General features: G+C 39.7%; 9 protein-coding genes across 18 annotated transcripts; 5 read left to right on the top strand and 4 right to left on the bottom strand.

The window, feature by feature from the left end:
• The first annotated feature begins 202 nt into the window (after positions 1-202).
• bag6l (BCL2 associated athanogene 6, like) lies at positions 203-33,036 on the top strand. 5 transcript variants are annotated; one of them, XM_065471399.1, is made up of 24 exons: positions 203-718; positions 816-933; positions 5,458-5,681; positions 6,027-6,086; positions 6,189-6,311; positions 7,439-7,617; positions 9,384-9,513; positions 9,738-9,926; positions 11,266-11,482; positions 11,900-11,962; positions 12,135-12,430; positions 12,645-12,723; positions 14,856-15,154; positions 15,260-15,509; positions 15,590-15,759; positions 16,142-16,195; positions 16,291-16,393; positions 23,193-23,317; positions 23,412-23,546; positions 23,844-23,906; positions 26,315-26,500; positions 29,947-30,054; positions 30,257-30,403; positions 31,680-33,036. In XM_065471399.1, exons 1-24 carry the CDS (start codon positions 638-640, stop codon positions 31,776-31,778), a joined length of 3,498 nt encoding a protein of 1,165 aa, XP_065327471.1. In that variant the 5' UTR covers positions 203-637; the 3' UTR covers positions 31,779-33,036. The 5 variants fall into 5 exon arrangements, with proteins under 5 accessions (XP_065327471.1, XP_065327472.1, XP_065327475.1 ...); XM_065471400.1 differs by lacking the exons at positions 30,257-30,403; positions 31,680-33,036 and having other exon boundaries at positions 26,251-26,500; XM_065471403.1 differs by lacking the exons at positions 29,947-30,054; positions 30,257-30,403; positions 31,680-33,036 and having other exon boundaries at positions 26,286-26,392.
• Positions 33,037-34,460: 1,424 nt separating this feature from the next.
• Positions 34,461-43,622, bottom strand: lg22h6orf136 (linkage group 22 C6orf136 homolog). 3 transcript variants are annotated; one of them, XM_065471405.1, is made up of 7 exons: positions 43,532-43,622; positions 41,677-41,893; positions 39,046-39,690; positions 35,929-36,017; positions 35,621-35,821; positions 35,169-35,238; positions 34,461-34,748 (listed from the first exon to the last, which is right to left on the bottom strand). In XM_065471405.1, the coding sequence occupies exons 2-7, from the start codon at positions 41,773-41,775 to the stop codon at positions 34,605-34,607; spliced, it is 1,248 nt and encodes a 415-aa protein (XP_065327477.1). In that variant the 5' UTR covers positions 41,776-41,893; positions 43,532-43,622; the 3' UTR covers positions 34,461-34,604. The 3 variants fall into 3 exon arrangements, with proteins under 3 accessions (XP_065327477.1, XP_065327479.1, XP_065327478.1); XM_065471407.1 differs by having other exon boundaries at positions 41,677-41,797; positions 43,532-43,610; XM_065471406.1 differs by having other exon boundaries at positions 41,677-41,896; positions 43,532-43,607.
• Positions 43,623-51,161: 7,539 nt separating this feature from the next.
• On the top strand, positions 51,162-72,704 carry abcf1 (ATP-binding cassette, sub-family F (GCN20), member 1). Of its 2 annotated transcripts, XM_065471408.1 has the most exons (26): positions 51,162-51,352; positions 54,093-54,164; positions 54,532-54,578; positions 54,664-54,741; positions 55,111-55,228; positions 55,311-55,342; positions 55,440-55,529; positions 57,223-57,294; positions 58,034-58,114; positions 58,194-58,289; positions 58,976-59,098; positions 59,741-59,841; positions 64,748-64,833; positions 64,927-65,066; positions 65,682-65,830; positions 65,906-65,989; positions 66,509-66,633; positions 66,758-66,870; positions 67,129-67,303; positions 69,259-69,333; positions 69,738-69,808; positions 69,893-69,925; positions 71,231-71,399; positions 71,491-71,555; positions 71,634-71,706; positions 72,325-72,704. In XM_065471408.1, exons 1-26 carry the CDS (start codon positions 51,292-51,294, stop codon positions 72,489-72,491), a joined length of 2,496 nt encoding a protein of 831 aa, XP_065327480.1. In that variant the 5' UTR covers positions 51,162-51,291; the 3' UTR covers positions 72,492-72,704. The 2 variants fall into 2 exon arrangements, with proteins under 2 accessions (XP_065327480.1, XP_065327481.1); XM_065471409.1 differs by lacking the exon at positions 54,093-54,164.
• Positions 72,705-72,718: 14 nt separating this feature from the next.
• On the bottom strand, positions 72,719-75,430 carry mrps18b (mitochondrial ribosomal protein S18B). The gene is made up of 7 exons (XM_065471410.1): positions 75,284-75,430; positions 74,600-74,768; positions 74,393-74,490; positions 74,231-74,299; positions 73,569-73,635; positions 73,424-73,483; positions 72,719-73,023 (listed from the first exon to the last, which is right to left on the bottom strand). Exons 1-7 carry the CDS (start codon positions 75,362-75,364, stop codon positions 72,827-72,829), a joined length of 741 nt encoding a protein of 246 aa, XP_065327482.1. The 5' UTR covers positions 75,365-75,430; the 3' UTR covers positions 72,719-72,826.
• A 474-nt stretch (positions 75,431-75,904) lies between these two features.
• Positions 75,905-86,015, top strand: ppp1r10 (protein phosphatase 1, regulatory subunit 10). 2 transcript variants are annotated; one of them, XM_065471414.1, is made up of 19 exons: positions 75,905-75,925; positions 76,098-76,379; positions 79,555-79,664; positions 79,767-79,853; positions 80,303-80,438; positions 80,517-80,568; positions 80,663-80,752; positions 80,833-80,958; positions 81,319-81,427; positions 81,562-81,665; positions 81,772-81,899; positions 82,203-82,359; positions 82,483-82,626; positions 82,735-82,981; positions 83,349-83,424; positions 83,534-83,740; positions 83,903-84,032; positions 84,150-84,512; positions 84,727-86,015. In XM_065471414.1, exons 3-19 carry the CDS (start codon positions 79,558-79,560, stop codon positions 84,885-84,887), a joined length of 2,424 nt encoding a protein of 807 aa, XP_065327486.1. In that variant the 5' UTR covers positions 75,905-75,925; positions 76,098-76,379; positions 79,555-79,557; the 3' UTR covers positions 84,888-86,015. The 2 variants fall into 2 exon arrangements, with proteins under 2 accessions (XP_065327486.1, XP_065327485.1); XM_065471413.1 differs by lacking the exon at positions 75,905-75,925 and having other exon boundaries at positions 76,098-76,169.
• Positions 86,016-90,426: 4,411 nt separating this feature from the next.
• Positions 90,427-92,534, top strand: agr2 (anterior gradient 2). Its single transcript, XM_065469934.1, has 8 exons — positions 90,427-90,536; positions 90,879-91,003; positions 91,092-91,155; positions 91,243-91,295; positions 91,497-91,573; positions 91,751-91,814; positions 92,151-92,234; positions 92,345-92,534. The coding sequence occupies exons 2-8, from the start codon at positions 90,892-90,894 to the stop codon at positions 92,392-92,394; spliced, it is 504 nt and encodes a 167-aa protein (XP_065326006.1). The 5' UTR covers positions 90,427-90,536; positions 90,879-90,891; the 3' UTR covers positions 92,395-92,534.
• Positions 92,535-99,288: 6,754 nt separating this feature from the next.
• tspan13b (tetraspanin 13b) lies at positions 99,289-110,726 on the bottom strand. 2 transcript variants are annotated; one of them, XM_065469936.1, is made up of 7 exons: positions 110,708-110,726; positions 109,366-109,565; positions 107,470-107,637; positions 106,536-106,616; positions 105,384-105,497; positions 102,041-102,151; positions 99,289-99,989 (listed from the first exon to the last, which is right to left on the bottom strand). In XM_065469936.1, exons 2-7 carry the CDS (start codon positions 109,426-109,428, stop codon positions 99,915-99,917), a joined length of 612 nt encoding a protein of 203 aa, XP_065326008.1. In that variant the 5' UTR covers positions 109,429-109,565; positions 110,708-110,726; the 3' UTR covers positions 99,289-99,914. The 2 variants fall into 2 exon arrangements, with proteins under 2 accessions (XP_065326008.1, XP_065326007.1); XM_065469935.1 differs by lacking the exon at positions 110,708-110,726 and having other exon boundaries at positions 109,366-109,574.
• Positions 110,727-124,272: 13,546 nt separating this feature from the next.
• On the bottom strand, positions 124,273-128,843 carry LOC135933211 (sclerostin domain-containing protein 1-like). The gene is made up of 2 exons (XM_065471243.1): positions 128,651-128,843; positions 124,273-124,697 (listed from the first exon to the last, which is right to left on the bottom strand). The coding sequence occupies exons 1-2, from the start codon at positions 128,841-128,843 to the stop codon at positions 124,273-124,275; spliced, it is 618 nt and encodes a 205-aa protein (XP_065327315.1).
• Positions 128,844-131,708: 2,865 nt separating this feature from the next.
• Positions 131,709-134,749, top strand: ssr2 (signal sequence receptor, beta). The gene is made up of 6 exons (XM_065469937.1): positions 131,709-131,803; positions 132,383-132,543; positions 132,804-132,902; positions 133,257-133,365; positions 133,459-133,536; positions 133,918-134,749. Exons 2-6 carry the CDS (start codon positions 132,383-132,385, stop codon positions 134,026-134,028), a joined length of 558 nt encoding a protein of 185 aa, XP_065326009.1. The 5' UTR covers positions 131,709-131,803; the 3' UTR covers positions 134,029-134,749.
• The last annotated feature ends 7,408 nt before the right edge of the window (positions 134,750-142,157 follow it).

The raw sequence follows: 142,157 nt of genomic DNA on the forward strand, positions 1-142,157 counted from the left end.
GACAGAGACGACCATTCGGTGAAAATGGCAAATCTGCGGATGCAACATATATAACACGGAGGGTGGAATCATAAACGAAGCTAACCAGTTAAGCTGGAACACTGGCCCACTTCTCAGTCAACATCAGTATGTTTATATTGTACCTCTGCCTGTAAAAGCGCTCAGACGCAGTCGCGTCAACATCTTACGTCATCGAGGTCATGTGACCATGCCTTCAATACGACGTTTGGGAGTTTATTTAGCTAACGGCTCAGCCTGCATTGGCTTATATTCTAGACAGCCATTTCAAAAACAAACCAAAGCCAAACCCCACGTTTTTGTGTCGATTAGCTAACTGACGTTTTTCAACCGAACTCGTGCAACGTCGCTTCCAGGGGAAATTAGCTAGTTAGCACTGTTACCTTCTCGGTAATAGGGGTTACCTAACGTTAGCTAGCTAACTAAATTAACAACAACAGGGTATGGGTTGTCTGTTGCAAGTTGTTTTCACCATATCTGTTATTTTGACTAATCTCATGCTGTAGATGCAGCTTGTTTCCTCAAGCTTGAGTCGTCCTCCATTCCCCACAGTCGCGAGAATTACAAATACAGAAGAGCACATAAACTGGCCAACGCTCTATTTAGAACACTGATAAGTATGACTGAGTCCAGCGGAATGACTGAAGTCACAGTGAAGACTCTGGACTCACAGAGCAGGACTTACAAAGTCAGAGGCGAGGTAATAGTCTCTGTTTCAAATGCTGATCTAGTTAGACATCCTCACCCTTACTGTTAACTGTGGGTGCTTATATCTTGTGTGTTTGTATTTTCTCCAGTTGACAGTGAAGCAGTTCAAGGAGCACATAGCGTCCTCAGTGGAGATCCCGGTTGACAAGCAGAGACTTATCTACCAGGGCAGAGTGCTACAGGATGACAGAACGCTGACTGAATACAGTGAGCAAATGACACCATGTGACCTGTGTGTCCAAACATGCACAGAGTTAGGATGATCTATGAACATGTGTCTGATTATGGCGTTATGTTTGTGCCACTATTCTGAGCGCGCGTAAAAAATGCAAGTACAAGTGTTGCATTTTGAGGAGAAATTTATTTTGAGCGAAGAAAAGCGAAATTTGAGTGAACAAAATTCACTGCTGCTTGCAAGAAATGGATTTCAGTGTTTGATATGATCCATATACACACACAATAACAGCCCCTCTCGCTCAGTTTTTGCATTTGCTCTTGCTCAGATCTCTGCGGACCTGCTCGCAATGAACACATTGTGGCAGAGATGTTTAGATCTCAACATCTCTGCCCCTGCACGTTAAACTCTGCATCTCCAAAAACGTTAGAGCAGTGCTGCAAATATGTGGTGTCTTTATAAATCGAGCAGATATTTGAAGTTTACACAGCAACATTCTAGCCTGAAAATATCTTAAAAGTTTATTTTGTGATCCAGAAAGAATCATATTTCAAACTCCGCCACTCTGCGTTCCTACGCAACTGCCTCGTTTGAGTTTTGGACGAAATGCATTCTGGGATATTTGCCTGGGTTTGGCTACAGTAGCTAGCGATCTGATTGGAGACCAAAACAGCCAATCAGAATTTTTGCATCCAAGTCTGTGATTGGTTGGTTTTGTGGCACAAACATAACGCTGTACAGTAATGATGGGATTTCCGGCTCTTTTTAGAGAACCGGCTCTTTCAGCTCCCAACCGGCTCTTCAGGTTGTTTTGTTGCTTTTATTAATTTATTATCAACAACAATATAAAATTATGCACAAAAGGAATTACTAATGTAAAAAAAACCCTGTGGTTTTATTTATATATGTTTATATATAAATATATACGGTGGCTCCAAAGCATGTACAAACTCCAAAACACATTTCTAGCGTTAACTGAACTTCCAAAACAGAGCTATCTAGATCAGCGGTCCCCAACCTTTTTTGCGCCACGGACCGGTTTATGCCCGACAATATTTTCACGGACCGGCCTTTAAGGTGTCGCGGATAAATACAACAAAATAAAACTAGTACCGGTACCGAAAAAAAAAAAGAAGATTTATTCATAACACACGTGAAAAGACCCAGGAAAACCGAGTTAACGATAAAAACGATAACAAAATAACGCTGAAAACCAATAAAAACCCTGAAAACCATACATTTCACACCTGAGCCTCAACTCTCGCTGCCCGGTACCAAACGACTCACGGACCGGTACCGGTCCGAGGCCCGGGGGTTGGGGACCTCTGATTTAGATCACTTAAATTACACAATTGAAAGCATATGTGTATTGTTTGTGTATTTATACACAGGTATTCATATATATTCAAATAATTTAAAAAAAAGTTCATTTACCTGTTACTACCACACACCAAATCCGGTCGTTGGTACTTCCTGGCTTGTGTAGCCACTAGGTAACAAAAGCTCAACACTGCCCCTAGCATCCTGGAGAACTTCTGTTGTGTTTTGTACGTGTTTTGGAGTTTGGACGTGCTTCAGGGTTTGTACGTGCTTTGTCTCTAGGGGCCACCGTAAATATACTTTTATTTATTCACTCCACATAAAATGTAGTAAATAAATTATATAATACAAAAACCAACTATTTACATTTCAACTTTTAACTATTTAAAATTTCAGCTTTTTCCTTTTAAACAAATTTAAAGTGAAACAACACAAAACACTGCAAACCACAGCACAATTAAATATAAATTAAAATATGAAAACAAAAAGAAGATGCACATTCTCTGTCATATAGGCCTGCATGAATAAACTTTCTGAATCCTTTATCATCCGCAACTGAAAATAGCTGTGGATGATTACTATACCTTTCTAATGTAACGTTGTTGTCCCTGGCTCTCTTTCTCTCTCTTTCCCTCCCACTCTGTTCCTGTGCTACTGCGAGTGTAACTACCGCCAATGTTCCCTCTAATTTTTCATGTGTCTGAGCAAACACACAAACTCCCTGAGCGGTCCCTTGGACCACTGTGAGCAACAGCAGATGTGTGCACTGTGGTCACGCCAGCATCAAATCCATCCAAGTTACATGGTTTATTAAAATAATCAAATTACAGCATTTACATTTATGTTAGACTACTTTTAATTAACTGCTTTAGCCCACTTACAATGAAAATTTTAAAGAAAATCTTGTTCATGACCTGTGTAGTATGTTAACACTATTGGAAGTAAAAATAACTTGAACTCCAATTTTGAAAACACAACTTTCTTTTTTTTTCTTTTTCTTTTTTTTATAAAGCTCTGACTTGTATTATGAGTCTGAGTCTGTGGTCTGGGAGAGAGTAACTCTGTCTGCAAAATACAGTATATAATGACCAATGTTGGGCAATTAATTATATAGTTCTTCAAAAAAGTAACTGAGTTATGCAAACAAAGTTTTTTGCAGCTGTTTACTAAAAATGCAGCCAAGGCGTTTTTTAAAATAAACATTTCAAACTATTTACAGAACAATCAGCTGTTCTGCATCAAATTTGATGCCACACAAATTATTTGTGCCACTCCAAAAAATAATTTCTGTCCACTATGAGACAAAGGAGAACAACAGCCTGATACCTGCAGGCCTGACAACAGGAGATGTATCACTCCTGTAACACCTGTAACATTCAGCAGTCGCCTCATTGTTCTGACACACACACAATATTGACTACACTACACACTAACTACACAAGATTTGCGCTAAACGTTGCAAATCTCTCACATCTCAAAACACCGCCGTCACTCCTAAAACTTCCCCCCTTCCTAAACAACTAAAGGGGGGGGGTTGTTTTTGCTCACAGGCAGAGAGTGCTTTCGAGCGTTTTCCTTATAAAATGACGTTTTTACCGTTTCTTCCCGCAGTAAATATAAACAACGATAGTATTCAGGAAGAAAACCAAACATTGCATATTTTTTTTATCATAACTCTGGTTTTATGTGGCCTATCAACACAATTTAAAAACTGGTATAAAGTCCACACTTTTTCCGTCAATTGTTCCGTCTGTCCTGCTCACATCTCCAATGGTTGTACACGTTGTCATTAACGTGGCTTCACTCCACATCAGCCACGCCGCTTTGGTAGCTAAAACGCCGGTGTCGGCACATAAGGACGCTGTCATAGCCTGTCAACCACGTTGATTAGCTGCGTATATACGAATGTGAATCGCATTATTGGCTGGACTATGGGATAAGGTGGCATCGTTCTAATCCCATACGGGAGCAGCCAGTCACTTACTGACTAACACTGCAAAACAGAATTGTTAAAGTTTTAATTTTAATTTCAATTCAGGTTAGATTTTTTTTTGTGTGCAACGCAGATTTTCTGTGTGCAGAGACCGTGCCAACAGTGCGCAATTGCGCACGCGTGCAGCTTAGTGGGAACATTGACTACCGTCCCTCCCCCCTCTTCCCAGCGCAAAGCACAAGCCTCGCATGCGGAGTGAAGCGGAAAAAAGTGTGAGAGAGAGGGTGAGAGAAAGGAAAAAAAAACCCCCACGGCTCCCAATAATTCAAAGAGCCGGCTCTAAGAGCCGTTTCGTTTGCCACCGACACATCACTACTGTAACGTGCAGGGGCAGAGATGTTGAGAGCGCGAGCAACACATTGCGAACAGCTCCGCAGAGATCTGAGCAACAGCAAATGCAAAAACTGAGCGAAGAAGGGCTGTTATTGTGTGTGTATATGGATCATATCAAACACTGAAATACATTTTTTGCACACAGCAGTGAATTTTGTTCGCTCAAATTTCACCTTTTTTCGCTCAAAATAAATTTCTCCTCAAAATGCAACACTTGTACTTGCAATTTTTTTTATGTGCACTCAAAATTTTCTACGTACGCTCAGAATAGTGGCACAAAAATAATGCCATATCTGATTTCCTTTTGACTTCTGCAGTGACCAGACCAAAACCCAAAAGCCCATATTAAAAGCTTTGTCACTTACGATTTGGAAAGTAAGTCAAGTCTAACTTTATTTGTACATCAATCTAAATTAGTTGTCACTATGGTTTTGTGGTGGTTATTTGAACAGATGTTGTTATGATGTCATTTGTGCCAAGTCTTTTCTGCCCTACTATATTAGGCTGTTTACCTACTCTGGCCTCTGCTTAGTTATACATAATAAGAAACTGCTTTGGCTACTACTAGAGCAGAGGAGAATTGCTTCAGACAGACAAAACCCAAATTTAACCGAGCTTCTAAAAGGTCCGATTCCATAGCTCAACTAAAAATGCTCTGAATGAGTTCAGATTTCATCTAAGTAGGAGTAGGACTGCTTTTTGTTCTGAAGCTCAAGCACTCAATCTAAAAATAAATCCTTATTTACATTTTTTGGCTACTGTTGTCTGATTTGTGTGGGTTTTTGTTTGTTTGTTTGTTTGTTTTTTCCCCACTCGTACACTTATTATCTTTTTCAACAAAAATTGCCAAACAGTAACCCATAAATATTTTGGAGCATCCAATGATGTCCATCGCTTTGTTTTCCTTTAGATGTAGATGGTAAGGTCATCCATCTGGTGGAGCGTGCCCCGCCTCAGGCCACTGTATTCTCCTTTGGGGGTGCAGGTGTTTCTACTGATGGGGCAGAGGGTGGAAGCAGTAGCAGCAGCCATGCCTCCTCCCAGGGTGCCCCACATGACCGCAATGGTAACAGCTATGTGATGCTGGGGAGCTTCAACCTACCTGTCAACATGATGGACTCACAGCAGATACAGGTGGGGTCAAAGCCTGCGTGCAGACAAAGAACCCTGTTCATTTTTTTTCTGAGGGGAACAGTAAAGGCTTACTTAGACTCTTGTGGTAAATATGTGTAGACACTACCAAGGTGCTGTTGCCAGTATTCATGCTTGTGCATGGTGCATTATGTGTTAAATACTTTACTACGTGTACTATTGTGTACAGTTACATTTCTAAAGAAATACATTTCAGATTACGACACAAGTTACATTACAGGGTTTCAGAGGGATTTGTGGTTATGATGTACCTATGGCCTAAATTTAACAAAAAGGTATAAATCCCCTGTAAGAAGCTTTTTTTGGGGGGGTTGCTTTGTTTTGCAGATGTCAGTTCAGCAGATGCTGACTGGAGATGGTGAAGCCAGGGTCAGCACTGGTTCAGGGGTAAAGTGTCATTATTCACCAATCATTTCTTTATTCTTTTTTTTGGAAACCCCTTCTACCTCACTCGTCCTGTAAATCTAATATATGTTTGTGCATCTTTAGAGCAATGGCTCAATGGATGTGCAAATCAGCTTGGACCGGTCAGTTGAGAGTGAACCCAGGGTGAGGCTGCAGCTTGCTGAGAACCTGCTTAGAGACGCTCACTCTCTAATCCACAGTTTGGAGGTACAGTACATGAACTGTTTTCATATGTACTGTGGGTTTTTATTTGCAGTCTCACAGTATTTCTTAGTGTCATAAATTTGTTTTGGTACTGTGCTGATCCTTTGTTTTTTATGAATAGATTTTTGCTACAACAGCTCTCAGCATACTTTGGGTGATGCAAACAGGAAGTATACTGTAACACTGTTATCAGAGGAGTCAGAGAATCAATTGTGTGTTATGGCTTCTGTTTAGAGTTCTTTTTTTATTTCTAGCCTGAAAATGGATAATATAATACAAAAATGGGGAAGGAAAACCTTTTCAGCACTAAAGTACTAAAGTAATCATAGGTCTTACCAAGCATGTTAGTAAGCACCTATTATTCACTGACTTAAGGATTGCAGCCATCACTATCTTGCTGGTATGAAACCAGACGTGATGACTGAACACTGTATTTGATCTCTGACAAATCATTAGCCAATAAGCAAGTTAAGTTCTTTTCTGAATCTAATATTAACTGAGATTAACAAAATGAACTTTAAGTTTAACTCAGTCCGTCCTGAAGCTAGTGACTGAAAATATGAAGTCATCATTAATGTGTTTGCTGAGGTGACAAAACAAGGGAGCCAGTGTTTTGTTCCTATACACTCATATACAACTGGAAGTCTTTTTGCAGACAAGTTGGACCCTGCTGGCCATTGAATAGAATGCAGGTTTAAGGCCCTTCATTGGCTTCACTCTTCAGAACATCTTTCAAAACCTGTCGACCTGTAAACTGAGAGATGAGGCAGCTGTGTCTGTAAACGAGATTAAACAAAAAATAAACTTAATGAAATTCAGTGGGCAGATTGTATATGGACAACAGAAAGCTCAAAAGTAATGACAAAATATGGCACTGACTTGGCCGTACTCTCCAAGGATTCTTTTGAATCAAAATACTACAACTTCTCTCTTCAGCGACAATACTATAGTAATAGCTCAGGTTCAGTACCATCAGGATGTGTGTACAGTCTCTTTTCACTAAGTTGTTCTGTTGAGTAGACAATATGCAAATTTAGATGCTGAAAGTTTTCTTAGGGTTGCCTGAATAAATCTTTAAACAACAAACTACTGAAATGCTTGTGGGAACAGTGACATGTTTTGTGTTGAAGGGAGTGCCCAGTGACAGCAGCTCCCATTCAGAGGCAGGGATACTTCCGTCTTCTTTGTCTCCAACACCATTGTCCTCATCTCTAAGAAGGCCTGAAGCACCACGAGTAGTGCTTACCAGCTCATCCCCAGCAGCATCAGCGTCACCCCAAACTGAGAGACCAGCTATCACTGGGCCCAAGTAAGTCAAAATTAATAACTGGTATCTGATCATATGGTTTATACAGTTTGCTGTGTCATGTGCTAAACAGTTTCTAGCTACTGCTGCTACTTGTAACTTCCTAGACAGATTGAGCACTCCAGTGTTTTCTCACAGAATCGTTCATTCTCTGTGATCACTACTATAAGGACTTTATCACAGCCATACAACAGTCTCAGATTAGCAACTTGTTACCTGGCTCTCCACAAAATAGAAGCTCCTCAGGCATCATCATCATCATCAGCTGAGTAGGCACATAAGTCAGTACATGAGCACATCTCTGAAAGGCATTAGAAGGGCTAAAGCACCAGCTGCTCATTGATACGCCAGACCAACCAACATGACTATCACCTGGACTGACTATAAGAAAGCCTATGACTCAGTGCCCCACACATGAATACTGTAGTGCTTGGTGATACATGGATAGTGGCACATAAATATTCTTCATTGAGAACTCAGTGGGCAGGACCTCAACGCTGGAGGTCAACTCCAAGGCAGTCATTCAAGCCACCGTCAATCCAGAATATACCAAGTAGTGACATAAAATTATCGTATTTTCCGCACTACAAGGCGCACTTAAAATCCTTTAATTTTCTCAAAAATCGACAGTGGTTGTGGTTACTGACCTCTAACCGATTTTATGTGGTACACAGCACTCAAAAATCTGTCAAAAAATGTTTTAGTATGACTTGGGTAAGCTACGAAGCCGCACCGCTTGATGGATTGTCGGAGCATTATGGCCACCGTAGTCAGGAGCTTCGCGGAGTAATCTAGGTCCAAAACTCCTTCCGCTTCAGGTCCCAAAGTCAAACGATCACTGCGGCATCACTGAGAGTTAAAAACTGTCTAAATTCTTTCATCTTTAATAAAATGATCAGCGTTGCTGCTTTACCAGGTGTAACAATTAAGTTTAACATCCAGGCATCCATGAAGACAGAATTTATTAGATTTAACAGAGTTAGAAGTTAGCAGGAAGTTAGCTCGCTAGTTTCCACCTAAACATGATATAGCATGTTCTGACTGAGAGATTTCTGAAAAAATTCAAACGTACAGCTCTGCTATCACTTCCAACATAAATGAAGACAGAAAACTAAACAGCAGTGACGTTTGTAGGGTTGCTGAAGTTGGGCTAGCTGCTATATAATGATGTGCTACGTGATCGCTAGCAACACAGCTATGTTAGCATAACATAAACACAGTGAAGCAGGAGGATGAACACTAACTTTTTTCCGCTCGATAAAAGTTAACGTGAGGGTTCCCGATGGTTAGAGACAAATGCAATTGCATGGCAGGATGCTGTAAACGGACCAAACTTCAGTCAGGAGAACAACTGAGATAATCCATCCACAATACGAGGTTAGTCATTAATATACTGCAACAACATGGGAATAGAGCAGCTGCGAGAGAATTCACATTAATGAATCAATGGTACGGAAGTGGAGGAAGGAAGGAGAATGAGTTGAGTAAAGTTTGACTTATCTGGCTGTTTTGTTTCGCATAATGCGCCTTATAATCTGGTGCGCCTTATGGTCCGAAAAATACGGTAGTGCAGACTCTCAAAGATCATCATGTTAGGATATCATTTTGTATGTCCGGGCTTCTTTATGCTGTGCAAATTTTGTTTTTCCCCCAAATCACTTTCTAAAAGCACAACAGATTTCAATGGATCCAAACTGACATATAACACATGTCAAAAATGCCAGTGTTTATTGTAGTGCTGACTCTTCTTTCCCATTGTTTGTTCTCAGCCACCCTAGTCCCGCTGAGTTTGTGGAGGTTCTCTCTGAGGTCAGGAGGGTGGAGGAGCGATTACGTCCCTTCATAGAGAGAACCCACTCAATCCTCGGAGCTGCCACATCAGCAGACTACAACAACAATGTAAGACAATGTTTGGCCATAGCAAAATATTCACACTAGTGTGCTTAGGAAAAATACATCTCAAAACTTTGTGACAGGAGCTCTTGCTAAGAAATATGCCTTTTGCACTGATGAAAGTGACTTCCATAAGGGAAACCAAGAGTTTCTCTGCAGATAAGTAGATACTGTCATTTCAGTGCTTTTTAGTTTAAGCATCAATCATGATTTTATAACTCTTTTCACAGACCCAGGAAAGAGAGGAAGATCAGCGCATTCTTAACCTGGTTGGAGATGCTCTTCGTCTCTTAGGGATCACACTGGTTGTCCTTGGTGACCTACGCTGTAACCTGGGAACCTCTCCTCCACGTCACCTGTATGTGGTTCGCCCCTTGGCTCATTACAACCACCCAGTTCTGCTTCAGGCTAGTCTGCCAGTAGGTTCACACCACACTGATCTTTTTGCTACTGTGAAGAACTATTGTGTTAGGCTATAGTGCAATAACCGTAACTTTTCAAGTGGAACAATTATAACATCCAAGCAATGGATAGTGTTTGAATTGTACCGAATATAATATCTTTATCTGCCATTGTAAAGGTGTACAGTGGAATTTGATTTTCAATAGGTGCATACAATTAAGGCACATTTAATTGAATTTAATTGATTAGGATTGAAAAGGGACCATGTACAATATAAGCATTTTATAAGAGTTTGCTTAGAGCTAATTTGCATATGCAGTCCCTTGGCAGGTTATAAAGCAAAACGTTACAGCAGTTAAATATCACATAAGAAACCAAAATAAAATGTGTAACATATTCTCTCAGGCACATTCACCCCACATTCCATACACAAGAAAAAAACAGGCATTAATGTTTAAAGGTCTATTATTTTTAGTTCTTTAAAGACCTTTATAAAATTATATAAAAATATTATTATGGCAGTTTCATTTTAATGGAAAGTATAAATATCAACCAATCCACAAAAAACACAAAAGTTATATATTAAGATCATGGAGTGCCTATCCAGTCTCCAGACCTCCGTCCTATAGAAATATAAATAATTTAGAGAGCTCCTGTATAGATGAGTGGGCTAAAACCCCTCCTGAGATTTGTGCAATCCTGGTGACCAACTACAAGAAATGTATGTTTATATATATTATTATATAATAATATCCAGAACTTTAGAATGAGGATTACTGTCACCATGCACTGTCTGATTTTTGAGGTTGAGTTCTTATATAAAGTGTAGAAACAGTGAAATATTGTCCTTAAATAGTGTCCTTAAAAAATAGATTTTAAGTAATGTCTAAATGTTAATACTAGGGACTCATTTTTAAACCTAAAGGGTAGACATAATATTTGGATATGATATAATGAAAGTGTTACATTATTTTTCAGGATTTCGTATGTTGACCGATAAAATGAGGGAGGTGCAACTTTGCTTATATTTCCTTAGTGTCAGGGCAGTATTACCTGGTACCTCTCAGTGGTTGGTTTCATTACTCATAAAAAATTACTTATTACTTGCACAGCACAGGAAGCAACAAAATCATTGATTGATTAGTAACTTTAATGCATTACATTATTGCAATGTAAGCTAATGTGCATTAAAATAGTGTGCAGATTTGCGCGATAAAGCAGTGTTTGGACCTGAAAATGCAAATGTCAACATTTGTTTACGAAGGAGAAGGAATATATCAGAGGGCTTCAGGCAGTGTCACTTGTAAATTCTTACCCTACCTTTGTCACAAACCTTGAAATAAATTTCCCCTCCAGATGCATTTAGGGACAACAGTAACCATGACGTCTAATGGTAGACAAGCAACTGATGGACAGCAACAAACCTTTCAGGGCACTGACCAATCAGATCAGCAGGCTACAGGCCAGACTCTGCCTCTTCGGGCAAATGGGACCAATCGAGGAGGACCTAGGGTGATCCGGATCACACATCAGACGATGGAGCCTGTAGTCATGATGCAGATGAACACTGATGGTACGTGTGCTCCAGTTCATAGAACTGACTGTACACATGAAGTTCTGCGATTCGTCTGATGCCAGTATTATACACGAAACTGTTCTAAAACAGAGGTTAAACTCTTTCTTTGGTTATTTACTGTATTCATTTGATTTTTTGGATAAATAGGTCTTATCTAATTAAATTAAACAATTACAGTAATCTGCAAACATTATTTTCAGATGGGTCACAATTTTATTATTGTGGATCATTTAGAAATCTGTCATGTCTCACTACAGGGTTGATCTATTGATCTTCTAATGGCTGCTTTCATTAGCTGAAATGAGTGTGTGCACATTACATTTGAAACAGCTATTGTGTGCTCTGTGGTTATTTTTGATGAGTGTATCAGTTCCCCTGCTGTGAAGCTGAAAGAGTTGTGATGTTGTTGAATAGGCGAATCGGCTGCAGGGTCTCAGATACCAGGACAACCAAATGCTGCAGCTTCTCAACAACCTGGTGAGTGAAATATCAACAATTATTTTCTTGCCAAATGAATGTTGATTTCATTGAGTGAGTTGTTGCTTAAACTGTGCAGTATAGATGCCCCCCCCCCCTTTTTTAACACCTTGGGCCAAGTGGACTTCAAGTGCACTCACTCAATTAAGTTTAGTCCTCTCCCTGTTCTCAGGCACAACACCTGCCCACTTCACAGAATTACCTCCTGAGTTCATGCAGGCAATTGTGCACCAGTTTTCTCACCAACCCACTGCCATGGCTGCTACACCCTCAGCAGCCCACCCAGTGCACATGATTTCTGGCTCTGACTCAACACCCAGTGCACAGACAGCTGCTTCACCGCTGCTCCCCAACACCCCTGTACAGGGTAGGGTAGTCATCACCAGGCCATCCTTGTCCACCCACATTGCCCAGCCTGTGGGAAATACCATCAACCTGAGGGCTACAGGTGGCCAGCAGCCAGGACAGGTAACCCACCACAGAGTGTGAGGAGATACAGGTTGAACATCACAAACATATTGTACTTAAAAAGTGACACACAAATGATTTGATTATTGACTGTCAGCTAATTTTAGAACCTTCCAATACATCTTACAATGCACTGAATTATGTAGAATAACTGTTGTGCAGTAAACATATATTCGCTGGTATGGCTCTGCACACTTCGCCTTTTTGTAAACAGGGCACGGCACTGGGTCCCTCCTCTCTCACCCAGATGATCAGTGGTCTGGTTGGACAGCTTCTGATGCTGGAGCAGCCAGGTCAGTGTCATTGTGTCACTTCCTGTTCCTGTTACAATGCAGAGTGGTATTTTTGTGTAGCTCATCTGTGTAGCCAGTTAAATTAAAAGCTTATGGATAATGTCTTATTTTAAAAGTGTAATCATCACATGCTTTATCCAAAGCACACTCTTACTCGATTCACCTGCTAGTTATTTTCACAGTATTCATTCACTGTGTCTTTAGAGATTCACTAGCGTATAGCTTATAGCTGACTGACTAGCAGCATTGCCTCTTCACCTGTCCTTCCTGCACTTTCCTGCTCAGTGTGTCAGATGGTTTATTAATCCTGAGCATCCTTTATTAAAAACAATACTTGTAATAAATGTAGCCTGTTTACAACTCTGGAGGCCAGGATAACTGAATCGGAGACCTGGCTTCACACCCTTGGAAAAACCAGTAAAAAAAAAAGTAGGAGGACATACAGTGGCTTGCAAAAGTATTCGGAATTACACGTGAAAGACCAATGCAAAGTGGTGTACACTTGAGAAGTGGAACGAAAATCATACATGATTCCAAACATTTTTTACAAATAAATAACTGTAAAGTGGGGTGTGCATAATTATTCAGCCCCCTGAGTCAATACTTTGTGGAAGCACCTTTTGCTGCAATTACAGCTGCCAGTCTTTTAGGGTATGTCTCTACCAGCTTTTCACATCTAGAGACTGAAATCCTTGCCCATTCTTCTTTGCAAAACAGCTCCAGCTCAGTCAGATTAGATGGACAGCGTTTGTGAACAGCAGTTTTCAGATCTTGCCACAGATTCTCGATTGGATTTAGATCTGGACTTTGACTGGGCCATTCTAACACATGGATATGTTTTGTTTTAAACCATTCCATTGTTGCCCTGGCTTTATGTTTAGGGTCGTTGTCCTGCTGGAAGGTGAACCTCCACCCCAGTCTCGAGTCTTTTGCAGACTCCAAGAGGTTTTCTTCCAAGATTGCCCTGTATTTGGCTCCATCCATCTTCCCATCAACTCTGACCAGCTTTCCTGTCCCTGCTGAAGAGAAGCACCCCCAGAGCATGATGCTGCCACCACCATATTTGACAGTGGGGATGGTGTGTTCAGAGTGATGTGCAGTGTTAGTTTTCCGCCACACATAGCGTTTTGCATTTTGGCCAAAAAGTTCCATTTTGGTCTCATCTGACCAGAGCACCTTCTTCCACATGTTTGCTGTGTCCCCCACATGGCTTGTGGCAAACTGCAAACGGGACTTCTTATGGTTTTCTGTTAACAATGGCTTTCTTCTTGCCACTCTTCCATAAAGGCCAACTTTGTGCAGTGCACGACTAATAGTTGTCCTATGGACAGATTGCCCCACCTGAGCTGTAGATCTCTGCAGCTCGTCCAGAGTCACCATTGGCCTCTTGGCTGCATTTCTGACCAGCGCTCTCCTTGTTCGGCCTGTGAGTTTAGGTGGACGGCCTTGTCTTGGTAGGTTTACAGTTGTGCCATACTCCTTCCATTTCTGAATGATCGCTTGAACAGTGCTCCGTGGGATGTTCAAGGCTTGGGAAATCTTTTTGTAGCCTAAGCCTGCTTTAAATTTCTCAATAACTTTATCCCTGACCTGTCTGGTGTGTTCTTTGGACTTCATGGTGTTGTTGCTCCCAATATTCTCTTAGACAACCTCTGAGGCCGTCACAGAGCAGCTGTATTTGTACTGACATTACACACACCAGGTGCACTCTTTAGTCATTAGCACTCATCAGGCAATGTCTATGGGCAACTGACTGCACTCAGACCAAAGGGGGCTGAATAATTACGCACACCCCACTTTGCAGTTATTTATTTGTAAACAATGTTTGGAATCATGTATGATTTTCGTTCCACTCCTCACGTGTACACCACTTTGTATTGGTCTTTCACGTGGAATTCCAATAAAATTGATTCATGTTTGTGGCTGTAATGTGACAAAATGTGGGAAAGTTCAAGGGGGCCGAATACTTTTGCAAGCCACTGTGTAAAGGGCATATAAACGGTGTCTCTACAACAAACGGTGTGAAGACTAGTTAGGAGAGCAATAAAAATAAAAATAATATTGACTTTTATCAGTATTGGCCTATTTAATATTTAATATTATTTTTTCGTGTTTTTTTTTTAACTCTCTAGGTGATCCTTCAGCGAACTCTCAGTCCTCCCTGTCTGCCTCTTCCATGTTTGTTTCCAGCACTGCTTCTCCCCCCTTTCTCTCAGCTAATACATCTGGACAGACATCCACCCGCACCACAAGTACTACCTCAGTCGGTCAGCCAGCAGAGACCAGCCCAGAGGGATATATGGCTCAGCTCTTGGGATCTCTACTGGGAGCAGCAGGGTTGGGTGGTCCTGGCTCTGGATTGGCTCCATCCATCACTGTGACATTACCAGGGGTTCCTGGCTTCTTCCAGAGCATGTCAGACTTGGCACCAGTGAGTTCAGATAAAATGACAGAAAACCAGAATTAAACATTTCTGAACCTTAATATAAAGACTGTTTGTACCAGTCAATGAGCAACAGGTGTTGTTTCTGCACAGCCACCCGCCCCTGGCCCCAGGGCCTCACTTCTTCATCAGTCCATTGGTCCTGCTCCCTCTCAGACCGGCAGCAGCCCAGCCGGAGACTCTCTGAGTCCAGAGCTGTTCTCTGGCATCATGCAGGGAGTGCTGTCCACCATGATGAGCTCTTTTGGGGCACAGCAGGGCAATGGAGAAAGCATTGCCCAGTTCATCCAGAGGCTGTCCCAGACCAATAACCTGTTTGTTCCTGGCTCTGGGGATGCCGTGGGTGAGTCCTTGAATGAAGATATTGTGCCTAACACGTTCTTGCAGTTCACACTAATCACCATGGTTGTTATCTCATGGTAGGGTTCTTTGGGGACCTGCTCTCCCTGGTGTGTCAGAGTTTCTCTATGGTGGATATGGTGCTGTTGCTTCATGGGAACGCCCAGCCTCTGAGTCGCATCCGGCCTCAGCTCACAGACTTCTTCACTGAACACTATCTCCAGGAGCAAGAACCTACTGATGCCAACATAGCTGTGAGTACTATGTAGAGTTAATGTAATGGCATCGGTGCCGTCTTTATTTTATTCCTGCACAGGTCCTTTTATTAGGATAGTGCTGCTGTTCCTCTCCTATACAGGAAAAAAACTTAAATCATGATCTCATGTGCATTTCACACAGCTCGTATTTTAATCAGTGTAACTAAAATAATCTTTAGTCGCAACCCTAATTATCACTCATGAAAGATCCACTGTGCTCAATCTATGTAAAATATATTATAAAAAATAGCAGTGGCTAGTAATAAGCAAGACAAGAAACTAGCTTTCAAAATGTTTTAATACAAATTCCACATTAACAAAGGTAATACCATAAAATTAAAATCGAATGAAAAAATGTAACACATTATTCTCCCTCCAGGCAGCAGCTGAGGACCTCATTAATGGACTTGAGGATTACATAGCTGAGAGCTTTGTAAGGACAATGTCTTTCACACACAAACATAGTAATATGGACTCTTAATTTCCTGTGACATGTGCACATAAGTGAGCGCTGTGTATTGCATCTAGGCCACAGTGACAGTGCGTGAGGGAGTGGACATAATTCAGACCAACCTGTCTTTCTTCAGACAGCAGTTCACGCAAATGGCCACACATATTCTTCGCTGCCACGGTAAGTTCACTTTGATTGCAAGAAGGAAACGGTAGGGAAAAGAGGGCATTAAGAACTGCTTACATGGAACATGGAAGGTTTTGAACTAAAACCCTTTTCAGGCATGGTATATGTGGCATTGAGTGCGTTAATATGGAATCAGAACGATGCCACCTTGAAACGAAACCGAAAATGGATTGAAACCGAAAAAAATATTGTAACTGAAATAAATGTACTGAAAAATCTTGTATTGAAACCGAAAAAAAATTTTGATAGTGAAAAACAATTAATTGAAACTGTAATTTTTTTGTTTTCGCTTACAATTTTTTTTTTCAGTTTCAATCCATTTTTTTTCGGCTTCAATCCATTTTTCGGTTTCAATCCATTTTTTTTCGGTTTCAATCCATTTTTCGGTTTCAAACCATTTTTCAGTTTCACTCTGCTGGCACTGTTTTGGTGTCCGGGGGCGCGCTGAGGGGGGCGGGGATTCCGACCCGCATGTATTTGCATATATTATAATGCTGACCAATGACTGGAGAAAACACTGACGACGCGGCTGCGGTCATGGACAAACTTGCATGTGTCTGTTCGGGAATGGCAGATGCTGAGAGGTCCAGCGTTTACATTACCGACTATTTCAAAGTGACAGCCTGAGGTGTTCTTCAGTAAATTGGACTACCGGACAGGAGGACCTGAGGCCCCACCGCATTATTTTTGGTAAGTTAAATGTGTTTGTAAGCTAATCCGTAATTTAGGTCCTTAGCTAGCTACCTAGCTACCTACCTAGTCCTTAGCTAGCTACCTAGCTAGCTAAGATGAGCACTCAGCTGTAGGGGAAACTTGTTTTGTAAAGTTCGTGTAGCTAACCCGTGCAGGTGAATGAATTTACCCTGACTAAAGAAATCAAGAGAAACGCACCGGGCTGCTTAGTGACTAACCACGGTTACTGTACTTTTATTATGAGTATTATACTGTAAGAGCAACAGGCTGGACTCTGCTTCTGCTCCTGTGCAGAGCTGATTATTAAATATGTGCAAACAGCAGCATGTTTTCTGTCGCTTTCCATATGTGGAAGGACATTAACGCCAACTTTTAAAAACCTGGCACTTCAGTAACCCCTCATTAGTCAATAGCTACGGATTAAATAGCAAAGCCCGATACTTATGTACTGAAACCAACTACTTCTGCTTGTCAGCTTAAGTTAAAATGTTACATTTTTCCTCTGATTATTTTTTTAGCTTTTTTTTTTTTTTTTACTGAGTTTGTTACAAATATTCAGGTTAAAAAACTGTCCGAATTATTTTTAATGAGTTATGTTCACAAAGTCACATGTGCAGTACTCTGTACAGCTTGCATCCTTTAGGACAAATAATTTGAAGCATTAATATTTCTTGTTCAATACCACTGCTGATAACACCTCCGTATGTTGTGACCAGGATGCAGCAGCAGACTGAACCTTACTGAAACCTGTTCCATCATCTCATCTTTGCAGATGTCCATTTATAAAGCATCAACAACTCAAAGGTAAACATGATATTAGAAAATGTGTTAGTATATAAGGCCTTTAAAACAAATAAAAAATAAACAGCTCATATGTCAGCTGTCGGCAGAACTGTAGGACTGAACAACTTCAGATCCCGAGTGTGTGAGGACAGAGAAGGAATCAGCTCTATTTCAGATTTGAGAGATAAACTTTATGTTTCAGTTTGTGATGATTCTGTTCTGTTTGTGATTACAGGAGCTGCCCTCAGATTCAGACCTCAGCACCACCCAGTGACAGCAGACAGATCATCCTCGTTCTTCAATCTTTGTAGTAACTCCAAAATTAACTGAAGAAAACAGTACAAAGGTTAAAGTACCACATGTGCTGTCAGTGAAAGCTGCAGCTGTTTTATTGATAAATTTAAAGACAAAAAGTCAAAAGGATTAATTACCCCTGTAACTGTGTCACTATACATCAGCATTAACAGTACCTCAGTTTGGTGTTTCAGGAAACTGCTGATCTCAGGACCTGCACAACTTCTGTTTTAAACACTGAATGTACTCAGCTACATGAAGAGCACATGATGTTTTCTCTGACACAATTAAATAAAACTTGATTAAAGTCAAAGGCAGTTACTTGTATTTGAACTAAAAACTTGTGATCTGGAATTCTTTCACTGTTTTTTGACAATAGTGTGTTATTTATCATAAAGTAATTCAGAGTCATTCATACCAGAGTAACCAGAGAGCACAACATATATTTAACTTTCTACAGGACTTAAAGATATTATATTATGTAAAAGACAGGTCCGCGGCTCCGAACTGTAGTAAAGGGACCTCGGGCTAATACGTCGGGTTCCGTGTCGGGCTCGTAGCTGAAAACTAGCTTTACTTTGTTGTCTGGGTCAAGTTTGCTAGCGAGAGACAGACAGAGGCGTTGAAAGGCTGCTCAAACGGAACTTATTGTTTCGGAGGAAAACACGAACACGGTGTACAGTCGAGTCTGAATAGCTTACTTACAACCAGAGGTGGAAAGAGTACTCAAAATTTGTACTCAAGTACAAGTACTGTTACACTGGTTAAATTGTACTCAATTACAAGTAAAAGTACTGGTGTTAAAAAAATACTTGAGTAAAAGTACAAAGTACTCTTCTCAAAAACTACTCAGAGTACTAATTACTTTTTAACAGACTGATGTTTTATTCTGTCGTCAATAGCAGGCATTCAGCTCGATTCACCAGTATAAATATTTATGTTCAAAGCACATTTCTCAGATGAACAAGGTATATAAAGGTAACTTGTTTTGTAAATAAATGTAGATATAAAAGAAGGAATTTTGTTTGTTAAAACAATGACAAAAATGTTTCTGAACATGCGTAGAACCGTTTAAACTTTTCACTGAACAACAGGCAGGTAAGTGTCTTAAACTCTTAGCATTTCTGTCACACTTTACTTTCTGAACCTTTTGTTCAGTTTCAGCAAGAGCTGGTTTTCTAAATTAACAGATGCTATCCGACTTCGTTTGGCTGTGAAGAGTAAACCAGCACAGCTAAAAAGTCGTTCACACGCGGCAGAAGCAGGCAGAGCTGTGTTCAGTTTAAGAGAGAGGCTTTTGATGGCTGAGAAGGAGTGCAGCAGCTCCATGGTGTCTGTGGCACAAGCAAGATAACCATCAAGCTCAACTGCACTTTGCAGCCTTCTGGAGATGTTTGAAGCTTTCACCAGTGGCTTCATGGTGGTACAGTACTCCCTAAGGAATGCAACTTCTGCAGGACTCAACCTGTAAGACACAACAACAAAACCCACCATGACTATAATAGGGATCTTCTGATTTAATATTAAGAGTCTGCTCACGTTTTTAACCATCCATTAAGGAAAATTCACAAAATCTGCAACCATATTGGTAGGTGTCCAATTTTACTCACATTTTCACCTTGAACTCCTCACAAATGCTCCTGATGGCATCTTCCCCCTTCTCATCAATGATGCGTATTATCCTTTCAATGGCAAGGTAGGTTGAATTCCACCGTGTTGCATTGGGACGAATGATCTGTAGCTCACACTTGTCCTCTACCACTTCATTAGCCAAATGAGACCGGCAGGTTTTGTTCCAAATGGCCTGGCATTTTGCAAAGGGTTGCACGGGAGAGCCTCTTGTAGGTGCTATTCATGCTCTCTGCTAGGGCAGCATCAGTTGTTGCCACAAGGTTTAGCAGGTGACATGCACATCGCTGATGAGGCGGGAGTTGATACTCCAAACCAGAGTCTTCATCAAAAATTGCACTTGCCTCATGGTAGTCAATATGGTCAGTCAAGAGTTTCTGGGTCTGCTTCATCTTCATCTTCATCTGCATAATTTTGTGCCCCAAACATGTGGAAGGCCTTGACAAAGTTGGATCCACTATCAGTTGTGGTTCTGACAACTTTGCCTCTAATCTTGTATTGGCAATGGATATCATCAAGCGCACCAGCAAGCATGTCAAATGTGTGAGACCCTCTCAATCTTTTGCATGCTAGTGCTGCAGATCTTCTTTCCAGGGACTCTTCCTCTATCCAATGGCATGTGACTCCAAGGTAACTTTTCGGATGAGCTGACCAACAATCAGTAGTGGTAGCAACAAATTTGACTTTATCCAATGCTGCAACCAAAGTCATCTTCATGTGATCAGCAGCTTCACAGATTCTGGCACGGACAGTGGGTCTGGAGATGACTTTGGCTTGAGGTTGTAATGTGGTAACTAATTCTTTGAAAGATGGCTGTTCTACCACTGCAAATGGCTGTAGACCCTCACATAAGAAATTGATGACAAGCTTGTCAACAGTTGCTTGTGGAACATGTTTGTTTGCAGCTCTCAACATCAGGTCTGGTAACTTGGCTTGTGTATTTGCTGAGAGCTTGTTTGATGTGGCTGTGGTCTTTCGCTGACGAGATGTTGATGCCACAGTGATATTGTACTGCTCAATCTTCGATGGATGTTTCCTCTGTAGAGATAAATATTATCATACATCAGGTTCATACATTACTTCATAACATCACTGTGATTAACACTAAAGGAAAACACATTTTTAAAACCTCATTCAACTAGACTTGAGCTAATCTTTGATTGTTTAGCATAGTATAAAAGAGTGGTGAATTTGGTCAAATTTTGCAGACATATTGCTGTATTTATTCACAAGTGTAAACCAATTGACCATGAACCAACCATGAAAAATTCCTCCAGGTATGGCCACGGGCACTCGTCCTCCGTCTTTTCTACGTCGTTTTCATGGTTGACAGTGTTGTCCTCTGTCTCCATTTTGGCTTCTTTGTCTCCAAATCTTCCGTCTATAAAGTAGTTTATACTCCACCATTTAGCACCTCTAGACACCTGTGCCTGCTGCTGCAGCGGAGTTTATTCTTTGCTTACGTCTTAAATTGGCGCGGTCGCAATTGCACGGCCTCATTGGCTGCAAAAATGCAGACGAAAGGTTTGAATATTAATTCAAATTGTGGGCGTACTCAGTAGCGACTTTTGATTTTATAAGTAGCGAAGTAGATTACATGGTGTAAGTTGTACTCAAGTATGAGTAAAATTACACACTAGAAAAATTACTCATAAAAGTACAAGTACCCAAAAAATCTACTTAATTACAGTAACGTGAGTATTTGTAATTCGTTACTTCCACCCCTGCTTCCAACTGGGCTCATCAGGCACTCTTTTTGGCTGCAGTGGTTATTATTATATTTACATGCTTCCAGCTCCCGTTTCTGCTCCGTGACAGCTCGTACTTTTCCTTTTTTCTCCCTCCCTCGCTCACAGACACATAACGGGTATGGCAGTCCATTCTCCCTGCAGCACGGACTACACTGCCCATGAGGCTACATTGTTTAGGGCGATGCCTGTAACACTCTGCTACTGCCTTCATATTAAATCATTTTTGTATAATAATTTTTAGAGCCTCTTATTGCGTGTTTTGTTTGGGTTTCCACCGGCGTGGAATTACCAAAAATAGAGAGACCATAGCCTAACATATGAAACAGGAAAATGCCGCCATGTAATCCATTTATTTCAACAAAGTAACTGTATTCTCAATATCACCTATTGAACGGTAACTGTAACGGATACATTTACTCATATTTTGTATTTTAAATACGTAACGCCGGTGCATGTATTACGTTACTCCCCAGCACTGCCTGTTGATGAGATCTTGTGCCGCTCCTAAAACACCGGCCTCCAACTCCTAAAGAGACACGGGTATCCCTAAATTTAGCAAATATTAGCTTCAGGCTAGCTTGCTACGATGAATAGGCTAATACCAGCATTTTACCACAACTTCACCAGATGTAGCTAAAAAAACTAAACTAATGTCCAGTCCAGTGGGACAGCAAGGAAAGATGACAAAAAATGATTACTTACTTGCGGTTTAGAGGGTCAAGCTGAAATTGAAGCAGCCATTGAAAGACGGGAAGAGAGAAAGGCGGCAGCTTGGTCAGAACTAGTGGCCTCTATAATGTATGCAAATACATGCGGGCTGGAATCCCCGCGCCCCCAGCGCGCCCCCGGACGCCAAAACAGTGCCAGCAGATTGAAACTGAAAAATGGTTTGAAACCGAAAAATGGATTGAAACCGAAAACTGGATTGAAACTGAAAAATGGTTTGAAACCGAAAGAAAATGGATTGAAACCGGAAAAAAAAATTGTAAGCGAAAACAAAAAAATTACAGTTTCAATTAATTGTTTTTCACTGTCAAATTTTTTTTTTCGGTTTCAATACAAGATTTTTCAGTACATTTATTTCAGTTACAATATTTTTTTTCGGTTTCAATCCATTTTTCGGTTTCGTTTCAAGGTGGCATCGTTCTGATTCCATATATGCCAGCAGATTGAAACTGAAAAATGGTTTGAAACCGAAAAATGGATTGAAACCGAAAAATGGATTGAAACCGAAAAAAAATGGATTGAAACTGAAAAAAAAAGTGTAAGCGAAAACAAAAAAATTACAGTTTCAATTAATTGTTTTTCACTATCAAAAAATTTTTTCGGTTTCAATACAAGATTTTTCAGTACATTTATTTCAGTTACAATATTTTTTTTTGGTTTCAATATTTTTTTCGGTTTCGTTTCAAGGTGGCATCGTTCTGATTCCATACGTTAATGGCTTAAAGCTGGGGGTCAATTTGTTGTGGATTATGGAATAACTTCAGTTTTATTTCAACCTTTGATGTTTGATCTAGTTGCCTCCAAAGAGGGGCATCGGTTCACAACAGTATTTTCTTATCTTAGTATTTTGTGTAGCCAGAATCCTGCCCTGCACTGATGGTTTTATATTTGGGTTTTTTGTTTTTTTCACATCGCAGATCACATGTTTGGCCCCCGCCTGCTGTTGCTGTGTACTCATAGCCTGTTTGAGTGTCTGGCTCTAAACCTGTATTGCCTGGGAGGAGAACACAGATCTCTGACTGCTGTTATCAACCAACACATTGTTTGTATACATCTTCAGTAACGCATCATCATGTACTTTGCTCATGGCACAGATTGGCAGCTGCCTATTACTGTGTATTTCTGTGTTTGTGCAGAGGAGGATGTCTGCAGAAGTCAATCCCAGTCTGGTCAACTGGCTGACCAACATGATGTCTATGAGGCTGCACATCATTTTGGAGCATAACCCAGTTACTGAGGACCAAATCCAACACTACATTATCCATTTACAGGTAATTAACAGAATCAGTTTAGAACAGATTTTTTGTCCTTTATCAAGCTGCTACTAAAACCACATTATCTATGTAGATATGTTTTGCCAATGCAAGTAATACAGACACAGTCAGGTCCCAACATAGCTGAAAAAGTAAGGGTCATGATCAAACCTAAATTTGAATACCCATGTATTCCAATTTGACTCTGTCTACAATACAACCCTGTTCCAACAGCAGACTTAACAACTAAGTTTAAATCTGTCATTTGAGTAATTAGAATCAGATTTAGTTACATTTCTTGAAATGTTATTTCAGGAGGAGTTGAACCAGAGGACGGAGACTGAGGTGGAACAGCTATCAGAGCGTGCAAGTGTGGAGGTGAGTTTTTACTTATTTGGGGGTTTTTTTTGTTCTTTTCTAACTCCAGTGAGTCTGACTGCTTCTTAATGGATCCGTTTGATGTATCTTGCTCTTTCAGCACTTTCTGACTTTAACTTCAGTCAGTATGTACCCATCAGCCTGTAAGCCCATCTCTTTCTATTGAGGATGTAGGTCTCTAAGATAACCTTATGGTTATTGATTTGCATTCTAAAGATGGTGTAACTGTAACAGCAGCAATTAATGACAGTAGAAAGAAAAAATCAGGCTCTGATACATAAACTAGTCATTAGTTTTAGGCTTGGTTTGACTTTGCACATGACAAGAATAGAAATGTAGAATATCACCCTATTTATAATTTTAGATGTTTTTTTTCTGTAATAAAAATTACAGAAAATGAAAGGGTTCCCATAACTGTCAAATTGCCATTACTTCCACTACACAAAGATGGGCACAATTTTTTTTATTTCAGTTAGCTGGACATTATATGAGTTCAGTCATAAAATATAATAAAGATTCAGGTGGAGTACAAGACATTTTGTACTTGTGAAACTGTCAAAATTAGAGTATGTATAAGTAACTGAAAAATGATCTTGTATTTTAGTCTGAATTAGTATAATATTTTTTATTAGTGTTTAAATCAACCATTATGCTTTCTCTCTGTTAGGGCTAGGCGCTCTAGCCATATGCAGTGCAGTTTGTATCTTAGAAGTACAAATGTACTTCAGTCCAATGGAATGACATGAAAGGCTCATGTGCTCACTACGGCTGCAACTAAAGATTATTTTGGTAGTCGACTAATCTGCCAATTTTTATTCGATTAGCCAATTAGTCAGCATTTAATTCAGTAACTCTTATTGCTGCTTCCTGTGGGCAAACCTCCTATTCTAGGCTTCAATACCTCACCTGCTCAAGTCTGCTCACCTGTGAATATCACCCTGTTGTCTCGTCACGCAACAAATTATAATAATGACCCTGGAAACATATGAATGTGAAAATAATCAAATGTATTTTTAACATTACTCAGTAGGACCATCAGAATAAAAAACAAATTAAAAAATATAAAAAAATAAGTGAATTAAATATAAGTGATACAAAATAAAGGGATAGTAGTATGTAAACAAAAACATAATGTGCAAACGAAACTAAAATGGCTTCTGTCCACAAGTTCAAATAAAGCTTCAAATTAAGTCAAAAATATTTCTTTCTTTTTTTTCAGTCCAGAATAACAAGTTTCCAACATTTACAGATGATTTGGTTCATGAATTCATGATTGCAGTGGGACATGCCTTGCTCTTGAGTGAGCCTTGCTCTCATCTTTGAGATGATGTTCCCAGCTGCTGATAACCACGCTAAAGATGCTCTCTGTCATGAAAGCATCTGTCTGTCTTCAGCCATTCAGAGGTGCATGAGCCTCTTAACAGGACAAACTCATCTATACACCTGTGTTCTCATGGGCAAAGACTGTTACTAATCATAAATGTGGTTATTTTGGTTTTTCAGATGGTGTAGCATTCAATGCCAACTAACTAAATGGTAAATGGACTGGTTCTTATATAGCACTTTTCTACTCTATGTAAGCACTCAAAGCGCTTTATACAACTAACTCATTCACCCAGTCACACCCATTCACACAAGCAATTTTTCTAAACTGTTAAGTGCTTACTGTCTAACATTCATACACATTCACACTTCGATGGATGCATCGGAGAGCAACATGGGGTTAGTAACTAACCGTTTAACTGATTATATATTAGTCCAACCCACAGATTAAGTATCTAACGTTGGGTGAAAGAGTTTTACTATTCAAAATAAATGCTAATATTAATGTGAGGAAAAAAATAGGAGACAGTGTAGCTACTCCTTTTTGATTGGCATTTTCACTCATTAGCTAACAAAACTGAAATGGTGTTTGCCTAGCAAGCGTCATCCTGAGAAGTTTCCCACAGGTAAGCTAACAGAAACAGTACTGTACAAACATTAACATAAACACGGTATCAGCGCGATGCACTAACTGAACTTTCTAAACAGAGTTGACGTCACAGCTCCAGGGTGCCGCGTTTTCAATGCTCATGCACTGCAGTAGTGCTGTCGTGGATGGAAGCTATCCACAGTCTGCATTTAACTTTATTTGTTTTCTCGTTAATGCTTTCAAATCTCCGTTTCCATGTTGCCGTTCGCGCTGAGTTCTTCTTCGTTAGTGTTGAGCACGGTCTTGGCAGACGATATAGGCGATACTGCCCCAATAGCTTCCTGTAGTGTATTGCAGTTACCAAATCACATCTACGAGGTATCAGTATATTACGCGTCGAAAATAAAATTCCGCGTTCACACATTTTTGTAGTTGACGTCATCGATTATGTCGACGAATCGTTGCAGTCCTAGTGCTCACTTCACCTCTCGGTCAGATGGAGGAGAGTTCGTCTCCAGCTGCAGCCACTACAGCAGAGGAGGCCATGGTTTTCACTGGAGAGGGAGAAGCACCTCCACCTGGTTTATCTGTGGATGGTTCATCTCAGTGCTCCTCTGGGCCCCAAGCAGGACACGACGAAGTGGCTCCTGAAATGGAGCCATGGGCAGCAGCTGTTCCACCTGTAAGGATGAGGTTTTGTTCTGTTTTTGTTTTTTTAGAGTTTATGCTTATGTTATTCCTGCACAGGTCATTAACAAACCTCAGAAATGGAACCACAGTCTTATCTTTTTATTTTAGCAGTGCAAGCATATATTGACTAGATGGTCCCCATTATCTTTGTCCTTAATTGGCAGGATTAACTCTGTAAAGATGATGCTATTCCAAAATTTCTATATGTATTTCAATGCCTTCCCATCGTGATTCCCAAATCCTTTTTTAAATCTCTGGATTCCTTAATCACTTCATTCATTTCGAATGGTAAACATTCAAAATTGAGGAAAGCTCTTCTTCAAAGACCCAGGCTGGTGGGAGGCTTAGCCCTTCCTAATTTCCAATACTACTATTGGGCTGCAAATATCAGGTGTATGCTGTCTTGGCGACACTACCATCTTGAACCGTCATCACCTGTTTGGGTCACCATGGAGTCTTATTTGAACAGGAAGATTTCTTAACCTGCGACTTTAGGCTCATCACTTCCTCTTGCTTTGTCTTTACCTAGTAATAATAGAGTAGTCAGTCAGTCTCTTAGAATTTGGTTTCTGTTTAGGAAGAGTCTTGGTCTCCGAGCTTTCTCACTTCAAAGCCAGATGCTGGCCGATGTGTAAAAATAACTGGCTGTGGCGGAGCTTCCACAGAGGCCAGCAGGTGGATGAGGGAAAGGGGAGGCAGGAGGAGGAGAGACCCGAGGCGGCCGCCGGTCCGAGTGTCAGGTGAACTGAACTTCAGGAGAACTTAAGAAGTTATGACCTGCAGTCTATCTGGGTCAGATATAAACCAAGTTTAGGTGTAGTTTATTTTCATTGTGCTGACTTTTTACTGTCAGTTACAATAACTCGTACTGCGTGCTAGCTAGCATGACGGAGTTTCTATGATGTTACTGATAGTGAACTTTATTTTATTCATAAGGTTAGTTAGTAGAGTTGCCAACCGTCCCGTAAAAAACGGAATCGTCCCGCAATTCAGAGAAAACATTACGTGTTTCATATTGAGGTGAAAAGGAACATAGTTTGTCCCGGACTTCAGCTAGAATGGAAAAAGACACAAAGCTGGAGTTATTCTGTCGTTACGCTGCACAGCTGCCTCTTCTCCCCTCATTCTCTCCCCTCCCTCTCCTGTTGCTACTTAAATCATGAAACTGATCAATGATCAGCTGATCGGTTTTTCTCTCTTGTTTGTTTATCGCCCACTTTGCGCCAGAAAGAGGAAACCAGCGGATGTCGCGCTAAACAACAGCAGCACGTTTAAGCTTGATCAGCTGTTGGTAGAATTTATTTAATATTAATTTCTAGTATCAGCTGATGTTTGCTGGAGCCACAGCTGTAAAAGCTGCTGGTCATGATATCAGTTTGGATATGTGGTGAGAGGGAAACATGAAGATGAAACCAGGAGATGTCCTTACTGAATCATCAGAGCTAAACAGGTGATGGAGAAACAGGTTTACCTTTTAGGTGACACGAATGAGTTGAAGGGAAGTTATGAACTGTTTCAGAGAGACAAATAACACCAGGATCCTTTTCTACGTAGCTGACAGCTGGTAACTGTGCAGGGGCGGGTCTAGCAAAGTTTTGCCAGGGGGCCAGGTAGGGCATTAACAGGGAGAGGGGGGCACAAAGAAATACTTTTCTTTCTTATTCTCATTTAAAATGTCTCGCTTTTAATAAATAATTATCTGAATCTTACAACCAAAGTTTTTTTCTGATGTAAAATGTATAGAAATCATACATATACCAACAAGTTTTTTTAATTTATTTATTTACCGAATTTCCCGGAGGAACCCACCCGAGGGATTAATAAAGTTTCATTTAATCTAATCTAATCTAAGACAGTGTACATCACCTTGACACCTCTGTGTTTGTTTTCATTCAAAGGCTTTATGGCTTTTCCTATAATACCTGGTTGGCCGGTCTCTAGTCAAAATGCCCGGGCTGATTTTTTGTCCCAGTCCAGCCCTGGGCACGACACGCAGTGAATTAATTTGAGAAGGTGCATTAAAAAATAAATGGCTCTACATATCTGTGTGAGCAGATTTTCTCTCACATGAGTGTCCTCAGGTAGCCGTCTGAATGCTGGACACTCGGAGACCTGTGTCTCTGAGTGGGAGACCAGAGATCAGATTAACATGTGTATCCTTGTATTAATAAACATGCCTTATTGGCCCAGTTTATTTTTCTTATCATTGTTGTGAGGAGACCATAAATAGCATTTGCATTTTCTGTTGTACAGTTATGGAGTTCTTGTTATGGATAAAAAGTGTCTTTTTTTGTTTCAAAATAGCTGATAACTATTTACTGATAGCTGCCAACATCTGCGAACAAATATAATTCTATAAAGTTGTTCTATATAGTGTGTAACTGTTAATATAGAGCGTTATTACATTTATTGCTAATGTAGTGATATGGCACATTGACTTCTGAGGAAATTTTAGATGGCACTCATCATCAGAAAGGTTGCTGACCCCTGGTCTAAACTCTTTTGCGAAGTTTTTCTCAACTATCCACCAAATTTGGCATTGCCACTGCTCAGTTTTTACAGGTCTGACACTATGACAGCACAGTTCTCCCAAAACCTCCAGACAATCCTGTAGACAATTCTTTAATGGTCAAACCAACCTCTAGGAGCACAACATCAGTTCTGTACAATTTAATTTCAAATTTCCAATGTTCTTCAGTAGCTGCTATCCAATCTAAATGGAACAAAATCTTAACTTTCATATCACAGATAAACTGTGGGATTCTATCCTTGGCCAAGTTCACAATATATCAGTGTGTGCTTGACACACACTGGTCCAGGGCTAAGTTGGTATATTGACCTGTAGAAGGTGTAGGGGTGCTCCTGGTACATTGCTTCGCGTGTACTGGTCCTGTCCTTCATTGGAACTCTGTTTTCCATACTATGTGTAAAGTCCTGCGGCATCAAATTAAACTAGATCCACTCTGTGCTATTTTTGGTGCGGCCCAGAGCAAATAGAAAGATTCTTCTCCCCCCTCGCACGGTGGTTAGTGAAAGATATAGTGTCCTGTATGGATTTAGAAAAAATTAGACAGTTTGTGGATCAAAAAAAGAAATTTTATAAATTCTGGTCCCCTTTTCTGGACTTCTTTGAAAGGCTCATGACTATTGTCTCTGAGTAGCCCACAGATTACTGTGTGACAGTCACTATAGTTACAGAATTTATTTGCCACTTAGCATTTGTTTTCTCCAGTGTGGTCTTCACAAAGGCATCTGTGGCAGCTTATTATTCTTAGCAAATTTAAATAAGTAGTTCTGTGTATTCTAACATCCAGGGAAAAGTTGTTGAAGAAGGGCAAAGCCCTCTACAAATCTGTGATTTTCTTTTACACAGATTTTTAGCTACATATATGAGCAAAGTGACCATCACTTACAGTTGTGCAATAATACCTTGGTCAGGAATGGGTTCCTATCATCAGACATGACATGCTGTCCCAGAGGAAGAGCAAAGCCCAGCCCCCGCTGTCTGATGCGTACCTGCATGGGATGCCTGCTAAGAGAAGGAAGGTGAGAACTGCTGGTCACATTCCAAACTCACTGAACAGAAAAGTCTGATTGTGTCACAGATCCCTTCCTTACTGTTGTCAACCTTAGCTCAAACAAAAAGACTGTATTCTCTCACCTGTATATGAAGGCAGAACTGCAGGTTTTTTGATAATGAAAAAGGCTGTTGGGCAGGGAAGGATGACGTTAGTGTTTCTACCCTTAGACGAGCCAGTGTGAAGGACCGCACCTGTCCCTGTCGGACGCAGTTAGTCGAGCTGCTCGTGCTGTGGGAGTCCTGCCTGTCTCTTCCCCAAACAGCCTGCAGGTAGAGCTGGAGAGCCCAGAGATACAGGACGCTTACGCCAAACAGGTAATCAGCTGCTGCAAAGCTGATCTGGGATAGTATGATGTGAGATACCTTGATTACTTAATTACTCCTGTTAATTGTTATTCATCCAAAATTGAGTATTGATTGTTACACTGTGGCTGCAGCATTTTATTGACATATCCTGTTTTGCAGTGTATGCTGCTCTGTAGCATACACTACACTAAAGTAAGCCCTGTACAAACAAGCAAATATTAAACAAAGGTTAAGGTCCCATCCAGCAATTCAAGAAAGGTTTCCAAGCCTCTTGAAAGGTGGGGACATCTCCCTTTACTACACCAAAATCCATCCAATTTTAGCAGCATCTCACTAAGCCACCTTTTAAAACAGGGAGGTGATGCTGATTTCCATTCTAATAAAATGAATGATTTTGTAGCGATCATGCCTTCTCTCAGAGCTTGTCTTCCATGGGACAGGAGTGATCCGGTTTCATCAAAGCCGAATAACAGTGCAGATGAATGGCTGTAGTATACTGTTTGGAAATGGATAGGGTAAATGGCCAGGCCCTCCTCTCAAAGCTCATCTCAGTTCATTGGACTGGCTTTCCTAAGATAATTTGCTGTAACTAGTGTAGTGAAAACTTGGATACTAAATGTTTAGAAGTTTGTTGCGCCAATAAGAGATGATACAAAGTTTGACTTTTCAAGGACATTCCCATACAAAATGTCTGATTTGGAGGTAACAATAAAAATGTAACTGAGGGAAATGGATGTTGATTTGAAGTTGAGAGAAGGAAGCACTCTGATCCATGAAAAATTATGCGACGCAATTCTTTTTCCAGTCTAGAAAAATTATCTTGGCTTGAAAAGATGGTAGGTTGTTATTGTGAAGTGAACAGAAATGTTTCTCAGAGAGTATTTTGCATTTAATTTAGGGTCTTCAGAGAGTTTCTAAAAATGAAGTTGTCACCGGCAGATGTATGAGGAAACAATGTCATCATCAGGATGTATTAGCTTTAGCTTTATTAACAGCCAAATAAAAAACATCATCAAAATAAAAAACAGAAAACCCAGGCTCCCGCTTTTAGTGGTTTTCTGTAAATGAACTTTAGAAGAGTGAGGAGGTCCATTACCCCATTCAAAGGAAAGAATGAGAGAACCCAACTTTTTAAAAAACAATACTGGTAGATAAATAGGTAAGAGATACAAACACCGTGGCAGTACCACCAGCCCTGGAATACAGATCTTGTACTTCACTGTTCTGAATGTCCAGTTAGTTTTGTCTGTGAGCAGCTGTTTCTCTGTCTGTATCCTCCTGCCAGGTAAAGTGTGACATCACACAACGAGTGAGAGACGATCCAGACTTTACCGGCCAGAGATTCCCCAACACATATCAAGCTTTCTCTATAGAAGACTCCTAGTCCCAGTCAAACAGCTTGTGCCACAGAGGAGCAGGATGGGGTGATGAAACCTACCCTGCAGTGTGAGACCCTGATACATGTAATGTGGCATAAGCAAAGAAGACAGCTGCTGACTTCACTTCCTCCTCTCTTCTGTGTCATGGAGACACACGCCGCTGTAGTTTGGTTAGAATGGGAAAATCTGTAGACTCTTGCTAAAACACCCCACCTCCGACACCTCTGAGAAGGACCTGATAGAATGACCTGACATCAGTGCAGAAGCAAACAGATCTACATGATTCAAAAGGATCTAGCTTAATGTCAGAACTAATCCTCTATGGTATGCAGTTTCTAATCAGTGTGGGCAGTCATACCAAAGTTCGAGATATTATTAGTATATTACTGTATATTAGTTAGTGGTGGTGTCACTGCTAGGAAAGAATAGAGTCAGAATGTTCTGAGAATAAAGTTTCATTAATCTGTGAAACAGATGCACAATGAGAGTGAACGTGTAATCTGACAGTGTAAACGAATGTCCGAATTTATAAAGATATCAAATATTGAGGTAAAGTCAGCGTGCTTAACCCTCTCAAGGCAGGCGTTGCAGATTTGCAACAGTTTACAACTAACAACCTGATTACCCCACATACATATTTTATGAGGTTTTTTTTTTTTGATAATTTTCCCCGAATATCAGATTTCTCCTGTAACTAAAACTTAATTTGAGCCTGAGAGGGTTAATATTAGGAGGAAAAGTGTTATAGTGTTGTTAAGGACAAAAATATTTTATGAGATAAAGTGTATTTATTGTTATAGTAAACAGTGATGGTGAAAAAAACTTGTGTGAGGCAAAAAAACATAGGTGAGCACAAATTTATGCTAAAAAAAATGATCTTCTTAAACTATTCTGCTGTCAAACAGCAGTGGTCCTGATACACTGTCATACTGAGCAGTTCTGCCCTGTGTTATAAATACATAGTAGCATAGAGCTTTGTCAGTTGCACTTTACCTTACCATATAAAGAATCGTGATTGTTGTTAGTGTTTCCATGATATCCGCTTTATATTATTTTCACATCTTATCGATTTTAGTGAATCACAGACTTGCACATTTTATTTTTTTTGGTATTTTAGAGCATTACGTGTAATTGACTCTGTTGTTGAGTAATACAGGATACAGCCCGATCGGTGATATTTGTCTGTTAGAAAAGCTTTGTCAAACTGTGAACTGTTACTACCTGCTTGATAACATCATAATCATAAATCCACTTTTAAATCCACTTTTAAATCAGTCTTTATCAATTTTTAGTATTTATCCATCTGGATTATTGGCTTGAAATGTCTTTCTGCTTGTGTTCTCTGACAGTGGACTCATCTCTGTTTGTCCTGCTAGACCAGAGTGTAGTGTTCGATACTGTTGACCATAATATTTCATAACAGCAATTACAGCATGCTGTAGAGGTACTGTGCTGCAGTGGTTTGAATCATATCTATCTAATAGACTCAATGTGTTCATGGAAATGGGAGGTCCTCTTCACACACACAGGTTAATTACAGAGTTCCATACTGCCCCCAGGCAGTATCATTAGAGGACATAGTATCCATCTATCCACCCAGCTTTGTCTATCAATGAAGCCAGGTAACACACACCAACTAGTTAAAATTGTAGGAATGTTTTAAAGACATAAAAGGGGTCATCTGATCGTTGAGTTTTCTCTGTATTGTTGTAGGATTTTACCTTGCAAAATTACTTTACTGTTGTTGCTGTTGTGATTTGAAGCTGTGAAAAATACAACTGAATTGAACTTAGTATGGCACTCACAGCACAATCCAGATGGCAAACAATAATTGAAATTGTGTTAAATTTAGAATCAGACATTGATTCTTGATCATTTTTCCACCCTCGGTTAATATTATCATTCATCCATAGTGCTGACTAGGTGCATAGTCACCAAAGGAGGTGGCGTAGCTAATCTGAGCTCCACCAGCAACAGCATCTCTAGTTCCTTTTTGCAATTTTTTTAATTCACCATTGAGTTGTAGCAATCCCGTTTAATAGTAAGAAGCCCAAATCTGATGCTCACTCTGTAGTGAGCTCAAGGTCTTCTCCCTCATCTGCTTTCTAGCTCCAGTTCCTAACATGTGAAATAACAGTATATGTGTGTATGTGTATCATTTTATTCCTACATCTCCTAGAGTTGCTCCATAGAGGCAAGCAGACACAATCCACTGTTAATGACCGAAAACCTTTCTAGACAAATGCTGGCATATTCATTTATAGCTAAGTCAAACTTGTGCTGATCCAAAAAGGCAGCTCTCGTAACTGTTTAAGATTGTTGTGCCACTCATTCAAATATGCCAACAAGCCGGTTACCACAACTGAACAGGCAGCTAGTTGGATTAATGACCCAAAAAGCAGATTTCAATACATACGTATATAGTATAAAAATCTCAAAGGTTACATTTACACAAAAGTGCACCATATGAAAGGTGTGGTACAGCAGCCACGAGTAGTATTTCAGATTCTGTTACTCCAGAGTGCCAAAATATGTATTCTGATTCCTGCTGTTATGCTGTCAAGAAACATCAGCACTGTTGACCACTTCAATATTCAGAGTAAAAAGGAAAAAGCTGATTGACTTTTTTGGTAGTATAAATATCTGAACAATTCCCTGATCTAGCATTAGAAAAGGAGAAGCAGAAGAAAGACTGAATGTTGTTTTAATTCAGGGACAAGAATATTTTTGAACAGCAAGCATAACTTTCAATTTTCATGTGAAGACGACTTTAGCTTTTCAGGGTCACATGGCTATAGAGACACTGGTTTTCCACTAATGCTTGTTCTGGGTCAGTTTCTGCTTTGTCGCAGTGATGACAGAAGCAGGGGTAACAAATTGAGAGCAGGTCGGTGTTCCTGCACTCCCAGTGCCACCAGAACCCCTGTCAAGAGGGAAGTTACTCTGGGCAGGACGGGGGGCTGAGCTGGCATCACCTGCAGGAAAAAGAGAACAACAAATATAACATATATCCACACATATATCATAGCAGGTTTCACTATCATCATGTTAATCTGACCTTTCACTGCTTTCTAATCCAACATTCACATGCTGATGAACGTCTTTAACTGACCGCCTGTCTATGTTCTCGATCTATGCCAATACTGACAGTGATGAGAGGCCTGGCTGAAGACGCTCCACCTTGGTGTGTTTTAAAGCACACTAAGGTTAAAGCGGGTTAAAAGAAGTACTTGTTGCCTGGTCAGAAAGTTTATCAGCAGTGGTGCTGGGGAAAACTGCATCCAAAAAGAAATTTCTTTTCAATCTCTCAGACAATCGTTGGGAGTAGTTATTCTATAGCACTGAAGGCTTTTTGCTATGGGTGCTCTGTGGCAAAAAGCTGTTATCTTCCTTACCTTCTCAACTTTGTGACAGTGAATAAATCCATCATGTCCAATGTAGAATGTAGAGAACGCATCATAGGACCTATGTGTAAGAGATGACATTTGGATTAAGGTTGGACAAAATATGCACCCATTTTTATGTAAAAGTGTGAACGGAAGAATCAATTATTCATGATTCCTAGTCTTAATGTTTTTAATGTTAAAAACATGATAGTGTTTATAGTGGACATTGCAACCTGTCTGAAAATCTGTTTCCTCTTTCCAAAAACACTCAATTCAAAAACAAGGAAGCGTTAATTATATGTGTAACACCAAAAGGCGAGTATATCAGAACAGTAATCTATTTTATGGAAAGATTACTTCATTACATTTTTGGGAGCTTTAAAATAACACACTGAGACAGAAATCGCCATATCCACTTAACCTTGTAACTCCCGTGCACCCAGTTCTGGATGTGCTGTTACCTGTACAGGTGCGATTTGTCTTTGCGATAGAAGCGCAGCAGCAGAGAGTGGAAAGGAAGCCCTCTGATCCTCCAGCGAGCCTTAATGGTCCCGTCCTCTATGTGTTTGGTAAGCTTCAGTACATCCAGTCGAGCTTCAGCGTAGTAGCACAGACACAGCAGGCGCCACAGCGAGAGCGTGAGCCGGTACATCACACGGCCTCTACACCAACACACGCAATCAGAGACACTTATCAAGAGTTTGGTCAAAGGATAAGAGTGTCTCTTATAACGCATCACCATCAGCCCACGCTAGACAAGCACATTCACCTGGTCTTGATATTTATGAGGCCATTGATGAATTCCACATCGTTTGAGTACATGGAGTAGTCATGGTTTGTCATAAAGAATCTTGGAAGCTGCAAAACAAACAGATGAAGATCAATTTCAAAGTTTAGGTGCTGGTGTTAAAGGCAAACACTACAACAAGATATTCTCCAATTCTATTAGTTTAAGTCTAAAAACAGATTTTTGGTTTTACAATAAGCAGGCTCCAGTTTGTGAGGAAAATGAAGAAGGTGAAGCATATAGAGTTGTTTCAATGGTCACAGCAGTGGCAAGTAAAGTTGCTGCTGCGCCCCCCCCAAAAATAAGTTTTTTCATATCCGTGTCCCCTGTACTCCATCTTATATCACAAAATGTGCATTCTTGTGTTTCTTTTTTGTTATTCATTTGCCCCTTTGTGCTATGGAACAATGTGGATACAGTGTGGAAACTATTATGAAATGTCTTAATTCTTTAAACATTAAAAAACAAAACAAAAAACACACACACAAATGTGTGTTCAAATGATCTTGGTGGTGTTAAATTGAAAAGCCGAGTTTACATAAAAAGGCTTTGCAATTTGGCAGCACGCCAAAGCTTGATTATTCACCATGTGATCTGAAATTGTAAATCTCAGGTAAACATTGTCCAATCTGATCATGGAAAAATGAAGACACTTGATTTGTTTTCATCATCAAAACATTTGGATACAAGTGTAAAATATCAACAATGTAATGTATTTGTATGGTAATAAACTATCCCAAAAACTTGTCCTTGGAGCAAATTTACTTTTCAATGATTGTGTATAGTCATCATCATTTTTATGGTGGTTTTGTGCAAAAATGAATAAAATATTTTACCTCAAGCTAAGTAAATCATATCATGTGGATAACTGCTACATTTGCAGTGGTTTTAAAATAGAATTTCTTGGTTTGCAGTATTATCACTGTTGAGGTGTAGCAGGATAATAGAGATTAAAAGTAAGACTTTATTATGAACAAACATTAGTTACATTTCTAAATACTACATGAGATGCATTTATAAGGAAGATGAAAAATTTTGTGATGATTTGATGATATTTCTGATCTGTGAACAAAAGTACAAACGAGTATTTTAGTTGTCATTAATTAATTTTACACTATTGTTACACTGCCTTGAGATACAGCTCCCTGTCATTGCTTGTTATGCCCATTTGGACCACACAAGCCACAAGGGGAAAGAGACAACAGGTTGTTCCTCTTCTAAGTCACACAAGCACACAATTTTGTTCCTATTTAATAAAGCGTGCCCCACTGTCACATCTAGACCTATGGTGGAATGCGTTCAAGGATAAATTATTAAATGCACACATAGGTAAACTGCTGAGTGCCATTACTGTCTTGAGAGGAGGCTACTAGCCCCTCAGGAAATATGGCGCAAATGATGCTGTAAAGTCTTCATGCATGTCCAATCATCCCAAAAAGTTGAATCTGCTCATCTGGACGTAGCTTTTTCAGTCACTTGGATGAGTGACAAAACATTTCTCCCACTGAATACAGTTGAACAGAATCTACTGTTTGGGATGCTGTAAAGTGTTTAGTACCCTGCACATGTACTTTGTTAACCAGCTGTCACAACTGCACCCTGCCACTAGATGGGCCCACGACACAAGTTTTGGGGACTCACAGGACGCCTTAAACACAGGAGACTGACACTTTTCTCTCTCTAAAGATAGAGATGGCCAACACTCACAACTTTAGACTAGTTACTGAAAACAATATAACAGGGCTCCCGGCTTCAGTTTACTGTCACTCCCCCTAATTTCCTGGAAAAATGCATTCTCTGTAGAGATGTAGACTCGATTTGCATTCTTCAGGAGAAAATTCACTTGCTGTCAGAAAAAAACAATATATGTAGTGCTCTCTGAACAGAGTAAAGCAGCTATCACTGCAGATATTTTTTGGTTACCAGTTTGGGGGGCCGGGGAGCTACTGGTTTACATCAATTAGCCAGAAGGATGCATATTTTTCATCTCTATCCCACTCCCAGCAGATGAGTGAGGTTTGTTTTTCAGGGCATCTGTGCAGAGTGTTACCGTCCCTCCTGTCTGAGGCTCGGAGGGTTGCACTGAAGGCTGCACTGAACATGCTGCAACAGTAGGACATTCATCTTGCTACATATTTAGATGCATAGTCACGCAGGAAGATAAGACACAATTATATCTGTTGGCATGAAGCATTAACTAACCTGGGCTTTATATCAAACACTGAAAATAGAGCTTTGTGTCCAGTGCAACATATAACTTTAACGCTATTGAAAATGCTAGGGCGTCCTCCACTTGCTGCCTTGACTGTAAATGTAACTGGAGGTGGTTGACAAATGGTGTAACAATAAGGGATACATTCTGTGTCTGGTGTTGGTGTGATTTTATTATTCTTACAGGATCTGACTGATAAGTTAAAGTGTACTTTAACTGTGGAAAAGGCTAATCTGCTTTTAAGGGTCTGGGGACAAAACAGTACCCCTTGGTGTGCCATTTTATGAAAGGCTCCTCCCCGTCTCCAGGGAGACCGGACACCCCCTAGAGATTTAACAGTGGTTTTGGATGAGCTGTGTGGTGTTGGATGTAGGAGGGAGCAGCATCCTGGGGTTATCAGTCCAGGACATTTGTGCAGCAGCAGGAAGCTGGTCCACACCCCTCACTTTTGTCCAGTTTGACAGGCAGAATGAGATAAATGCTTCTGAGGATTACACTGGGAAGTGAATCACATAGTGACCATTTCACTCATGCTACTGGGGTTATGCAAGTAACCTAAAGTTACTGACAATAATTAATTAATTAATAATTCGTAAGCCATACGCTTTATCACAAAGAGAATGCAAAATAATCTGTATTTTAGTGTACAAGTTGGATTAATTTATATACCTCAAGCCTCAAGTGTACAGTCTAAGTTATATATGACTGTGTATTAAACAGTCAGTACAGATTGTAGTACTAAATGCTTTGAATAGTCAATAAGATTATGAGACTATTTAAATGTGTCTATTTCTATTTCAGGAAGAGACTGATTGCCAGGCAAGCATTTAGTCAGATACAGCTAGCAACATAACCAATGACAGCTATCATACTTTAGTGGTTCTTACCTCTATCCTCAGCCTTTCATACATCATGGCCAGTTTTTCCTCTCCTTCCCTGTCACTCTCAATATGCTCCCCCTCTGCTCTGCCTGTATGGCTACACAGCGATATAGAGGGCAGCTCCACCGTCTTCTTGTCAAGTCCACTGTCCTGGCTGTATTTTAGCACACTGTTAGGCACCAAGTGTGTGCCAGGGCAATGAAAGCAGTAAAACTTGGAGCCAGACATGAATGGTGCAGGACATCCCTCAGTTTCAAACAGGCTTCTGAAGCAGCCGTGTTCTCTCTTTACAGCATCAGTGTCGTTACTTTTGAAGGTCTCTATGTTAATGTCATCCTCTCTGCTACCATCCACTGTGGTCAGTGGAAACAAGAACTCTGAAGATGTGAGGGGCCTTCCCATTTTGTTGTGACCAAACAGAGGGATCTCCAGAAGGGTGTGGAGGCCATGTGACTCGCCCTGTCGCACCAGCACACAAACACTGAGAGAGTCCTCCCAATCCTCCTCGCCGTAGCGCAGTATTTGAGGCTGGCTCGCATGATGTATTGGGTTAGACAGCACCGGCTGCCTAAAGTTCTGATATCTCAGGCTGTTGGGTGGGGCTAGGGCCCATGCTGCACTGCTCAGGTGGCGGGTCTGGCAATCCACCACCTAAAGAAGCAACAAGGACTTGGTGTTATTATTGTAAGCATATAGAACGTGATATTTCATTTTAATAGCAGTCTGAGATTTTGAGTTAGATTAGATTGTAAACAGTTTAATCTCTCAGTATATCCTTGGTTTTTCCATTTTTATTTACACACATTTATTCTGGATTGGAGAGCAATTTGGGATTAGTATCTTGCCCAAGGACATTTGACATGCAGACTGGAGCAGCAGGAATTCAACCGCCAACCTTCCGACCACCAACCTCTAGCTTGTGAGCTACAGCCACCCTAAACATGGAGCTAAACAAGCTCCAAAAAACTTTAAAAAGCTGTCATATATTGGATTTATGTATAATACCTGTTTAGAGTAGGGCTCCATGGTGTAAATTAGCATTATGTGTATAAAGCTATGCTTTATACACATAATGAATTGAGATCTGTAACTGATTGATTGAAATGTGTGTCACATGAGCACAGAGCCAATCGAATACTTATTTCTCTCTGTGACATGTAAATCAGTTTATACCCTTTATTAATGTATTTTTCCTGGATTTGTGGCCCATGTTTTGTCTCTAAAAAGTAGAGACTGTTCACTTCTTTGTAAGTGAGAAAATTAGAAATTCAGATCAGATCATTATTTCCTCCACTGCAGCATCTCACTGTGACTGACTGGATACATGGGCTCTGCCTGTCAGGTTTATTCAGCACATCTTACTTTCCCATCAGCCCAGTGTCAAGCAACTGATAAGCAGCACCTGTTTTATAATAAGTTTTCCAACCTTTGTGCAGTGACTGATCATGACGTTTTACGGTCTGGTTGCCTTTTTTTTTTTTTTTTGCACTTTACCCTAGGGAGTTCACCGTGAGTCATTTGTCATAATACAACTTTTTGTAGTAATAAAATGTAAACGGAATGCAATTCATCCTGGGGAGGATGTGATTTTTTACTTTGTACGTTCCTACGCTGCTAAACATTGACATAAAAAGTTGTGTGAAGACTTAATAACCTAAGTGTTGGAGCTAGCCTAGCTGTTTCCCACTAATTCAAGTTTTTATGCTAAGTATAACTCTTGAAGGGTGTCCAAGAAGTAAGATTTCTTTGTACCTGTTCTAGAACAGAGAATAGCTCCATCTCTGCTGAAAAATATACTCTTATTACAACTCACGTTGTTTCTATAGGTTAGTAAAAAACCTATTAAAAAAAAAAAACTCTATGCAGCAAAAATTATCTGCAGGTCTGCATCATATTATGATTTAGCGCTATACATAAACTAAATTGAATTTAACAGTGAAAATTGACAGCAACCATAAAGTTACAGGTCCAACTGTGGCCTTAGGTTTTGTCAACCAGTTAATGCAAAGAAATCTCTTTAAAAAACAGACAGACATGGGATTGGCATTCATTGATAGCATTATTTTCAGGATACTGAGTACTAAATTCCATCTTCTTAACTACTTATTCAGTTTACGGTCATGGGGTCATGCCCCTTTTCACTTTCATCTATGTCTGTTTACATCTAAATTAACACATACAGTTCAGAGGACTGTACTACGAAACAGGACTTGGGCTCATAGAGGTAGCTTCAGGGTTAATCCTGGGTTTTAGTAGCATGAAGATGTTTTACTTCTTACCGAGGTCCATCGGTGTGGTATTTTATGCTGCAGACCTTACCTGCTCCAGAAATAGTTATGCTGGAGACTTGAGATCAGCAGGTATGAAATCACTGCCTACTGAACAATCAATTTCCTGTAAAATAGCATTACCATTTCCAGAAGATTTCTCTTGGACCTTAAGTAATTTAAAAAAAATGTTTTACAGGGAACCTATTTGTATTTGTGGAACTTAAATGAAATTTTCACACGCTATTCTAGGTATGTTCAACTTGTTTTGTAGTACAGGCCTAAGTAAAACAAACTATTAACAGCCTAAAATAACTGGAATACTGGAGTATTTGTCAACTGATGCATAACAAGAAATCCAGTAAATTACCTGTCTGAAACTCCAGCTCCATTTTTGGATGGGCTGCCTTCTCCCTTGGCTGCGGATACAACCCACCCAGAAGGCCACGCCTCCTCTGCTCACAGACATTCACCACAGGGTCAGGGCAACCCTGGTCACCAGATGACCATCACCCACAGCACAGACAACAACACAAAGACTTTACGACTGGAAGATTCCCAACTACTCCAGAGGCCCTCTACCTCATCTACTTGAGACCACAGAAGAGAGAATAGATCGAGTTAGCTGTTCACACAGCTACATGACATTATTATAACAGAGATATTAACCTGCTGACAAAATTATTAGTTGATTATCAAGCAAAAAATGCAAAGGCAGTTTTCTATGTTTTCACTGTAATTTGTACCCGAAATGTGAAACATTATCAGTGTCTGATAACCAAATGACTTTTTTTAATCAACTGACTACACAATGATATATTTGCTAAAAAGTTAATATTGGCTAACATTTTGTTCAGTCTGTGGTTCAATAAGAGCTTAATAAATACAAAAGCTGTACTGCACCTTCTTTTCAAAAAAACAAAAAAAAACAAAAACGTGCTTGGCTAACGGCTGAATGTTATTTTGTCCACCTAACAGATGCAAGTCTTATAGCTCTGTTTTTGGCACCACCAACTCCTGAATGCTTGGCTAGGTTCTGCAGCTTCTCTGACAGTTAGCACTGCACCATACACTAGTTATTCAAAAAAGCTGCATCAGTACAGCAGGGAGTGCAGAGGACACTGGCAGAGGATTCATCTCAGCTTTTGCTGCAGCACCTCATTTGGCTTTTGCAAATCAAATACATACAGGTTTTCTGTTATCAGGCAATCACTGTGACTAAAGCTGTAACGTTTTACTGGTCACATGATTCATCTTTAAAAAATGCTTTGTTAAATCAATATTTTTATTTTTATTTATTTTTAAGCTCCGACATCTGCATGTATTAGGAAGATTTTATGTGATAATAAATCTTGTGGTATGGGTGCAGCAAGATAACACAAATTCCACAGTTCAGGCATTCAACTGAAGGTTCTCTCAGACTGCCAGGAGCACGGGACCTGAAGCACACCTCACGTTTATAATCAGAAACTCCATGGTGACAGCTGACATCCAGTGAAACACGTGAACACTTCAACACAGGCCTCTTCCTTACAACCTTAGAGCCAAAATGAACAGAGCAGTCTCAACAGTTTCTTTAAGTTCAGTTGTCAGTTGCATATCTTCCAGCTGACAGCGGCTTTTGAGTGGACACTTCTTAGGTCATAACTCGTAAAAGGAAATTATTGGGTTATAGCATTTAACAAAAAAGTTTAAAAACAGCATTACTACAACTCCTCCTTACAACATTGCTAAAAATTTCAGGACTATTTTGTTTTAGATTGTGACACAATCCAATTACTGTAGTACAAATTGTTGTTTTAAAGAACTTAGAAAAATTAATGTTTTAAAAAAAATCTCCTGATTGTTTTGTTTTGACATATTCTCCGGAGGTTAAATGGGGCACAGCTGCGTTTTAAGTTGTCAGACATCCCTGGATCTGGATTTTCTCCGAAGCTATCGCAACATAAACCATAACATGTATCCCCGCAACGCTGATATTAACTCTGAGACTTCAGCTAGTGCTGGTTACATACAGTGACAGTCAAATAATAGCAGTTAGCTTTCAATGCTAACTAGTCAACAGCTAGCAATGAGCTAGCCACCGGTTTGGAAAAGATCCTCATGTTATCTTTTCCAGACGAAGTCCCTGGTCCGTCCAAATGTTGTAAGTCTCCGGTTAGATTGTGTACAACAGTCGCCGCAGAATCAGTTAACAAACTAGTAACATTCTGCTAGTAACTTACACAAATGTCATTCCAACCCTCTAAGTGTCCTTGCCCGGCCAAACACACCTCACGCAGCCAGTCGTGATGCTGCTTTCAGGTCTATTGGAAAAACGGCCACTGGCTCAAAGCGCCACAAACGATCAAACAATGTGGCATAAAAAATGTCAAGTGTAGCGTCTACACTTTCAGTCGCGTTAACTAAAGAAAATTCCTCTTGTTTGTGGTTTGTTTTTCTCTCTGATTATAAAAAAAGTGTTTAAAACACAAGTAGCTTCCACATCATGTGACGTTTTAGTTTCTGAATCTAAAAAAATGTATGACTGTAGAAAACACTGGTAGAAGGCCGCGAGTACACCCGCTCTTAAAATCGATATCAGTATTTTTACAGTTATATTTATAACTGTAAAACATATAACTATAGTTATATTTCATTTTTTAAAATGTTAAAATCTAATTATCATTATATGTGACACAGTGGCTTGTATAATAGTTTTCCTACACACGGAATATAAAAAGCATTCCTTCCATCATCTAAGTGGAAGCTCCCATTCAAAAGACATTTATGACACAAAAAAATGTGTTTTAACTAAACATTTCTTAATAAATGGCAGCAATACATTCTTGCAGAAGGCTTTGCTCGACTTTTCCTGTCAAGACTCCAGTCCAGTAGGTGGAGGTAATGCTCATTTAAGCTGGTTTACTGCTCTCCAATAAACCCAGGAGAAGCAGTTTGTTTGTTTTTTGTTGTTGTTGTTTTTTTCAAAAAAGAAAAAAAAAAGGAAGAAGAACAATAACAAGACCTAAATTCTACATATATGTGTGTTGGTGGCTGCTTGATACCAGTAGTCCCTGAACAAGTTCACAGGACAGTAGAGGACAAGGCCTTATTCCAGAAAACATGTTCATCAAATTCTGAGTTTAAAAATAAACTCTGAATAACTCTTAGATCAGCTAAGATCTAACCAGAATAACAGAACAGCTGGTTGGATGTTTGGGATTTTTGATTTTAGCTGATCAGACTTAGTTCAGTCACCTCTAAATTAAGAGCATCCCTGAGCAGAGAAAGAAAGCCATTGCCAACACTGATATGTTGTATGATTCCTATGATTCACTATTATCCTAATTTTACATTTGAATTTAAATCTAATTATTGGGCTGTAATCTGAGAGGGACCAGAGGTAGGTGACAGAAAGTGAAAAAAATCTGGAGGAAGAGATTAGACACTGTGATGGGCCTGTGATGTCAGTTACCTCCAGACTGCAGCGTGGATCTGTCCTCAAGCCTTTTTATGATAATAATAAAAATAATAATAATAAAACCGTTTGCTACAGTTTTTGACCATTTCATTTTTTTATAATTCCAATAATAATAATAAAGAACTCCATTATTTCTGCTATCAATGGGTAAAAACTGCTAAAGATAGAAAACCTCAGCTTTGATGTTCCCATTGTCAGCATTTATAATTTAATCTAATATCAGCCTTTACTGATGATGGCTACCTGACAGTCACTGTTTCATACTTGAAGGCAGGGGAGCTTTTTAGGTCTAATAGGTGTACAGTTTTATTATAAAAGGCAAACATATCACAAATGTCTGAACTTTTACAGATTTTGGATACTTCAGTATCAGTCACAGTATATTTCAGTAAGACAAGGTGGAAACTGCTCCTACATCAATAAAGGCTGGTGTATTGATGTCACAGTGTTAGGAAAGTCATGTAGCCCTCCCCTACAGGCTTTTCTTTTAAATTGCAAACTTCACCAAGGGAGTTCTCCTCATTCATTCTGGTCAATGTTTACATCCCACCACAAACCTGTGTGTCAGAGGCTCAAAAACAGCTCACTGACCAGATAACTGACATGGAGAAAAACACCCAGGTTGACAGGTAAGTGAGGAGAACTATGCTGTTGTAACGTGCAGTGCAGCAAGAATCTCAGCAGCACTGAACAAGGTGCACCACTGAAACATTTACACCACTAATTTTCTCTGCCAGTTTATTCCTTGACAGCTTTTAAAGTTACAAAAATAGGGATTATACTTACATTCAAAGCATCTTCACCATTGTGAATAACCACAAGGAAGACCTGGACAGTTTGCAACAGTATATTGACAAATGTTTCAAGTATGTTGTTATGGGGAAACCAGATAACAAGATCCCTACTCCCTCTTGTAGCAAAGAAATGCCTTCCTCAAAACGAAGTCACTGAAGATGCTAGTCTCTAGACCAGCTTCTCTACAAAACAGCAATATGGTGGACATTCTGACATCCATAGAGAAAGAACTGTCCAGCTTTGACACACGCCTAGCCCTCCTGGAAATCCTGCATAAAGATTTTCAGGCACCATGTGAGTCTGAGGAGTCCAGCCAACAGCAGGTGGGAACAGTCACTGTCAAAAACACTGCCCTCAGAGAGTCAGGCTAACAATAGACCATTTTGAACAGAAGGAGCCGGTGAAGAGCCGTAAGTGGGAGCCGAGAGGAGCAGACTTCAAGGTGAACAGTGAGTTTCCTAAAGAGATCCTGGAGTGACACAAGGTCCTGTTCCTGATCCGAAAGTTAATCCAAGGAGGCTCCCTAGCTGGCATCATGGTTCTACGTCACCAGGCAGCTTTATCATGACCAAAACACCACACCATGGCTGTACCTTATTAGCAGTTTTACGCAATTTTGGATTTGGTTCATTCTTCATAAATTGGATCAAAACACTATACAGCTCTCTAAACGCATCGGTTACGACTAATGATCTTATTTCCCAAAGCTTCAATCTACAGAGGGGCACAAGACAGGGCTGTCTGCTTTCCCCCTCGCTTTTTTTTTTTTTTTTCATTTTAATCAAACCACTAGCAGTAGCAATCTGCCAAAAATGTAGATAGTAAAGGAAATTAACTGAAAATATAGACCATAAGATAAACCGATATGCTGATGATGTATTACTTTTCCTATGGAACACACAAATCTCTCTTCTGAAGATGAACACACTCACAGATAAGTTCTCATCCAGTTAACATACTCCAGTATGCTAACTGGAATAAATCAACAATTCTGGCCCTAAATTGTATGCCTGTACAAAGTTTCTGGCAGAGGATGCATGAAGACTTATCCACATGTATGTTTTTCTTTTATCTGTTTATTTATTCATTTCTATTTGTGTTATTTCAGCTATTACATTATATGTGGTATAGTATGACAATGTCTAAGGCGGTACAGGCAGAAGAAAAAAATGAAGGGAGGAGAAAATAGAGAAAAATATACAGTGGGATGCAAAAGTTTGGGCAACCTTGTTAATAGTCATTATTTGCCTGTATAAATCGTTGGTTGTTACAATAAAAAATGTCAGTTAAATATATAATATAGGAGACACACACACAGTGATATTTGAGAAGTGAAATGAAGTTTATTAGATTTACAGAAAGTGTGCAATAATTGTTTAAACAAAATCAGGCAGGTGCACAAATTTGGGCACCACAAAAAAAGAAATGAAATCAATATTTAGTAGATCCGCCTTCTGCAGAAATGACAGCCTCTAAACGCTTCCTGTAGGCTCCAATGAGAGTCTGGATTGTGGCTGAAGGTATTTTGGACCATTCCTCTTTACAAAACATCTCTAGTTCATTCAGGTTTGATAGCTTCCGAGCATGGACAGCTCTCTTTAACGCACACCACAGATTTTCAATAATATTCAGGTCTGGGGACTGAAATGGTCGTTCCAGAACGTTGTACTTGTTCTTCTGCATGAATGCCTTAGTGGATTTTGAGCAGGGTTTCGGGTCGTTGTCTTGTTGAAAGATCCAGCCCCGGCGCAGCTTCAGCTTTGTCACTGATTCCTGGACATTGGTCTCCAGAATCTGCTGATACTGAGTGGAATCCATGTGTCCCTCAACTTTGACAAGATTCCCAGTCCCTGCACTGGCCACACAGCCCCACAGCATGATGGAACCACCACCATATTTCACTGTAGGTAGCAGGTGTTTTTCTTGGAATGCTGTGTTCTTTTTCCTCCATGCATAACGCCCCTTGTTATGCCCAAATAACGCCATTTTAGTTTCATCAGTCCACAGCACCTTATTCCAGAATGAAGCTGGCTTGTCCAAATGTGCTTTAGCAAACCTCAAGCGGCTCTGTTTGTGCTGTGGGCGGAGAAAAGGCTTCCTCTGCATCACTCTCGCATACAGCATCTCCTTGTATAAAGTGCGCCGAATGGTTGAACGATGCACAGTGACTCCATCTGCTACAAGATGATGTTGTAGGTCTTTGGTGCTGGTCTGTGGGTTGACTCTGACTGTTCTCACCATTTGTCGCTTCTGTCTATCCGAGATTTTTCTTGGTCTGCCACTTCAAGCCTTAACTTGAACTGAGCCTGTGGTCTTCCATTTTCTCAGTATGTTCCTAACTGTGGAAACAGACAGCTTAAATCTCTGAGACAGCTTTCTGTATCCTTCCCCTAAACGGTGATGGTGAACAATCTTTCTCTTCAGGTCATTTGAGAGTTGTTTTGAGACCCCCATGTTGCTACTCTTCAGAGAAAATTAAAAGAGGAGGGAAACCTACAGTTGACCCTCTTAAATACTCTTTCTCATTATTGGATTCACCTGTGTATGTAGGTCAGGGGTCACTGAGCTTACCAAGCCAATTTGAGTTCCAATAATCAGTCCTAAAGGTTTTGGAATCAATAAAATGACAACAGTGCCCACATTTATGCACCTGCCTGATTTTGTTTAAACACTTATTGCACACTTTCTGTAAATCCAATAAACTTCATTTCACTTCTCAAATATCACCGTGTGTGTCTTCTATATGATATATTTAACTGACATTTTTTATTGTAACAACCAACGATTTATACAGGCAAATAATGACTATTAACAAGGTTGCCCAAACTTTTGCATCCCACTGTAATTATAGGATAGAGTACAAACAGAAATACATAATGTATCGCCACCTGCTGCACCTGTAAGAAAAAAGCAAACATACAGCACCTGGAACACAAAAATATGAAAGTGGTGGTGTGAGTGTGAACGAGAGATAGCAATAGAGAGAGAGTGTTGAGTGTGTGTATGTGTCTTTTTCGCGAAACGTACTTGAAAATGAGCGTGAGCTGCACTAAAGATCTGTTAGTAGGATGTGTGTCTGCTCCAGGACCCGACTGTGTGTCTCCCACGTACCTGAAAGTCTGTGCCAGCCAACGGGCCCCAATCTTAACTCATATCTTTAACAGATCTTTGGAGCTATATGAAGTGCCATCCTGCTTAAAGCGCTCCACCATCATCCTGGTCCCAAAGAAGTCCACCATCCTAGGATTAAATGACTACCGGCCCTTTGCCCTGATGTCTGTGGTCATAAAAACCTTTGAAAGTCTGGTGTTGAGCCACCTGAAGGACATCACAGAGCCCTTGTTAGACCCTGCGCAGTTTACCAAACAGGCAAACGGGTTGGCCAAAGATGCAGTCATTGTAGGACTGCACTACATCCTACATCACCTCCACAACCTGGGATGTACACCAGGACCCTGTTCACGAACTTCAGCTCAGCCTTTAACACCATGATCGTCCACCTGTCTCATCCAGCTTGTTTTTCCTGCACCAGTCCTCCGATTGTTCCACCTCCTTCCTGTAGCTGGTCTCGTCGTTGTTTGTGATGCAACCCACCACAGCTGTGTCGTCTGCAAAATTTACAATATGACAGCCAGGGTGATTAGGCGAGCAGTCATATGTAAGCAGCATGAACAGGAGGGGACTTAGCACACAGTCCTGAGGGGAGCCAGTGCTGAGGACTATGGAGGATGAGGAGACATTGTGGATCCTCACAGACTGCGGTCTGTTGGTCAGGAAGTCCAGAACCCAGTTACAAAGAGAAGAGCTCAGTCCAAGAGTCAGTAATTTATCGACTAGGATCTGCAGGATCTCCCTCTACACTAATGACTGCACCTCAGGAGAACCATCTGTGAAAATCCTGAAGTCCATGGATGACACCACCGTCATTGGTCTGATATATAACAATAAGATGGTGCAGTCAGAACCACCTGGAGCTGAACCCACTCAGCAGGCCCAACAGAGGTTGTACCTCCTGCAGCAACTAAGGAAGTTCAACCTGCCACAGGAGCTGCTGGTCATCTTCTACACTGCCATCATCCAGTCTGTCCTATGTACATCAGTCATTGTCTGGCTCGGCTCAGTCATGAAGCAGGACAGGGCCAGACTGCAGCAGACTATCAGGTCTGCAGAGAGGCTCATTGATGCTGATCTTTTCTTCATCCGGGACCTGCAAAGGTCCAGAGTTAGGAAGCAGGCAGAAAACATCTCTGCAGACCCCTCACATCCCAGATAAAAACTGTTCAAACTGCAGCCTTCAGGGAGGCTCTACAGAGCGCTATTTACTAAAACCAGACACCACAAACAGCTTTCCCCCCCGGCTGTCACACTGATGAACATTGTGACTCAACCCACTGTTATATCATTCAGGTCATATGCACATATGCACTACTCACTCAAGACTTTCTGTAACTTGTTTTTTCTTATCGATAGCTGGTGTTTTATATAATCTGATTGATATATAAAACACCAGGAACAGTTAATGGTATGATATATAATATGATCTGAGTTTTTAAATAATATTTTCGGGTTTGGTTATGGTTAGGATGATTTTTAGTATATATCAGGTTAGATAAAATATGTCGAGGCTCAGATTCTGAATTTCAGACACCACCAAAATGTTGTTTTGTCATTAAATGACTGAAGTTCAACCTATGAACACAATTCAACATTAATGTAGTCAGAACACAGACTGTCAGCTGCATTTCATGTTACTTTGAATAGATTTAGTTAAGTGTTTAATCTTAAAGTCATTTCAGCCTCATCTTCACTCAAATATTCAGATCATCTCCAAGATTCAACTGTGATGGACATTTTTCATTCAAGGTGACAGATGATTTATCATTCATAAATGTGTAACATACACTAGGCCATAAACGTTTGCAGCGCATGGAAGCTAACAGTCTCAGAGCATCACTGTCCAGATGGAGTCAAGATGGAGACTATTGATTTTATTCTGAGCTGATAAATAAATGTAAACGCTGTCTCAATTATATATTTACGACTGAGTGGCTGTAAAAACATTCAAGTTAATTACACAAAATAGCAAACTAACGTAAATCTGAATTTCAGTTTTTGTAAAACTGTAAACTTGTACAAGTTAATTCGCTCCTTTATGAGTGAGGAAAGGAATCGGCGTGTCAGTCAGCTGGTTCAGGGGCAGCAGGAGGGGAAAGGTCAGTGAGAAATTCAGAGTTTGTTAAAGAAAACCTGTTAGCGAGCAGATTAGGTTCACAGAGATTGTTACCACGGTAGTTGACTCAGAGTTAAAGTTAATTCTCTTTCTGGAACAGGAAACCCTAATTTCAATTCATTTCATTACTTAAACCCGGGTATATCATATTTGTATTCTTTATTCTTCAGATGTGCTTATCTGCAAATAAAATAGCCTAATGTAAAATTATAAGTGAAACTGATTCCGTAGCCAGATAAACAAACACGGTTGTATTTAAAGAAATATTCTGCAAGCGGCCATCCAACACAATGGTGGCGGTAAAGTGAGGTGGTAACTGACTCATTTGGCGAAGAAGAAGAATTTTAACGTTGTTGGCGATCCGACATCTTCACGTCATCAGGTCGCTGTGTCACATGTGTGTGGGGCTGTGAAAGCCTACTGGCTTAAAAAAGAAGAGAAACAAAAGAAAAATTTTAGCAGCTGTAATTTCAGAAAATTGTAGTTAAAATAATAAAATGCCCAAAAAAGTGAAAGAAGAAGCAGAGTGGGTGGACGATGAAGCAGCTCCGGCATCTGGTGAGAGACGCGTGAGAAGCTAGCCAATAGGCTAAGTAGCATTACAGCTAAGTTAACGATAAGTAGCACAGATAAAGGGTCAGAAACAATACCGAAAACGTACAGTCTTCATTTAAAACTGCACGCTGCCAACAGTCGCTATCTCATAAATAACCGCAACTGTCATGAATCCTGAGTATTGTCTGATCTGTTGAAGCCCAACTTTTACAAAATCGCTGTTTAGCTTAAATATGGTCACGCAGAGGCACAGCACCGGTCGATTCTAAGCTCATGTTCGTGATTGTAGAGTACAGGTTTTGGGAAACAACCTGATGCCAAACGATGGATCAGCAAACAACATGCTTTAAGCTATTACATCACGCACCCATTTCCTAAGCTAAAGCCACACTGTTAGTAATAACCCGTGTAACATAAAGGTAGAATAGTAAAAAAAAAAAAAGAAGAAATTGATATTTAATGAACGACAGGTATGTCGCTGAGCCTTAAGTGGTCCGAATAAATTGTACTAGCTAACATATATATATATATAAATATATATATATATATATATATATATATATATATACATGAATTATTCTTTTCAAAGTTTGTTTTTCTGACCACTACTTAATATGTAATTCCATTTAAAATTGCATTGTCCTGGTCACAAAAGCAACCTTTGGAAAGAATGACATAATTTGTCAAGATGTGAGGCATAAATAATCAGGATGTACATAACGAGAAAAGTGATGTTGCATAGTGTCTAAGTATTTGGATCTGTAGAATGAGAATAAAAGGTTAAGTCTTTACCAACCCTCTTTTGAGTGTTGATGCAGACTTAGTTGTGAAGTCACGGCTTATTTTGATTATTGTAATTAATCTTTGTAGAGTCTATGTAACCCACGTAAGTGGTCAGTGTCTTACCAGCATTCAGTCTGTTTTATCCTTCTAGCTTTTGCATAGTGTTTTATGTGTTAAAGACCATGTTGTGTCCCACTGTTTTGTATACATCGCCTGCCACAATAAAGAATTGTGGTCTTTTTTTCTTTCTTTTTTTTAAGCGAACCCTTAGGTTTTTACATTTCCTTGTATTAAAGCTCTTATTATTGTCTCATTGATTTATTTTAAACCTGCAAAGAAAATGTACCTGGAAATGCACAGGAGGAATCAACAGTACTGAACAGGCCAATCACAATAGCTGTGGGCTGTGTCAGCACGGATATAGTTAAATTGCCAGGGAGGTGCACATTGGCTAATGTTGCAGCATTTTAGAGGGTTTGCAATTACAAAGTACCTAGGATCTAGATTTAACATGTGTAAATCTAGGTGGTAAACTGCCTGAAAGGCACTGCATTTTGATTTGATACTACATAAATACAACTGATTTGACAGCACATAGTAAATCCCGTGGTCTAAGCCTTCCTGAAGGTCTTTATATAAATAGAGATAGCATGTTCATTGTACCTGCCTAGGGTTTCTTCCCACAGTCATTTATGTTAAGGACATTGGTTGTTCTGAATTGGTTTCTAGGTGTGCATGTAAGATAACTGCAAAGTTGTAAGTGGTAAGATTGGTATAGCAATGTCAGTCTGTTTCCCAGCAGATTTGGCTGTGTAATTTCCAGCCTACTGTTGAGAGACTATTGTTAAAACAGACGACAAGCCCATCATCATTCATCTACGGATCCTATTGCTCTGAAAGGAGTGAATGGTTCTGTAGAATCGACTATAAAAAAAGTACATTTCTGAGCACAGATGCTGATCATTTAAATAATGATTTTTCGATCGCTGGCAGTGTGACTCTAAAGTGCTGTACTGTATGTTTGTACATTTCTCCCCAACAAACACAACAATGTCGATGAAGTGTTTTGCACCATCAAAGGCGCCTGCGGGTGCCTTTGGTTTCATTCTATAATACTGGACTTAAGGTTTGAACTTTTGAGAGAGTTTAAACAAGAGAGAAAAGTGTGAAAGTGTTCACGCCTGTCTGAGAAAAGTGTATAAAGTGTGTAGTGAGGGGTTTTCCAGCCTTAAAACATCTACAATAATTGTAAAAAATAAAGCTGGCTATTTTGCGGATTTCACCTATTGCGGGTTATTTTTAGACCGTAACTACCGCGATAACGAGGGACCGCTGTAGATTGAGACAGGTGTTTTGCAGAGTTATATCTGGAAAACTTCTACTGTATAAACGTGGAATTACCCTGCTGTAAAACCACTGCAGCGTAAATTAAACTACATGCTATGTTTGGTTGCAAGTATTTATCAAAACAGAGTCACTGCCACCTGTGGGCGACTAACTGTCCTTGCAAAAAAATACACTCAGTGACACATGGAACGGTGTTAAAAAACGATGTTTAAAACTGACTGAAGTTGTAGTCAGTGTTTAAGATCCAACATTACAAATTAAAAAAAAAGTAATCTGTGTGCAGAGCTCTATGGTGTGTGCACTGTTGAATAATGACAGGAATTTACTTAGAAAAAGGGACAATGCATATTAATGAACATTTTAACAAATGTAAATATGCCAGATTATAGCCTTGGGCTAATTTCCATCTGCAGACTCTCATGCAATTTTTGTGCTCACTGTAGATGTTATGGAGTGATCTTACTCTGGAAATGTGATTTAAAAACCTTAAATGCTGAAAACCACTCTGATCATTGAGAAATGGAACTTTTAAGACATCCAGGGAAGCTAGTGTTTTTGTTTGGGTTTTTGGGGTGTAAATATTCTCCAACTCCTTCCACTGTGTTATTTTAAGTTGGCAGGAATACTGAAGACCAGAGGGAAAGCTCAGCTCTTTCCAGCTCAGCAACTCTCAACGGCACACCAGGTGCAAAACAAGACATGTTTTGTTAGCCCTAAATATGTCGCCATTTCCAGTATACCTTAGTCAGTCATGGTTGTGTGATTCATTTGCACGTGTTTCTTTTCAAATTTTGTGCTTCTGAAATCGGCAGTCTACAAACAAACATGCATAAAGCCAGCCAACCCCATAGTGCTTCTACTCTACCTTTGTAGTAAATAAAGAGAATAGCTTTTGTCGCACTGACTTGCACTTGCTCACACTGTTGGTAAATTCCCTCATCCATTCTACTAGGCTATGACAGTTACTATTCTAGCTTTATACATAGAATTTCCTACATCAGTGATGCCCAGTTGTGTTTCTGTAAAATTTCAAATCGGTTTTCTTTCAACAGAAAAAACTGTCAAAAAGGGGAAGAAAGATAAAAAGGGGAAAAAGTCTGTGAGTACATGTTTAATATAATACTTGAGACTTGTTGCATTATTGTTGTTTAGACAGTATGTCTCATTGGATTTGTTTTTTCCAGTTTTTTGAGGAACTTGCCACAGATAGCAAAGCTGAAAAGGTGGATGTGGTGCCTGTGAAAGACATGCATGGAAAACAGGTAACCATCAAAATGACATGTAGGTGTTCAACTAAAAAACTGAAAAGAACAGCATTCACTTTCTGTAACTTAACACAGACAAAAAGACAGGAACAGCTTACCAGAATTGGAAATTGTATTGCATAGGGTGTTTTTTTGTTTGCCCCCCTCCCACTCCCCTCCCCCTCCACCCTTTTTCACATTGAATTCCAGCTCATTCAAAAGCATGTGATGGAGCAATCCATCTTTCTGCCTGTAGGTAGGTTAAACAGCCCCTGCTGAAAAAGAAATGGTCTCACTAAGCTCAAACTGGTCTTGAATTCTAAATAAAGCACCAAAAGTAGTGTCTTTAAGATTCTGACTACTTGTAACATTTGAATTTTTTTCAAGCCTCAGAAAAAAAAGAAAGATCGGCGGAAAGGAAAAGGTGACGATGCAGATGATGAAAATGTCATGTTGACACTGTCAAAACTCTCAGTGGAAGCAAGTGATGAGGAACATGATTCAGGTATATTTCTAAAACAATATCAATCTTTTTCCTCATAAAGTGTATGATACTGTTTCAATGTACTTATCTTTTGATTCCACAGTCACTGTCTCCAGTAAAGAAAGTAAGAAAAAGGTTTGTCAGCACTCTACTCACAAACACTCTGCTTGACCTCTACCATCATCAACATTCACATGCCGACTCTGTGTAAAGCATCTCTGGTCTCTTTCAGGGTGAGAACATCTTTGCTGCTCTTAGCCAAGGACAGAGTGATGAGGATGAGGAAAGTGATTTGGATGAAGATGAAAAACCTGCAAAAAAGGTACAGTACTCCATTTCATGTGGGTTTAGAGTGTTAACAGTTAATATTCCTGTCAGTATGGCTGTGACCATAATGTGGTAGCTTTATCTAAGTGCAGGCAGACAACACTTGCCTCAAGGGGCTTTAGAATATAAGAGAAGAACCTTGCAGTATTAACAATTAGACGATCCCCTGTGAGCAAGCACAGGAAAAACTCCTTTCTAGCAAGAAACCAAACAAAAGAAGCTCTCTGCTGCAACTGGTTGGGTGGTGCAGGAAGGAGAAGAGAAAGAAGGAGAGCATAGAAACACAAGGATAAAACTCAAACAATGGAAGAGACAAAAGTTAATGACAATGCAATAGAGACACATAAGGCATCTGTTGGTATATCCAGCAGTCTGCTACAGTCTGCATAAAAAAAGCATTAAAATCACAACATAAGCTGGGTTCTTCCTGGTTCAGATAGACTGTGTTTATATCCATGATTTCATGTTATTGTTTATCAAACGTGGAAACATGTTTGTGGTCTTCTTTTGTGGCCGTCTCAGTGAATTTTGGCTGGAGCGTGCCGAAACTTGCAGTTTTGGAATCTGTGAGATCTCGGCTTTTAGAAAATGTGTTGTTTACTTGGTTACGTGAAGTCGCGTGAACTCGTGGGTTGGTAGTTTGTGTTTACGGTCATTTTGCGAAACGCCGTAACTGCTCTGTTAATTGTTTGTTGTTTTTGCTGTTTGGTGGTTGTAGAACTGGTTTATATGTGCTTTTAGCTGAGATTCAGAGGTTTGTAACATTTGTAACCACACATGCCGGTATTTACATAAAACACCTGACTTCACGGACGGTGAAACTGGATCTCTACCCCTTTGCCCCCCAGGGCATTTGGGCTCAAGAGGTTAGCACCATCAGAACCTTACCAAAAGAATGTTCATGTTAGTCAACTAGTAACAGAAAACCAGCTTTTATACATGAAGTGTTTCATGTCCACTTTAAACTGAAAATATAAGCCAACCTGTGGAGCAGTCTTGCACAAACCACAATGTCGTCCGAGCTTTCATTGTGATATTCATCCATCCATCCATTCACTTCCGCTTGCCCTTTTCAGGGTTGCGGGGGGCGCTGGAGCCTATCCCAGCTGTCATAGGGCGAGAGGCGGGGTACATGTCGCCAGTCTGTCGCAGGGCCAACACACAGAGACAGACAACCATTCGCACTCACATTCACTCCCGCATTCACACCCATGGGCAATTTAGATTAATCAATTAACCTATCCCCACTAAGTGCATGTCTTTGGATGGTGGGAGGAAGCCGGAGTACCTGGAGAGAACCCACGCAAACACGAGGAGAACATGCAAACTCCACACAGAAAGACCCCGGCCTGATGGTGGAATTGAACTCAGGACCTTCTTGCTGTGCAGCAACAGTGCTAACCACCGTGCTGCTGATATTCAGTTTCTGAATTTTTTTCTTTTTGATAACATAACAGCGCACATACAGAATGTAAAACCTTTGTACTATTAAGAGAAGGCTGGTCAACATCTCTGGTGACTTCTTTATTCCATCGACTGACTCAGTGTTTTCTTTTTAAAAAAAATGCATGCTTGCATCAGATTTCCCTCGGTCTGCTGCTGGACACTTAATATGTCTTGTCTGTAATGTTGGTCTACAGACATTTTATACTTTACTAAACAGCAGTTTCTGATTCTTTTACTGTCAGTCAGGGTCTGATGAGGAGGATGTTGAAGAGAAACCTACAAAGAAGACCAAGAAGGCTGAAGTTAAGTCCAAGGTGAGTCCTGCTCACGTCCATACCTCTGTCAATGCATGTCTTGCTGAGCAAATAATGTCTGTATGGCAAACTTTAAAAGTGTTTGTGTTACAGTGGCATTAATCACAGCTTTATTTCAGTCTATAGCATTTTCTCTGTTTGCTTCTTAGCTTTGACCTTAGTTTATTAAATGTCAGTGGACTACATTTTTATATTGCATTTCATTAACCTTAAAATTTATTTGCAGTAGTTGTCATCTCAGCCATCACAGTTCAAAGACTTGAAATGTGAATTTTTAAAAGTATGAAATATCGGACACTTTATATTCAAGCCAGAACCCCCACAATATAAGTGAGAAACCCTTAAGGTGATTGCCTGCCTAAGCACTTAGTGAGAAAGAAGAATTCCCTTATTAAAAGGAAGAGACATATAAACAGAAAATCTCATCTTTTCAGACTGTTGTAATATCTCCCTTTGTATAATCTGTGAGCTTCTGTACTGATATATTGTTAAAACAGAGTTTAAGAACCAACACAATCATATACCAATGTCTTCTTGGCAGCAACCGTGAAACATTACAAAAATTAAGAGGTGCAACACCTAGAACCAAACAAGTACCAGTCAGTTACTATTTTAAAATCTTAGAGTCACTGGAACATGAAGAAGTTGGACAACAGCACAAGAGGAATGACACCTGTTGGATAATGATGGAGTTGGTGTGCTTTTTCTCTAATGATGGGTTTTCAATCTGTCCACGTAGAAAGAAAAAACTGCTCAGAGACCACGTAGCATGGATGAAGATGTGGAAGAGGAGGGTAGTGACATAGGTGACACCACAATGGTAAGTCTTTCTCCAAGGGTGTTGTCTTGTCTTCTCTGCTTTGCTTAGTGAATAAACCTTTTCTGACTGTGACCCTCAGAGTGCAGAGGATGTCATCGCAGAGCAGGCCAAGAAGCCAGAAGATGACCTGTATGCTAATCTCACCAAAAAGGAGAAGAAGAAGAAGAAAAAACAGGTAATTACTCTCTATGCTGTTGTGTCAGAATTGTTAAGAGAACTACCAAACCTATGAAAATAGCTGAGTCTTATTTAAAAACTAAAAGCAGTTAAAACTGACATGAAAGTAAATGGCTTACTGCCTGTGTACTCGGTCACCAATCCGTCTGTCGATCTCCCGCTCCCTTCTCCCGTCACTCGTGAACAAGACCCCGAGATACTTAAACTCCTCCACTTGGGGCAGGGTCTCGTCCCTGAAAGGGTGGAGTGCCCAAGTAGGCCCTTTTCCGGCTGAGGACCATGGCCTCAGATTTGGAGGTGCTGATTCTCATTCCCACCGCTTCACACTCTGCTGCGAACCGTTCCAAGGCGAGCTGGAGGCCATCACCTGATGAAGCCAACAGGACCACATCCAGAATGGAATGTCACTAAGTTCATATGCGTGTGAAGGCCTATATAGTGCAACTGCCTTTCAGAGTCAGAAGACTTCATCATCACTGTTTATGCTCTGTCAGTGTGAAATGAAAATATAAGAGCAGCCCTTGCAGGATCGTACACATTTTTGTAGGCACCATAGGGTGCTATGGCATCACTGTGGGTTCACGGGTATAATCTCTGTGGTTCTGATGTAATTAGCATATTTTGTGCCTTGCTGTTGTTCTCATTTGTGTGGTTGTGTGTCCATGTGTCCGCCATTCCTTTCAGATGGAGTATGAGCGTCAGGTGGCCAGTGTCCGTGCTCAGAATGCACTGGAAGGAGATTTCTCCATTTCCCAGGCTGAGATGTCTTCCAGACAGGCCATGCTGGAGAATGCCTCTGATATCAAGGTTATTATAGCTTTCTTGATACTTGCAGTATTCTACGACTACTGCCTGAAGTTCTGTTCTATAAAGTTCTTTGAAAAACTAAGTACACCCCATGATTTAATAGCTTGTCGAAGCACCTTTCCTGAAAGTCCCTCCATCCACACTGTCTTTTTCCTCAGTGTGCTATCATGAACTTTAATATTTCACATGCTAACTCAGGCCTGTAAAGTCTGAGATGTAACTGCTGGTTTTTTTACATTTCTTGGAGCATTGCATGATCTGACCTTGGGGTGAATCTGCTAGAAAGATTGTGTTAACACACACCAGACCAACAAACAAAACTTGACCAACAAACACACCAGACTAACAAACAAAACTTCAGAACTGAACCTGTTTGTACAGGTGGTCCTTTTAATTCCGGACAAAGTGGTAAGGATGTGCTTAGGTTTTCCCAGTTCTGCAGTTAGCCTCCTTGAAACCTTTCATTTCATATGCCCATATACTGAAAAGGGTAAAAATGAACTAGGTATAGGAATTGCTCATTTATTTTTGTTTTCTTCATTTTTTTTTTTTCTACATTTCTTAATGGCAGATTGTTTTCAGACTGTTCCTAAAGGATTCTTTCCGATCTCTGTCAGTGACAGTCTGCTTTGTGTATTTTAGCTGGAGAGGTTCAGCATATCTGCTCATGGCAAGGAGCTCTTCGTCAATGCTGACCTTCTAATTGTGGCAGGAAGAAGATATGGTTTAGTTGGACCAAATGGGTAAATATCTTTTTGTCATTAGTACTTTAGCAGTTTACAGCACAGACACTTTTCAGTACCAGTTTCAAACTTGCTCTGTCATTTCATAACTGACTTTTGGGAATTTGGCTATATTAATGTACAATATTTGGATGGAAGAGAAGAAAAGAAAATGGATGAAAATATATGAAGCCACTCAAGTTGCACTATTGCACAGAATATCTTTATTTTTTATTTTTTTTCCAGATCATTTTGAATCTTTTCATTTTCAGAAATTCTTTCACATAGCTCTGCCTTGTGGGTGTGTTTTCAACCATGATGGTAACATTAGCTACTTTAGCTGCACAGTGTACAAACAGTATGGATTTTTCTATTGTTGTGGTGGGGACATGGTCTATTAATTTTTCAGATGTGGAGACTCTCTCACTTTACAGTCAACAAGAAACGTGGTGTCTTGGCTGTGTGACATTTTCACAATCATAATGAGAATACTGTGGTTACAGTCGCTCCAAGACAATAAGAACAGTAACAGACTAACTCAATTAAATAATAAAATATATCACAAAGTTAAAAAAGATATGAAATAGCTCTGATATAAATATCCAGAATATAACAGAGATTAAATATATATGATTGACATTTTCCTCTTTTAGTGTTTGCAGAAGCAGCTCTAACGAACAAAAACCATTTGGCACACTGCTCATTTGGAATTTAAAATTTGTTGCGTGACTAATATGTGGTTTTGACATCTTAATAGGCTGCCTTTCTGAATGTCTTGTTTAGGGGGACATTTTCTGGATAATTAAAAAGCATCGTTTTAATCACACTTTGTCTTGTCCTGACATATGGCATCGAAATGAAGATTAAAATGTAAACCCTTTTTTATATATAACATGTAATTTTACGATAATGGACTGCACCACAGTGGGCAATAAATTTAATTACCGTAGATTTCTTTTTAAAAATGCTATATTGAAGTTTGGTTGAGGATGTGGTGTAAAGCAGCTACCGTCACAATGGTCACTTTGTTCTCTGCCACAACCTCGTCTTACAGTCACTTATATTTATAACCGCCGTTAAGCCGCTGCAGTATTCTCCTGAACGATAGGTGTCGCCACTCAGACAATACCACCACATAAGCACTGATGTAGCAGGGCTCGCAAAATTTCAAAATCCCTGGTAGCCCTTCGGGCAGGGACTCTTCAGTTTTTGGTAGCCCAAAATAAATTTAAGTAGCCCGAATAAAAAAGGGAGCAATTTTTTTTATGTTTTGTTTCCTGTTTTGTTTCCGTTACAATATTATATATTGTAACGAAAACAAAACATTAATCAAAAAATTGTTGAAACACAAATTACAATATTGTATAAAAATTACAATCATCAGCTCAAATACTTGGTTGTAATTGAACAGAAATTTCTGTGAACTTGTAAGAACTGTACAACAGGAATCAGTCTGTGTCAGATCCTGAATTTGAAATTTCCCCTGAAATCACAGGTAAGAGGCAAGTGGAACCAAGATGTAGGCCATTTGCTTTTTGAAGTTTGCAAAGACTGCTAAATTTTGCCAGTGGTAGTTCACTCTTTGCAACATAGTAGGCTGTTCTAAACAGATTTTTCAGGTTGATTTTTAGTATGTTATTTGCAGACTGAGCAATAATCCATTTCTTGCATTTGTCAGGGCCTTTCTTAAAATTACTGGTCCCAGTAACAAAGGCACTTGTCGACTCAGAAATCGAGGGAAACCAACAACACACCCGGCAGAACATTATGCTATTTACACGGGTGCACATAAGTGGTCCACATGTGTGCATTCGCTGTCAAAATAAAAGACGCGCACCAGTTAAGAAGTTGCAACGCGCGTTTGCGTCCATATAAAAGGCAGTGTTTTTGTCCGCTAGAGTGGGATTTTCATGGCACATACTGCACCAAATCTCTGTGCATTCATCATTTGTTTAAAGCCAGCTCACCTCCTGCAACCACTTTTCCTAGAATACGCGCTTCTTTTGCGGTTCGGACTCCATCTGACATTTCGTTGGAGGTGGAGGAACACCAAAGTAATTGCTTAAAGGAGCTTCTTCGACATCTTTAAGAGTTCTAAACAAATGTCTGTCCTCCTCCAGAAAATCTTATGGACGCACGCGTTGCAACTTCTTATCTTGTGCGCGTATTTTATTTTGACAGCGAATGCACACCTGCGGACCACTTATGTGCACCACTGGTTATTTAGCTTGTCATATTGCAGCCACAGAAATTCTTTTGTCCATGAAACCATAAAGCTGCACTTTCTTTTTGCCTTATAGTCTGATTTGTCATAACTTTTCCGTTTTGTGGTAAGCTTTTCTTTGGCTGTCACTTCTTCACCCTGACCGGTCTTATTTGGCTCAGCAGAACTAAAATATATATCCTGCTGCCTTTACACACGCACTCACATAACGCTCAGCGATTCTCTGCGCGATCAACCTCTCACATGTTTAAGCTTCCTGCGGGAGATTTCACTTGTCATGTTTGCATAGTAAACTAACAATTGATAAGACGATGTCAGAGGAATTGGTGCGCAAATTATAGTCTCTCACCAATCAGTACTGTCGCTCTCTATACACAGTTCGTGCGATTGCAAAGTGAAAGCAAAAAACAAGTGCAAATTCAAATGCGATTTCAATATGTCACATATAGGGCTGCTCGATTATGGCAAAAATTATAATCGCGATTATTTTCACTGAAACTGAGATCTCGATTATTTGATGATATTTATTTAACAATAACAATGTATTGAATAATGGCTTTAAAGATTGTCAAAAATAGTATAAAATAGTGTGCAAATACTGATAACAGTGCAAATGTTTGCAATATAAAAAAGAAAAATGTAAACATCTATGTTTAGTGAACTTTGCCATGTCGCTCTGTGGTGCAGCTAAGACACCAAAGTTTACACACTATGTCTATTTGATCCACGTCTGACTCCGCGAACCCATAATGTTTCCACACCACTGAAGGGTTTTTTTACCTCTCTTTTCAGCCAATGGCAGTCACTCTCCTCTCCAAATAACTTCTGCTTAGCTTTCCGAGCTTCCCTCTGTTAGCTCCTCTTAATTGTTGTGCCGCGTGTTCGAAATGCAGAGAGGTGCGCTCGATTTGCCACACGGAGCAGCGCGAGAGTAAAGCACGAGGGAGGTGCTAACAATCGGCTCAGTCATTTTTAATGATCGTTGAAAGCCCAGATCGCAATTTAGATTAAAATTCGATTAATTGAGCAGCCCTAGTCACATATTGACAGTGGTTCACCGATGCCAATGACATATTTACCCAGCTACATTTCCGAAAGAATGCAAAAGCATTGACATATATTTTTCCTTCCTATGATAGCCCAACGGGCAGGGCAGGGATAGATTCTGGTAGCCCGACTGGAAAAATCGCTAGCCCCGGGACGTCGGGCTAGCGATTTTGCGAGCCCTGTGTAGAAAGATGTAGAAAGAAAGAAGTGAAAACTTTAACCCAAGACTTGAGTGGGTTTGTTCCACAAACACTCAAGTTTTTAAACTGTTCCAACATCTTCCTCTGTATATCTGCATGTCTCTGATATGGGAAAACCATCAAAATGGAGGGGCACAAAATTGAGAGGGGCCCAATCGGCCAAAGTGCCACACAGTGTCGACACATGAGGGAGCGTTGGCTGAGCACTTCACAAATTATATAGCTGCAACCATTAAGTACCTGCACATGGTCAGGCAATCCCTGAGGAGTCAGGTGAACAGTAAGAACAAGATCTGGGCTATCAACACCAACTCACTGCCTGTGATCAGGTACCCTGCTGGGATAATGAGCTGGCTAAAGGAGGAGATAAAAGCCACTGACATCAAGACAAGTTTCATCCCAAGTCCAGCACCCTGATTCTGTACGCTAAGCAGAAGGAAGGAGGCCGGGGACTGGTGAGCATCAGCACCATCCAGGATGAGACAACAAACATCCACGAATACATCAGGAAGATGGCCCCAACCGACCGCGTGCTCAGTGAATACCTTAGGCAGCAGAAACCCAAGAAAGAGGAGGAACCATCATGGAAGGACAGGCCCCTGCACGGTATGTACCACCGGCAGATAGAGGAGGTGGCTGACATCCAGAAATCCTACCAGGGGCTGGACAAAGTTGGACTGAAAGACAGCACAGAGGCAGTAATCGTGGTAACACAGGAACAAGCTCTGATCTCAAGATTCATAGAGGCTGGGGTCTACCACCCCAGGCAAGACCCCAAGTGCAGACTGTGTAAAGATGCCCCAGAGACAATCCAGCACATGACAGCAGGGTGCAAGATGCTAGCAGGCAGGGCATACATGGAGCGCCATAACCAAGTGGCCGCCATAGTATACAGAAACATCTGTGCCAAATACGGCCTGGTAGTCCCAAAGTCAAAGTTTGGTTGACTTTGGGACACCACCCCATAGGGTGGTGGAGAATGACCGAGCTATGATCCTGTGGGACATCCAGATACAGACGGACAAAATCGTGGTGGCTAACCAACCGAACATAGTGGTGGTAGACAAGCGGAAGAAGACGGCCTTAGTGATAGATGTAGTGATACCGAATGACAGCAACATCAGGTAGAAGGAACACGAGAAGCAGATCCCAGGAACAACATCAGAGATCTCTGTCCAGAAGAGCGCAGTCCTAGGAACAGCTAAGATACTGAACAGGACCCTCAAGCTCCCAGGCCTCTGGTAGAGGACCTGAGCTTGGAGGACAGACCGCCTGCAGGGGCGAGAGAGGAATTTTTTTTTAATATACATGTGTGCTTCAATGTTTGGTTTTGTTTTTCGTTTATAGCACTACTTGGTTTCTTCAGCATGGGCTCAAACACCAGGACATATGTAAATCACACCAGGCACTTTGAATCAGAAATAATACGATTTCTCATGTTCATTTTTTCTTTCAGAAAAGGAAAGACCACTCTACTGAAGCATATAGCTAATAGAGCTCTCAGTATTCCTCCTAACATTGATGTGCTGCTGTGTGAACAGGGTAGGCGATAAGTCCCTCTTGTGCTCTGTTGTTTTTCTGCCGTGTGCCCTTTGTTATAACCCATTGACTCTGTGGAATGCTTTTGTTTGTTAGAGGTGGTAGCTGATGACACGCCAGCAGTTCAGGCGGTGCTGAAGGCGGACACTCGCCGCCTGAAGCTTCTCGAAGAGGAGAAACAGCTCCAGGCTCGTCTGGAAAAGGGAGAGGATAGTGTAGCTGAGAGGCTGGATAAGGTTGGTGTCCATGTGTACTACCAGACCTGATACAGTATACATCTTATGAACATAGTCCTGTTGCCATATTTTACAAATTAATAAAGGCTTCCTAATTTATGGTGGCCACAAGTTAACCTTCAACTTTAAATGCATTAACAGTAAGTTAATACAGCACTGTCAGCAGAGACACCCTCGGGCATGCCACGTAAAGTGTATTTCAGTACTTTCATTGCTGAGCCAAAGGCTCAGTTTCAGCATTAGGTAGAGATGTAACGTTTGACTTTTATTTGTTTACAATTCTTTGAGATTGTGATATCAAATTATTTAATATATCAGTTAAATAAATGAAGTGAAAATGGGGACTGTAACTGTAAAATTAAAAGAGATCCCCTTTATAGCAACTGTGATATACAAAAAATACTGTCAGGTTAGAAATGAACTAACCAGCTTAAACAGACTTACTGGGAAAAACCATCCAACAGTAAAATAATTCCTCACAATGTTCTGGCAGACGGTGCTTCCCTTAATTGTCGACAGCCTTCCCATTAATAAGGGACCCACATTAAGAGTCCTTTGGTGATCTTTGCTGACCTGTATGCCTGTATGCTGATTATCTGACTTTTCTCTCCACAGGTCTATGAAGAGTTGAGGGCAATAGGAGCTGCAGCAGCTGAGGCCAAGGCGAGAAGGATATTGGCTGGTCTGTCATTCACTCCTGAGATGCAGAACAGACCCACCAAGAGGTTTTCTGGAGGGTGGAGAATGAGAGTTTCCCTGGCCAGGTACGCTGTAGCAAACATCCTCAGTGGAACTGGTATAGCATAAACCTGTCTCAACCTTAACTTCTGTGCCCACAGAGCCCTGTTCATGGAGCCCACTTTACTGATGTTGGATGAACCCACCAACCACTTGGATCTGAATGCCGTTATCTGGCTTAACAAGTACGAGTCATCTTTCTAACCAATAACAGCTAATTTAAATTTCTAACAGGTTGTGTATCCTCTTATTAGAGCTCATGAAACATGTTAGCCTACTTCTCACAGTGAAAGAGACTCAAGTCTCTAAGTATGGTGTAGTTCCATACACTTTCCAACATGTATTGTTGGAACCAGTGGTGTTGGAAAGAACTTCCTGTTCTTCTGTCCTTCCCTCTTTTGTTCCCTTTTTCTGTCTCCGATTTCAGTGAATTAAATGACATTTAACCATTATTATTATGATTGCATAATTTTGGACAAGTAGGTCTTATCTTAATTATTTCTTAACTCGTTTAAATTTGGTTCGTGTGAAAAATGAACAACATTGCCATGATTTGTTGTTAACTTATTGAAATTGCTGTACAGAAAAAAACCGTCACATTTTTCTTTCCTACAGTCTTCATCTTCCATCAGCTATGAAAGTAGCTTCAGTATTAGTAATGTGACTCATTTGTTGTTATTGACTATTCTCTTTCCCACCTGCAGCTACCTTCAAGGCTGGAAGAAGACTCTCCTCATAGTTTCCCATGACCAGAGTTTCCTTGACGATGTGTGTACAGATATCGTCCACTTAGACAACCAGAAACTTTACTATTACAGAGGGAACTATTGTAAGTGACAATGTATCATCGCTAGTCACTAATTACTTGCAGAGAGAGAAGTTTGTGCGAAACTATGTGATTTAGTTAAAGACATTAGGACAGCTTTACCTCAGTTCTTCCTCATTTTTTTAAGTGACCTTCAAGAAGATGTACGTGCAGAAGCAGAAAGAACTGCAGAAACAGTACGACAAACAGGAGAAGAAACTCAAAGAGCTGAAGGCTGGTGGCAAGTCTACCAAACAGGCTGTGAGTATGGCTTTCTCTTCACTCAAGTACACCTGAGCACCAAATAAACTAGTTACAAAAATACTGTCTTTTCAACCAGGAGAAGAAGGATTTAAAATTTAAACAATGATCAGCTGATCATTCTGTTGCAGTTAATGCTGCTATAATATGCCTGCAAGGTCTAGACTCAGCAAAATATTTCTTAATTTCCAGGTGACACTTTTATCCATCTGTAAGGCTAATTTCCCTGCTGACATCACTTACGTTGTTCCATTTCAGGAGAAACAGACTAAGGAGGCCCTGACCAGAAAGCAGCTGAAAGGCAAGAAGAAGGGAGGTCAGGAGGAGGAGAGCCAGGAGGCCACAGAGCTGCTGAAAAGACCCAAAGAGTACACCGTAAAGTTCACCTTCCCCAACCCACCTCCTCTCTCACCACCCATACTGGGACTGCATAGTAAGAACATGTGCACATGTGCCAAGCATTCAGTCTACTCTCTCTGATTCCCAGCTATACAGGAAATGTTTCAGGACAAGCGACACGTGAATATCTCAAATATGAAACAGAGCTTGCTGTGGTCTGGGCACCCATAAACCAAATCTTTCTAAATGAATGAGTAAGAGATGGGCAGGAAGTTAATGTAGAAATCTTCCTCACTGCTTTTATATCTGTCCACTGCCATCTTCCCATAGTGAGTGTGTGTTGTTTTTTTCTGGTGGTTACAGTTACCACTGAGTGAACTAACTTTGGAAAAAACATGGAAAACATGTCCTTTAATCCTGTTGTTTGGCCTGGTATGGGTTCGTGTTGGTTCCATTGGTCACAGCCTCTGTTACATTTGAAAAACTGGAATTTCTAACCTCATTAAGTGTTTTTATGCAGGAAAGAATTAAACAAGGTTTCTTCTTTAGCTCATCCATCCAAATCAGAAGGTATTGGTCTGTCCACAGTTTTCTGGACCATCTGAGTATCCCAGGCAACAGTCGCTACTGCTCCCACCTTATTGGTCTCACTTTAGTGAAACTACACAGTGATCACCTTTACCCAAACTGTGCTCAAAGTTACCTTTATTTAACTGGCACATAGGGCTGGGTGATATGGCGCAAAATTCATATCTCGATATTCTTTAGCTAGATGGTGATATACGATATATATCTTGATATTTTCTTTTTAAAGCCATGAAGTAAGAACAAAAAGAGAGTTCTTAGTCCAGGCTGTGTCCCAGATGTCACACAGGCACTTTTATTAACATACAGCGTAGATGTACATAATTTATTTGCGTAATTTTTTATCAGCATTTATTAAATAATAATGCTTCATAAATAAAATAAAACAATGTTGTTTTTGTGCATAACAAAAAGCTCACAATTGTGCAGTAAAAATGTAAACTAAAAGACGCTGAGCATAATAACAAAGACAGATTTCACAGCTGCTCTGTTCCCAAGTTCTACTGCGTGACTGACAGCCTGGAGTTTGAAGTCTGCTTCGCAACCGTGTCTCTTAACAGGTGCCATTTATGGTCCTTATACACACACAATACGGTAATATTACGTTGAAGCACAGTACGTATCACTCTGCGAGGCTCCTGACTACGGTAGCCGTAATGCTCCAACAATCCATCAAGCGGTGCAGCTCCGTAGCTTACCAAAGTCGAACTAAAACATTTTTGACAGATTTTGGAGCGCCGTGTAGCACATAAAATTGGTTTGCAGTCAGTAAGCACAACCAGAACTCATACATAAGGCGCACTATGGATTTTTGAGAAAATGAAAGGATTTTAGTGTAAGCATATAGTCCGAAAAATACGGTATACGAGTTTTGTAAGGTGGTTTGTTTCGGGGCAGGAGGCTGGGAGACTTCGCAGTCTGGGATACAGCACACAGTTTCACACACTCTTCATTTTGCACTTTATGGCGCTGTTGTAAATGGTGAAAATACTAGTAGTGCTCCAACCTTTAGTCGGGACAACTTATATCTTGTATAAAAATATATCGATATATTTGAAAACTCGATATATTGCCCAGCCCTACTGGCACACTTCATCCATCCATCCATCCATGGCTACTGCTGTTACTACTGAGCATGTCTTCTTTCATTTTTTAATTTAAACCAAAATAATACACTTCATCTACTTACTTCACCAGTATAGTGAGTAGATGGAAACACTTTATTTGTTACTCTTTCCTCTGACAGGTTACCTACTATGATTCTGGTTCTGTCCATGGGTCCTAATAGTGTATAAATATCAACATAAAGCAGTTAACAAGTGGACTCTGTGTGTGTTCAGTAAATACTTTAAATGATGCCATCTTTAGGACAGAAAAGCAATAATATAGAAGATTTCCTGTGGCTTGTTTAATAATGTAACAGTCATTTCATCTTGTTGATGAAAACATTTGTGCCACCTGCAGGTGTAGACTTTGGCTATGAGGGTCAGAAGCTGCTGTTCAAAAATGTGGACTTTGGTATTGACATGGAATCAAGGAGTAAGTATTCCGCTTCATAAGAACACTTTCAGTAAGTAATCGGGTACTTTTTAGCCTCTCATCTACACGTAAATGGCATTTTAGGTAACTGAAAACAAAGCTTTTGAAAAACTCCTTCCAGGGTAAAGACTTTGAAATCGAAGACATTGAGATTTTGTTTTGCGTCTTTCTGTTTTATCCAGATTGTATTCCATGTTATTGCTTGTAGGCTTGTGATACACATTTCTATACAGGAAGGATTACATCACCACCTGTTACCTAGCATCTTCTAAACTAAATGTGAATGCACTGAAGGAGCTCACTGTGTTGTTGTGAATGAGATTGTGACATGAAAAGATACGTGGTTATAGATGAGTGTTCTGTAATGTATCAAGTTTTATTTCTCTCTTCTCTTCCTGCTGTAGTTTGTATAGTTGGACCCAATGGTGTTGGAAAGAGTACCCTGCTGTTACTGCTTACTGGCAAATTAAATCCTGTAAGGCTGGAGATGTAAAGCTGTAATATTCTAGTTTACAAAAACTTACAATCTGCTGACTTAACTGGATGTTTCACTTTTCAGACTAAAGGTGAGATGAGGAAGAATCATCGGCTGGTGAGTAACTTCCTACTGATGCTTGAAGGGTTTTACTTTTTAACAGTTGCAACCATTTTGATACATAGTACCCCACTTTCAGCAGCTCAGATGTAACTGGACAATCTCTCCCGTACTTTGGCTGTTAGCCCTGTCTTACTCTGCTGTCTTCTTTCGCCTGACCTCCACACAGGCACAGCAGATGGCTGCCCCTCCCTGAGCCTGGTCCTGGAGTTTTTCCTTCCCTCTATTGATGCTTACAGAGGGGTTTCTCTCTAATATTGTAGGGTTTTTAGCCTAATATTTAAAAGTCGATGTACCAAACAGTTTATTGAGATCTTTATTCTACAAGTGTCTTTGGATGTTGGCTGTCTTTTGTTTTATTCGCTGTGAAGGTGATCCCACATTGTTTAGGTCAGGGCTCTGTGCAAGTTGATCCTTAGCTGATAATGTTCCACTGTATGGTTTCGGTTCACTGCACTGACATATTATATTTGGGATCATTGTCATGCTAAAAACTGAAGCAGTGGCCAATTAGACCCTTTCTAGATGGTATTACATATCGATGGTCAACCCACTTATGTGTTCTGTAGGTTTTGACACAGCCTGAAATGCAGTATGAAATTATGACAGAGCCGCCACCATGTTTTACAAATGACTCTAGACATTCACTATTTACCTCTCTGCTGACTTCGTCCATATATGTCGATGATGATTTGAATCGAAAATTGGATTCATCACTATATAAGATCAGCTCCCACTGATTTTCAGTTCAGTTTTGGTGGGATTTGTCATACCTTGGTCTTTCTCTGTGGTTGAGAACTCATCCTTAAGAATGGCTTTGTGACAGCTACATTTTCTAATGAGGGTTCAGGAATGCCTCTTGTTTTATCCTCCATTTGTCAAATTTCCTCCATTTCTGCACACCATAGAGTGTGAAAAAGCAGCCAACATAAAAAAAAAAGCTTTTCAAAAAGACAAAAAAATGGAGGTTTGGCTGAAGACTTTTGCACAATTTAGTAGCTTTTCACTGGAATTCAGATCAACTTTGTGGTACAGTGCCATTTGTGAGACACCAGACAATGGGACTAATGAGGCTGGAAAACATATGAAAGAGGCTGGAAAGTTGAGAAAAACTGTTCAGACAGATGAAACCAAGGTTAACTTTGCCCAGAATGATATGAAGAGAAGTCCTGCTGCTCTCAGTTTGTAGACCACAAAATTTGCCTTCTGTTTTACTAGAAAACACTGAAACTATAGCCTATGTGGAAATCTGAAATACTGTTTTCATCAGCTAACATGTAGGTTTTTTTTTTCTGTGTGCAGAAAGTGGGCTTCTTTAACCAGCAGTATGCAGATCAGCTTAACATGGAGGAAACAGCCACAGAGTACTTGATGAGGAACTTCAATCTTCCCTACCAGGATGGCAGGAAGTGCCTGGGACGTTTTGGCCTCGAGAGCCACGCCCACACCATTCAGATCTCCAAACTCTCTGGTATAAACATAAACTGGTGAACGAGAATGTTTATTGTACTGTCTTGTGAAGGAAATATTTTCTAATAGTGTCTGGATTTTGTCTTCATCAGGTGGTCAGAAAGCCAGAGTAGTGTTTGCTGAACTGGCCTGTCGTCAGCCTGACGTACTGATCTTGGTATTGTTCAGTCTTTTGCTCTCCCTCTTGATGAATACTATCTACTATCTTGTTGATTAATCGCATCTTGTCTCACAGGACGAACCTACCAACAATTTGGACATTGAGTCAATCGATGCTTTATCAGAGGCCATCAATGAATACAAAGGAGGTAAGACTGGTTGCTTGATCAGTTCAGTAAGGATGGCTATTCTTACTGCTTAAGTGCTCACATAATTCACACATCTATTTCAAATACTTGAAGTAATGTGCTAGATGGAAAGCACTACTATGGAAGGTGTCTGTGGAACAATTAAGAAATTCTTTATTTATCCCATATTTGGGAAATTTATTTTAAATACTTTTAAATTACTCCATTCCTCTGTTTACTCCTGGCTTGGGCAGTACCTTTCGAAATGATATGGGTGTGCCTGCCTTTATTAGTACAATAAAGGCCTCCTAGCAGACACACCCATATCAATTTTAAGCTATCACATTCACAGTTATGTGCCCACACTGTCACCGTGTGGACGTTCAGAATAATTATATACATAGAAAAGTAACTGCAACTGTTTCTTAACCAGCACCAAAGTCATAAATGAAAAAGTAGGGACTTCTGCAACATCGTGGAGTAGGCAGCTAGGGGTACATGTAGACGCTCAGTTAAAATATAATATTTGTACTACATTTCTGCCTCTTACTCAAAAGAATGAGTGAGCTTTGGTTTTATCAATAAATCTTTAGACTCCAGTGTGTATCGGAGCATTAACATCTTGACTTTCTCGTCCAGCTGTGATTATTGTGAGTCACGATGCACGGCTCATCACAGAGACACAGTGCCAGCTCTGGGTGGTGGAGGACCGTACCATCAACCAGATTGATGGAGACTTTGATGACTACAAGCGGGAGGTGCTGGAAGCCTTGGGAGAGACTGTGGTCAGCAAGGTCAATCCATGATCAGAGCTGATGCCAGGGCACACACCTCCAGTGTGGACGGGCTGGTAGAGTGTGTGTAAGCACACATAATATGGATTTTCTGGCCCATCTGTTATCTTCCTCTGGACTGTAACATCTTTATGGGGTTGAAGTTGCACAGATACTGGATTATAAATATGTAGGTGATAAAATGTCTTGAATTATAATCTGCTTAAATAAAACAGGAAGTGATTCAATTTTTCATTGTGGTTTATTGTACAACTTTGTGCACACCTGTAGAACAAACATCACAAGGGCTAAAAACAAACTAATTTTTGCAATAGGTTCTCTTTGTGACAGCATGATCAGTGCCTCGATCACTTTAAGTAAGCCCTATATGTCTTTTTGACTTTAGCCACTTCATTCTCATCAGGAAGTATTTCCCCATACCATTTATACCAGTTGTCACCTAAAGTTAAGGATGAGGGTGGTGGTGTGGAGCCCACAGCATCATGGGAATTGGAATAGTCCTCCCCTGAAAATTCCACATATGGAATCTGAAAAGGAAGTAAGCCTAGAAGAGAAGAGTTATTTTAAAATTATGTATTTGTTCTCTCATCAGTAGCTATAACTTACCACTCATGTCATTTCATTTTATTTCTAACAGCAAATAAAACTACATTTGAGGTCATAGTTCTTAACTTGTAGCCTGAAACTATACTTTAAGACTGAGCCAATTACCTAGCATGTAGCTAAGCTGGAAATTAAAGACAAATCCAGATGGGTTGCACAGAAGATGGTAGTTGTTGCACTAGAAAAGATTAGTGCACTTTAGTGCAAGAATGTGTGCTTATTTAAAAAAGTGTTATAAATGCACTATAAAGTGCAGTATAAGTGTTATAAAGTGCTATAAATTTAAAAAAAAGTGCTCTGGTGGAGATGAGTGGCAGCTAAGGCAATCACGATTTACCTACCGTGATCTTGTGCTGTGTTAACTGCCTCATTTAGCTTCTTCTGCTGTTTCATACACACACCTGAAGGCGGCAGAACCATCAGAACATGAGTGGAACATCCTGCTGCATTAATACACTTTCTAACATTGGTGGTATTATGACTTACCAGTTCGAGTGGAATCCAACACCATTCCAGTGTGGGGACTAATGAATTGCTGCAACAACTTGACATTCTGCAAGAAAAAAAATTGCAGCTTACCAACAGATGATGCACTTTTTACACATGAAGAGCTGGAGAGGACCATAGCAGAGTAACAATGCAGCCACAGGACCAGTATCTACTCCTTTGTATGAGGAGGACCACTGTCCTACAAAATGATCTCCAGCAGGCTGCTACTGTGCATGGTTATGACCAAACTGTCATAAAGACACTCCATGATCATGACATTCATTACTGAGAGAAGTAGCTGACAAAATGTTCTCATTCTGCTTTGTTCTTTTCATTAGTGTCAAAAAAATGAAAGTACTGATCTGCAGACAAATCAGACATGCAACTTATTTTTGCCAACCACGTCCATGAAATCTGTTGGGTTAAAACGTAGTGTTTTGGCAGCAAAGGTTGATGACTGATGATGTATAATAAAACTACAGCTGATATTGGCCTGTCGCCGATATGCGCCAACCTAAAAACTGTTCACATCATAATAACAATATTATTTATTTAAAAAATAAAATAAAATCTGGCCCAAAAGCTCCGGCTCAATACAGAAAACTTCAATATTCTCCAAGTCCTTAGTTGGTGTGTGTGAGACCAACATAGTAACCCACCTGATGGTGAATGATGATGTTTGGATCACGACAAATTGGGCAGGGGTTTCCACATATCTTGTCACCTCTCTAGAGTTAGAAGTGCCCTGGTTATTTTATTTGACAATCTTAACATGAGTGATCTGTGGTTAAAAAACAACAACAACAAAAAACAAATATTACAATGCAAGTCTTGCGAGTCTTCTGAGGGGGGATGCCTCCTTTGTGGTTCCTCCTGTAGTCAGCCCACACTGGATTGCTTCCATACCTTTCAATATACTCTGTCAGGGTAAGGAAAAGCAATGAGATCACAAATTTGGACAGAAGGCAACACGTCTGTCGAGGTACCTATAGGGACAACACTTATTTTCCCTTAGTGAAGGTAATTACCTTCACTCTCCAGGTAATCCCAAGGCCTGTCCTTGTAGCGGGCTAAAGCCTCAGTAGCCTGAGCAACAGCCTCGTCCTGAAGCGATGCTGCTTTGCAGTACGAGTGTCTGGGATGTATAAATGGAGACAAAGAAAGACATGTCCTTGCAGGTAGCCTCTGTAGACGGGACTGAAAGCACAAGAAAATTACCTCATCACACCACTAAAACATCAAAACGTCCTTTTCATAAATGTAGCCTAAAGCCATTTGAGAATTTTGAAAAACTGTTTAGATTCTAATTCTAAATAACTTGTATATCAACCCCAGTTTAATCAAATGAAGTGTCACTAAGCTGTAAAATTATTTTTAAAAAATACCCCCCAAGGCAGGAGCAGCGTGATATAGATCTATACTGGAGCATACACCAACTAAAGACCAGCTAAACCACTATCGTGATGAAAAACATGAACTCAAAATATCAATTAGTGTTAGTGTTTTCATTTAATTATTATGCCTCACTTACAAACAAATATCTGATATCCCTAGGACCAATGTCTATGTGGTAGAAAAACCACAGCACTAACAAAAGCGGTACTGCACAACAAGGCAGCATCCAGCATTTTCCCCGCACTTAATATTCGACCATACATGTAATGGGTTAGTCAGCACGTCACATCGTTGAACATTTTAATGAAATATAATACCTGATACTGACGAACTGAATACGAAATTAAAGGCGACACACGACATAACAACGTCGCGATGTACTTCATGGAGGTAGCCATTTTCAGATCCTACCCGGGTTAGAGGTAAAAGGTGAAAGGTTAAGTTGCTTCTCAAGTATATAATCTAAATCTAAATCATTTCGGTAATAAATCAATCTTAGTTGATGCAAAACTCAATCCTGCCATTTTCATTTCAATTAGTTGAATAAAGATGATTATTTTAAAAATGAGGCGTTCCCGTTAGCACGAACATGTGACATCTATAGCACGTGACAAACAAAAAGACTAGTCGCCATTTTGAAGGAATATTGTTTACTAAATTTATATATCAAAGAATCAGTAAAACTGGGGTTTGTCGATAAAATATGTTGATGTAGTTTTGTCTGATTCGAATTATACAAAAATTTAACGCATTAATGGCGATTACGGGGAGTAATTCAAAATTAGATTTCCAACAATGTGAGATGCGCCATATTGTCCTTGATTGGCAAAGAACGACCGTTATCCTCCATTTTGTTTCATCGAAAACGTAAAAAAACCGTTTCCTGTGACGTTAAAAACGTCACGTAGTATAAAAGGTAAATCCCTCCTACACGCGCTTATTCCTGGATTTGGTCAAAGGTAAGTCAAGTCAGAAAAACAGAGGGGCTTATTTTCGACGCATTGTTCAGCTCTTAATGCGAAATTACTGCTGAGTGTATAAAACAAAACATTCAAGGACGTTGATGTTGATGAGGGGTGGGAATTTTGTAAACAAATGAAATTAAATGTGCGCTTTTTGTGTGTTTTTCAGGTATGAATTTGCTTTCCCGAAGACTGAGCCGTCGAGGACTTTGAACAACTCAAATTCATGTTTTTTCTTCAAGTAATGGACATTTGATTACTATTTTTGCCTCCAGTTTGTTCCTGAAGGAAAGGCTAGCATTTAGCTATCACAGCCCCACCCACAAGAAGTTTTTCAGTTGATATTAAAACCATGAAGGTTGAAGACATAAAATTATTTAAATAGGATCTATAAGTGCCTTAAAAGCACAATATAATATACCCGAGACGCTGAGGATCTATATTATCAATAGTAAGTTGATTTTGAAGTTGAATTGAAATTCCTCAAATGAAATTAGTCGTAGACAATAGGCTACCTAGCGGTAGCTGGCTAGCAGGCACCGTATGTTAGCTTGGTTCTTAGCAAATAATTTGAGCATAGACTTGTAGTATGAGCTCACACAGGAACGTGGACGGAAGCAAAATGCTCCGTTTCTTCGTGTGTGAGACGGAATTGAGTAATTATACAAATAAAGATATAACTGGAAAATTCGTAAAATAACCATAAGCAATCTGTTCATAAAGATTGCCGTAGGCACAGAAGGGAACTTTCCAGATCATGAAGCCGGACTTTTTGCCTGCCAGATTTTGTTTTGTAGGGGCTGATCCACGGAACGAACACCCACCGCAATCTATACATAAAGATTGCGTTAGTTTGAGGATTGTGGACATTTTGTGAAGCACTGTGTGTGTGTGTGTATGCGTGTGTGTTTAAATGACGATAATTATAGCACAGGGAGTTCACGAAAAGCCTAAACCAGGTACTCGGCAATCTGAGGATAAAGATTGCAAGATGACCGGCGAACAAACAGGATTGACAAATATGGTGGACTAGTTGCGATTTGCTTTTTGTCCTCGGGACAGCTCCGAGGGCTAGCCGTGTTTTCCTCGGAACTACATTTGGAGTATTTGGCAAACGGCTGTGTAGATCAAGTATAGACTCATACGCCATCGCATTGTCTGACTTTGATACGCATATGGTGCTCGCTGTGTTATTCCATCAGTACGGTCTTCGCTGTGACAGCGATTGTTTGTGAAGGAGCTGGGTTGTCGCCGAAGTGGTTAACAGAGGGAGTGCTCTGATTAGCGGGCAGCCTCCTCCTCCTCCTCCTCCTCCTCCTCCTCCTCCCCCCTCCCCTTCGTCAAGCAGCTGAGAGCAGGAGCAGGCCTGCCCTCTGCTGTGACAGATTTCAGGTTAAGAAGCAGCCTTTTATAGGCTGCTTCAGTTGCCCTTATATAACAGAGGGCGTTTTACACTGTTGCTCGATTTCTTCTGAGGCTTCTTGATTGAATATATTCAATTTACCATCTGTTGAGTAATCATGAACGATACAGTGACAATATTTTTGTTCCAAGCATAGGCATAGAAAGCAGCCATACATTTGTTTTACATAAGGTATTGGTGATGTGTAGTAACACCACAGTATGTCTATGCAAAACTGCTTCTCCTCCTGAACCAGGAACCAGGGTCATGTATAACCACTGATTGTGTGTATATGTGTAACAATTGTGACATTTACAGGATTTGAGTTATTTGCAGTGTTGTGGAGGTCTGAGACTATATAAAACTTCTACTACAACAGTTACGCGGGTAAGACCTAACTGATTCCTCACATCATGACATTTCCATAAATTGGCAAAATGTTTCATTACGAAATGCATTGAAAGAAAATAAAGTGCATGCTTATTATAAAGGTCAGTTCGAGCAGTTATATTATGAATCATTTGAGGGTTATTCAGATTAACACAATAATAATCTAAAACAATGGAGCATTCATATGTGCTTGAGTGTTCACTGTTTGTGTTTGGCTCATATTGCACTTTTCAAAGATGAAAAGTAAGTAAACACCCAGCACCTTTAAACTTTACAGTCACTTTAATTTGTGACAGCTTCATGTGATGTTTAACAGGTGTTTCCATTTAAAATGTGTTGTTACTACAGAGAGTGCAGTGCCAATGTGCAAAAACAAACTAACCTATAGGTGGCAGTAAGTGGCTAGACTTGTGCCTTCTGGCTGGGACAACTGTCAGTTATCTCATTAAAACAGAATAATCCAGTACAGAGAAACTGACACTATGATCACATGACCACAGGTGAAGATTAACAAACTAATGTCACAGTTTCCAAGCATTTCATTCTTCATACAGTTCTTTTTAATCATATTTTATTTTTTCGTTGAATATAATCTTTGTACCATTCACCTTGTCATTAGATGTCATAATTAATTAATGACAGTAGATTTTGTTTGTATAAAGTATTTGTTTTCTCTTTTTCTTACAAAGTTATATTTTTTGCACAAATGAATATGACTGTGATAGATGTATGTTATTAAAAACAGACACTGATAAGTCATATTCAGCATTACTTAAAAGTACTCTCTTTGGATATTTTGAACTATTTTATATAGCTGTGATACATAAGTGGAAATGTATGATAAAATAAGCATATGAATACCAAGGTAAATAGATTTTCAATATTCTTTTTTATTTTAATAGTGAATTATTGAAATAAATAAAAAACGATTAATGGCAGGTGTGAAGCTTTGTACATGAACTTTATAAATGTGCATAGTTGTCTGCGTTGCTCCTGCTTCTTTAATTGTAGCTTGAAATGGAATAAACAGGGTTTCCTCGCACACAAAATGAAAGTATTATGGCAATGTGCTGTCCTGCAAGTGAAAGTCCCAGAGAGCAGACCCCCTGTGGTACTGAAGAGCAAGTAGCAGTGACCCGGCCTGGTCACTACTTTACTGCAGTTGGTACTCCAAACACCTCAAGTACAAGACAGCACAGCACATATAGCCTTTATGGCTATATGGCTGCAAGAAAATGCTACTGACTGTTTGTACTTGGTGATTTGTGTTTCAGATTGTGTTTCTACACACACACACACACACACACACACACACACACACACACACACACACACACACATTTAAATTATTTCTTAGATAGTTGGTCATAGAGGCCTCCTTTGGAATGGTGCAGTACAGTGGATATAATAGGGCCTTGTTGGTATATGGTGGCACGTGTGTTCTTGATGGAATGTCCTTGAACAGGTTGGTGCTGTCATCCTCTGAGGTGCTGTAGGACCAGTGGAATCTGAATGTCTTAGTGGCTGGTGATTGACTCTGCTGTAACTTTGTTGTTCTGACACATTTTAAGGGATCTGATTAATACAGTTGTCAATGTGTGTCCCTGAGAAGCGCGCGTGTGTGTAGGGGTGAGTGGTTGTAGTCTTAGTCAAAAGTCAAAAAGACAGTCTGGTTGGAATTCTGTTGGACGGTGCCCTGTTTTTCTATCTGGCAGACAAATAGCCCACACTTGATGTGATACTTATTACGACAGACAAAACATCTCCATATAACACAAATGTAATACAGCTGTGTGATGTAGATGAGTGTATTTAATATAGTATTGTGTTTTAGGGTATGGCAGGGGGACCAGTAGACCCAAGAGAGATTTTGAAAGGTGTGGAGGCTCTGCTGGGCAAGGATGGAGAGCTCCGCAGTCTGGAAGGAGTCCCAAAAGTGTTTAGGTAAAGAACTGAAATTGAAATGTGAATATGCATTCACTGTTAACAACACCTTTAGTTCAGGACTTTAACTCAATGATTTCTAAACACCTTTTTCCAATGCAGCCTGATGAAAGCTTCAACTAAGATGGTCAGTAGATGTATGTACCTGAACATCCTGCTGCAGACGAAATCCCATGATGTTCTTAACAGGTATGCTGTAAATCGCATTTTGTGGTCCCAGTTTATATTCTGTTACTCTCATGCACCGGACTTGATAAAAGTATGATAGCTGTTAACTTTCAGTTCAAGTCACACTTTTTTTTGGACTTCTTATATTTTTCATCCAAACACAACCAAGCACCCTGCCCTGAGGTGCCACCACGTGTGTCAATGTTTGCATATGTACTGTGTCAGCATACACATCCCTGTTTGTAGCATGAATAGAGCTGTGTGAAGTTGTTTTAGTACTTTCTGGAGTGTAGGTTTAAAATTGGGGTGGGAGGTTTATAGAACAATTTTGTGTTTGTGTAATTTACCCAACTGTTGTTTTTAATTATTTGTCCCAGTAAAATAGTGTTGTGGCAAAACCTGCTGGTTATTCAAATTCTGTCTATCCTTGCATGCCTTCTCTATAATTTGTTGTTCGCTCTTTCACTTAGGTTTATCAGAGTTGGTGGCTACAAGCTGCTTAATGCCTGGCTCACCTACTCCAAAACCACCAACAACTCTCCTCTACTTCAGCTTATCCTGCTAACACTGCAGAAGTTACCCCTTAAAGTTGATCACCTAAAACAGGTATTTTTTTATTGTTGTGTTTATAGTTGTAATCTATAGAGAAACAATAACATCTAACCTGCTTTTAATCTGTCCCAGAACAATACTGCCAAGTTGGTGAAGCAGCTGAGCAAGAGTGCGGAGACTGAGGGTGAGTTAGTTTTACATTAGAAATGAAACCTCTTAAATATAGGCAGCAGTGTATTTTCAATTTATTTATTTATTCCAATGTCTTTTGTTTTTAGAATTGAGGAAATTGGCTGCTGTGCTTGTGGATGGCTGGATGGCTACAATCCGCTCCCAAAGTGTCTCAGGCAGTACCACCTCTCCTGCAGGTACAGATCTACTTTTTTTTTTTGGCATCAAAGTATCCTATACACATCAGATTTGAAGACTTTCTATATGTCTTTTTTAGATAAGAAAAAGAAGAAAGAGGAGACTAAGGTGCCTGTGCGTGACATGAAGGAAAAAGGTGGAGATGAGGAGAAGAAGGACAAACCCAAAGCTCATGCACCCAGCCACACTAAGATTCGCTCCATAGGTAAAGGTGGAGAGCTGTTTGGCTCTTTCTCCAATAGTGTGTTTCTTGTCCTGTCTCTTCGTCTTTCTTTGCCTCCCTCTGCTTTTGTCGTTTCCCTCACCAACTTTTCACAGCAGTTGGTTGCCCCTCCTTGAGCCTGGTTCGCATAAGGGAATCTTCCTGTTAAAAGGGAGTTTATTCTTACCACTGTTGCCAAATGATTGCTCATAAATGTCCGTGTTATTGTTGGGGTTCTTTCTAAAACTAGGTTTCTTTACAATATAAAGCACCTTAAGGGGACTGTTGTTCTGAAGTTGTACTAAATAAATAAAATGCAATTGTTTAAGTTCTTTGTGAGCATCAGTGTTTTATGTTACTTAGGACTGGAAATCGGAGACCCTCCCAACCCAGCCCCTCCTAAGAAGACGCCTGCTGCCCCACAGCTGGGTAGCAAGTACAACATCAAGCCTCCAGTCCTCAAAAGACACAGGTATTGCACCTCCACAACAGCCTGTTCTGTGAGCAAAGCATGATAGTCTTGTAGCTTTCTCACTGGTGCCCTCAGGTGGTACTAACACTGTAGTACTAACATTTTTCTTCTTGTGTTCATTTTTTCATCTACAGTTCTGGCTCAGGAGATGCTCCACCTCAGGAGAAAAAGTATAAACCTCTAAATACACCCTCCAATTCCGCCAAGGAGATCAAAGTCAAAATCATTCCCGCACAACGTGAGTTCACATATACCCACAGAAGAATTTTTGCTCTTAAATACAAGGACATGACGGTGACGTATCAGTAATCTTGTTTTTTTTTTGTTTTTTTTTCTTCCTGCAGCAATGGAGTGCACTGGCTTCCTAGATGCTCTGAACTCTGCCCCAGTTCCCGGGATCAAGATCAAGAAAAAGAAACCTAGTGCTAACACTACAGCTAGTACCAAGGTGGTCTCCCCCACAACTAACAAGGTAGTGATGGATCTCACTACCTTGACCTCTTTTCAGATTTTATTCAAGATTTTGTTTCCTTGTTGTTCTTCTTCTTAATTAATTTAGTAATTTTGTCATTTTTAAAATTATTGTTGTATTTTATGTAAATATCCCCAGAATTAGTCCGTTTTTGCTTGACAGAAAATTATAGACATTGTTTTGCTGTATTTCTGTTAATTTGTATAGAATTCTTTAATCTGTTGTTGTGTGAGGCACAGAAACTGTACAGAATTGTTGGTTTTTCTCACCAGATACTCACCACTGTTGCCTTGTCTCCTTTAGGCAAGCCCATTTGACAGCAAACCTGTATATTCTGCATCTTCTACAAAACCAGCATCTCCAGAAAGTGCTGCTTCCAGCACTCCTGCAGATGAAAACCAGGAACCTGAGCAGCCTGGGACCCCTGTTCCCTCTGAGGACCCAGAGCCCTCTGATAATGGTTAGTTATTGAAGATGATGATGAGGATGATGATTTGTAATGAGCACATGTTGCCTCCAGTGTGTTTTCTTGTTTTGTTGGAAAAGAGCATAAAATATTTTCCTTGTTGGGTCTTGTTTACAGGCGAGAAACCAAATGCTCTGGCAGAGCCACGTGGAGAAGAAGAAAGCTTGACCAAGAAAGGCAAGAAGAAGAAGACTGTTCACTGGGCTGAAGAGGAGCAGCTCAAACACTACTTTTACTTTGATCTGGATGAGACAGAAAGAGGTAAAGCTGGAGGGTTCAAATACCAAAGTGTTTGAGTTGACTTTTTACAGTTGGTCTGTAAATCATCAAAAAAAATTAACTATTAATGCTATTATACTTAATTCACAGTCAATGTCAACAAAATTAAGGACTTCGGTGAGGCGGCAAAACGAGAGCTAATGATGGACCGGCAGACATTTGAAATGGCTCGTCGGCTTTCCCATGATACCATGGAAGAAAGAGTCCCCTGGACACCCCCAAGACCCCTGACGCTGGCTGGCAGTCTTGTTACTCCGGGTGCAAACAGCACAGAGAAACTCACCCAAAGAGACCGTGAAATGGGCATTCTGCAAGAGATCTTTCTCAGCAAAGAGAGGTAGGGCATATGTATCCGTGGTGGTTAGTAAGTGCATTTTTCCAGGATCAAGCTGTGCATTACAGATGCCAAAAAGATGAGAAAGTAGAAGAAGACATTTAAACAGTATGTGTGCTGCTATGCCCTCGGTTGTGTGCCTGAGATTACCATTTCAAGCATTATTTACATACATTTCTTCATATTAGAAGCTTTGGTCTTGCTTAGTATGGGCATCCGCCATTGTTGTGATATGAGAGAAAATGAGGAAAAGCCACTTTAGGTCACTCTAAGAAATGAGTCTCACCATGTTCATACCAAAAAGTGAAATTGTCCTTTTATTAAAACAAGAATTTGGTGTTTACAGTTTTCTATCCTTTCTTATCATCAGTGTGCCTGACAGTCCACACGAACCAGATCCAGAGCCGTATGAACCCATGCCCCCCCGTCTCATCCCACTCGATGAGGTTGGCTCACTAAAATACACACACTCTCTACAATTCTATTTCTTGTCATTTACATATTCTACATGTGTACTACCAGCCTACTAAGCTGTCAGTCTGATTTCCAATCCAGGACTCGTCAATGCTGGATGATGGCTACGTAGAACCTATGGACACAACGTCACAACCAGGCTCTGGCGAGAGTGCCAAACTGCCGCCTGTCTTGGCCAATCTCATTGGTAACCTGAACAACAGTTCCCGCAGCCCACAAGCCTCCAACATTGTCAGCAACACTGTGCCTCCCTCTGTCAATATACAGGAACTGCTGTCATCCATAATGGTAAATATAGGACAATAATCACAAAATAGCATTTTTTCTAATTATAGAACGTCTAAATCAGGTTTAATTATGGTAGTTTTTGTAAAATATCTCTGCACTTGGTTTAAGTTTTCTTTTTGTTGTTACTGGCAAGTGTAACTAATGACAACTGTCTATCATCAGGGGCCCTCTGGTAACCAGTCTACTGAAGAATTGATAAAGCAGCCAGACTTCTCCGATAAAATTAAACAGCTACTGGGCTCCCTCCAGCAGACTCAGAATCAGAACCAGAACCAGAGTGGACCTCCACCAGGTGAATTAATTTTCATCTTTAACTGTTAAATTAAATTGTTATATTAAATATGTTACCATAGGGTCGTGTCCACTGACCTGATTTTGTTTCTTACTAATTCTTTTTTTTTCTCTGCAGTCAACCAGGGTCTGCTGGGACATGGTCCAGGCATGAACAGCATGAACACCATGCACATGCAGATGCCCATGAATGGTGGCTACCCGCCCAACAGTTCACCCGGTGGTCCTCGGTTTAACCACCCCCCGCCCCCTCACAACCACGGACCACCTTTCAGTGGCGGTGGAGGCCCACGCATGATGGGACCACCGCCCGGTCAGGGGAGAGGAGACGGCAACTACTGGGGAGATGACTCGATGAGAGGAGGGCCCCACAGAGGGGGGCACTTTCACCGAGGAGGCCGTGGTCGAGGAGGAGGAGACCCAGGATTTAGAGGCAGAGGGCGAGGAGGTCCCAGAGGAGGAGGACACAACAATATGAATGGTACCTTATTTTCAAGTCTTATTTTAAATGTGTTTATTTTCTGCAAAGTTTGCAGACTGTGCAGAAGTATTTAGAGTATGTTTCACTCAAATGTACTAACCTTGAATACAAGAAGAGTCATATAATAGTAACCAATTTGCTGCTCTCACCTTCTTTGTTTCACATACTTCACCCTTAAATCTATCATCCGTTTAATGCTATTTTCTCCTGGCAGACATGTCCAAGAGGCCTGTTTGTCGTCACTTCATGATGAAAGGAAGCTGCAGGTATGAGGGCAGCTGTGCTTTCTACCACCCTGGTGTTAATGGACCACCACTGCCCCCCAAATACCCCGCTAACAACCAACATAATCAGCACCCACAGCATGGCCACTAGGTGATGTTGCCATCAGCCTGGGAATAACTGAAAGACACTAGAGTAGCTGTTAACGGCGATCCAATTAATGTAGGACTTCTGTCTTTAGACAATTATGGAAAGACCAGGATGGTCTCTCCTGAACAGTAAGCTGTCTGAAGTCTTGCTGCCGGTAACTGAAGAGTCTGTGACAGAACAAGAAGAGAGAAGACAAGAGATTGTAAATGAATGACTGGAAGGCTGTGAGATGATCACTGATGTGACTTTGTTTTTATCGTGTTCATTTTTAACAGTGAGATTGAGCTACCATGTGTCCCCACTACGTCTGAATTGCTGCAGCTTGGTGCCTGTCTGCTTTGTCACTTTCCAAATCATTAACAGAGTTGGCCAAATGAAAACGTCCAACTCAGCACACCACTTCATTTCCTTCTTATAGTGTTGCTCTCTAGTTTTGTTGCATCATCAGTAAGATTTGTACAGAAGAATTGGAAATGTTTTCCCTTCCTGCATGAGACAAAACTTTAGAAAAACCAGCTGAACTTGGCTTCATCAATATTTTTTGAAAACTGGGCCTGTAAAGAAACATAACACTTAAACCGCCTGAGTTTGCCTACCCCTGAGAAAAATGCCGCTATGAACTCTGCTGATCTGAGTAGATCCTTTGCTTTGCTTTTGCTTTTCTCCAACAGCAGTGTGTCATATGTAAGCTTTGAGCTCATCGGTTCAGCCACGTGTGTGCACGCGCGCGTGGTGGGGCAATCACAACATGCTATGCTATTGTCAGAAGAGCCGCTGCCTGTCACCTCTGTACTCATCTAAATCCAGGAGGGGTTTGTGTTGTCAGTGTTAAAGATGGGAATGATGAGTCCCTCTGTGGGTCGCCTATATTATGTGTTTTCTGTGAAAACAGTCATTTGTGTCTCTTGTGGGACTGTAAGAGGTTTTTTTGTTTGTTTTTGTTTTTTAACTTTTCACCCTCTACATTTTTTTTATATATATAAATTTGACAGTGTGGTTCAGGATTTTTTTTTTGGTTTTGTTGTCATTTTTTTTTCGTGAAGGTATGAACTGTATGAATAAATTCATACACATTCATTTTCAGTTGAATTCTTTTGTACACAGTGTATTGAATAAATGTTTAAATACTGAGCAAGTGTTGCTGTGTTTTCCCTTGAAGTGTGACTGATGTGAACAACAAGCGGTTTGAGTGAAATGTGCTTCTGTACTGCACAGAATCTTTCACATTATAAAATGATGAACAACACCTTGGGAATATTTGTCAGTTTAGGTGTTTCATTTTAAATCAGGAAAACACATCCTGTTCAAGCAGGTCTATCCTGTGTGGAGACAGCTGACGTCAGATCCGTGTTATCAGGGCAGGGCTGAGTGCATCTGGTGAGTGAAGTGTTACGAGGAGTGGCCTTTAACCCTGCCCTTTAGTGCAAATATTGACCGTGGTGTATAGACCACACAAAGATAGAAAGACATAGGAGTGAAAGGCAATAGAGGGAGCTGAAGTAAGGACACCTCATCACTAAGCTGCTTCCACATCCTGTTGCAAGAAACACGGAAAACATTTATTTAGTGCTATGTCAAGGAACAGAAGATTTCAACAGAAAATTGCAGTCAGGGTAAAAGCAAAGAAGAACAATGTAAATGAATGACGACCTCACATGCAAGTGGAATGTCACATAAAATAAAGCTGCAAAGCAGTAAAGGTGAATCAAAAGCTGAGTGACACTAAATCATAAGAGGAATGCTTTTTCTGAAGCACTTCTTGGAGAATGTCTTTTGAGGACAGCTTTAGCAGATGATAATCCTAGAAAAGATGTTTGAGACAAAACTGAGGGAAACGAGGTCACAGTTTTCAGAAATGTAGAACTTATAAATGACTATGTGGGAGCTATCATAATTAAAGACAGTTGGTGAATTTGGATTTGCATTAGTGTTTATTTTCTAAACACTAATGCAATGTTGCACTTTCTGAAGTATCTACAGATCTGTATTTTGGGTCTACATTTGGAAATGTGGTCTGTGGGCTCTACTTCCCTTCTTTCACTAAACTCACTTCCATGTATACTTTAATCTTTTTGTGTTATTTGACCTGTTTAGTAACACCCTGATTCCCTGTGCCTGAGGTCCTTGACCTGTTTTTAACTTGCCACCAACCTCACCCAGCTCCAATTCTACTCTGCCTCCAGCATCCTCACTTTTCTCACCCTTTCAACAACTGGTTCTCTTCACCAACCTGCCACACTGTGCAGAGCCCATGTGGCTTGGTTCAGGCCATCTGCCTTGTCAAAGCACTTTCTACACTATGTGTCATTTACAGATTTTTTTTTCTGTGCTTTCTGTCTAACCTTCATACTCTGATGGATGCACCAGAGAGCAACTTGGGGTTAGTATCATGCCCGTATTTGGTATGCAGACTGGAGCAGCCGGAGATCGAACCGCCAACCTTCTGATCAGTAGATGATCTGCCCTACAACCAGAGACTTCTGAGAACACTGACACCGATAAGCTTGTTTGCTTCTGGATTGGGTGTCATAGGTCACATCAATGAAGCCAAAGCATAGCTAAAGTTGACATTCCTTTTGTAATTTCATCCCTCTTTTGCAATATTACTTTCCCATCACTACATACTACTCCAATAGTTTACATTGTACTTACTTTGCAGCCACAGCAAGATTATTATGAACCAACCAATGGATTATTCATTTAACTGCATGCCTTAAAATTGTATGATTTAGCTGATCTCAACATTGCTATGATAATATACAAAGCGCAAAATAATCTCTCCCCAAAATGTATTCAGAGGTTGTTTGAAATTCAATAGACATAAGAAAAGGTGAGTTCAAAAAGCAGGGGTCAGATATTTAAAAAAGATGGAATCTTCTAAATGAGGTACATTTCTGGAATAGTGACGACAATGTATGTAAAAGTTAAAAAATGATTGTCAATTTTTGAGGCAAATCAATACAAAATGGAGGTATTTTCTCATATATTTCAGTTCTTCTCTCTATTTAATATTTATTCTTAATTAATAATTTTCTTTGGTCTTTGTTTTAGTGAAATCTCGTTAGATTGGTATTGCCATATGCTGTATGTTCAAAGGATAGTTGTTTGGAGTGCACCTTTTCAGTCACTGATATGTGTTTTATCCCCTTTTAATTCAGTTCTTTGTTTTTTTTGTTGTCATTTTCAAAAACAAAATAAACAAAAAACAAGAAAATGTTAATAATAACCAAAAGGAAAAAGAAAATTAACTGTAGAAGACGTGGACAGAGAAATCAAATGGATAAAACCAGAACAAAGGTTTGAATAGCCACCAAGGCCTTAAAAATATCTGGCATTTAATATGTGGAAGGAATTTATATATGTCTTCAGTATTTCTGTTGGGATCTAAGATGTGGAATTCTAACACTGTAGGTTATTTAACCTACAATATAAAAGCCCCTTGAGGTGACTGTTGTCAGTACTATATTAATAAAAATGAATTTAATTTTATGAACTGAATATATGAATGTATTCCGTGGAAGCTAAGGAAATAGGCCCTGTTCACTTCTGGCATTACATCTGTCTTTGGTGATTTGATGCAACTGGAAAGCTCTAAACTAGCATCCATTTCAATACAACAGATATGATGATATGTTCATGGTGGTTTAAATGGGAGCTTTTAGAAGATACTATGGCAAATGGCAAAAAAGCCATGATGATGACTATGAGGTTCAACTGGTCACAAAAAGAAATGTTAGTCTTTCTCACATTGCCGGTGCAAGTCATTGACACACAGGGAAACAAGGAGTTACGAAAAAAGGTCGAATAACACGAAGACCCTCAGAGCGGCCAGAATTAGCCATTGTGTTAGTTCAATAGGTGAACTGGACAATGGAACTGGAGAGCTAAGCTGAGACAGATGCTGCAGGTCACGATTAGCTGATGAGTCTCAGGTGTACAGGTGAGTTGGCTGAAGGAGCAGAAAAGGAGCACCACACCCAGACAGAAGAACACACACGACTGACACAAAGTGCACCAGCAACAAGAGACACGAGGGAAAACAGGGAAAATGTCAATTTCCTTTTCTTAATCACACCAAAAGTTGATGTACGTTACTAATAAAATCTGTTTGGTCAGGTCCTGTGTCATCTGTTGTTCTACCCCACTACAAAACAAATAAATAACTAAATGTGTACATGTACATGTTATCGTGTAATGATTAAAATTGTCAGTGCAGCAGGTCAGTGGGTCCTGATTGAATAAAGAGCACATCCTGGTAGAAGAGGATATTCATAAACCTGGAAACCCGTGAACTGTGTCTATTAATGACTTATGAATACCAATTTTATCAGCTTAGATAGAAACCATTTGTTTTAAGCTACACAAAAGCTGCTTAGATAAAAAGTTACGGTGAGTGGAAAAGTTTTAGTATTCAGTATTTTGACAAAAAACCAAATATGTCTGTTACTGGAATATAAAAATGCAAATTCAAATTTTCTCATATTATCTCATATTATATTATGATATGTTAGTGCCCATAAAGAAAAATGTTGTTGAACTCAAATGAATGCATTACTCTACTTCCTGGAACTGAGCAGAGGAGAGCAAGTGTGTGTGGACTGTTAGAAACTGCAGGCAGATCTGTGGTGAAAGGGCTGATTCAATCAGAGAGGTAGAATGGCTGGAACCTGAACAAAGCTGCTATTGACAGCAGCTAGGTGACCATGAGATCCCCGCTGCAGTGCACAGGCGACGGCTGAGATGCTCTGAGATAAAAAACAGGCAGGATACAAACCTCTGTGCATTGTGAATTAGTTCTTGTCTGCTAACAAGTCCTAGTTTTGAAAAACTAAAGGCTCAGGTCATCATTTTTTTTCATGCAAAGCATCATTCATGCTCTGCATGACTATAACAGCAGTCTACTTTGCAGCAAAGAGGATATCAAGTTGCTGCTTTGTGCTCTGAACCAATCACATGCAGACCAATCATCATTCAGTCTCTGATCGCTTTCCTACGTTTAATGCTGACTTGGCCATGGATCGAAGCCAAACAGCCCAACTCATCCTGATCACACCTGTGCAAAATGTGCATCAAACTAATTATTACTGTAGTAGCCAAAGGAAACACTCTAATTCAATTCAGTTTTTATTTAAATGCACCAAATTATGCCTTTATATTGTAAGGTAAAGACCCTACAACGATAACACAAACCGTGATTTGACAATAACTGAATACCTATATCGTCTTAAAAATTCAGATATTGCTTACTGACAAATATGGCTACATGAATATCTTTTTTTAATCTTAATTTGTAAATAGTTTCTCTTATTCCTTTTCAAATTTTGATTTAATATTATTTAAAAAGGTGCTGCTCCATCAAGTTCTCTTCTGGTTGACAAGGGTGTGTTGAGTCCCAACATAAAATGTTTAAATCATGATCTTACAACAGGATGTCTTTGTTCATACACACGGAAAATGCAAATTATCTACTTTCACTATGAAGTTGGTTGGCAAACAAACTTTTGCGTCACTCTGGCATTCCTGCACAGAGAAGTGGGGGAGGGAAGAAGGTGGGCTCTCAGCCAACAGGTACTTAAATACAGGACAGGTGAAGCTAGAGACAGTGCAAGTCCACGATCTGCCCACATTTTCTACCTGACTATTCGGGAACAGGTAAGCTAAAGAACTTGTTGCCGTAGCTTTGTACCTTAACCTTTTTTGTGTGAATACTCTACTATGTGAAATAATTCCATGTCATAGCTAAAACTTTACTGAGGAATGTTCATTACAGGAAAAGAAAAAGCACAAAAGTATCTGTATTTTTGTTAAAATAGTCTTCTCTATAAAAGTGTCTCTTCAGTTTTGCTTCCCTTTCTGTTACTGCAAGTTTTAACAGCTCATGTGCTGAAGTGTGAATGCAGTTCCTTTAGCAAAAATGCTGATGCTTCAAGTCTAAAACTGGCATGCATTTCTTAGAGGAAAGATTTTGTAACTGGTTTGTGTTTGCTGTTTCAGGAAAACTCTAAAGATGGTTAAATCAGCGCTGTCTGTGCTCTTGGTCCTGGTAGCCATTTCCTCTACCTTTGCTGCAAAATATATCCCCAAGAGTGGGAAGAGGGTCCCACAGACTCTGTCTCGAGGTATATGAGTTATTTCATCCACGCATTAAGCCCAGTATTACTGAGGTAAAGGACGCACTTATCTCTAATGGTGTCTTTGTCTGTGCAGGATGGGGTGATCAGCTGATATGGGCTCAGACTTATGAGGAGGGTCTTTACTGGTCCAGGTCAAAGTAAGACATAGTTTCAAAATAAAAGTCCAAACTTTGGCTTAACTCTAAAATTTGCTGAAGCTTATGATGGGCTGGTTGGTATTTTAGGAACAAGCCCCTGTTGGTCATCTTTCACCTTGAAGACTGCCCACACAGCCAGGGTGAGTAGCTCTGGGGGAAAAGAGAAAGTAGCTGCTATTGTTTGAAGTTACTCACTGTGTTTGTTCGAGCGAGAAGGAGATCTGTTCTGTTTGAAGACTGAGCCCTTGTGCGTTTGTTCATATGTGATGTCACCTTGGTCATCCTGGTGCTGTTCTCTACACATCCGAGTTATAAAACTTAAAGTCAATTTTCTCCCACAGCGCTGAAGAAAGTCTTCTCCGAGGATAACGAGGTCCAAAAAATCCTTGATGAGGACTTCATCGTCCTTAATCTGGTGGTAGGTTATAACACCTGGCCAAAATGAAGTATTTTAAAGTCTTTCAGTCTGTATTACATTTTAAGGAATACACTTAACACACATACATACACATACACACTATTACATTTTGTGGTTCAGCACTGGCACGTAGGTTTACGGTGCCTGTAAAAAACTGTTCTTTTGCTTCTCCTACAGTATGAAACCACAGACAAACATCTGTCCCCTGATGGCCAGTATGTTCCTAGGCTCATTTTTGTTGGTAAGAGCTTGAGATTATGACATATCTTTTATATAGACTGGTAGCTACTATTACATCTATCAGTGTGTTTTATTGCACTGAATCCTTTTAATGTTTCTCAAGGAAATTACATTAACTATAATTAGCTGTATTGTATATCAGTTACAACCATGTCTCCAAAATATTGGTGCTGTGGAAAATCCTCGCCTATCATAACCTATTATGTAAATGAATATACTACAGAGACAACATATCAAATGTTAAAAATCTGATATTTTATAGTGAAATATTATGAAATTATAGTTTGATGCACACAACTGGCATTTTTTCACTTACCCAGCGCCAATTTCTCCACAGACCCCTCAATGACAGTGAGGGCTGACATCACTGGTCGCTACGCCAACCGCATGTATGCCTATGAACCAAGTGACATCAAACTCTGTAAGTGCTGCAGCCCATACGCTGTGACGCGTACTTGTATCACAATGCAGTTTTTGTCTGCTTGCATCCATTTACACTGTGTAATTAAACATTTCCTGTCTCTTCCTCAGTGGTTAGCAACATGCAGAAAGCTAAGAAGCTTCTGAAGTCTGAGCTGTGAGCACCAGGAAGACCACTGTGACGCTGATCCACAGCTGCTTTCTCCACAGTTTACATATGAGAAACCACGCACTGGAAAAATTCTTCTTTTCACCTTCACTTGAAATGTTTTCTCCCTGAATTCCTTCCTAATGCTTGTTATTATTACTGTACGACAGGAATATTGAGTAAATAAATGAAGCTGTTCTCACTGACAGATAGTCTGCCTTCTTATTTGCCAGACTGTGTGGAATCAAATCTTTATGTTTAATCCATGTGTAATCATACTAACAACAAAATAATGAAATGACTGTTAACTTCAGCACGTTATTTTCAGTGCCTGCATCAGGTCTCCACTCACCCAGCTGTTAAATGTTTAACTTTTAAAGATTAAAGGCTGTGTGGGAGGGCTAGAAAAAAAGCAGTTTTTACTGCATTAGGCCTGTATTAACCATAATGACCACTTTGTTATATGTATCTACAAGGGCGTCGATTTGGCATGGACGGAAGGGACACGTCCCCACCAATATCCAGCGATTACTGAATTGTCCCCACCAATAATTTGATCTCTTCGAGTAAAGAAAAACAAACCCGATAGAAAGAAAGAAAAAACGATCTGTCAACGTCTCATTCACCCAGCGGTGCAGAAAGAGTTAAATTACGTTCTCTACTGGAGTCCTACCTCATGTGACAAATATGGCCAATGTGATTGGCTGTGCCTTTCAGGGAGCTCTGTTTAGTTTTAGCAGCGGCAAGCCTGCGCTGGACCTGCAAGGAGGAGAGGAGGACGGTAGAAAAAAGGAAGAACCTGGATATAAGAAAGTATTTTTCAAAGAAACCTGTAAGTCACTTAAAGTCAAGTTCACTCATAAAATGTGTCCGTCATAATAACGTTACAGGCTATGCTAGGCTTTGGCCCACATCAGTCTAAAATTGTATGTAACCATGAATAACGTGTTTTGGAAACTAACTGCACAACAGGCAGCACTATTAGTTATCTCAGTCTCAGAGCAGCATTTCTAATTTTGATTGAAACTGTCAGAGAAAACGGCAGCCTCGAGCAAGCCAGGATATTAGTTTACAGAGGCTCTTAAAATTATATGTCTAACGTTAAAATGTTGGTGACACAATAATTTCATCCTAATAGTGTTGACATATTCATAGGGTTCATTTTTGAGACAAAATATCATGAGGTAGTCGTGATTTTGCAAATATTTCAACTTGTAGTGCAGTTTGCACAAATTGTTTTAAAAATGGACTCACCCTACAAACATTACTTATGCGTCAAGATCTGCACAAAGTGACAAAAACACTGAAGCAGCTACACATTTTATTCTTATTGTCATGTATGTCCTATTTGTCAGGTGACAGAAGAACCAACACAAAGCTCAGAGAGTAATGGTGACACAAGATCACAGGTGGAATTGGATGATGACTTGTTGGTTCATGACTGTATTTGAAGCACATGTGTGACTGCATGTATGTGGAGTGTCTCACTGTTATTTATCAGGTGACAGAGGCAGCTCTGCCATGTTGCAGCTCAGACAGAGGTGGAGAGGCGAGGTCACAGGTGACTGACTGATGTTTTGGTGCTATAGATTAACTAGTATTTATTATCATGACAGTTGTTAGGCTGCTGATGTAAATTGATTCATTGGTGTATATTTGACAAAGAATCTGAATTGACATGTCTCACTTTTTATATGGCACGAATCAATGTGTTATTTTATCAGGTGGCAGTATGTCCTAGTGCAGTCAGAGGGAGGAGCCAGGGCCAAAGGTGAGGCACATCAAGCACAGAATAATAATTTTAATCTGAGGATAAAACGCATGTACTCAGGCTGAAAGAAGCTTCAGTGCTCTCAGAAGACTAAAAAGATGGCTAAGGTTAACAATGACTCAAATGAGATTAAACAATGCTGCTGTATGCCATGTTCACCAGGAGAGACTGGACAGTATAGATGTAAAACAAATATGCCAGCAGTTTATCTCAGTTAACAAGAGGAGAAGGCATGTGTTTGGCTCCTTCACATACTGGACATTGAGTTGTTGTGTGGGGCACCAGTAGTCCATGTCTGTTGCTGTAACAGTAGTTCATGTTTAGAATAAAAAATCCCAGCTCACTGATTTGATCGGGGCAACAGTGTGCCTAAACTGTTGCATGATTTTGCTGAGAGATCTTTTACTTTGTGGTAATCTTAGATGAGTAGTTTTATGGACAAAAACCACCAGGTCATTCAGTGTTCCCTTAGTGCTAATGTATCAGAGATGTTGGTGCACTATAACTGAAGTAATGTTGTTAAGTCCTTCAAGTCATATTCTTTTATTGTCATGACTGTATTTGAAGCTATTTTTATTTTTGTATGATACCTGATTTATATGGAATATAGCTGAAGTAAACTAAAGTCTAAAATACTTAGTCATTTGTTTAATAGTAATTTAACATTATATAATTCACATATAAAACTATGAATTGTGATTTTAAATGGTTTAAAAGCATGTAGAATAGCATATGTAGGCAAGTATATTTCTCCTCTTTTTTATTAAGAAGCAAAAACAAAAAGGAAAAAAAAAGAAAGAAACAGGGCAGGGTTCGGTGGTTGAATCATTCGTCCCCACCAATGCCAGAACCAAATCTACGCCCTTGTGTATCTATCTCAAAAGGTCAAAAGGTGTTTATTTGTGCGGTCATTTACACCACTATAAGAGGTTTTTTAAAATGTGATGGAAGTGCAGACTTTCACCTTTAATTATAGTAGATTAATAAAAGCGTGGCATTAAAAGTTTAATAATTACAGACATTTTTTTCCCAGCATTTAGTTTGCACACTAACCAGAGTTTAGCGTGTTAAAGTTTATGACAGTGCAATTAGAAAAACACAAAATACAAATATGTTCTTCTAGAGAAGTGTCAGGAGAAAGCCTCTTGTCTCTGAAAAGAACACGCAAAGTTCACTTATGAGCAGTGTTGGGCAAGTTACTTTGAAAAAGTAATTCAATTATAGTTACTAGTTACTTCTTCAAAAAAGTAACTGAGTTAGTAACTGAGTTACAATATTCTAAAAGTAATTAATTACTTGAAAAGTAACTATTGCGTTACTTAAAAAAAAAAACGTTTAACCCTCTGGGGTCCAGGGTATAATTGGCCATTTTTTACTACTTTTGATTTTCCCTCCACATTTTACCTTTAAAAACTATTTGCTTTGCCTTGTTTGGTATCATTCTTTTCAGCACAACCTCACGTGTCTGAATTTACAGTTATGTTTTCATTTTGACATACTGTATTAACACAATTGATCTAAAATCAGACAAAAACCATAAAATCAGAGTAGAAAAAGTTATATTTTTACTGTAACAACCATAAACATGTTTAATGAATGATATTTCATAACTTAAAATGCAAATATTAATTGTCAATTTTAAAATCCTATGCACAAGTTTTGCAAACAACAAATTTATTTGCATCCATTTACCTTGATTTTTGAAATAACCATTTCAAACTATTTACAGAACAATCAGCTGTTCATCAATAAGATGCCACACAAATTATTTGTGCCACTCCAAAAAAATTATTTCTGTCCACTATAAAGGAGAACATCACAGCCTGATACCTGCAGGTCTGACAGCAGCAGGTGTATCACTCCTGTTTCTACCTGGAGACAGCAGTCGCCTCATTGTTCTGACACACAACACAAAACTATCCACAACACTACACACTAACTACACAAGACAACACATTAACTACACACTCCAAACACGCTAAACGTCACAAATCTCTCACATCTCAAAACTCTCTCTATCTTTTTTCTGCTCTCTCTCTCTCTCTCTCTCTCTCTCTCTCTCGCTGTCACTCCTAAAACTTCCCCTGTTTTGTTTTGTTTTTTTGCTCATAAGCACAGAATGCTTGCTAGCGCTAACGTGACGAAACTATTGAGGAAAAAACGCCGCGTATATATTGTTTATCATGACTCTGGTTTTACGTGGCCTATCAACATAATTTATAAACTGGTATATGTCACCTTGTTGCTTTGTCTTAAAGTGGTCATGTGATTGGCTTACCACGACTACTTTATTCTTCCTCAGTCAAACAGCAGCACTCATGCGATTGTTTTGCCCCCTTAGCTCCAGCTGTTGTGCTAGACAGTGATCGTGATTACCGTCCACGGGAGCGCGCAGCTGCTTAAAGCTGTACTTACGTAGTCAGCTACTTCCGTGCAACTGATATAAGATGTTGAACACAGCTTCAACCGTCTGTTTGTTGAAAAATAGTAACGGACCGCGTTTCCTTGTTAGTAACTGTAACGCCATTGTAACGATAGGAATAGTAATTAGTTAGATTACTCGTTACTGAAAAAAGTAACGCTGTTAGTAAGGCCGTTACTTGTAACGCCGTTATTCCCATCACTGCTTATGAACAACTGATAAGATTGTTGAATCAGACCAAAGTGGTAATATCTGACCATAATACCCAGCACAGAGGCAGCCATGGCCAAGGAGGCAGAGCAGGTCGTCTGGTAACCACAAGCTTGGTAATATAAACCCTGGCTCCTCCAACCTGCATATCAAACGTTCCTCTGGCAGGATACTGAACCTACATGCATCAGTTGGAGTCTGTGAATGTTAGGTTAAACGCAAATAGAAAAAAGCACTTGTGAACTGGAAAGTGCTCGTACTTTCAATCAGTGGATTTGGGGTCAGTTAATGTTTCTGTCACAACTCTGATTCAGTGATGTGTTGGTGACAATCAGTTAATTAGCATGCAGAGACTGACATGATTTGCCTACTCTGTTTGATAACATGAAATAATCATATAATGACCCCTGATCTGCAATCTGTAAGCACGATGTCTGTCAGTCAGACAGTTTCAGGTAAGGAATCGATTCAAGAAGACTGTGTATTCAGTAAAGTTGACATTCTGGATGGGCGGGTCCACACTGCCAGCACTGAAAGCTTTTTTGTGTTGCTGGGTAACCCAGTCTCAAGTCTTTTCAATTGCAAAGAACCGGCTATGTTTGGAACCTGCAGATGTTTTGCATATTTGAAAGTAAGTGTGTGTATGTGTGTGCGCTGCGTACAGCTCAACAGAGTCAATCAGGCTTATCATGTTTTTTGTTAAGTCTGATTTTGTCCCTTCCTGACCTCTTATAGGAGGAAGCTGACTCAGAGGGTTTACCCCCCCATAACAAAAAACAAACAAAAAACACTCCCAGGCCCTGAGGAGGTGGCCACTTTTTTAGGGATTTAATGACTTGTGGGATTGGTTAAATTGAAGGAGCAAACCATGCCACTCCTAATTTAACTAGAACCAGACAGGCTTCATTGAGAGTCTCTCTTTCCCCCTCTGCTAATGATGGCAATGATAACAAGCAAAGGAGGAATTAGATAAGTCATTTAATATTATGATCAGGTTGTGGTACGTGCTCGGACAAAGAATTAATATGTCAGTCAATGAATGAATGAAAGAAGCAAAACAATTGCTATGAAGCTATGTTTGTACGTTTGTTTGACTAGGTGAGTTTGTTGTAGAGTTACAGACTATAAAGGAGATAAATATGTCTCCTAGCAGGCAGATAGATGTGAGGTATGTATTAAAATATGAAAAGAATCTATTAGTTTGAATGTAAGTGCTGAAACAGACTATATTTATGACAATTTAAAAATCATGTTCATAATGCCTACAACATGAATAAATGTAAAATAATTGTCCCTGTAAAATTAAAGTTAAAGTTAGCCATGATTCCCCGTGATTGTACTAGTTTGGACTGCACGTACTGTCAAATGCAGCTTCATCAGTTCATCATCTGATGTGTCGAGAAAAGGTGGGCGGAGAGAGATTGAAGCCCCCCCGGGGTTTCTCCTGTCATCACAACTTAGAAAGGGTAAGAGAAGAGCTTAGAGAAGGTCTTCAGTGCTATAACAGAGCTTTTCCATTTTTTGCTAATAGTAAATCATCTTCATTTTTAATCAAAGATATAATCAAAAGACAAGTTTAATCAATATGTTAAATGAAAAATGTAGTTTGAGTAGTGAAAATATCTTTTCTAATGTCTACATTTTGTATGCAGAGACTTGAGCCAGCTTGGTTGGTCATCGGGTGATTAAATGTCAACAACTTGACTGGATGTCACCATTGGTGAGGCCAGATGTGACGTCCAGTAGGAGAGAGGGGAGAAAGAGAGAACAGGTGTAAAAAAGAGATTCAAGGTTCTACCCTTTTGTCTTCTGGGAGATGAGCAGCTAAGAGAGTGGACCTAAGACATTCACAGTAGAAAATTCCAGCAGAGACACCAGGGGGATCAGTTGCTGCCCAGACTGTGAACCTGCATGTTGGTGTTTTTGTGGCTTTTTCTCTGCTCGTTTTTGTCGTGTTAGATTATAGAATCAAGAAGATTTGTATTTCCAGTCAGCACAGAACACAGAGATAAGTGCATCCTCGGATTCAACTTATTCTCTCCAACCTTTCTCTTCCCAAAGATAAGAATAAAACAGTATTAGCTCAGAGTAGGTTAATTAGAGTTTAACCCACATTTTACTTTGTTCTTGCTAAATTGCTTTATTAAATTTTCTGCAAAAAGTCTCAATTGTGGACATTTCCTTTTTAGCCCTCTGGTAAAAATATGAGTATTAACCCATTTTAGGGTATATAGCTCTTTCAAGATACTCCAGCCATTTAGAAGTAACAGTCCGTTGAAACCTACTGCCCAGAGCCCTCATCAACCCAAATATTCTAAGTGTTTTTATCTGGAGGGGAGAACGCTTTTTAATCAGAGAGCCAACCCAGACGTCCTTCATTAGGCTGCTGGTCCCGCAGATCGGCAGATGAATATCAGCATCAACATACTTTGCAGTGGTGCATCAGTACTTACAGTTTTATGTATCAGACACAGAAAGCATATGATGAAGACACTGATTCTTTTTATTAGATTAGTATCATAGTGTGGTTTCCAGTACAAAGGCTCAGAGGAACTGCTTACAGACTCATTGTTGCAGTTTTTTATACAGTAGCCCACATTTTAATGGACAGAGTCATGCAAAAGGGCAAATCCACAGCAAACAGAGAAAAACTCATAGGCACACACTTACTTTCAAATATGCAAAACATCTGCAGGTTACAAACAAAGCCGCTCCTCACACATTCACATTTCTACACATGGTAAAACATCAGAATCTGTAATATCAGTGTGCAGAGAAGTGGTTGATATTATTGCTTCCAGTGGAATCGACTGTTTTATAAAAGAAACAAAATGACAAAAAAGTGTTCAGAGTTAACTCTCAGGCAGGGTGTATAAATACTTCTGGATTATATAGCAGATCAGTATTCCTTCTTTTTATTTCACAGTGTACTAACTGTATCCGTATTTTGCGGGAATGTCATGCTGAAGGCAGCATGTTCGCCGCTCCTCACACATAACTTAGCTCTTGAAAACGAAACACATCAGGTTTACTGCAGTGATCAGTCAAAATGCACAAGTCAGAACATCCATAGAGGTCGTTTGGGGATGAGGTGATTGGATGTTGGTCAGTGGCTGGAGCTTTGGCTGTCTCACAGGAAAGCACTAGGGTTGGCTCGTGGGTCCTTCTGGTTCCTGTAGCAATATGTGAGCCACACTCCCAAGATCTGACACAAACACACAGCACTAAGTTAAAAATTTTCCTTATGTCAGTCAATACTATGTAAGGAATTGTTTCGAAAACACTACTATGTCATGAGAATTATTTCAAATCCACAATTATTTATGTAGAAATGCTGCCATGTTTTCTGGACAAACTCACCGAAGGAGGTCTGAGTCAAAGTTGGTCTGACAATCAAAATGCTGTCAGGCTACCATCCATGTGACTTTATTCATTAATTATTAGTGTGAATGCTGATTACACAGTATTGTTAGCCTAATCTTTATTATTATATTTTATTATTATTTTATATTCTGTACATTTTTTGTACTCTACTTCAACACCGTTCTTCATCTTAGAAAAAACATTATCCAACCAAGTCATTATTTTGTCATTTAAATTCCTTTCTTAATTTGTTCAAATGTTTTAAAGACATTCCCGTCATTAATGTACAAACAGCTGTTATCCCCTTCCATGCTGAAAATGAATCCTCTGTCTTTGTTGGTTCAAACAAGGGAAACAGTGAAGGCCATATTAAAAGTTTGCTATGTAATGATATCACCTGCGAAAAAGCCTACTCTATGTTCTTCTTTTACAATACAAATCCTTTGGAATTCCTTTTTCTGTCTAATGACTCATTAGTAGTTAACAGAGCTCTGACTGAGTGCTGAAGAGAAACCTAGGGTTGTTCTTATTTCCTTCAATCAGTGATTGAAGAAAATAAGCTTTATAGAGGGCTTTTTTAAAATAGAGCAACAAACTATTTCTCCAGGCTAAATGATGATCTTCTAAATTAGTGACATGGCATTTCCTCTCCAGCTTACGAGTTATCTGCTTTATGGTATGGGTTTGAGAGTTTTACACTAACGAGTTGTATGCAGTAAGGTTGGGCGATATGTAAAAATTTTCCAACCGATAATCATCAGTCCAATAACCAACGATATATTTGTGCAGGTGCAGAATTTTTGATGGGTGGAGCAATGTAATCATGCACGGACTGATTTGCACATTTAGAATTTATAAGTTTTGTTTGGAGGCAATATTTTACCTTCTTTTCTTGTTTGTTTCAGTATTAATATAGCTACTTTTGGATATTTTTTCAAATGTATTTATTTGAGATGCGCTAAATTACAAAGAAGACTTAACTTTACGATGGAGATTTTTTTAATGTTCGCTGGAAGAGACATTTTGATTTTTAACTTAGTTTTTGTTTAAGTTTGCATTTGTTGTTTGGTCGAGTGTGTGAGACAGATAAACACTGGAACAGCTTGTAAACACGGTTATAGTGGAAAAAAGAAGCCACTTTCTCTTTGTTTCCCATTTAAATCAAATGTTTTTATTTTTTTCTGAACATAGGCTTCTGCCTTTCTTTCTTTCTTTCTTTCTGTTATGAGTTTGAATAAATGAATCGCTACATTTGGGCGCACTCTGAGGTCGGTGCATTTGCTCACAGCTGGAAGACGGTGCCGTTAAAACAGCCTGATTATTTTTCCATTGACTGCTTCTCTTAGCTTCAATCAACATTATTAGCAAACTTACTCATGAGCAAATAAAAAAATAAATGAATAAATTGGTCTTGTAAAAACGATTGGTGAAAGGCTCAGCCTATCGTCGATAGTCGATATATTCGTCCAATCGCCCAACCTTAAAGATAGGAATCCCCATACAGAAACAAAAGACTATTGTGGAAAAGATTAAATCACAGAAAATGAAATATGAAGCTGAAAGAAGATGACAGTTTGAAAACCTTAGTAAAATGTAACTAAAACTGGATCTTATTGATATACTAGAGAAAGTCCAAGGCCAAATTACATTTTCTATAACAGACTAACTTTTAATATAATTTGAGTTTCTGGTTTGTATTCCATACAAGTTGGTGGTGGTACTGTACCATGGGACACATGTAGGCAGCCTGCTGTAGGCACTGTTACCGGACTGAAATATCAGCACACTCTCATACCAACATACCGACGCTATGTGACAAATCGTCGGTATGTTACGCATTGGGAATGAGAATTCTCTGAAAATATAGGGCATGTCTGGACTGTAATGGCTCACCTCAGTGAAGCTGAAAAAGAGGCCAATTCCTCCTACAAATCGGAGAATATCTCCAGCATGTTCCTTAATCTGGTCTGCACAAGGCGAACAGAAGCTGTTGGGGAAACAAGCCTGCAAGAGACACAGCACATGTTTAAAAATCGTACCAATGCTTCTGACAGTAGAGTTAGGGTATTTCATTATTTCAAATTAACTTTACTGCTATTACTTTTCAAACAAGACCAAGGGAGCTCACTCTCAACCAGTGATGGGAATAACGGCGTTACAAGTAACAGCCTTACTAACAGAGTTACTTTTTTCAGTAACGAATAATCTAACTAATTACTATTCCTATCATTACAACGCCGTTACCGTTACCAACAAGAAAATGCAGTGCGCTCTCGTTACTATTTTTCAACAAACAGATGGTTGAAGCTGTGTTCAGCTTACCGCATCTTATATCAGTTGCACGGAAGTAGCTGTAAGTAATCTGGGGGCAACAACTTTAAGCAGCTGATGATAATGAATATATACGCGTTTTTCCCTCAGTAGTTTCATCACGTTTACTGTCTAAGGACATTGCTAGCAAGCACTCTCTGCTTATAACCAAAAAATAAAAAAAACAAAACAAAACACAGCCCGTTGGTGTTGGTGGAAAAATACACCACATCGACCAACCAAAAAATGATATGGCAACATGACATTTGGTTGTTTAGGAAGAGGGGGAAGTTTTAGGAGTGACGGCGAGAGAGAGAGAGAGAGAGACAGCAGAAAAATGTTTTTCTACTCAGATTTTATGTTTTTTGTCCGATTTTAGATCAATTGTGTTAATATAGTATGTCAAAATAAAAACATAATTATAAATTCAGACATTTGAGGTTGTGCTGAAAAGAATGATACCAAACATGGCAAAGTACATCGTTTTTAAAGGTAAAATGTAGAAGTAAAATCAAAAGTAGTCAAAAATGGCCAATTATAACCTATAAACGTTTTTTTTTTTAAAGTAACACAATAGTTACTTTTCAAGTAATTCATTACTTTTATAATATTGTAACTCAGTTACTTTTTTGAAGAAGTAACTAAAATTAATTACTTTTTCAAAGTAACTTGCCCAACACTGCTCTCAACAGTATTTACTTTTAGGGGAATAGATTTCACTTTTTCCTGTTCTTTCGTGTTCTTGTACTTGATGATGTTTGTAGTGCCGTAAAAATCAGGTAAGAGTAGCATGGCAGATATTTAATTAAGAGTAGGTAATGGATAATATGTATTGATTTGTAAATAACTGGACATGAATAACTTCAGTTTATTATATAATATTTTACTTCTGGTATACTTCTATCTAACTAGGCAGCTTATTTCTCTTGACAATACTTTCTTTAAAGATATAATAAATTAAATTTTGTGGTTAATATGAAAGACAGGCAACTGTGAAATGTAAAAAGAGGTCAAATGTGACATAATATTTGCATGCGAACTATAATGTGATATTTAAAATAACCAGTATCATTTCCTAATATTGCCAATACAAACAAAGTCAGTAGAATTTTAAGAATAATTAAAAATATAAAAACATTTGATGAAAGTTGAACCTTTTTTGAGATTGAAGAAGAGGTCAGGGTAACTGAATGAGGGGAATATAGGTCATTGGTCAAATGTGATCTATATTTTAAATCTTTTATACTTACTATCTGTTGACTTGAAAGAATCAGAGTTTCTAAGTTTGCCAACTAATCAATAAGTTGACTTTGAAGACCTTGGTGGATATTATCCAAATCATAAAGAACTGTTAACATGATGCCATCTACACATCCACCAAGTTTTGTAAGAATTCAGTAATAACATTTTATGCTATCATGTTAATAGACAGGATGACACACACAGGAGGAGGTAATTATACAGCAGGTGAAACAAGTATTGAACATGTCACCATTTTTCCAAGTAAATATATTTTCAAAGGTATTACAGACATGAAATCCCCACCACATGTTGGTAACAACCCATCCCACATGCAATGAAATCAAACCATATGTGTCCATAAATTGTGTGTAATAATGAGAACTGACACAGGGAAAAAGTACTGAACAAATACTTAGTGTTTTTGTTAGTTTGTACTGGAGCACCATAACTAACATAATTTCCCCTAGGGATCAATAAAGTATTCTGATTCTTAGTGAAATTTATGTAATAGTTTGTATAAAAGCCTTTGTTGGTGAGGACAGCTTCAAGATGGCACCTGTATGGAGAACCTTCAGTAATCCTTCTCCAACCTTCAAATCTTGAAAGTTTCATGGGGCCCTACTGTGAACTCTAAACTTTAGTTCTCTCCATTTCAGTTGGATACAGGTGAAGTAACCAGCTGGGCCATTCCAGCAGCTTTTTTTCTGTCTCTGAAACCAGTTGAGTTTCCTTGGCTGTGTGTTTGGGACCACTGTCCTGCTGAAACATTCATCCTCATTTCACCATTCTCCTGGGCAGCAGAATTTTATCAATAATATCTCTGTTTGTCCTTCCTTCTAATATATGAATGTTGCCAGTGACGTATGCTAAAAAAAGACCCACACAATCCAAAGAGTTCAGTTTTGGTCTCATCTGACCACACTAAATTCAACCAGTATTTCATAGGCTTGTCTAAATATTGCCATGGCAGTTGAGTGCATTACATCCTGTTTGCTTTGAAACAATTGAACCTGCTGATTCCAGGTCTCTCTGTATCTCTCCACAACTGTTCCTTGGCTCTTGGACAACTCCTTAGATAATTCTTTTCACTCCTCTGTCTGAAACCTTGCAAGGAGCAAGGTTGTGGTCGTTGTCAGTTTATCATAAAATGATGTTCTTTCCACTTCTGGATTATGGTCCCAATGGTGCTCACTGGGATCTTCAGTAATATTCCTCTGTAGCCAGTGCCATCAACATTTTTTGCAACAATAAAGTTCCAAGGGTCTTGCGAGAGCTCACTGGTTTTACCCATCATGTTTTTTGAGACCCCTTGGTAATGAGACCCCTTTTAATAGACCATCAGCTGGGACTGAACCAGCTGATAGTTTCTATGCCTATTTGCACCTCCCTTTCTTCATTTTTTCAACAAAGTTTTTTATTATCACACATAATATAATTACACAATTTATGTGTCTATGGTTTGATTTCGTTGCATGTGTGAAGTGGGTGGGTTGTTATCAACATATGGTGAGAATTTCATGTCAACCTAAACTTTGGAAATATATTTAATTGAAAATTCGTGATGTGTTCAATTTTATTGTACATTAAAAAAACAGTACCATCATCAGCCTCTTTGCACATACTGAGATATATGACATGTAACGGGGAACAGGAAACACTTGGAAAAGACTTGATCCAAACTCACAGCATCACATATGCTGTTAGGGTCAACATGTTTGAAGCCACAGCAGTTGAGGCTCTTCTCCACATCTCTCTGGGTGCTCTCAGAGTTGTTCCAGCCCACCTCCAGCAGGTGATCCTTGAGCACAGTGTTAGAAGGAACATGAAGCGTTACATCTGTCATCATCTGTCAGTATTTTCACATTAAGAGGTTCTGCTTAAATGACTTAATGAGCACATAGTCTGTGCAGCCTGACAAGTTTTGAGTTTTAATCACAGAAGCCACACTGGTTCACTTTTATATTTAAGCTTTTATTTTTTTTTATTTATCAGTAATAATCCTTATAGTATCTCCACTTATATTAAAATGTAGTGGCCAAAAAATGGCATGCTGAAACAAAACTTTCAGAGAAAAAAAAGATACGACCTTCATTTAAGCTCTATGTTAGCTACTTTTGGAGAGGCAGGTTTTAGGTAAAATCTACTTTTAGATTTCACTTTTTATGTGTTATTTACTGATAATATCTATAAAATATGATTCCCATTGAAGTAATATTATTAGTGTTTACTGACCACAATTTACACTTATTTTAATTTTTTTTATTTTATATAATTTGATTTCTTCCTCCTATTACACATATTTTCTTTCTTTTTTGGACGCGTTCTCATTCAAACGAATAGGGGAAAATTCTGTAGTTTTTTGGGAATTTTGCGAAAAACTGTGCAACAAATTGCTACCAAAAGTCACAGCACACTATTCCCAAACAAGCTGCATAAAACGATATATCATATGTGGGAGTTTTCTCAAAGCTGCAAGGAGAGTTTTATTTCAAACTATCAGGTGGAAGAACGAGACGGTACTGTCTGACACTGCTGCCTGCTTGTTCAAGTCCTCCACCTTCCCTGCATCCACGTGTATAGATGTTTCCTCAACGGCTCTGATGAAACTTTTTAAAATGTGAGTTGTCTAACTGTACTGGATATAAAGTCAAGTAATAACAAATTAATGTGCAACAGAGAGCACAAACAGATGTAAGGATGTGAATGCAAATATGTTGTAATGCGGACACAGAAACAATTATTTTGTTTTCCTGGAAAAAAACCTGTTCCTGAAAAAAAAGCTGCATAGTTATCATTTGTGCTGCTCTACACTCTGTGGAGAAACCAAAGCTCTTACCTGTTGCTCTCTGTTGATAGCCAGACAAGCGCTGGAAACAGAAAACTGTACAATAAATACCATGAACAGGATGATCATGTACTGAGCTTCACTGTCAAAGAACAACAACAGTGGACACATTGCAGACATTGGACATGGCATGCATAATACTGCTGATATTCAGTGTTACTGAAGCACTACATAAACAGCTGGAAGAGCTCATTTATAGAAACATATCTGCTAATTGTAAGAAAATAGAGTCTGTGTGCAAGGTTCACTATTGTCTGTGAAATACAATCCAGCTCGGTATCTTCTTCCACATAAATACATTAATATATAATGAATTTTCCAAAACAGTAATGTCAAGACAGCATATTGTAGGAGATAAACAGTTTGCTGGTCAGAAACAGGACAAAGATGCTCAGCACCAACAAAGACAGCTCTTAACATTTTAACTGTAAATGTTCTTTTCTTTTATTCTGGGAAGTTCTGATCAATTACCAACTAATTTAACATCTGAATCTAAATATTACATAATTATTTTTAGATTTTTTAATTAGCACAAATTCAATGATACCACAAAACAACGACCACAGAAGATAAACCAACAATATTATTATACATAGTTTCTATTTTGTCTTTGTTTCTTTATGCACCCCACCAACATGCCCCCGACCAGGTTCTGCTGGAGGTCTCTTCCTATTACAGGAAAATTCTCACTGTCACCAAGAGCTTGGTTATACGGGATTGTTTGATTGTTGGGGTCCTCCCTTTATTGTAGGTCTTTACCTTACATTATCTTCAAGCATCTTGAGATGACTGTTGCTGTGAACTGGCACTACTGGAACTATATATGTATAAAAAGGATTGAATTTGTAGTACTGAATGTCATTTTATATAAGTTGTGAATGAAAGTACAGAAAGAACAGTCATAGCATGAGTTTGTGAAGGATACAAAGAAGAGCAGGACTTGGTGATGCTTCATTGCCCCAATGAGGCCAGCCAGAGCCACAAAGAAGAGAAAGACACCCACACCAATGATGCCTCCCACCACCTGGAAACTGGAGACCAGACCAAACCACTTTCCCCATGCTGCGATGCCAATCATCAGGAGACTGACCATCTGCAGGACAGACATACTGGCTGAGTGTGAAAATGTCACTTTGTGTGAAAAGTTAAACATCATTTTTTAATCTATCATCTGGCCGGGGCTGTTCTATAAGGAGTTTGCATGTTCTCCCCATGTCTACATGGTTTCCTTACATGGTACTCCGGCTTCCTCCCACAGTCCAAAAACATGCAGTTACACAGGTTAGGTTAATTGCTGATTCTAAATTGCCCATAGGTGTGAATGTGAGGTTGAATGGTTGTCTGTCTCTCTGTGTTAGCTCTGTGACAGACTGACAATCTGTCCAGGGTGCACCCTGCCAACTGCCCTATGGCAGCTGTGATAGGTCTTATTTGGATAAGTGGATTGAATATAGCTACTTCCATATGCGCTAAATTGAACATGTGAAATCAACTGCAGCAGGCAGCTTAAAAAACAAAAATCAGCCATATAAGTATCCACACTATCACACGTGGGTTAATTATTGAAATTCTGCTTTAGGTTATAAGAGAACTTTATTGTATTGTCCAGTATGTGCTGTCTACATTGACTTTGACCACAAACAATCTGAGTGGCTCTTGAACCAGCAGCCAAGGAATCTTTGTCTGAAGTGGTGACACGGTGTCAGCAGTGTAGCATAAATCAAGTTCAGAATAGTTTAAATGTGCTTCTTCCTTCATCACATGCACATGGTAACTAATTTTAAAAAGTAAAAATATTCAGTCAGTAGCATAGAACGATTTATGTGGATGAGGAAAAATATCAATCCTTGATGTGATTTTGTGAGGAAATCCAGTAGCATTGTTATGCTTTAGGGACATTTTGCTGGGATGACTTGACTTGTCATCGTACAAGAAGTTCGGGGGCTAGAATCAGCATACAACATGGTCCTACTTGCTCTGCTGGATGGCTTTACAAGCACTAGTTGTGGGAATGGATACATGTTGCTTCTTTATTACTTTAAAAAAAAGAGTGATAATAAGAACATTTTCGTTTTCTTCTTTAAATGTGAGCTTAAATGCATGTGAATATCTTATCCTCTCTACTTTTACATGATAAGCAACAATTTTGTACTACACTTACATAAAGAGAGATTAAACAAGAAGCAAAGGCCAACATGTCAGACTGATATGATGATATAATGCGAAAGTTGCAGTGTCAGATACGGCAGATTACCTCACTGTGAAATCATTAGTACCTCCTGCACCCTTACAGAACACGCTCAGATCGGCTCGTGGTCGCCACTGAATTGCAAAATCTATGGAGCGCCTTCTTTAAAGGACTGCAAGGCTCCAGGTCCAGTGTGTAGCTAAGGGCTGGTTGGATCCAACAAGCGTCATATACACACCTTAATTCAAAGCAGACACGATAAGAGCTATCAAAGCCTGCAGGAAAGGCTTCCACAGTAAGGGCGACCTCTAAAGTGACAACCCCCCGCCCCAAAAAACAAGAGCACAGTTAAAGGTGGAAACTGTAGATCCTCCCATTTTAAAAAGAAAATCGGGCGCTTTTCTAAACTCCTCGTCTCTTATTCGGTTCATCCGATGGATGGAGCGGCCACCTGATCCTACCTACCACAGTGAATAATTGATTAGAGCAGCGTCTGACCTCATCAGTGAATTTTGTAAAAGTGTACGTGTCCTACACTCCATTTACACACTCTGAGGGTGATAAAATGCTATCTGTATTGATGAACACGGCACTTTAATTATCCATATGGTAAGCTGTGATGTGGATACTCACAACATAGAGGATATTGAGCGCACACAGGGAGTGCTTGGAGCAGGTAAATCCAGCGCAGCCCATGTTCACCAGCAAATAAACACAATAAATCCTTGAAACTGATGTTTAAATAAATATCTCGACACAAGAAATAAAACCCGGACAAAGACCCACTGAGCTACTTATTCCGCTAGTCCGCAGCAATAGATGATCAGTCCAACCTGCGAGGAAAAAAGAGGTTTACAACCAACACATGAGTGCAGAGGAAGTCACATATTGACCCTTCAAAATAAAGTCAAATAAAGCCCGACCGTGAGATAGATAGGCATCGGCATTTTGAGGGAAATTTGGATGCAGCCTACAATCTAACTTCTTCTTCACCACAGCGGATCATCTGCCTTCATCTGAAAATGTCCCCAGCATCCTCCTCCATCACACCAACCCTCTGCATCTTCTCCTTCACTACATCCACGAATCATCTCTGTGGTTTTCCTCTTTGCCTCCTGCCTTCAGTGTTACACCATGACATATATTTGCACAAATATTTGTGTCCTTTTGTATTATATTTATACCTGTATCTCTATATGTATCTATATCATCTATATTTATCTTAATATTTATCTATCTATATCTCTGTTTCAACACTTCATTTTATGAATGCTTGACGTTTGTTGTATGTATGCTCTGGTATTAATAAAGTCTCTTTGATTCTCTGATTCTGATTTTCTTCAGTGCACATTCATCAGGTCCTTAAAGTACTCCTTCCATCTTCTCAACATAGTCTTCACTTCACAGTTGGTACAGTTCAATCTGTCTTAACCTGCTGCACACCCTTTACAACTCGAGCTCTCTCCCTAGCCAATGGGGAGCCAAATCCTTATCTCTTTTCTCACCTACAAAACACTGTAAACCTTTGATGGACACCTGAAGTATCTTCATCTGGGGTATAAACATCATGTAACAACGTCTCTAATTACAATCAGTTGTGTGTTAATCGTATAATAAGGATGCACATGGTCTGTTAATTCCAGGCTGAAATTCCATGCTTTTATTATGAAGGATTAAAATTACACGGGAGTCCAGTTTGAGTGTAGTCTTATGTTTTGTTTTTTTAACTTGACTCCGGGGGGCAGGATATCCGACCCACTGATTGGCTAAAGAGAAGTCCTGCAATTTCCTCTGAAAATATTCCAGAAAGATTGTTGTCAGGAGCCATTTAGCTTCATAATTCACCAGCGACTCTTCGCTTGAAAACAGCACAAGCGTTGCTGGGTCACACTGAGCCGTCAAATGCACGCACGCTAAACACACGGCACCACAGCGTTCCGGCAGGACAACAATGGGAGAAAGTGAAAATACATACGAGTAATAAGATCATCTGCTGACCGGCGAGCACCAGCTACGAAACACTGACAAACTGTCCTATTATATATTATAAGACTAAAGTCTGACATCAGATCTCATCATTTACACCTCAGAATGTAACACTCGCAGACACATGATGATACATGGTTCTAGTCATTCCGCACTTCCTCTGTGCAGGTGGCCCGAGCAGCCACTCAGCGATCATAAACTTATATGACCGTTAGATGGCGCTCCAGGACCAGTCAACTCAAATGACTCGCTGAAAACCTCACCGGGCAAGTACATAGTGCCAAAAAGTGATCGTCTGCCAAAAACGGATTGCTCGGATTTAAACTGCTATACATAGCTTGTTGGTCTATAATATGTGAAACATATGTCAAATGTATCCCTCGTCAATGAAACAAGTCATCTTGAGTCACAAACAACATCCCTGTAACAGGGTAGAAGCCGTCAGTTTTTGGGAGTGACTTTTATATGTCCTTTATTTATGCAGTTAAAAAAAGCTTGATGACATTAAAAATGTGTTTTTAAGAGTAATCTGGCCAAGAAGACAGCAGATATTGCAAGAAATCTAACAATAGTTCTGTAAACATATTTTAAGTGGACAAAAAGGGTGGATTTGGTTATAATGTAAGTACAATAAGACAGAGTTATAAAGATAGTTGAAAAAGATGTAATTTTAACATTTTATATCTAACCCCTTTGTAAAGCCTGTTGACCAAAGTCTATTTGGGGTTCAGTATCTAAAGCAGTCAGGGGTTAAACCACAGATTAGCAGATGACTATGCCTGCTCTACCTCCCGAGCCACCCCGTGGGTACACAGCGGGTGTAAAGGGACAGACATAGTCAACAATAATACTCAAATAGACTGTGGCATTTAAACAATGCTTAGTTGGTACTAAGGGCCACCCACACCATTACACCACCAACACAAGCGTGAACCATTGATTAAAAGGAGGATGTATCCTCTACTTTCATATTGTTTAATGCTAAATTCTGACCCAACCATCCAAATAGTGCAGCAGAACCAGCAACATTGTTCTACTGTCTATTTTTCTTAGTTTTTCTTTTTTCCCCACCTTTCAAATGTTGGCCTTTAAGCCCAGAAATCCTTTTGTTTCCCTCTTTGTTTTATGTTTTTAAGATAAAATCATCCTTAAGAAGCATGATATTAAGTAAATTCTTACAGAATGGTGGTGACAAGTGAAAATGTCTCTGTTAAATCCACTCTTAAAGGATTGCAGTTACAATGTGTATGTCACGGTCCTGGGTCGGTTCGACCCAGCATTTTGTGTTTCTTATGTTTTGGTTTCGTTTTGCATTAGTTCTTCTCTGGGGATGCTGTTTTGATATTAATTACGTTCTGTTTCGTTAGCTGTCTGATGATGATGATGATGGTGATTATCATTGTTTGAGTTCTGTGTTATATATATTCTGCCTTAGTCTGTGTCTTTGCCTGTATATGATGTCACCCCGTCTGTTTATGAATCTGTTTAGTTCAGCGTCCTGTCTGGTTCCCCGTGTCTGAGTTTCCTGTTTTATTGTGAAGGTCGGTGTCTTATGTGAGTGTGCTCAGTTTACGTTTCCCCTGTCCCGTCTGCTCTGAGTTCTCCCAGCTGTGTTGCCCTCCTGTTTCTCATCCCCTGATTACCGGTGTGTGTATTTAAGCCCTGTGTGTTCTCCTGCCTGTTGCCGGTTCGTCTGTGTTACTCCGTGTCAGTCTGCGTTACTGTGTTCCTCGGTGTCCTGTTTCTCGTCTGCGTCTCTCTGCCTCTCACCCCGTTCGTATGTTCTCAGGTTTGTCATTTAGCTTTCCCAGTTTAGGTCTTTAGTTTTGTCTTCTCTCTTGCCTGTTTTGCCACCTCACCTCTGTGTAAATAAAACTTCACTAGCATTTCATCTCCTGCTTGCATCTTGGGTCCTCTTTCCTCCAACACCACACGGCTCGCCTCGGCAGCCGTGACAGTGTAGAGGGAAACCAGTATACACACAGGAAGGAGTGCATTGCCAATAAGACTATCCTTATTCGAAGGCTCCTCCAAATGTGGCCTGCTTTTCCACAAATTTGAAGGATGGGTTGGGTGGAGAATGGGTGGAATCTTTCTCCAACTTCATCATCAGCTGATCACAATGGAAATTACAACTTACGGGGTACAAAAACCTCTGGGGGCATACTCACACTAGGTATAGCTGTCCAGAGCTGAAGCAAGTTAGTTCTAGGGTTAAAGCCAAGATTATTATGTTTAATTTATAGTACCGCAAATGTTTCCCTCTGGCTTCTGTATGGGTTTCCGTTTAGTTAGCACACTGAGATTGGTTTTCTGCCATTGCACATGTGCTCCAAATCCAAACTACTCATTGCTGGATTTGGAAAACTTGTGTCTTGTATGTTTGTCACGCTTAAATGTTTCAGATGTTTCACAAATTTAAATATTAGACAAAGATAACACCAGTAAACACAAAATGCAGACTTGCCTGACAAAGTGGAATAGACCAAAATATCCTCTAAAGTCAGACATCACATCGTGATCCAAGGAAAATCAGGAACAAATGAGAAACAAAGTAATTGAGATCGCTCAGTCTGGAAAAGGTTAGAAAGCCATTTCTTTTTTTAGAAAGCCATTTCTAAAGTTGTAGGACTCCAGCAAACCGCAGTGAGAGCCATTATCCACAAATAGTGAAAACAAGGAACAGTGGTGAACATTCCCAGGAGTAACTGGCTGACCAAAATTACCCCAAGAGTGCAGCGACGACTCATCAAAGACCCCAGAACAACATCCAGAACTGCAGGCCTCATCTGCCTCAGTTAAGGTCAGTGTTCATGACTCCACCATAAGAAAGAGACTGGGCAAAAACGGCGTTAAAAGACAAAAAACACTGCTGAGCAAAAGGAACATAAAGCCTCATCTCAGTTTTGCAGTGAACACCTTAAAGATCCCCAAGACTTTTGGGAAATTACGCTGTGGACTGACGAGACAAAAGATCCAGGTGTGGGGCATGGAGTCATAGGCCTTCTTGTAGTCAATCCAGGCAGTGCACAGGTCGGTCAGCTTGGTCTTGCAGTCTCGGGCAACTACTCTGTCTACCAGTAGCTGGTGTTTCGCTCCTCTGGTATCCCTGCCAATTCCTTTCTGGGTCTAGTCTAGGGACCCTTACTCGATACAGACGCGGTCGGAAGTTGAACCCACGACAAAGGCATGATTCTTACACACACACACACACACACACACACACACACACACACACACACACACACACACACACACACACGTGTGTATTTATATCCTTGTGGGGACATCTCATTGACACAATGCTTTCCCTAGCCGCTTACCCTAACCCTAACCATCAAAAATGAATGCCTAACCCTGACCCTGACCCTAAACCTAACCATAACCTAATTGTAACCCTGACACTAAAACCACATTTTGAGTCTCAAAAATGCCTTCAAACTCGTGGGGACCGGGATTTTGGTCCCCACGAGGGCTGATTGTCCCCACAAGTATAGTAAACTACCAATTTTTGGTCCCCATGAAGATGTTAATACCCGTCCACACACACACACACACACACACACACACACACACACACACACACACACACACACACACACAAATATGATTTAAAAGGATACGGTTAAATAGGTTATTTGGTTGTTAATTATGTTTACAATCACTCTTTGGGTAGCTGACAAAATGAAGCATGCTCTGAGAAATGCCTTCAGAGTCATCATCTAAATCTATTATGTTTAGCCAGCAGGTTAGATTAAAATTAACTGGGTATTTACAAACTAAGCTTTGGTGTCAGAAATTCAACTGTCAAATTAATAAGAGTCAATAAGTATTACATACCTTTGTCCTGTCTTATTTTTTCTATGTCCGATTTCCTTTTTTCTTGAGCACCACTCCTAAATATAATTTTAGAAGCCATTTATACAACATTTGGGTAATCAAAATTCTGTACTGAAATGTAATGTTATGATGGTGCTGTTACAATCTTGCCTAACCACTATGTCGATGCTGGTTCTAATCAAATGTTAGTGTCTCAAAGAGAAAAAGCACTCTCAGGATTTAAAATCTCCTTATGTGAACTACAGACAGATTTATCTGGTGCTGATAGGCTAATTCAACATTGTGTGAACTAATCTGACGTGTAACGGCTCTCCATTTATATGTAACATTTCTATAACTGCAGTGTGCGCAGCAAGCAACACAGAAAGTCATGTGGAGCTAACTACAATAAACGTGTTAGATACTGTGACTTGAGACTGGTGTAGAGGTTCACCTTCTTTAAAAAAAAATATTATTATCATTATTTATTTATTTTATTTTTTTAAGTTTGAAGTTATTACAAACACAACATACATGACTGGGGGATAGGAAAGGGAATGACGTAAGACAGGAGAAGTTCAAGAAAAACAGAGGGGAAGAGGGACAGTGAGAAAAGACACTAAAGAGACACTAGAGGTTGACCTTCCAGCAGGACACTGACCCTAAACATACAGTCACAACTGCAATGGAATTGTTTAGATTAAAGCATATTCATGTGTTAGAATGGCGTATTCAAAGTCCAAAGCAAAGAAATAAAGAACTTTGTAGTACTCTTGTGACACAGTGGCGAAAAATGTAGGAGTTTGAAACTCATGTTAAAGTCTTCTTCTTACTGTTGCTGATTATCTCCTTATAGCAACTCTGTGTCTATTTTGTGCCTGCTGGCTACAGCGGAAATATGGCACCATTCCAATATATGGTACACAACTACTTATTTGTAGATTTTATATTTGGATTTCCTGCATATTTCTTCATGTCCTAAAGTAATAGTGCACTGTTCAGTAGCATCAAGACTGGTCCTCACTGGTTGACAAATATCCAAAGTCCTTCATTAATGTCTCACTTAGTTCATTTTGTTGTTAAATCCTATTGTACTTGATTTCAATGGGTTTTTGGTTCTTGATAGAAAATGACCGAGGACAGTTTTACCAAACGTCTGTGTTGCTGTACTTGCAGTCCATTAGCTAAATGTAAATGATGCTCTAGACTATTTAAAAAAAACACTGTGTCAAAGTGTTACTTGGACTAAGAAGAGACCCCACTTTCTCATGCCTGTTCAGTTTACTCAGTTTCTTTAGAGCTCTGTATTCCCTGCTGCATTGTCTTCATTTTCCATACCTCTGCTCCCATGGGAATACACTAACCCCTGTCACAGTTCTCATAGACACAAGCAGCAAGCATGGCTGCTGTCAAGGACCCCACTACCCTCTCTTGGATTTCACACTTACTCTGGGCTGAAGAAAAGTATAAAAGATCAATCTCAAATTTCTAGTTTCTGAGATGCAAAATTTAGCAAATGGGCTTCCTTTAAGCCCTCCAGGTTCTTCTGTTTAGCCGACGATGTGATATTACCAACACGACGTTTTGGAGTAATTGGAGATCATTTTTAGTGCAAAATGGATGAAAAAAAACATTCAGTAATGGCATGAACAGGACAGTTATGGAGTGGATTTTTCTTTTCAGTGGTATCAAAGAGGTACAAAAAAAGCTGGAGTAAAGTCACTGTCACAGATCCCTGGGAAAGGCTTGTAAGCAGACACCTTGGTTCTTCAAGGCAAAATTTCATCAGGATGAAGGTGGAGAGGCTTTGTGTGGTGATAATGGATATACACATATGTCATGATGGTGAGCTCATCTACACAGCTCTGGCTGCATGAAACCCAGTGAAAATGTGTAAATTAAACATGGCAAACACAATCATTACGAACAAACATGTTTTTAGCCTGAAAAAGTTTTGGTCTCACTTTTCTGTCCCAGTTCTTGCAGGTATACAAATCTAGATTGTTTTGTTTTACTTCATTTTTCTTGTTCCAGAATTTTGAGTATTAATTAATTAAGTACCAATACTCATTTTGAACATTTTTATTTATTGAACAGGTACAGGTACTGGTGTTTTATATTAGTTAAATGTAACAATTTAAAGTTACTGAAAATACATATTATTAATCACAGTAATTAAAATGCTGGAGATGACATTTTCTATCCTATTAAAAAAAATGCATGTTGGCAAAGCTGCAGGGACAAATTTGCATGCAATAGTGTCAGAGGGAGAATGATTTGGTGATTTGTTCCCAGTTCATGAACTGTGTTTCTGACTTGGTACACACTGTAACCTGTCACACTTTAAAAGTAAACTTTCTGATGCTTTTCAATGGAAGTCTCTTATCCAAGGTAAAATTCTCTTTGGGGCAAGTCATGTGCTCATATGGGACTGTTGGCGCTTTCTTTTCTTTCTTTTTTTATAATGTTGTTTAGTCTTTAAAGTATAACCTGCCTTCAGATTGTAAGTGTAAATTAGTGATAAAATCAAGCAAAGTTTTAAGATTCATCTCCCATGTGCATATTTTGTGTACTGCCAAAGTTTGGTGAATGAAATGACAAGCCACATCTTCTGTTACATATTTAGATCCTTTGGCGCTTGTCTTTAATCTGTGATGAAATAAAACCTTTTTTCTCTGTTGTTTTTATGCATTGTTACATTCACCTCACCAGACTCAAAGTATGTCTTTGTTTAAACAGCCCAAGATATCAGTCAGTTCTCAAGAATTAAAGCAAGACAGTTCAGGTATACATTGGAGGAAAGTCAAATGTTCTCAGTTCTAGCGTCTTAAACTGTTTTAAGTACTGAAGCTTTTCTGTTGGTTATCTCAGATGAACAGATCGTTCAGGTAATAGTGTCTTGAGCTGTAGTTTAGGAGCATGTTAATTCTAAAGTAGTTTTTAGAGGGGGTGAGATCATCAAGATAGAAACAAGGCTATCAAATACTCCTTGAGCATTCTGTGGAGTCACCTAATACCTGAAAAAGAACAACAGCACAGCTTTTATGTTCTTCTGACTGCAGGGGTTGTGCGTGTGTTACAATAAGACAGCTTTGTGTATAGGAAACTCTGTATTCTTAATATGTATTCATAATAGGCCATCTTATCGTTTATCTGTCCATCTACTCCTAATCTAATTCAGTGTTGCATACATAGTTCTTGCTCTGAAGTGACAGTGATAACTACTGCATCACTGTGCAAGTCATTAATAAGATCTGTGATGCAACATGTAAGATAGAGCTTACAACTGTCCTTATGGAAGTTGGGAAATAGTCACTTTCAAAACTATATTTCTCATCATGAAATAAACTGACTGTGGGCAAAGCCTGTGGAAAGGACACATTAACCCTAACCCACATACATAAATATTTTTTTGCAGAACGTATGGACACATCACAATTATTTTGTTATTTTTAGTGAAAAGCTGCCAACAGATAAACAGTCTGTGTGAAAGTGAGATAGGAATGCAATCATGTCCATTCTTGAAACTATCTATCTATCTATCTATCTATCTATCTATCTATCTATCTATCTATCTATCTATCTATCTATCTATCTATCTATCTATCTATCTATCTATCTATCTATCTATCTATCTATCTATCTATCTATCTATCTATCTATCAATCTATAAGTATTATTATTATTGGGTCTACTAGAGAGAGAAGGCATGTCAAACACAGACATCTTTGTCTGGCCAGGGTTTTCTGAGTGTTGTGGCTATGAAGGAATGCTTAGATAACATTCTGGCTGAATGGAAAACAGGTGTGTCTGCAGTAGAGAGATTAACCTCTCTTTGACTATTCGACGCTATTGAGTGCAGAACACGCAGACTTTCAGCAGCAGGTACCTTTCACAGCTTCAGGCTTCAGGACGCTCAATGAAACAGACCTTTGTATGATTCTATTTTGGTCTTTTTACTTTGCATGTTTGCAGAAGATGAATTTCTGCAGCTTTGATGTGGTTCTCACCCTCTCTTTGATGTATAGAATATACAAAAATGCCTCTGAAATGTAATAATATAGGAAAGAAGAAGATTAACTCTTATGTTAGAGGGGGCTTAGTAAGCAATAGTGTCGCTAAGACCAAACTGATCATGAGACAATGTTTTCTTTTGATTAATTGCTGCTTGTTCTAGATTGTTAGGACACAGCTTCCTGACACCTAGGTACAGGGGTTTGGCAGGATGTGGAATCTGTTCAAATAAAGTGTTATAATCCTGTGGTTAAGAGGTGGATCAATAGCCATGTAATTGTAGCTTCAGGGCATGTTTCGCTGCACTGTTTGAACTAACAGGAACATTTGTTTGTAGCGCCTCGAGTGACCTGGGTCACATAGCAAAGTGCCTTGTTTACAGGTACAGAGTGTCACTCATCTGTTCTATTTTACCCACAGTTTCTTTACTCCCTGAACAACATCGGATGACGAGCTCTGCAACACTGCTCAAGCGTTTTTGGATATATATACCAAATTTTAGCAAGTACTTCTTCCTGATGTAGCTATTGCTTGATATAGCTTATCTATCACTACGACCTGAAATCAAAACGATTTGAAATGTAGTTGGTTTGGTGGTGTATTGTGGCTTCCTTTAAGGACTATGCGTCCTTCTCACCATCACCCAGCCCTCCTGGTTTCCTAGCTGTTCGGGACAATCTGCTGGGGGTGACCTAATATTGACTAAGCAACCTTTGCCCACACCGGTGCCTGGCCAACTGAAGGATTTTCCAGGCTATGGAGACAGGTCTCCAATTCATTGAGCTTGGCCTCCAGAGCTGCAGTTAGGCTACACTTCTTACAATCATCGGTATTACTAAAGGAGGCTGAGGAGTAGCTAAACATCTGACAAGACCTTACAATAATACATGTAGATAAGCTACACAAAACACCAATGTGTGTTGTAACAGGAACAGGAAGTTATACAATACCACAGCAAGAGCCAACACCAAAATGAACTGACTTAATCTAACATTGTTGGACGTGAACACTTGTTCAGTGAATGAACACTCATGTGATGTGAGAATGTAATCAAACCTTTTATCAGTGGAAAGTGTACTTTGTAGGACACTATCCTAGCATTTGCTGGCATAATGTTAGCTTATGCACTGGTAGTTTTTTGTTTAGCTGGCTGATTGTCAGACCTAGAGACAGGAAGTTTGCATGTCTAATATATATACAATAGGTAACTGTGACAATATTGGGAATAAATAAGCATGTTTATGCACATTTTTGTGTGTTAAACAGTGAGAGGATGCCTGAGGAATGGAGAAGTATAATGTTTGCGGTGTTCAAAAACAAGGTGATGTGCAGAGCTGGGGTAACAATTGCAGGATGCTGAGATGAATTTACGTTAAGGTAAGGTGAGAGTCTGTGAACAGCAGTATGGCTCTATGCTGGGGAAGATGGAGAAGGACTTGCACTTTGTGTTTGTGGATCCAGTGAAAGCATATGATTGGATGTGAAGAGAGGAACTCTGGTACTTCAACATATTGAATATTGCACAAGATCAGCTTTGAGCTCCTTCTTGCTTGAGATGATGATGGACAAGCTGACAGATGAAGTCAGGCAGGAGTGGACTATCATATTTGCAGATGATATTGTGATCTGTAGTGCGGGTTGGAAGCAGATGGAAGAGACCCTGGAGAGGAGGAGATACAGTGGCTTGCAAAAGTATTCGGCCCCCTTGAACTTTTCCACATTTTGTCACATTACAGCCACAAACATAAATCAATTTTATTGGAATTCCACGTGAAAGACCAATACAAAGTGGTGTACACGTGAGAAGTGGAACGAAAATCAGACATGAGTCAATACTTTGTAGAACCACCTTTTGCTGCAGTTACAGCTGCCAGTCTTTTAGGGTATGTCTCTACCAGCTTTGCACATCTAGAGACTGAAATCCTTGCCCATTCTTCTTTGCAAAACAGCTCCAGCTCAGTCAGATTAGATGGACAGCGTTTGTGAACAGCAGTTTTCAGATCTTGCCACAGATTCTCGATTGGATTTAGATCTGGACTTTGACTGGGCCATTCTAACACATGGATATGTTTTGTTTTAAACCATTCCATTGTTGCCCTGGCTTTATGTTTAGGGTCGTTGTCTTGCTGGAAGGTGAACCTCCGCCCCAGTCTGAAGTCTTTTGCAGACTCCAAGAGGTTTTCTTCCAAGATTGCCCTGTATTTGGCTCCATCCATCTTCCCATCAACTCTGACCAGCTTCCCTGTCCCTGCTGAAGAGAAGCACCCCCAGAGCATGATGCTGCCACCACCATATTTGACAGTGGGGATGGTGTGTGCAGTGTTAGTTTTCCGCCCCACATAGCGTTTTGCATTTTGGCCAAAAAGTTCCATTTTGGTCTCATCTGACCAGAGCACCTTCTTCCACATGTTTGCTGTGTCCCCCACATGGCTTGTGGCAAACTGCAAACGGGACTTCTTATGGTTTTCTGTTAACAATGGCTTTCTTCTTGCCACTCTTCCATAAAGGCCAACTTTGTGCAGTGCACGACTAATAGTTGTCCTATGGACAGATTGCCCCACCTGAGCTATAGATCTCTGCAGCTCGTCCAGAGTCACCATGGGCCTCTTGGCTGCATTTCTGATCAGCGCTCTCCTTGTTCGGCCTGTGAGTTTAGGTGGACGGCCTTGTCTTGGTAGGTTTACAGTTGTGCCATACTCCTTCCATTTCTGAATGATCGCTTGAACAGTGCTCTGTGGGATGTTCAAGGCTTGGGAAATCTTTTTGTAGCCTAAGCCTACTTTAAATTTCTCAATAACTTTATTCCTGACCTGTCTGGTGTGTTCTTTGGACTTCATGGTGTTGTTGCTCCCAATATTCTCTTAGACAACCTCTGAGGCCGTCACAGAGCAGCTGTATTTGTACTGACATTAGATTACACACAGGTGCACTCTATTTAGTCATTAGCACTCATCAGGCAATGTCTATGGGCAACTGACTGCACTCAGACCAAAGGAGGCTGAATAATTACGCACACCCCACTTTGCAGTTATTTATTTGTAAAAAATGTTTGGAATCATGTATGATTTTCGTTCCACTTCTCACGTGTACACCACTTTGTATTGGTCTTTCACGTGGAATTCCAATAAAATTGATTCATGTTTGTGGCTGTAATGTGACAAAATGTGGGAAAGTTCAAGGGGGCCGAATACTTTTGCAAGCCACTGTATGCTTTGGAGGGAAAAGGAATAAAAGTCAGTAGAACATACTGACTTTTATTTATACATCTGTATAAATGTAAATGAGAGGGAGTCAGGTCTAACAGTGAAACCAAAAGGACAGACACTCACATGCACAACTATGGGCAATTTCGAAGCACCAATTAACGCTAATGCAATGCTAATTGCATATCTTTGGTCTTTGGCAAAGCTTGAGAGAACCCATGCAAACACGGGGAGGACATGAAAAGTCCACACTGCCAGATGTTGGAGTCAAGCTCAGGACCTTCTTGCTGTGAGGCAACAGTGCTAACCACCGTGCTGCCTGTGAAAAAAGTAATTGCCCCCTTAACCTGATAACCTTAAACCTTGCAAGAACTGCAATCAACCAATCAGTTTGCAGAAACTGGCAATCGCTATTACTCTCAGGGTAAATTTTGAAAGACAGAATTATTTTAAATCAGTCACAGTCATGAACAACCTTTTTCTTCTTCTTCTTTGAGCCATTCAGAGGTAGACTTGCTGCTGTGTTTTGGATCATTGTCCTTCAACATAACCTAAGTGCGATTAAGCAGCAGTGGATGGGCTAATGGCCAGACATTCTGCTTCAGGATTGTTTAGCAGGGAGCAGAATTTATGGTTCTATCAATCACAGGTCATCCAGATCCTTCCATTTCAAATTTGAAACAATTTAAAAAACAAATTAAAAACAAGAAAAGTATAAACTCCACAGTATTTGAGTAAATGTATTTATTTTCTCCACAACAGTTAGTTTCTGCTACTAAATATTCAAATTCTGTTAAAAGATAACCTGAAAAAAGTTGCAAAGTGTTTTCCGCCTAGCTGCTGAACAACATTCCAGACGTGATCTGGTTTAAAAGTCTCTACCTACAGGATATAACAGACAAAGGGGCATCAATCCTTATCCCTGTGGGGAAAACACAAATTAAACATCCTGTTGTCATCTAGTGCAGGTGATTCTTTTAACTGTCTATCTTTGGCTACAGTTCTTATAGGGGAAAAAAATGAATGGATAGATGAGACAATAAAACACCAATAAAAATGTTTGCCACAGCTGTAAGAACCTCCACTAGCCTGAAGGGGAAGGTATCCCCTACACAATAAAGCAAAGTAAAGGCTGCTGTTTAAAATAGATATTCATCACAGACTAATGCCTCTGTTGTTAGGGAGTTCCTGTTTGCAGTAAACCTGTCTAGCATGCCTGCAGCATTATATCAGAACCACAGCACTGAAACAAATTTTTATTATTTCAGAAAATGCCAAAAGAGATGTAAAACAGAACTGTTCTGGTACAAAATAGATTATATCTGTCTAACTTTACATCCCCAGCACCTTTGAGAGCATGAAATATAGAACTGATTATTGTTTTCTATTTTTTTTTAGTAAAAAAAATCTTTATACATACTTCCAACACAAACCAAAACCCTGAACTGATAAACTATTTGATTACACTGTGCCTTCACTGCTAACAGAACATCCTTTAACATTACAAACAAAATCTGAGACTCTCAGGTGCTGCATGAAACGCTATAATCCTGGAATTACCACTTCTATATTGATTACTTTTAAAATTAGTTTTTAACTTTATCACTTTTCATATCATTTTTGGACACAATGAGCAATAATTCACAGTAAAGGCTGGAAACATTGTATAGAGGCACGTGTTTCAATTATTTGATCGAGAATAGGTTGTTGACGCCCCCTGTCCCTTTCTTATAAATAACCACTAACTACTAACAAAGTATGCTCTCCTCAAGAAGCATGACTTGCAGCCATCATGCCTCAATCACAACAACTTTCACAGGACGATACAAGAAGTGTTACAGAGATGCCCAGACATGGATGAGACTGCAAAGCACTTTCCTGTTGCTTTTGGAACCTGGTGTCCATTAATCCACACAAAGAAAGTTTCATACCAATACGACCCTTCCTAGGAGAGGCTCTCCTGCTAAGATAACACTAAATGAAAGAAGGACAGCAAATCTAAATCTCTACATCTAGCTAAAATATATAACATGTACTCATATTCACACCATACGAATAATAAGAATACTGTCAGTGTGACAAAGTCACTGCTGTTCAAAAAAAACATTTTTTTTGCTGTATGGAAAAAATAAGACAACACTTCTCTCCAGAAAGATTAGACAAATGTCACCAGCTGTAGCTCAGGTGTTAGAGTGCTTTCTGAATAGTTGCACCCAAGTTCTATGTTGCAGATGTCAAACTGTTTGTGTGTTATTATTGTAGCCAGATTTTTTATGTTTGTCATTTGGATGACGATAACAACATATTTCATGTGAACAAATGAGCTATATTTTGGTCTACAGACTAATTACTGTATTAAAGTAAATATGGAGATAACACTATACTATTCACCTTTGTTTATATCTATTCTGCCTCTTAAATTTTTAATTACTATTTGCACACTTATAGTTCATACAGAAACATTTATAGTGACAATATGAGTCTGAAGGTTTTTTCTTTGTAGCTGTGAAATCAGGTTTCAGTTAGCAGACTCCCTCCCAGCATTCATCTCCAGCAGTCCAGGCCTCCCCTGATTCTTCCTCTGTTTACCAGTATTTCCAGATGTGTCCTTGTGTCGTGAATCGTTCTGCTGTCTGGTGTAGCGCTTGCATTTGCAGGAGGTCACCACAGTTATCTTGTAGGTCCTTGTGGTCCCATCGTGGCACTGCAGCTGGATCCGCTGGGTCCTGGTTCGATCGATAACACAGCGCCACTCCTGAGCATCGCGGCGGCTCCAGTACCTCCCAGTGTGAGTTCCACCAATCCAGTTGGGCAGCAGCTGAGCTGGCAGACACTCCCCAGCACACACCAGCTCCTTAATAGGGTTGACACTGGTGCACTGGCCATCAGAGATGTACTTCGTGGACCTCAACTCCCTGCAGCCCACCTGGCTCTGGTCTAGCCCTAAGACATGAAAAGTGAGTTACATATATGTGTAGCTTAGATCAGTCTTCTTGTTATTCTAAAGTGTGTGCATATATATATATATATAATTGTTTTTTGTTTTGTTTTGAGTGGGTAGTGCTGGGCCACATTCAGAACAGCACATGGGATAGTTTGGACCCCCTGCCATATGCCTACTGACCCAACAGGTCCACCTCAGATGGTATTGCAATGTGCTACACTATTCTCTGTGTCACTTAGAGAATAAAAATGTCTGTGTCACAATGCTTTTTGTTGACAGTTATGATTGAGAGTGTCTTTACCACTGTGTGGTATGGCAACACAAATGCTATGAACTGCAAATGCCTGCAGAGACTGGTGAATACGGCCAAGGCCACGTCCACACTAATATGTTTTCAAATGAAAACGCATCTTTTTCTCTTCGTTTTGGCCTGTCCACACTGAGACAGCGTTTTGGGACAAGGAAAACTGAGCTTTTTGAAAACGCTCTCCAAAGTGGATAAATTTGAAAACTCTTTCGAAAAAAAAAAGGCTGACGCATTTTAGTCATATGCTGCAGTCATGTGACCAATTCAACTAAGATGGCGGAAGGCATTGTACAGGAGCTGTTTTGTTTGCTCTCAGTTTTGACAGCCCTATTAAAGATTAATTTCAGTTTGTACATGCTCCAAATAGCTCCAGATAAATCTCACCACTTTTCCTCAACATTTTGCCGTGACTTTTCAAAGAGCTGGAAAGAAAATAAACGGCAGACGGAAATGACACAGCTCAATCGTCTTACTTTTCACGCATGCACAGTATAAGAACGAAGCGTTTTCAGTGTGGATGAAAAAGATTGAAAATGATAGTATGGATGTGGAGCTTTTATCAATTTATCCGGATTAGTGTAGACGTAGCCCAAGAAGATCATTAAGATTGCACTGTCCTCTCACAGCTGAATGAAGGATGAAGGATAGCTGCCTTCATCCTCAAGGACCCTACCCACCCCCAACAGCAAATTTCACACTTCTACTCTCAGGCCAGAGGTATAGAAGTGTGAAGTGTAGATTAAAGAACTCTTTCTTCTCCAATGCCATTAGACTTCTAAACACCTGGCAGGAGTGCATTGCCTTGGTCTACCTCAGTTTACGACTGTCTACATTTCTGCACACACATAATTGCACCCTCGCTGTGTCCGCTGCACATACAATTGATATACAGTTGATGTAGCATTCAAAATGAACTTGAATGAATATATATATATGTACACACACACATCCTCAATATCAAATTTGGGTCAGTTTGAGTCGATCTGAACATTTGAGGTCCATGGTAAAATCAGTGAAATCAATGAAATCAGTGTAAGGGGTCCTGCTGGTACTTTCAGGAAGCTAAAAATAGCATCAGAGCTGAATATGAATTTGTAAAATGACAACTGAAATATTTACAACGGTGATGATTTGTCATTAAACTGAAGGTAAAGAATTGGTTTAAACCCAGTTAAAGGAAAACAGCTACTGATATTTCTGTTGTAAAAGAATTTAACTTGATTTAAAATTCACACCACTAACTGTCCCATGCACTTCATGACACAGTTTATCTTTTTTAAATCAGTATCTACCAGTTTCATATTGAGGACCAAGAGTCATGCACATGAAAAGAATTTTGTGATTTAATAATGTATTGTGCATTTCTGTATTTACAAACTACTGCTGAATTTCTTTTCTTTATTTAGACATTAATAATTATAAATCAATAGTTATTTCATAATGTAACTGTTAATAAAAGAGAACTTTGAAATGAATGTTTCTAAATGGAAAAAGGCATTTACAGAAAAAGACACTCAGCTCTCAATTAAAAAAAAAATTATAAAAAAATTCTAAATTTAAATTGCAAACAAATAAGTAAATGGATTCAAACATCGAAATTAGGAAAACAGTTTTTTCCAACATTTAAAATGGCAATTGCATTCTCCATTAGCTTGTCGTGGTCCTGAGTCTTTTTCTGGACTTATTCATTCCTTTGTAAATATAATTAATTATGAATATGTTGTTCTTCTAGAGCCTCTGAGATTACTGTTTGTAGTTCTTATTTTCATAATGGGAGTGCCCCGTTCATGTCCAGTCTGTCTTGCCTATGTTTTGTTGTCATGTTTCCATGTCTGTTTCTCCCCAGTGTCCTATCTTGTGTGTGTTATGTTTGTCCCTGAGTCCTGCAGTTGGGCCCAACTCTGCCTGTCACACAGCCATACTTGACACAGCTGCTGCTTTAACTATTATATGAGGTACAAGACAAGATTCAAAGATGAATCTTAGTCCTTGGAGAAAAGGCAACACAAATTAGCCATAATTTGGGGTTTGCCTTGAATTATAAAAGTCATGTTTTTAATACTTCTTCTTCCACTTATTGTAAGTGGGCATATGTGCATGTATAGAAGAAAATATCCAGAGTCTCAGTATTATTTTTGTTATAGATTGTGAAGCCTTATATATGCTATCCATCCACTTAAACACAGGAATCCACAGTTGAATTAAATAAATGTCATGTTATTCTGTTATGATTATTAACAAGAGGGAGAGTGAAAAGAGACTGATGGGTGAACTCTATTGACTTATATCAGGGCAGGGAGCAGCACTGTGCTATAAATTCATTAAACTACATTTATATATACTCTGTCCTCATCACTCTGTCTACTTAGCATTAGTATTATGAAACTTCTGAGGAGTTTTTTTTTAAGTGTTTGTTACATGATTCTAAACCATTTTTATTGTGATTTATGAGCCGTGAACTTGTGGAATTTACAGTGCTTTAATAATGTAACCTTTATTAAAGTCACAAAAACAAGTGAGAATTAATTCTACATTCCATGACTGTATTTTGAACTGATGTATCATTGATATCATTAAAAAAGCTCAAAGGTTCCTTATATCTTTTAAAAGACAGTCATTTTGTTCAATGTTTTCCAACAGATAACTATGGCTATGTTGGTTGTTACATGTATAAGAACCAACCCAAACTTTATAAACATTTTAACCTAGCTATCACATGGCTTTAGCTACCTAGTGAAAAACTGCTTCAACCAAAAAGTATTACTTTCAGCTTTTTAATAATAGTCCACTTTTTAAATGATTAATATTGGTGTGGTCTTATAATACAAAAACCACAACAACAACATAAAAAATTACTATGACCAGTGAAAATGTCAAAATATCTCCTCCCATCATCAGGTCAGATATTGACAGAATTCCACAGTGCCCTCTAATGTGAGAGTAATAAGCAATGTGACAATCGACCCTACACTATACTGCTGAAAGTATTCCTTTGTCTGCCTTCACATGCATATGAACTTGAGTGATATCCCTCTCTTGATCCACAGGGTTTGAAATGATGCTGGCTCACCCTTTGCAGCTATAACAGTTTATGTTTATGTGCTTATGGAAGTTTTTGACCATTTTTCCAGAAGCTAATTTGTCAGATCAGACTCATGTTGAGAGAGAAGACCTGGCTCACAGTCTCCATTCTAATTCATCCCAAAGGTGTTCTGTCAGGTATTATATAATCTACAACAGACAGACAGACATTTACAGCATGCACCTGCAAAAATCTCAACACCAGCAGCTAGGATTTCTTTGTTGGTTCAACTATAAATGTCTGTATTGACAATAGGCTTTGGGCTTCACTGTGGACCGTGCACAGCACTGCATGTATTTTAATAACAGTTTTTTAATAAATCCTGCATCCCAGACATGGATATCTTGTAGTTTTTTCTTTTGTAAGATTACTTTTTACCTAGGTTTAAACTGATTGCATCATCATAATACAAATAAATAAATAACTAAATAAATAAATAAATATTATTATTCCAAACTAGATTTTTTTCTTTTAAAATTTAGTTGTATTACTGTCACATAATACTTTATGATGTTTTCTATCACATTATTTAATTTTAGGACAATTTAGCCATTTGGACTCACCATCACGCAGAGAGTCAGAAGGCCGTCTCCCTCTATTCCTCGCCTGGTTTGTGTCTTCATCGGTCGGCGGGTCCTGAGTTTCAAGGACCAGCTGAGGACTGACGGACTCTGTGGCGTTATTTTCAACAGCTGAACTCATGCTCAGCAGCAGCAGGAGCGCAAGGAGCCGGAGCGCGCTGACAGAACGAAGCATGACTGCACCTGACGGACCTGATGGATAAGTAACCTGCAGGGCTGTGCTTTATATATCCTCACTGGCAGCGACATTTTATGAATGAGCTGAACACACCTACTTCACAGCAAGAAAAGAAAAATGCAGGTCGAGAGCCAAAAACCACATGTATTTTTGCAAACTGAATTGGCGTATTTATTCATGATCACACAGGTGTTGGAAACACCAGGACTGCAGAGGTGTACTGTGACATCGGAACTTACCGGACAACGTTTCATTATTCAGCAGAACAAAAATCCCCAACATATGGCCAAAACAAGCATAGAGCTTTTCAGGTTAATAGGTTGAAATATTCTGGAGTGAGTGAGGCAGTTCTGGCAATTATGTGTCCAAAGGACTATGTATGCCACATGGTTCATTCTGTGAAATTTATTTTGAAATTTAATGTAGCCTAATCTACATGTTTTATGATAAACTAAATGCACTCTGGAAATGTCTCAGCTCATTTGATCTCACTGGCTTATTTTCAAAGGCGACAAAGACATTTATCTCCACCTAGTGGTGATTTAAAATTAGGTTTCATACAAATTTTCAAAGATGTGACAAAAAACTCTAACCCTCAACTCAACCGCGAGTGGATCAGATCACTTTGTTATGCTACTGGCAATTTACTGCCATGGTTTGGGTTCAATGAACAGTTACGGAATATCAGTATATTTGTTGTGAGTGATCACCTCTATATGGTGGGTGTGCTTTCTCCTTAGTTCGTTATACTTTGAATAAATGCCAAAAAAGTTGTACATCTTCATGAGATCAAAAACAAGGGTGAATGAAGCTGCTCGTGTTGGTTTTTCCTGTCTATCCGATCTATAAATGTGATCTGTGAAGAGAATGGAATGCCAGTGGAAAACAAGCCAGTTACGGTATTCTCTGGGGAATGTCCTCTCCTCTCCTGTCCTGCCTTTCTCATGTAATAGCCGGTCCCATGGTTTCAGTACTGAAACAGGAAGTAAGTGTGTCCTAATTGCTTCAGACTTGTTAGTGTAAAACAAAATCGTATTATTCCCTAATTTATGTCATTCAACCACAGTGTAGTTTAAGTAGAACATTTATATAAAGTGAGAAAGCGGTCTTACAGCAGCATTAGACTTTTTTTTGTTAACTTTTAAAAAAATTAAGGACCAATACAGCAAAGTGAGCTGTATTAATGTTGTATTGCACCAGCATTATGAAATTATTGTATAAAGTAAAGCTAGTGTTTTATTAAGCTCAACTCTTTAATTATTCATATCCATCAGCAGGTACTTGATAAGATCTGTTCAATTCATTTCAAATTTATTTAAACAGTGCCAAATCACAAACAACAGTCACCTCTAAAGTAGGTTGCGACAGTGGGAAGGAAAACCTCCAGCAGAACCAGGCACGAGGAGGCGCAACTTGTTGGGGGTGAAGGGAGGGAGACAGGACAAAAGACATGCTGGGGAAGACAGCCAGGGATTATTAATAACTCATGATTAAATCCAGAGTGGTCTGTAAACACATGGTGAGAGAAAGAAGTGAGAAAAGGAGAAATGCTCCAGCAGCCCAAGTCCACAACAGGATAACTATATATTTAAGCAAAAAAAGAAGAAGGTTTTAAGCCTAATCTTAATCTTAAGTACCAAAGATGTCTGTCTTCGGAATCCGAGCTGGGAGCTGGTTCCACAGAAGACGGTCCTGAAAGCTGAACACTCTGCTTCCCATAAATATCCTAGTAACCACAAGAAAGCCTGCAGTCTGACAGCAAAGTTCTCTATTGATCTGTAATTCTGCAATTATCAGTATATTGTTATTACAATAACATTTTATGGATATCTTTAAAAGGGTTAATCCATTAACTTAATGTAAGAATACATGTAATGTAAAAAATGATTATTCTCTTGGTGTATTAAAAAAATGTATTTTTAAACCCAGTTACTAGTTTAATAAAAGTATTTTGACTTTTGTTGAATGGATGAGAAAACATTATTACATTAATTATGGAATAAAATTACAAGAGTTTTCAAATAAACTCACATGATAAAGCCCAATATTATTTTTTCCATATTAGGCCTTATTAATTTTCTTTTAAAAAAGTGTTTGTCCATATTTTTTTTTGTGTATTTCAAATTTCTGTATTTTTACGTAATGGAAAATTTGTAATTTGTGTACACTTATATATTTAGCATCTACAGGCAGGGGACAAGATAGTTCTGGAAACCTTTGGTGGCATCTTTGAGTGTTACAGAAAATGCTGATACGGTATCAGATAAGCATCTGCTATCATCTGATAATAGATGAAAGCAGAGTGGCTGGCAAGGAACTTCTTGATGCGAATATTGACACTGAATTACCACCAGATTCTGTTGGCATGGTAGCACAGCAGAGCCCAAGTGATGATACAAAAATGAGTACATTTTCAAATGAATGAATTACATAAAAGTTTGACAAATAGAATCCAAAGGCAAACTGATGAATGCCTGCATTTGTTTTTGATTCTTGTATAAAGTATAACCAAAAATCATTTACAGCTGTTGAAGTCCTAGGATGAGAAATGCAAGTTTTGGGAGTATTTTCATTTTTCATTTCTATATGCAAATATAATGTAATGCATGTATTCATGGAGGGTCTTGTCTGTGAGCATTAAAATCAGAGAACCTGCAGTGAGAATTTTATTCTCAATGAATTATATTTTGTACATAAACCGTTTTATATGTATGAAAATTCAACTGATCAACAAGTACTTTTACAGGGCCGGAACAGGCAGTCCAGCTACTTCTGCATAATGAGCTACGTTTTTTTCGAATGACTCCTATCTCCCTCCCGAACACCAGGGGCGCTGCAGTTTGCAGTCTTCTTTAACTCCCCCTCGGTACACGTCATGTAAAAACAGGCTTTAAGCTTCTGAGCATGCGCTTGACTAGCTTCTTTACTTTCTGCCATTTGAAGAGAACTGGAGGAAGGTAAAAAATCTCTTCCTATTTTTCTTTTAAAGCTTCGGAGTTATAATTTACTAATGTTTTATTTTAAGAACGGACATATTGTTATTATACAGCGAATCTATGAAACGCCTGTTAGACATAAAGCGTTGTTACTTACTATAATTTTCTTACTAACGCAAATGAAGATGTGACTCCTTTGGTCCACGTAAGCGTCTGCACCGGTTAGTGTTGAGCACTCTGACTTGAAGCCGGACACTTCATTAGCAACATAGTATACATGTTACTTCATAGTAACAGCCTTTTAAAATTACCTCCCAGTCGCGATTTTCCTTTCGTCTTTTGAAAGTCAAACCTAAGATAAATAGGAAGTAGTCTCCGTTTAAAGACTGACTGCAGATTGTTTTTCCCTTTCTTTTTTGTTGTTTATGCTAAATTTAGTTGGATACCGGGACACTACCGCATATTGTTTTATTTCAAAACCAGCCTGGACTCCTGGCTATAGTTTCACCATACTTTGTAGTCCATTCCTTACTTTGTAGTCTTCTCCTCCTAACCCCAGTTTATTTTCCTTTTTTTGTTTTGTTTGTTTGTTTTGACCAGATGACCAGGATGCTGCACGTGTTTGTAATCCTTTCTCTGCTGGGTCTGGGCTCAGGAGAAGAGGGCGCCCGTTTGTTGGCCTCCAAATCCCTACTGAACCGCTATGCTGTGGAGGGCCGCGACCTGACCCTCCAGTACAGCATCTACAACGTGGGTTCCAGGTCAGATATCTGGACAGCCGCTGTAAATTAGATAACTGTACAAATGAATACACACAGAAAACCAAATGACACAGAATTATTTTATTCAGTTGTTTCTTAACAAACTGCTGTTTAATAATCACTTATTCAGTAAGTTTGAACATTATGAAGACGTTTTCAGAATTGTTGAAATGTGAACTGCATGAGAGCTTGTCAAGACCTGATAAAATGTTTAGTGCATACTGTGTGACTAAATGTCATCATCTGGTTTGTCTCTACAGTGCAGCTCTAGAGGTGGAGCTATCCGATGATTCTTTTCCTCCTGAAGATTTTGGAATTGTTTCCGGAATGCTGAATGTGAAATGGGACAGGATTGCACCGTATCCTTGCAGTAAAATGACTTCTCACTGGCACTATCAAACTTGAGCTATTTTTGACGCATTAATTGTGGCTTAATGGGAGTTTGATCTTAAATTCTTAATCAAACATAAGTTACTGGGTGTCTCTATGGCAGCCTATTTTTTGCACCACAGTTATTTCATCTTACACAGTAGGACCAAATAGTGAAATGATAGCTTTTCAGGCCGCTGAACCTAAAGAAGTATTCACTCTTCATGGTTCATAAGACGGAGGCCTTAATGAACCAGGAATGCAGGAATTTGATTGAAGTTGGTTTAAATAACCATAGATGGGCTCTTTCTCCAAGTCATCATTCTTAACTCTGAAACTTTTAGAGCCAGCAATGTCTCTCACACAGTGGTGTTGCGCCCCTTGAAGGCTGGATACTTTAATTTTACCTCTGCTACCGTCAGCTACCTGGTTCAGGAGGGAGGACAAGTTGTGGTAAAAGCAGTTAAAGTCCTTAGTGAGTCAAAGCATTTACAGTCCATAGTGATATGTTGGAAGCTAAAGTGTCCCCTCCTTCCCTTCCTGCAGGTTGGCTACACCAGTGCTCCTGGACAGGGAGGAATCTTGGCTCAGAGAGAGTTTGACCGGCGCTTCTCTCCACACTATGTAAGTGTTAAAAACAGTTTGATGCTCGCTCATTATGGCACCTGAGTGCACTGGCCTATGCTTATCAAAGTAAATTGAGGCTGGTGGAATTTTGTAAACCTCTAAGGATCTTTATTGGGTTGTGTTAATTTAGGCTAAAATTGGAATGTACTGTATCTACACTGACAAATTTTTGCATATAGTACAATAAGTACTTTTTAGTACAACTAGTGCATGTTGATAAACTAAATTAAAGTCTCCACAACAACAGAGTTCCTTGATACCACTGTTCACATAGTGTCTCGATTCATGGCTTATAGACTGAAGTTTTTGCAGGAGCTTTTGCATTTGCTAGAACAGTCCTCTAGCACTTCACTCACTGCTCCGTGTGTCTGTCTTTAGTTGGACTGGGCTGCATTTGGTGTGATGACGCTACCCTCCATCGGCATCCCTCTGCTTCTCTGGTACTCCAGCAAGAGGAAATATGATTCGCCCAAGAGCAAGAAGAACTGAAACATCTTTGCTCTGTTCAAGAATGGGGTTGGGGGTGGGAAGGGAAATAAAAGGGTTTTGTAAAAAACATTGCCCATACTTGGGGTGAAAACTAAAACTTGGTGACCAATGGACTTGATTGTGGTTTATCGAACAGAATATTTAAGAGAACTTTGGAGCAAGACGTAGAAGGTGAAAATCATGTGTGGTATCGCTTTATCTGCAAATGGTTCATGTGACGAAACAATTACATTATGCTGTTTTCCACCACAACTAGTGAGATGATCTGAGTAACAGGACCTGTCAGGTGTCTTTCATGACCCTTTTTGGGAGGAAACAGTGGATTCTATTGTGGAGGGCTTGAGAGTAAGGCTGGTTGGCTACCAGTTTAATCATTCACAAGTTAGCTAAGTAATAATCTCTGTCAGATATTGCCTTCAGTAACATGAAATTCACCAAATAGACTAAGACAAAAAAGAGCAATTCAGCAGTCAGCCTAAAGGAGACTACACAAACATCATGGAATGATGTGCCCATGCTCCTTTCCCTCCATTGCTGTAATTGCACTGCAACTCATGAGTCTGGTGAATCCTTCGGCACACATGTTCTAAACTCCTACAATGGGAACTGGCTAATGGGGGTTACTACTGTAAACAGCTGCTTGTATTTGCAGTGTGTGTTTCTAATGAGCTGATATGACATTTGGAGCCCGTTTAAGTTCAAAATAAATGAAAACAAAGTACATGTTTTTTTTTTTTTGTTTTTTTTTTAAAGCTGAGCCTGATTCATTTCTGGGGGTTTGCATTCCCTATTTCCAGTTTATATCATTTTCATAAATAAGTTAAAAACTTAAGGTTATTTTTCTTTCTGTTGCATTCTGTTTTGTAAGATCAAGCAAATATATAACAGGTAAAAAAATGAAAGTACAATTTTAAATATCAAATGTCAAAATTTAAGAGCAGATATTTCAATGCTGGATAGATGTATTATAAAAAGTTATTGCACATAGTTAAAAATATTTCAAATATCCAACCTTGTGGCAGTGGAAGTAATCCACTGCCTTTGCAGAAAATGGTGCAGAGCGTAGTCAGGATTATGAAACATTTTGCTGCACATGCTGAAGTCCAGGGCTCGGCTGGTCATCTGGCATACCGGCATTTTCCTGGTGGGCCAAGACACTTTTGGGTCGATGGACCAGCCTAAAAAGGTGGAAAAAGGCTGCTGCACTGTGAACAGTAGTACCAGCAACAGCCAGTAACAACTTGTAATCAGGCCTCACAGTCACAGGGGGCTGCTGCTGCACCATCTGTGGAAGAGAGGAAGATGAAAATAGATGGAGGGACGTAATTAGGAAGGGAAAGATTCAAGGCTTCAGTAAAATAAATGGCTGCTTTGACTATGAGCCACTGCTAATAGCCAGAGTGTACAGTTAGGTCCATATATATTTTGACACAGACACCAAGTTTAGGTTGTTTTTTTTGTTTTTTTTTTACCTGTTCACTGAAACATATTCTAAGTATAGTTATATAATGGACACTGACATAACGTGTAGACTCTCAGCTTAATTTGAGGGTATCTACATTCAAATTGGATGAGGGGTTTAGGTTTAGGAGTTTCAGCTGTGCCACCCTCTTTTTAAATGGACCAAAAGTAATTGGACAGTTGTCTTACAGGCTATTTCATGGGCAGTTGTGGGCAATTCCTTCATTATGTTATTATCGGTTAAGCAGATAAAAGGCCTGAGTTGATCTGAGGTGTGGTGCTTGCATTTGGAAGACTTTGCTGACAGAATCTGTGATAGGCTGTGAACAGCAGTCAAAAGAACCTCTCCACGCGAGTGAAACAAGCCACCCATAAGCTCCCAAAACAGAAAATATCAATCCAAGAAAATTGCTACAATAGTAGAAGTGGCAAAATCTAAAGTTCGAAAAAAAAAGAAAGCACTGGTCATCCACAGAAGACAACAGCGGTTGATGATCACAGAATCATTTCCATGGTGAAGAGAAAACCCTTCACAACAGCCAAGGAAAGGTATTACAGGGCTTACTTTCATGCAGGTTCACTGCAAGGTGCAAGCCACTCATAAGCCTCAGGCTTATGAGTGGCTTGATTCTGTTCATCTGGACGTAGCGTTTTCAGTGGGAGAAACATTTCATCACTCATCCAAATGACTTCTTCAGTCTCAGCTGACTGCAGGTTTCCCCAATGACTGAAACCAGCACCACTGAATGAACAATGGGCTGGGAGGTCAGTTCAGTTCATGCAAATTCTCATGACCATTGATCAACAACCACTGATCAAAGCACATTGATCAAAGACCACTAATCAATGGCCATGAGTACCATTCACAGAGAGTTGGGGAATGGCTGCAATCACAGCATTGTAAGATTGCGAAAGATGTACCCTTAGGCCCCCTCCTCGATTCAGAGATGGTCTTTCCCTTTTCACGTAAATGGCCTCCTTGACTCTGCGCTCAAACCAGCGTTCCTCCCTGTCCAGGATGTGTGCATCCTCATCCTTGAAAGAGTGTCCACTGACCTGTAGGTGTAAATAGACTGCGGAGTCCTGGCCTGACAAGGTAGCTCTCCTGTGCTGTGCCATCCGCTTTGACAGTGGTTGCTTGGTTTCCCCGATGTATAAATCCTGGCACTTAACAGTGTACTATATTATTCTGTTTGTGTCGGGGGACCCGATCCTTGGGGTGGACCAATTTTTGGTGCGGCGTGTTTTGGGGTTTAAAAGCCACAGAGACTCGGTGTTTAGAAAAAATGCATCTCAACTGTTTGGACTGGGTAGGATAACAAAGCCCTCTTTTCCACTTTTTCCATGTACAATTTGGCCACGATAGGTGAAACTGGTGAACCCATGGCACACCCATATTTCTGCCTATAGTACTGACTCTTGTATTTGAAATAGGTGGAATTAAAACACAGTTCCAAAAGCAACTTGGAACTTGGTCGATGCTGAGAGTGGTCCTGTTGCTGAGGTTCGGGGTCATCCTGTAATCTCTTACGAACTACCTCCAACGCTTCCGTGACTGGGATGCGAGTGAAGAGAGATGTAACATCGTACAAGACCATTGTTTCATCTGTCTCCATAATGACATCTCTCACCTTCTCAACAAAATCCAAGGTGTTCTGGATGTGGTGTTCAGAGCTGCCTACCAGCGGGTTAAGGATCAAAGCCAGAAACTTAGAGATGTTATAGGTGACGGAGTTGATCATACAGACAATCAGTCTTAAAGGTGCACCCTGTTTATGTATCTTCGGTAAACCACACAGACTTGATGTAGATTCGTCTGGTTATAGCCTGTGGTATGAGGTCCCGTCAATAGCATTGTCTTGTTCTAACTGCTTCAGACAGTTTATCACCCTCTTCTTGTAACCACTTCCTGGTTTTAGGGGCTTCGTTTTAGGGGCTCATAAGTATTTTTGTCACTGAGCAGTGACAAAATCTTCTCATGATAGTCTTTCTGGTTAAGCAAAACCGTGCACCTACCCTTGTCTGCCGGAAGGATGATAATGTTGCTGTCATTGTGAGCGCTAATGTTGTTGTCATTGTGTGTGCCTTCCTCTCCTCCATGCTGATGTTGGATGCTGGGGGCTTCGCAGTTTCCACGTCTGCAATATTGTTGTTTCGAATTGCTGTTTCTGTGGCTGAAAAGAGTTCCAATAGTGGGATTTGTCTCGGCGTCACAGCAAAATTCAACCCTTTAGCAAGGATGTTTGTTCTCTGTTTGGCTGAGCTGTCTGTCAGACAAATTCTCCACCCACAAGTGTCTTCTTCAGTCTCAGCTGACTGCAGGTTTCCCTTCTTCAGCTGAGACTGAAGAAGTTACTTGGATGGACAATGGACAGATGGACAATGACCCAAAACATACAGCTAAAGCAACCCAGGCACGTAAATTTTACATGTGCACAGATGATGTTAAAGTGGATCTTTTTCAAGCCTATTGTACCTCTTTCTATATGACTCATTTGGTGTAATTATAGTCAAGTCATAATGAAAAAACTGCAGGTGGCCTTTCAGGGTGCATTTAGAATTTTGCTTAGACTTCCAAGATGGACATTTGCAAATCAAATGTTTGTTGCAAGTAACGTCCCAACTTTTCATGCCTTACCGAGGAGCTATATGTACAAATGTATCTTATGTGCCATTTGAATCAATAAATTCAGAAGTGAGAGCTTTGACAGAGATAACACATGGTGACAGAAGGTATATGTCAAGTTTTTATAAGCATTTGATTAAAAAAAATAAATCTTTTTTTTGGTTCCGGTCCAGCCCTGCTGAAGCCTTTTGCTCCACAGGTAACCTGCTTATCCACTTGAATAGAGATTGAAAATGTGACGTCATTCAGGGGTAAAACCGCAAAGGATACTGGGAAGTAGTGGCAAGAGGTAATAGCGGGCACAGGCTTTCAATAGAAATCAGTTACACAGCGATAAAAAGAAACATAAAATGGCAAGAAGCTGTTGTATTATTAACTGCACAAGCCGGGCGAACGGCAGCCGCGTGAAGTCGACGGGAAATGCGATTGGTTTTCATCGGATTCCGGCGTGGAAGAGAAATTGTCCAAGCAGCAGCCTCTCTCCCCTCTCTCAAACTGGGCCACACAGACTTTAAAGCTTCTACCACAGCGAGATTTGATCTGTTAAAACAGAGATCGAAATCAAAACAGCCACGAAAAGGCCCGCGTTCCTCTGGGGCAGAGACAGCTCATCCAGGCGAAATCCATGCAGGTAAAATTGTCAATGTACATAAATAAATTCCACTTTTTCCACATTAAGCACTGTCTTGTTTTTGCACATAAAATGATCTTGTCTTTGTCTGTGTGCATGTGTGTCTTTCAGCACCAGTCACTACGGAAACTACAGCTGAGATCGAACCACAGCAGCTAACTCCACAGCACGAGGATGAAGATCTGCAGGAGTGTAAAATGTGTTCTCTAAGGTTACAAGAAATAGCACACCTGCAGGAAGAAAACCTAATATTAAAAAAAGAACTGTCCAAAAAGAAATTAGACAAGGAATTCTTGAAAGATGATAACTCTAAAGTTAAATTCTACACAGGGCTGCCTTCTTTTGCTTTACTAATGGGGGTGCTACAACAAATCAGCCCGAGCTTGCCAGACACTGACAGGAAAATTTCCCAGTTTCAGATGCTCTTGTTGACTCTCATGCGTTTAAGACTCAACCTTCCAATTGCACATATTGCACACCTCTTTGATATTAGCCGGACAACCACTTCCACTGTGTTTAACATTACTGTAAATGTGTTATACGCTCACCTCAGTCCATTGGTGCACTGGCCTGGAAGACATTGCATACAGGCCAGTATGCCACACCAGTATGTAGAGATGTTTGGTGACCGGGTGACAGTTATTATTGACTGTTTTGAACTGTTCATAGAGAGGGCACAAAATTTACGCGCCATGGCGGAGACATATTCTACATACAAAAGTAGACACACAATGAAATATCTCATTGGCATCACACCACAGGGGACCATCTCTTTCATTTCTAAAGGATGGGGAGGGCGTACCAGCGATAAACGAATAGCTGAAACATCTGGCTTTCTACAGAAACTTTCACCTGGGGACATAGTGCTCGCAGACCGGGGTTTTGATATCAGGGAAAGTGTTGCCTTAATGGGTGCCACTTTAAAAATTCCAGCATTTACACGGGGTCACAGTCAGCTACAAGCAAAAGATGTGGAGGACACACGAAAACTGGCACATGTCAGGATCCATGTTGAACGCGTTATAGGCTGTCTACGGTCCAAGTACACTATCCTAAACGACACCATCCGTTTAGGTTTTGTGGTGCCATGCGAAGGTGAGAACATGACTTTGCTGGATAAGATAGTCGCTGTATCATGTGCGCTCACAAATATGTGCCCAAGTGTTGTTGTGAAGCAAGCAAGTGATGAATAACTGTTTTCCAATTTGCTCTTGTTTTGTTGTGCAGCTGTGTTTTTAAACAAATCAACTATTAATGCACAACGGTATACTATTTTGCCTTTGTCCTGTAAGCTTCAATAGTAACATGTAACACTGTTGTCAGTTATAAATAAAGACAGTCCTGATGAAAGACTTGTGCAACACTTACTTTATTTGTATTGGTTCTGACACTGTATATTAGTACAGACTAAAAAGAAAGATTGCGTTGGCCCATTCTGGACATAAAGAGATAATTTACAGCACAGCTGTAAAGTGCAGTGGTGTGACAGACATTTATAGCAATTTAAACACGTTCTAATAATTCACTGTGCATAACAGAACAACAGGTAACACAAACCATAAAGTGCAGAGTACAGGAAGATGGGTCCACCGTAATGTGACACTAAACATGAAATCACAAGAAAGTCCTTTTCTTTGCCTTTTCGTCGAGTCTGTCTTTGTACGGACCGGCATTGTTCTCCTTCGTTTTGTACATTCCTTTTTTGGTGAGGAAAGAAAAAGCAAGACGGTATTGGAACGTGAGAATAAACGTTTTGCGGTGCTGCAAATGCCTGCATTTAATGCGGTAATTTGAATGTCTTGCCACCACCTCCCGGCATGCAATGCGCGAAAGTCACGTGGTCTGTCAATCTCTATACATTTGTGTTGGTCTTGTAACTAATCCTGACCCGGGATGGATCCGTCTTCTACCTTCTGAAGTCGATCACCAAAGCTTTGGTCTTATTCACATTCAGAAGCAGATGATTCCTTCCTGACTGCTCCACAAAACTGTGTTCTTTACACCTCCTGCCCATCATTTAATCATACTCTAAATCGTGTTCTGAGACATGGCATAGAAACTGAACATTTAACAGTATTTCTTGAAAATCCTCTTTTGTCTGATAATTTCCTAATGACATTTAAATTTACAATAATGTATTACATAGCAGTGGGGAATAGATTTCATCACAGTAGATGCCTTTCTGAAATTGCTTTAATTAAGTTTAAGGATATAATTCATCCACTGTTATCTTCTTCATTGCCTTGTGCCAACACTGTGCAGCTGCTCTAACTCAGCCCTCACAGAGGTTGATTATCTTGTTAAGATAACAATAATCTTCACTGCGTGTGACTCTGGTTACCGTAGTTCAGGGGTGCCCAATCCCAGTCCTCGAGAGCTACTGTCCTGCAGCTTTTAGATGCATCCCTACTCCAACACAGCTGAATCAAATGGTTTGATTGCCTCTTCAGCATGCCATCAAGTTTGGCAAATGCCTGATAACAAGCCATTCATTTGATTCAGGTGTGTCGGAACAAGGATCCATCTAAAAGCTGCAGGACGGTAGCTCTCGAGGACTGGGATTGGGCACCCCTGCCGTAGTTCCTCTGAGCCGCAGCACTGACTTAAACGGTCCTGTACATCAACAGTGAGTGTGACCCACACCTTCTGGTTTCTTGGTGTCCTCATCTCTGCTGACATCTCCTGGACAGACATCACAGAGCGGTTGTCAACAAGGCTCAGCAGCGGCTGCAGTTTTTGAGGGTCCTCAGGAAACCCAACCAGAACTCCAACCTGCTGCTGACCTTCTACTGCTCGTCCAGAACTTGCTGACATACTGTATCACAGTATTGTACGGGAGCATCATGCTAGACAGGGAGAGGCTTCAAAGAGTAGTTAAGGCAGCACAGAAGATCATTTGCTGCCCTCCCCCCTCCCTGGTGGACATTTATACCTCCCTGGCTTGCTCAGCAGAGCAGAGCTCAGCAGAGAGCATCATCAAGGACAGCTTCCACCCTGGTTTTGACCTGTTCAAACTGCTGTCCTCAGGAAAGTGCTACAGGTGCATCAGAACAAAGACTAACAGACTCAAGAACAGTTTCTGTCCAAAAGCCATAACCACCCTGAACTCACACGCACTGACCCCCAACCCTCTATACACAGACTATGCAAATTACCATCACTACTGTGCAATATTTAATACGTGCAATAACCCACACTGTGAATATATAATCCTTATTTATTTTTGATATTTGTATATAGCACAGCAGAACTGTGCATGTTACCATCTGTTCACATCTGCATCATGGAGTAATTGATTCATTGTACTGTACTAGTTTCCTGATGCACAAAACCTTGAACTCCTCCAGAATGGATTTCAAGACGAGCCTTAATTTGCCGCTATTTCCATAGACAACTATGCTGGTCAAACTC

The sequence above is a fragment of the Pelmatolapia mariae genome, linkage group LG22 (genome assembly GCF_036321145.2).
Source record: "Pelmatolapia mariae isolate MD_Pm_ZW linkage group LG22, Pm_UMD_F_2, whole genome shotgun sequence".
Classification (NCBI taxonomy): Eukaryota; Metazoa; Chordata; class Actinopteri; order Cichliformes; family Cichlidae; genus Pelmatolapia; species Pelmatolapia mariae.

Excerpts from the sequence above, each read along its gene's own strand:
- bag6l (XM_065471399.1), top strand. The coding sequence starts at position 638 with ATGACTGAGTCCAGCGGAATGACTGAAGTCACAGTGAAGACTCTGGAC. Across the intron at positions 23,318-23,411 it reads CTGTTATCAACCAACACATT|AGGAGGATGTCTGCAGAAGT; the intron begins GTTTGTATACAT and ends GTGTTTGTGCAG. Across the intron at positions 30,055-30,256 it reads TGCCTGCTAAGAGAAGGAAG|ACGAGCCAGTGTGAAGGACC; the intron begins GTGAGAACTGCT and ends TTCTACCCTTAG.
- lg22h6orf136 (XM_065471405.1), bottom strand. The coding sequence starts at position 41,775 with ATGTCTGTGAGCAGAGGAGGCGTGGCCTTCTGGGTGGGTTGTATCCGC. Across the intron at positions 39,691-41,676 it reads GGAGCTGGAGTTTCAGACAG|GTGGTGGATTGCCAGACCCG; the intron begins GTAATTTACTGG and ends TTGCTTCTTTAG. Across the intron at positions 35,822-35,928 it reads CTCATAAATATCAAGACCAG|AGGCCGTGTGATGTACCGGC; the intron begins GTGAATGTGCTT and ends GTGTTGGTGTAG.
- abcf1 (XM_065471408.1), top strand. The coding sequence starts at position 51,292 with ATGCCCAAAAAAGTGAAAGAAGAAGCAGAGTGGGTGGACGATGAAGCA. Across the intron at positions 55,530-57,222 it reads ATGAAAAACCTGCAAAAAAG|TCAGGGTCTGATGAGGAGGA; the intron begins GTACAGTACTCC and ends TTTTACTGTCAG. Across the intron at positions 57,295-58,033 it reads AGGCTGAAGTTAAGTCCAAG|AAAGAAAAAACTGCTCAGAG; the intron begins GTGAGTCCTGCT and ends CTGTCCACGTAG.
- mrps18b (XM_065471410.1), bottom strand. The coding sequence starts at position 75,364 with ATGGCTACCTCCATGAAGTACATCGCGACGTTGTTATGTCGTGTGTCG. Across the intron at positions 74,491-74,599 it reads GGATTACCTGGAGAGTGAAG|AGTATATTGAAAGGTATGGA; the intron begins GTAATTACCTTC and ends TTACCCTGACAG. Across the intron at positions 73,484-73,568 it reads GTTGGATTCCACTCGAACTG|GTGTGTGTATGAAACAGCAG; the intron begins GTAAGTCATAAT and ends TGCCGCCTTCAG.
- ppp1r10 (XM_065471413.1), top strand. Across the intron at positions 81,428-81,561 it reads CCAGTCCTCAAAAGACACAG|TTCTGGCTCAGGAGATGCTC; the intron begins GTATTGCACCTC and ends TTTCATCTACAG. Across the intron at positions 83,741-83,902 it reads AACTGCTGTCATCCATAATG|GGGCCCTCTGGTAACCAGTC; the intron begins GTAAATATAGGA and ends GTCTATCATCAG.
- agr2 (XM_065469934.1), top strand. The coding sequence starts at position 90,892 with ATGGTTAAATCAGCGCTGTCTGTGCTCTTGGTCCTGGTAGCCATTTCC. Across the intron at positions 91,815-92,150 it reads TCCTAGGCTCATTTTTGTTG|ACCCCTCAATGACAGTGAGG; the intron begins GTAAGAGCTTGA and ends ATTTCTCCACAG. Across the intron at positions 92,235-92,344 it reads ACCAAGTGACATCAAACTCT|TGGTTAGCAACATGCAGAAA; the intron begins GTAAGTGCTGCA and ends TCTCTTCCTCAG.
- tspan13b (XM_065469936.1), bottom strand. The coding sequence starts at position 109,428 with ATGGGCTGCGCTGGATTTACCTGCTCCAAGCACTCCCTGTGTGCGCTC. Across the intron at positions 107,638-109,365 it reads CGCTCAATATCCTCTATGTT|ATGGTCAGTCTCCTGATGAT; the intron begins GTGAGTATCCAC and ends TCTGTCCTGCAG. Across the intron at positions 105,498-106,535 it reads CTATCAACAGAGAGCAACAG|GATCACCTGCTGGAGGTGGG; the intron begins GTAAGAGCTTTG and ends ACTGTGCTCAAG.
- LOC135933211 (XM_065471243.1), bottom strand. The coding sequence starts at position 128,843 with ATGCTTCGTTCTGTCAGCGCGCTCCGGCTCCTTGCGCTCCTGCTGCTG. Across the intron at positions 124,698-128,650 it reads TTCTGACTCTCTGCGTGATG|GGCTAGACCAGAGCCAGGTG; the intron begins GTGAGTCCAAAT and ends TTCATGTCTTAG.
- ssr2 (XM_065469937.1), top strand. The coding sequence starts at position 132,383 with ATGACCAGGATGCTGCACGTGTTTGTAATCCTTTCTCTGCTGGGTCTG. Across the intron at positions 132,903-133,256 it reads AAATGGGACAGGATTGCACC|AGCCAGCAATGTCTCTCACA; the intron begins GTATCCTTGCAG and ends TGAAACTTTTAG. Across the intron at positions 133,366-133,458 it reads AGGAGGGAGGACAAGTTGTG|GTTGGCTACACCAGTGCTCC; the intron begins GTAAAAGCAGTT and ends CCCTTCCTGCAG.